Genomic DNA, 144,179 nt, shown 5'->3' with positions numbered 1-144,179 from the left:
ACAGACCCACAGACAGACAGACAGATAAGATAAATGACACTTAAGGTGAATAACAGGTATGATACACAGGTGAAGTGAAGTGAAAGTCGCTCAGCCGTGTCTGACTCTTTGCGACCCCCGTGGACTATACAGTCCATGGAGTTCTCCAGGCCAGAATACTAGAGTGGGTAGCCTTTCCCTTCTCCAGGAGATCTTCCCAACCTAGAGACTGAACCCAGGTCTCCCCCATCGGTAAAGAAACCCAGGGAGATTCTTTACTAGCTAAGCCACACAGGAAGCCCGATACATAGGTAGGTAGGTATTCACAGATAGGTAGACAGACAAATAGAGAGACAGATGGATAGATAGATAGATGCTAGGCAAGATGACAGATAGATGTGGTAGGTGGGTAGTTAGGTAGATAAGATAGATGATAGATAAGATAGATGATAGACAGATAGATACAATAGGCAGGGAGGGAGATAGACATACAGACAGATAGAGAAGAGAGACTGACAGACAGAGACAAAGGGAGAATCATCAACACACATCACAGGTCACACCCCCTCTTGGTCTAAGCAGGTGTCATCTCCTGCTAATAAGACAAGATGGGCTCTCCTCCCAGAGTCTCAACGATGAGAACATCACCTCCTAGGTGAAGGCAGCCCTTGGTATTCATTCCAGATACGAGGGAGGGGCTGGGGGAAAAGAATCATCGGTCTCCTACAACTCCTGTAAGTAAGTGAAAGTCGCTCAGTCATGTCCAACTCTCTGTGACCCCAGGGACTGTTGCCCCACCAGGTTCCTCTGTCCATGGGATTCTCCAGGCATGCATACTGGAGTGGGTTGCCATGCCCTCCTCCAGGGGAATCTTCCCGACCCAGGGGGAGGAAACCCATGTCTCCTGCATGGACAGGTGTATTCTTTAACCCTGAGCCACCAGGGATGTCTTTTAGATCAAACTTAGAAACCTAATGTGTTAAAAATTCTCAGTTTGCTGGCACACCCACTTGAGAAGAACTGATGACACCCCCCCCCCACCACCACCATAAATAGGAATGATACCTCTGAAAGCAACCCCTAGTCCCTCTGAGCGAGGGGGCTTCACACCACCTCCTATTGCGTCTTGCCTGCCTGCAGGAGATGACCACGTGCTTCTCATTTGCTCCTAGAAGAAAAACGTCTCCAGGCTGTTAATAATGGAGTTCTAGGCTTTCCACGTGGAAAGGATGATCTGGAGCTCCAATGCGTTTGGAAAATCATTCTCAAGGCTGACCTCGCCCGTCGTCGACGTCTTCTGGCAGAGGCTGTGCCAGGTCTGCTCGGCAGACACACCAGAGCGACGTGGAAGGCTGTGCTCTCCACTGACGTGGAGGAGCGCTGACCTGAATCTAAAGGTTGAGTGTCTGTTTCCAGTTTCTGCCGATGACTCGCCTCGATCCCTCGGCATTTTCAGAGCCTCCCGGTTCCCAGGCAACAGCTCGGGCAGGGCGGGCGTCTGGGTGGACAAGGACTTCCCGGAGGGTCAGAGTTCAGCAATCAAGGACCAGAGTGGTTCGGGGGACATCGTGCTTCTATTCCCAGAGCACATTTGCCAAGGCTGTCCCTTCCCATGGTCATCTTCATGCTCGCTTCTCAAACCTGGTACGCACCTGGAGAAGAAGGGCACGCCGATTAGAAAAGATACCACGCGCCTCGATGTTCAAGGCAGCACAGTGTACAACAGTGAAAACACGGAAGTGAATACCTGAGTGTCCATCAGCAGATGAAGGGATTGGGAAGATGTGGTGCATATATGCGGTGGACTATTACGCAGCCGTGAAAAAGAACGGAATCATGCCATCCGCGGCAACATGGGTCAACCTAGGGAAGATCATACTACGTGAAGGCAGACAGAGAACGAGAAATACTCTATGTTGTCACTTACATGCGGAATCTAAGAAGGAAGTAAAACAAATGAACGAATATGCCAACACAGAAAGAGACCCACAGATATTGCCCGTGAGGAGAGGGAAGGGGAAAGGCAAGATAGCTGATGGGGATTACAAGGGACAAGCTACCATGTATAAAACAGATAATCTAGAAGGATACATTGTACTTGCAATAATACGCTAAAGGATGCGCTGTCTAGCACGGGGAATAGAGGCAATATTTTATAATAACATTAAATGGAGTATGAAAGTGAGAGTGAAAGTGAAGTTGCTCAGTCACGTCTGACTCTTTGTGACCCCGTGGACTGTAGCCCACCAGGCTCCTCCGTCCATGGGATTCTCCAGGCCAGGAGTAGGTTGCCATTTCCTTCTCCAGGGGATCTTCCAGACCCAGGGATCGAACCCAGGTCTCCCGCATTGCAGGCAGACGCTTTAACCTCTGAGCCATCTGTGACAACTACGAATCACTATGTCGTGCGCCTCAAAGTAATATAAGATTGCAAACCAACTACGCCTCAATAAAAAATTAAATCGTAAATACATAAAAGCCAAAATAAAATAAAATAAAATTCTAACCTTGAATAGCTGGGATTTTCAGGCAGGGCTGAAAGGACTTCTTCTCCCAAAAAACATCACGTTCCCAGATTCTAGACAGTGGGACCTAATATGTTTTTGGACATGGACTCAGGCCACGAGAGAAACAAGCTGTCACAATTTTGAAGGGTTACGCTTTTTTAATGAGTACCAGTCCCATCAGTGTTTAGCGAAGACGGGCGCGTGGCCGGGCCGTGACCGTCTGTTTCTCTGCTGGAACGCAAACAAAACAGGGTCAGAATGAAAACGACCTTCGGGAGCTTGCCCTTCAGCATCTACAGACGTGGCTGTGAGGTCCCCCGGGGACAAAGCAGGATCCACTGTGGCTGTTTAGTCGCTCAGTTGTGTCCGACTCTTTGCGACCCCGGGGACTGTAGCCCCGCCAGGCTCCTCTGTCCGTGGGGATTCTCCGGGCAAGGATACTGGAGTGCGTTGCCATGTCCTCCTCCAGGGGGTCTTCCTGACCCACGGCTGGAACCCACCTCTCTTGCGCCTCCTGCATTGGCAGGCAGGTTCTTTACCAACTGTAAGTAAACACGCATGCCACAACTACTGAAGCCCACACACCCCAGAGCTCTTGTTCCACACGAAGAGAAACCCCCTCAGCGAGAAACCCATGCACCCCAACTAGAGAGTCGGTCGCCCCCAGTCGCCGCAACTAGAGGGAAGCCCACGGACAGCAAATGAACACATGGCACAGCCAACAGTAAACAGATATAAAAGGCAAAGGACTGTGAACTCTGCAAGTGAAAAAAGAAAATCTTTAACAGCCTTTGAAAGACACCAACGCCTTCACGATAACCAGCTTCTCTCAAAGTAGCAAATAAAACACTGCTATGAAAGAAGCTGCAGGAGGAAATGGCCACCCACTCCAGTATTCCTGCCTGGAAAAATCCCCCGGACCGGGGAGCCTGGCGGGCTAGTCCACGGGGGTTGCAAAGAGTTGGACACAACACACATGCAAACAAAAGTAAGAAAGATGAACAAATCCTAAAAGATTCTGACAGGATTCCAAGGGAAACACTCTCTTTCTTTTTAAACTTCGCACATCTGGAGCTTCCAGAATCTGTCTATTGAGCATATTTCAAAAATAATGGACGCATCCGCAGCCTCTCCATATGAATTCAAGATGCCCTGATGAGGTGCCGAAGGCTTGGCTCTCGTTCCTTGAGAGAGGACGGTTTATTGAAGAGGAGGGAACGTCTCATACAAAGAGTGTAAGATCTCATCTTATGAATTTTCCCTGTATCTTTTCATATCTCCAGATAATTCAAAGAGACGGGTCAATATTATTATTATTTTTTAATAACAGTTTCACCGACAGCCTTAGGTCTCTCATAAAAACTCCTTTGGTGCGGGGAAGGAAAATTTCCATCATTAATAAAAAGCACATGGGTGGGATGACATCAATCTGACTCCTGCAGGGCGATAAGGACTTTGGGAATTCTGTGCAGTTTAAAAAAAAAAAAAAAGAAGGAAGCAGAGAGAAAGGGGAGAAGCAACAGCTTCTAACTTAAGAAGCTCAGTTAGCACAGAGGAGGACAAAAGCCAGCAAGGAGGACCTCTGGTCATCGTTATCAAGGCCGCTGAGAATGGGGACCACTGTCGGCGACGCTGTCGTCTTTAGGACATCAGCGTCACCACGCCCGTCTTAGACGGCGAGCTGCTGGCAGGGTCTTCCTAAGTCCAGCGTTGAGCATCCGGCCGTCCTCCCAGACCCCAGGGTCCTCCTTTCCTTCCAGGCTCCCCATCCGCCCACGTCATGACTCACGTCTTGACCACAGACGTCTCCTGCCCGGCGCACCACCGCTTGCCACCCACTCCTTGCCGGGTGGGGTGTCTCCCCGACACCCTGCTCTGCCCTTTTCTCCTCCTGCGCTTCCATCAACAACGCTACAATAAATACCAGATGTCGGATGGGGCTGGACTCTAAAAAAAAAAAAAGAAAAGAAAATTTAAAAGAACATTGTCACAAAGAGGACTGCCAGCAAAAGCCACAGCGTGGAGGGTGGTTGGTTCTGTTCGTCCCAGACTGACCCTTCTGTTGAAGATGGTCTCACAGCATAAGAAGCTATGGAGAGTTCTCTTCACCGTCTGCTTATTCTTTTATTTCTTTTTCTTTAATTGCAAAGTGAGAATGAACGTCGCTCGGGGGTGTCTGACTCTTTGCCACCCCATAGACTATACAGCCCATGGGACTGTCCAGGCCAGAATACTGCAGTGGGTAGCCTTTCTCTTCTCCAGGGGATCTTCCCAACCCAGGGATCGAACCCAGGTCTCCCACATTGCAGGTGGATTCTTTACCAGCTGAGCCACAAGAGAAGCCCAAGAATACTGGAGTGGGTAGCCTATCCCTTCTCCAGGGGATCTTCCCAACCCAGGAATCAAACCAGGGGTCTCCTGCATTGCAGCCGGATTCTTTACCAGCTGAGCAGGCCAGGGAAGCCCTTAATTGGAGGAGATCTACCATATGAGCCAGCCATCCCACTCCTGGGCATATAACCCTGAGAAAACCACACCTCACCAAGACACATTTACCCCAAGGCTCACTGCAGCGCAATTTATGACAGTCAAGACGTGGACGCAACCCAAGTGTCCATCAACAGAGGAACAGGTGAAAAAGATGTGGTGTGTTTATACAACGGAATATTACTCGGCCCTGAAAAGGAGTGCAACCGAGTAATCTGTAGAGATGTGGATGGACCTAAAGTCTGTCATACGGAGTGAAGTAAGTCACAAAGGGAAAGAGAGTCGTGGATTAACATGCATTTGTGGAATCCAGAAAAACTACACATGAGCCTTCTTTTCTGCTTCTCACTCTTTCTAAAAGCACTTGGTAGGCGAGTTCTGTGGCAACCCAGTGGTTAGGAGTCTGACCCTTCACTGTTATGGCCTGGGTTCAATCCCTGGTTGGGGAACTAAGATTCTGCAAGCCTTGGGGTAGGCAAAAAAAAATTTTTTTAATAAAAATTGTGATAAATAATTCAACATGTGACATTGATTATAGAGTGCTCATTACTTAGAGAACTGGCGAACCAGAAATACAACGGAAAAAGGTGCTTCTCCAAAGAGCCTTTTGAAAGATACCCAGAAGACCATGTTTTAAAACTGTAGCGATAATCCAACGAACGCCCCAGACAGAAAAAACAGAATGGAGGAGGAGGAAAGAGAGACTATCTGCACCCGTTAACAGCTGAAAATTCCCCCCGAATTGAAGAATTATATTAAAGGCTAAATCAAACCAACCCAAGCAGGTCTAACCACCCTTAAATCTGATCTGTTGCTCAGTCATGTCCGTCTCTTTGCAATCCCATGGCCTGCAGCACACCAGGCTTCCTCCCCTGTCTTTCACTATCTCCCAGTTTGCTCAAACTCACGTCCAACAGACTCAGTGGTGCATCTACTCAAACCCTAGCTGGAGGTTATCGAGCGAATATAATGCTGGTAGAAAGACAGCGTCATGAAAGGAAGGCATCTTTCTCACATTACGGTCTTGAGATGTTCAGAACCCAGGGGAGTACTCCGTTCCAAGGTACGGACCAGGCATGGGATGTTGGGAGCCCGGAGCACCTCGTGTAAAGAGTGGCCGTCACAGTCAAGAATTCCAAGTCGGGTCCTGAAGAGTGTGCTCGTGGGCTTGCCCCAGGTGGGGGCCCAGGGGTGAAGAATGCGCCTGCCAGCGCAATGGACGCAGGTTCGATTCCTGGTCCGGGAAGACCCCACATGCTGTGGAGCAACGAAGCCCGTGTGCTCTGTAACAAAAGATGCCACCGGAATGGGAAGCCTGCACACCACAAGTAGAGAAGAATCCCTGCACGCTGCAACTAGAGAAAGCCCTTGAGCAGCGACAAACACCAGCACAGCCAAAAATAAAATAAAGTGCAAAGCTTACGGAAAAGGAGTGTGTTTTTAACACCGCCCCCCAAAAAAACCCAGTGGGTCCGGAAAGACACAGGAAGGACTTTCTAGTGACCGAGATGTTCTAGTGCATCTTGATCTGGCCCGATCCTTGGGACAGACTTGAATTTACAACAAACTCTACAGAAGGTGACAGAGTTTGCAATGAGCCCAACCATCATCCAACCCAAGAGCAGAAGGTCTGGCCATCCAGATCATCACAACGTCCGACGGGTGGCCTTGGAGACAAGCGATTCTGGAAATTTTTACACGCAGCTGGTCAATCCCTGCTCTGACCTTTGGAAACTGACCACAGAAGGCTTGGACCATGAGCTGGTATCTGTACGGAGGAAAAGTTCCAGTGACTCAGTAAGGGGAGCCAGACTTGTCTGCTAAGTCATTCAGAACCTTGGATCAGTCCAAACCCTGTCAGATGGGCAACGTCTTTTGAACTATTTCCTTTGCATGAATGATAGACTCTGCACTATTTCATCGTTTGAAGGGGACAAGAAAATGCAAACACATTTAGGTAGGCAAGAAAATTAAAAAAAAAAAAAAAAACACATTTTGGAAAGATAAATCCCAAATCCAGCATTATATGAGTAATTCACTTGAAAGAGGGCCAGTCAAATGGGGAGTTAGGGATATTCTGAGATCATCTGAGGATAAAGCACGCTTGGCTTTTAAGATGTTCGGTTTGTTTTGAAAGAAGAGGGTTTTGTTGAAAGCATCCAGATAATTGCACTTGATCTGAAATTCCCATGTGCGATCCTGTTTATAGATGATAAAAGCATTCACTATCTCCATGTGCGTTGTCAGGCAGACTCTAGTTTCTAGAAACGTCAGATCTATAAAGGAAGATAACCTCATGTCTCAAAAGAGCTATAAAACAGGTGGGCTTTGTTCACCTCTAAAGTAGAAGAAAAAGTTTCCTTAGCAACTCGAACCAGAGGTTCAACTTGGACCAACTGTGGCCGATGTATTCTGCTCCTTAAATGACAGTTCGTGTGGCTAGATACTGCTGTCAACCAACTTGTTTGGGATCTTAACAGTCAACGTGAAAGGAAATCAACCCTGAATACTCACTGGAAGGACTGATGCTGAAGCTGAAACTCCAATCCTCTGGCCACCTGATGTGAAGAGCTGACTCAATGGAAAAGACCCTGATGCTGGGAGAGACTGAGGGCAGGAGAGAAGGGGATGACAGAGGATGAGATGGTTGGACGGCATCACTGACTCGATGGACATGAGTCTGGGTAAACTCTGGGAGTTGGTGATGGACAGGGAGGCCTGGCGTGCTGCGGTCCATGGGGTCGCAAGGAGTCGGACACGACTGTAGGGAATCGGCATGCATGCATGCACAGTGCTTTGCTGATGCCTTTTAAAGCACCGTTAAATTTCAGGGTATCAGGTCTGTCCTCTGTTCGACACCAGCATGTGTGGAAACACACTCACGGGACGATGTTTCAACATGCCGCGTGTTTAAAGAGTTTCCCCACTGTCACAGGCCGAAGTCATGATTTAGGATAACTGGCGAGCACACATTTCAAAAAGAAAAAAAAAAAAAGAAATCATTATGTACCCTCCAGAAGAATATCCGCTGCACAAATGCGCTGCATTTCACTTCAAAGAGCCAAGTCAAAAATGGGGAAGATTTGTTTCTGACATAAACGGGTGCTGGGTTCACCAGAAGGAGTTGAGAAAGCTTGGACGTAAGCAAAGTCTTAGGTGGACGGCTGTTCAGCCACGCAGTCGAGTCCGACTCTTTTCCATCCTATGAACTGTAGCCCGCCAGGCGCCTCTTGTCCGTGGGATTCTCCTGGCCAGAAGACTGGAGCGGGTTGCCATTTCCTCCTCCCGGGCATCATCCCGACCCAGGGATCGACCCTGGGTCTCCCGGGTCTCCCGCACTGCAGGCAGCTCCTTTATCCGCCGAAATGTATAACTAAATCACGCTGTTGTACACCTGAAACTAAACACAACTGTGCACGCCAACCGTACTTCAACAAAGTTTGCAGAAACAGCAAGGCTTTTCTCTACGATGAATTTGGACCAAATCACACTTTCTTACGTGAACAAGATGACAACATCCAAGATGCTAAGAGAGAGACAGATGAGAAACATCCAAGATGCTAAGAGAGAGACAGATGAGAGAGACGAAGAGACGGCAGCCACTGGCTCTTCCTAATATATAAAGGCATGTCACTAACCTCTTAGGAGACTGGGTAAGCCGTAAAGTCATCTACATCCTGGGACAGGTTTGTACCAACATCCTGGGACAGGCTTGTACCATCTCCCACTGACGCCTACGGGAACAGAAGCAGAGAGATCAGGTAACGTGGCCAAGTTTCCACAAGCCCTAAGTGTGGACATCCTTACAAGAGCGGGTCTGCAATATGGCCAAGACAGGGGAACGCTCCAGTTCCCTACTGACCACCCCAGAGACTTCAGGGGAAAGAGACTTTTCTCTGTGCTTTCTTACTCTTACAACTTTCATTCGCCTGCATTTAAATCACCAGTGCAATTTCCATCGGACCGTCTGAATCTCCGGTGGGCGTGGCGTTCAGGTCTGAGCGCCCCATAAAGTAGGGCGCGTTTATGGCAATCGATGTTCTCGGAAGGAAAATGCTGGAGGACAGATGCCAACAAAACACAAAGTGAGCACATGTGTGCTGAGTCGAGAGTATCCTGTTTTTGTGGGGGTTTTGTTTTTTTATCTCTGCAGTAACATAGCAATGCTCTCACACGCTCTAGGTGGCTTTGTCCACCTGTCTAGTACTTCATGAGCTTAGACAAGGCGTCTTAAGCCACCCACCTTCAATCCTACGCACGTGTGAACTGCAAAGATGTGGGCCTTTATTTTACTGGCCAAACACTGCTGTTCCGTCCCGCTGAGGTCCGTGCGTCCCGGCCAATAACAGGCACATCCCAGGTGTGAGAAGAACCAGACGCCTAGACCCTCCCCTCGGGGCACGTGTGCAAACGCGGACACGCCGATTCTGAGGTGGGCTGTTTCAAAATGTCACTTCACGTAAAAACACAAAGAACATGTTTTGAAGGTAGCAAAACGCAGCAGGCACGCAAAGAAAGTCCAGCCCCATCTGTGACCCAGGGAATGTGATGAAAAGGGAAAGCCAATCTGGAACAATCACAGAAAAAAAAAAAAAATTGGGGAACCTACACTATTTTTATTCAAAAGCGAGAGTTTGGAAATGGTCTGAAACCCTGGGACCACCGCCTAAAATTTTCCACTTTCCTCAGCCAGACTAGAAACTGCATTAAATATTTTGTTTTAAAAAAAAAGGTTTTTTTTCGCACCAAGAAAAATACGTCCATCAGTTCATCATCGCGTGTCATGAAGCTCAGGCAGAATGGAAAAATCAGAAGCCAGCCATGGCTTCTCAGGTGCTGCCCAAATGCAAACAAAATGAGCCAGGGTTGCAGGTGAGACAGTAAGATTTCCAGGCGGCATCAACACTTCTGGTCCTCATCTGAGCTGGAAGGAAGGGACTGGCTACCTGGAATGTCTTCAAGGTTGGGTCTTTCCTCCGCAACAGCACCAAGTCTCCGAAAAAAACAGTATTTCAAGCATCGCTTTACTGCCAAATGAGCTAAGAAGCCACAAAGAGGTCAAATTCCTGGGGGCATGGAGACCACGCTTGGAGACGTTGCCAGAGTTGTCACAATAAAGTACTCCAGATGAGGAGGGCTGAAACAACAACTATTTGTGTCTCCAAAACCAGGCCAGCCTGAAGGAAATCAACCCTGAATATTCACTGGAAGGACTGATGCTGAAGCTCCAATCTTCTGGCCATCTGATGCAAAGAACCAACTCACTGGAAAAGACCCTGATGCTGGGAAAGATTGAAGGTGGGAAGAGAAGGGGACGATGGAGGATGAGATGGTTGGATGGCATCACCGTCTTGATGGACATCAGTTTGAGTAAACTCCGGGAGTTGGTGATGGACGGGGAGGTCTGGTGTGCTGCAGTCCATGGGGTCGCAGAGAGTCGGACACAACTAAGTGACTCAACAGCAACAACAATTTATTTCTCTGGATGTGCTTAGACTCAGCTGAAGGATCTTCGATCTTAGCTGCGGCATGTGGGATCTAGTTCCCTGAACCAGGGATTAAACCCGGGCCCCCTGCATTGGGAGCAGGGTCTTAGCCGCTGGACCAGCAGCAAAGGCCTAGTAAGAAAGTGACTCTTAAATCCGACTGGCTGAAATCTACCGAAGACATAAAAATACCTCTCAAATCCCCGAAGGCAAAGACTCTCATCTGCCCTCTCGTGGACATGATTTGAGCAAAAAAAAGACACTTCAGGCCCGTGACACAAAATAGTTTTCGATTGCGAATGGGTTATTTCCTGCATAAAGAGAAAGGAGAACTCTGCTCGTGTCTCTTGTTAATTTATATAGTTGTTATAATCAGGCAGAAAAACCACAATGGCCGATGTCAGCAGATTCTTTGTATACAAATGACTGATACGCTGGAAGTTCAAATGACTCTCGAGTAAACTATTTCTTCCTTTCTGCAGGGAGATTAGGCAATGACGGATTTTTTTTTTCTTTCAATGTTCAACTTGGCCAAGTTTAAATCTGCTGGGTGTACTTTATCTTTGCAGAGTTTTGTAAGATTGGACAGCGGCTACACAATCCATCAAAAACCACAGAATCATGCCTGGAGCCTGTGGGGAAGTTTTTAACAATGACTAGAAGCATCCTGAGAGGTGCAAAGACCCCCGAAGCCAAGAGACAGAGGAGGGGTAGGGTTTTCCCATACCTACATCATTCTGCTTGGTTGCTGTTAGGTCTAAGCCGTGTCCAACTCTCTGCGACCCCATGGACCGCAGCACGCCAGGCCTCCCTGTCCATCACCAACTCCCGGGGCTTGCTCAAACTCATGTCCATCGAGTCTGTGATGCCATCCAACCACCTCACCCTCTGTCGTCCCCTTCTCCTTCTGCCTTCCATCTTTCCCAGCATCAGGGTCTTTTCTAGTGAGTCGGCTCTTTGCATCAGGTGGCCAAAGCGTTGGAGCTTCAGCATCAGTCCTCCCAGTGATTTTTTTGATTATTATTATTATTCCTGGTTCCGCAAGCATTTCTCGGAACTGAAAAAGTATTTCGTAATACTTCATCGCTGAATGTGAGCCCACTTGGAGAGCCAGGGACTTTCCGAAGTGTTGGAAAGGAACGTCTCGGATGCAAGAAGTAGGAGAAAGAAGGTCCTGGTCTGTTTTGCCCTTTCTGGTTGCAGGGCATGGCAGGGAAGAGACGCAAATGCATCATATTCTAAAGGGAGCTCAGCGTGTTCACCCTGAGCCAGTGGTCCTCGATGGACATGAGGGACCCTCCCGGGCACACTTACCAACGGCTGCAGCTTCCTGGGTGGCTCAGTGGCACAGGACCCTCCTGCCAACTCAGGAGACACAAGAGACTCAGGTTCAATCCCTGGGCGGGGAAGATCCCCTGGAGGAGGGCATGGCAGCCCACTCTAGTATTCTTGCTGGAGAATCCCACGGACAGAGGGGCCTGGCAGGCTGCTGTCCATGGAGTTTCTAAGAACTGGACACGACTGAGCGACTATCACTTTCAGTTGCGTGTGAAGTCCCCGCAGTCGTGTCCGACTCTGTGCGACCCCATGGACAGCAGCCCACCAGGCTCTTCTGTCCACAGGATTCTCCAGGCAAGAATACTGGAGTGGGTTACCACTCCTTCCTCCAGGTCACCACCGTTTATCAAATCTAAGCCATCTGTTCCATATTATATATCGTGACTTATCTATTCTATTTAGCCTTGTCTATTTATATCTCAGATAGATAGATGGACAGATAGTTGCACTTAAAATGCAACACTTTTGGGAGGGCCGCAGAGTAACACGTGATGGTAGAACCAGCTCTGAGAGGACTCAGCCAGGGATGGATCTGACTCCCTCTGGATTCCCTCTTGTGGCCAGCGCTGCCAGGCACCAGCGGGGGTGGGGGCGTCTCTCGGGCAGCGCCCCTGCCCACCGTACCCTGCCCCCATCCCCCCCCCCCACCCCCGTGGCCAGCCTGGCTTGCAGAACCGGCCGCCTTCCCTGGCCCCTCAGCACGTCTGGCTCCACTGTTCATCACGTCTTCTCTGTTTGCCGGTGGTACGTCCAGCCCTCCCGGACCGCCGCCTCCCCACCCTCGGCGCGCTCCCAGATACTCACCGGCCTTCCTGCATCGGCGGGTCCTGGGGACCTGGGGACCAACGCCGGCGGCCGCGACCGCTCTGCGCATGTCCGGGCAGACGCCCTCGTTCCTCAGTTCTTCTCACAGCTGCTACTGAGGGCGCCCTCACGGAGGATGCGGACTCTCCACCCACGAGAGCCGTCCCGCAACACACGGGAGTGTGTCGCCAGGTCCAGGGGACAGCTGAAAGGGATGCTGAAGGCAGCCTAGTCCTCAAAGTCCGTTAAGCATAGAAAGAGCGAGAGGGAAGTCGCTCAGTCGCGTCCGACTCTTTGCGACTCCGTGGACTGTCCTGCCAGGCTCCTCCGTCCATGGGATTCTCCAGGCAAGAAATACTGGAGTGGGTTGCCATCTCCTTCTCCAGGGGATCTTTCCAACCCAGGGATCAAACCAGGGTCTCCCCCATTGCAGGCAGATGCTTTACCATCTGAGCTACGTGGGAAGCCCCCTTGAGCACAAAACACAATAAAAGACAAGTCCTGCCATTTTTTTTTCAACCAGACCTTCCCCCACAGCAAATCCAGTGCATCTGATTCTATTTCAGGGCCAAGGAAGTGACTGCTTGGTTACAATGCTTCCTGGTATATGTGTGCACATACGGGGCCTGCTTTGGGGGAATTCTCTGATATTTTTTCTAGTAGCCTCATGTGGATGTGAGAGTTGGACCATAAAGAAGGTTGAGTGCTAAAGAATTGATGCCGTTGAACCGTGGGGCTAGACGAGACACTTGAGAGTCCCTTGGACTGCAAGGAGATCCAACCAGTCCATCCTAAAGGAGATCAGTCCTGGGTGTTCATTGGAAGGACTGATGCTGAAGCTGAAACTCCAATACTTTGGCCACCTCATGTGAAGAGTTGACTTATTGGAAAAGACCCTGATGCTGGGAGGGATTGGGGGCAGGAGGAGAAGGGGACGACAGAGGATGAGATGGTTGGATGGCATCACCGACTCGATGGACATGAGTTTGAGCAAACTTCGGGAGATGGTGATGGACAGGGAGGCCTGGTGTGCTGCAGTCCATGGGACCGCAAAGACTTGGACACGATTGATTGAACTACAAAAAAAGTGGAAGGGGGGAAATTTTCTGTCCCTGATTCTTCAGGCCTCTCCCATTGACATGTGGACAAAGAACTGGATGTAAAATTCATTTTCCTATTTCTGCTTTTCCTCACTTTGTTCAATGTCTACTTTCTCACTGGAAGAAACATGATTCAATTTTCCTGAAACATCACCACCACATTGAGATCCTATAGCTCTTTTTAAGTATCTCCTCAGGCCAGGGGAAAATGTTTAACATCATCGAGGTTATTTACATATTTTTGAAATGTTTTCACGAGGTTACATAGAATTTGGTAGGAAAAATCAATGCCTCGTGTAAGGGAATCATATGCAGATTGAAAAAACAAAAGTGTGTACATTTCATGGAATGCCAGGGAATCCAAATCTGACATTCTCCTGAAATAAAAGGGATTCGAGAAATTCTTTTCTCCAAGTTTAGAAACCATTCAAACTTGATGAGTTTGCTGTTTTGATCATAATTTAAATTTCTTCCAGATTTGTACCCTTAGGGGGAAAAAAAAATATGGCTTCATGCTTTTAGCTAAGAAAGATCAAAATAGTATATTAAATGCTCTCAGAAGCCTTTTTTTGTACATAGAAAAAATATTCAGTGAGTTAATATAAATCAGAAACAGGCTGATTCTCCCTGAGATTACATAAGGATTTCAGCGTTAAGAAAAGGAAGGGTTAAAAAAAAAAATCAAAAAGCTCAATGAAAAAATATCAGCTCTCCAAAGAGAAACACCTTCTCGTCTTTCATGGAGAAGATCAATGAAGACATATCAACTACACAAAGAGAAAGACCTCAAAAGCTTTAATTACGGTTCAGACGCCCACTTCCCCACAAAAACCGAGATGGTGTGTCTCTGCTCCCTACACCAGGTGGGATCTTAACCGTGCCTTCACGGAGGGGAAAACTAGCTGGGTAATAACCACGTTGGATTAAGCCACAAAGTCATCTGATGACTTTATCCGAGTCAGGTGATAAACAGAATCTCATCTGAAATGAATACATTCCTTCCCCACGGTCCAACGTCCCCTAGTCCAAGGGAAATCCCTTCTGAAATCCAAGGGGACCTTGGTTCGACTCTTCAACGCGGCCACTCTGGAGAGACACGACCTCCCTTGAATGTACCAGCTTCCACCTGCCGACAGGCTTCCCAGGGCCATCACGTCCCTTCAAGACTAACGGTGACTTCTCGTCCATGTTCAAATTAATTGTAAGCAGTGTGTTAGTCGCTCGGTCGTGTCTGCCTCTTTGCGAGCCCATGGACTGCAGCCCCCCAGGCTCCCCCAACCATGGGACTGTCCAGGCAAGAATACTGGAGTGGGTTGACATGCCCTCCTCCAGGGGATCTTCCAAACCCCAGATCGCACATGCGTCTCCTGCATTGGCAGGTGGATTCTTTACCACGGAGCCACCGGCAAGCCCTTTGTCTAATACAGAGAGGGGATCTCTTTACAGAAGGTTAGAAAGGGGCTGTCTTGAAAGAGCCTCCACGCGGCAGAGGAGAGAGAGTTCAACAGACAGGAGAGCAGCGGCCTCCCCACTGTGCTCAGGCTTCGTGCGGATGTGTGCTATGTTTAACGGATTTAAGCCATCTCTCTACGTGGCTGAACCCACGCTGCTGGCGACAGACAGGCTCCCCCTCCACGTCACCCCTCTGAGTGTTCCTTTCTGCCGTGGAAGCGAGATTTAAAACTGGAAGCTCAAGCTGCTGCTGCATCTGGGCACCATGTGTCTGGAAGAACGTAGAGATGGCCTCGGTCCTCAATGGTGTCAACTGCTGGGACTCTGGGGCTGTCCTGCCACCCATGTACACACGTAGGGTTCACAGTCCGCTGGGCAAATGAGGTACTAGGAGCCGGCAGGTGATAGCTGGGTACGGGGTATATATAAAAACCACGCACGGTGGGAAATGGAAAGTGTCCAACACGGGTCCGTGGAGGAACCGCCGTTCCCACTCAAGTGTTGAAAGATGGGTTTCATTGGTGGACAAGACCCAGAGAATCAGCAGGATGAGAAAAACTCAAGCTGTGAATGAAGCGAGGCACGAAATGACGTTTACAGAGAAGCAAAACCATCTAATTCAGGTGTCCCAGAGGGCAGGGTACTGCAATCATACGTCAGTCATATGAAGACTATCATATGTCATATCACTGTCAATCAAAATGATGAATGGATCAAGAAGACAGAATACATACACACCACAGAATATTACTCAGCCATGAAAAAGGACGAAGCAACACCATACGCAGCAACATGCACGGACCTACAGATTTTCACACTGAGTAAAGTCAGTCAGAGAAGGATAAATACGGTATGGCATCGTTTATACGCGGAATCTAAAAAAGAAACGATACAGAGGAACGTGTTAGTGAGATAACAGAATTAAATCTTTGGCTGACCAAAAGAAAAATCGCCAGCCACGGACATGAGTTTCTGCAAAAATCCACCAGTCAATAATGAGTTAATATGTCAAGGTCTTCCCCAGATGTTGCCCTCTTGAAAGAAGTGAGAAATACACTGTGGTTGTAAACTCACTCACACGTTCTATCCATTTGTTGTCGCTGTTTAGTCTCTAAGTCCTGTCTGACTCTTGCAACCCCACGGACCGTAGTCCACCAGGCTTCTCTGTTCTCCACTATCTCTGGAGTTTGCTCAAACTCATGTCCATCGAGTCAGTGATGCCATCCAGCCATCTCATTCTCAGCTGCCCCCTTCTCCTCCTGCCTTCAATCTTTCCCAGCATCAGTGTCTTTTCAGAGGAGTCAGCTCTTTGCATCAGGTGGCCAAAGGACTGGAGTTTCAGCTTCAGCATACATCCTTCCAATGGATATCCAGGATTGATTTCCTTGAGGATGGACTGGTTGGATCTCCTTACAGCTCAAGGGACTCGCAAGAGTCTTCTCCAGCACCACAGTTCGAAAGCGTCAATTCTTCGCTCAACCTTCTTTACAGTCCAGCTCTCACATCTGTATATGACAAAGGTCTCTTCAATCTCTATCGTGATTGATACGGGGTTGATCAAATCCTAGTGCAATTGGTCTCCTGAAATGTTTCAGGGGATGCTATCTGGCCAATGCCGCTCTCTCTCTCTCTCTGCAGACAGGGATCCACATTCTTCCAGAGGGGAGGATCAACTGTGGGTTTCCTGGGCAATCTGGTGCCTCACAGGACGTCGGATGAAGATGGCTGTGGGTTTCACGCCCGGATGTTACAGCTGATGGGGAAACAGATGGTGGGACTCAGGTCGTCCTTAGGAAAATAAAGTCACTGCAAACAGCACAAACGGAAATCAGAGCACTGTTTGCAATCAGGGTGAGATCCTGGGTTCTGCTACATACATATGGCCACTGACCTTTCCCAAGAGTGGTTGACAACAAAGTCAGCATGATGCCGTTTTCGGGACCAACCACACCGAATGTTTGCAAACTGGTGACTGTGGCTCGGTGGTCTGCAGAGGAGACAGCTGTTTGCGGTTAAAGTCATTGCCCGCGTTTTCAGGGTGTCATCATGCTCCCTCGGGCCCCGTCCTGCAGCTCATTTCCTCAAGTTTAGGGGCCAGCCTGCAGCTTTCATGTCCCAGCACACAAAGGTCATCCCACTGGACACACACACAAAAATTACATTTATATTGGATCAATTTGGGGAAAAGGATACTCTGCCCCCCCCAAAAAAGCCCTATTTTTAGTTTTCCTCTTTTTAGCAAACTGTTGAAGTAATCTCCTTCATCAGAGAAAGTAATATAAGCAATGCTTTTTTATTAGCATCAGCAACTTTCTACACAGAAGGGTTTCATCAAAAACATGCTGCATTTTGTCAAGTACAAGGGTGAGGGGGGATATTTTCCTGCTTGTTTGGTCTGCTGCTTACATGGAAATCTGCCTTTTCGAAGCTGAATTAGACAAATAATATTTTAATCTCTTTTAAAGAAGTTTTATTTATTATATGATTTTATTTAATATGTATTTAAATAAGGTTTATTTAAATATATATTATAAAATAAAAGTTTTATTTAAAAGTATAGTTGATCTCCTACTATAGCTGAGTTAGTTTCAGGGATACAGCAAAGTGAATTAGTAACATATAGATAAACAGATATATATATATATATCACTAATTCACTAAACCTAGACAGCACATTAAAACGCAGAGACATTACTTTGTCCATAAAGGTCCATCTAGTCAAGGCTATGGTTTTTCCAGTGGTCACGTATGGATGTGAGAGTTGGACTCTAGAGAAAGCTGAGCACTGAAGAATTAGTGATTTTGAACTGTGGTGTTGGAGAAGACTCTTGAGAGTCCCTTGGACTGCAAGGAGATCCAACCAGTCCATCCTAAAGGAGATCAGTCCTGGGTGTTCATTGGAAGGACTGATGCTGAAGCTGAAACTCCAATCCTTTGGCCACCTGATGCAAAGAGCTGACTCACTGGAAAAGACCCTGATGCTGGGAGGGATTGGGGGCAGGAGGAGAAGGGGGCGATGGAGGATGAGATGGTTGGATGGCATCACTGACTGATGGACATGAGTTGGAGCAAACGCCGGGAGCTGGTGATGGACAGGGAGGCCTGGCGTGCTGCGGTTCATGGGGTCTCAAAGAGTCGGACACGACTGAGTGACGGAACTGAACTGAGTTCACTAAAGTGAACACACACACACACATGTTCTTTTTTAGATTCCTTTCCCACATAGGCCATTAGAGAGTATCGTGCAGAATTCCCTGTGTTGCACAGCAGTACGTCCTTACCCATTTTATATATTGTAGTGTCTATGTACGTGCGCACGCGCTCAGTCGTGTCTGACCCTCTGTGACCCCGCGGACTGTAGCCCAGCAGGCTCCTCCGTCCACGGCAGTTTTCCAGGCAAGAATATTGGGGTGGGCTGTCACTTCCTTCCCCAGGGGATCTTCCTGACCCAGGAATTGAACCCAGGTCTCCTGCGTTGCAGGCGGATTCTTTACCGACTGAGTTACAAGGGAAGCCCCGTGCTATACAGTAGGACTTTATCAACTATTTTATCAATATATTGATACGTTATTAATTAATTAATATATATATAATGTGTATGTCAATCTCCCAATCTCCCAATTTACCCCTCCCCGCTTCCCCTCCGTGGAAATCTTAAGTTTGACTGCTACATCTGTGACTCTATTTCTGTTTTGTTGGTAAGTTCAAAAGACAAATAATCATCAAGTCTTGCCTCATCTTGGGCACAGTGTGGAATAAATGTAAGAACAGAAATTCACATAATTTGCCATGTGTGGGTGTGTGCGTGCTATGTCTCTCAATGGTATCTGACTCTTTGCAGCCCCATGGACTGTAGCTCTGCCAGGCTCCTCTGTCCATGGGATTCTCCAGGCAAGGATACTGGAGTGGGTTGCCATTTCCCCCTCCAGGGGCTCTTCCCGACCCAGGAATCAAACACGCATCTCTTTCGCCCAACAGACCACCTGGAAAGCCCAATTCGTAATATATACAGGGAGACATATAAGGGCTTCCCTGGTGACTCAGCTGGTAAAGAATCCGCCTGCAATGTGGGAGACCTGGGTTCCATCCCTGGCTTGGGAAGATCCCCTGGAGAAGGGCATGGCAACCCACTCCAGTATTCTGGTCTGGAGAATTCCATGGACTGTATAGTCCATGGGGTCGCAAAGAGTCAGACACGCCTGAGCAACTTTCACTTTCACACGGAGACAGTCCTCGGAAAATATCAACCAACTTCCAGGCAAAATTTTAATAAGCACGAGATTGGGTATCCAAGCCCAAAGACCCCCAAAGGTTCGAAGTGGGCAGAACACAACAGCCTTATGTCCAAAATGCCAAAGAATTTACAGGCTTCAGAGTTGGCAGAGAACATTGTACAGAAGGTGGTTTGGAGAGGCTGCGAGAAAGGACCCAGCACAGGTTGAATATGCAGGCTCCCAGAGGCTAGAACAGTGGTGTTTTCTGGTGCTGTTACACTGGGTCTTTGTCGCTCTGAGCAGGCTTTCTCTAGCTGTGGCAAGCGGCGGCTACCCTCTAGTTGCGACGCTCAGGCTTCTCTGGTGGTGGAGCGTGGGCTCCAGGCACACGGGCTTCAGTAGTTTTGGGACGTGGGCTCAGAAGTCGCAGCTTCTGGGCGCTAGAGCGTGGGCTCAGCAGCTGCGCTGCTCGGGCGGAGTTGCTCTGCACCATGTGGGATCTTCCTCCACCGGGGATCAAACCCGTGTCCCCTGCACTGGCAGATGGAGTCTTATCTGCTGGACCACCGGGGAAGTCCCTAGAATAGTGGCATGTACTTCCTGGGTGAAGATAGCACGAAGAAAGCTCCCTTTGCAGCCAATTCTGTAAACACAGGGGAAAAAAAAACAACTCCCCATCCAAAGGAGGACGGTGTGCTAAAGGATTTCAGAAGGTGAGAAGAATTGGTTACTTCTGGGACACATCTACAGGAAAAGCAGGAGAAATGTTCTGAGAGCAGGATGGAGCACATGCACGCACGCCAAGTCGCTTCAGTCGTGTCCCACTCTGCGCGACCCCACAGACAGCAGCCCGCCAGGCTCCCGTGTCCGCAGGATTCTCCAGGCAAGAACACTGGAGTGGGCTGCCACATGAAAACCCAGACGCATGAAAATCAGTGACCGCAGAGTGGCACACTTCTCAGATCACATCCTACAGAAAATCACCTCCGAGAGGCAGAAGACAAACGCAGATGGAACTGTAGACCCCAGAGGAAAGGTTTAATGCAGGGAAAATGGCAAGAAATGTGCTGTTGTTTTTGTTTGAATACAGAGAAGAGATTGAGTGCCTCCGTGTAAGAGGAATCAAGAAGACAAGCCTATTCAACCAAAAGACAGTCCAGGACGCATAATCCAAGAACACCTTCCTGAGTTGGCAGACATGAACCCACACACAAAAGGCGTTCCTGAGCTAGTAGAAATGATCCCACAGACAAAAGATGTTCCTGACTTGGTAGACATGAGCCCACAGATGAAAGACGTCCACTGGATCTAGAGAAGTGAGAAATAAGTAACCCATTAATCCTGCCCCACATCAGACAGCTGTCCAGCCCGAAATGTCAGGAGTGCTGAGGCTGAGAAACTGTGACTGACCATGAAGTCAAGATTTTATCTATCTAATCCATCCATCCATCCATGTCTATTATGTATCCATTCATCCATCACCTATCCATCCATCTATCCATCCATGTCTACTATCTATGCATCATCTATCACTACTATCTATGTAGCTATCTGTACTATCAACCCATCATCTATCAATATACCTGGCTGTATTATCATCTATCATTTCTATCAACCCACCCACCAATCATATATCTATCCATCCATCCACTCATGTCTACTATCCATGCATCATCTATCTCGACTATCTGTGTATCTGCCTATCTATCTATATCATCTATCAATCTCTATTATCTATCCATCATCTATCCATACTAACAATCAATCTACCATCTATCAAGCTATTTAGCTATACTATCTATCATCAATCTATCATTTTCATCAATCCGTCCACCCATCATCTATCTATCCATCCACCCATGTCTACTATCTATCCAATGTCCATCTCCACAATCATCTCTGAATCAATCTCTATCCACCATCTATCAACCTACCATTTCTATCAATCCATCCACCCGTAATCTATCTATCCATTCATTTATGTCTACTATCTATCTGTACACCCATCATCTACCAATCATCTCTCATCTCTATACAACCACAATCAATCTATCCATCTATCTATGTGTACTCCCTGTCAATCCGTTATCTAACTCTCAACTATTTATCCATCACCTATCTCTATTATCAACGTATCTATCGGTCTGTCTGTACTCTCTATCATCGACCAACCTATCTATCTGCACTATCTATCATCTATCAATCTACCATTTCTATCCATCAATGCAGCCACCCATCATCCATCTATCCATCCATTGAACCATCCTCTATCATGTCTATCTATCCACCCATTCAATCATCATCTATCATGTCTCTCTATCCATCTGTCTCTACTACCTACCTATCATCTATTTCTACTATCAATCTATGTAATCTACCATCTATCCATTTATCTGTCTCTACAACCTACCTATCTATATGTCATCTACCTATCTATATCAATCTATGTATCTACCTTTCATCTATCCATGTGTCTACCTCTCCTATCTGTCTATCTTTATATCTATCCATGCGTCTACAGCTGTGGTTCTCAACTGGGGATGACCATGCCCCTCAGAGAATGTATGATAAGGCATGGAGACATTTTTTGCTGTCAGAACTAGGGCAGGGGGGTGCTCCTGACACCTCATGGGAGGAGACCAGAGATGTTGCTCCACACCCCACAACACACAGGACAGACGTCCCCCCTCCACAAAGAATTACCCAGCCCCTAAACATTAGAGGTTCCAAGGTGAAGACACTCTGAACTAGATCTCTCATGTTATCTTAACCTCCGACCTCTTTTCTGCCTCCATTCTGAGCTGACTTGGCCAAATGCCAGTTATGCATATATTTCTGTGGTTGTCGTCAGCTGGACGACAGTTATCAAGAGATGAATGATTGTCCTTTAAAACTGCCATCACCCAGAATGGAGATTCCTCAAAAAGCTAGGAATAAAACTACCTTATAAATCAGCAATCCCACTACTGGGCGTATACCCTGAGGAAACTGCTAATAAAGACATACATAATCCAATGAAAAAGACATTGGGTTGAAAGAGACATATATAATCCAATGTTCACTGCAGTGCTATTTACAATAGCTAGGACAGGCTGCTGCCGCTAAGTCGCTAGGACATGGAAGCAACCTAAATGTCCACTGACAGATGAATGGATAAAGAAGATGTGGTACATATATACAATGGAATATTACTCAGCCATGAAAAGGGACACCTTTGAGTCACCTCTGATGAGATGGATGAACCGAGAGCTTATTGTAAAAAGTGAAGTAAGCCAGAAAGAGAAGAACAAATACTATCTATTAATGCATATATACGGAATCTAGAAAGATGGTACTGATGAACCAATTTGCAGGGAAGCAATGCAGATGCAGACATAGAGAACAGACTTCTGGACATGCTGGGGGAAGGAGGGTGGGATGAATAGAGAGACTAGCATGGAAACACAGACATATAGCATATGTAAATCAGACAGCCGGTTGGAAACTCCTGTGTGACCCCGGGGACTCAAAGCAGAGCCCCGTGACAACCTACAGGCGTGGGATGGGCCGGGAGGTGCGAGGGGGGGCTCAAGAAGCAGGGGACACGTGTACACCTGTGGCTGATTCATGTGGATGGATGGCAGGAACCGACACAGTTTTGCAAAGCAATTAATTACGCTTCAAGTCAAAGCCAGTAAAATTTAAAATCGGCCGCCACCCATGATCACTCCCTTCTCGACGTGTCTTCAACCTTCACCTGATCCCTGCTCTCAGCCCCCACAGGCTGCATTTCCCCCGCTTCCCTTGCAGTCTGCGTGACACATGTCTTCCACGCCGCCTGTGGCTTGTCAACCCCATCACGGCACTCTGCGAGGATGTGGTTCTCATTTCTATAAATAGGACGGTGCAGTACATCTCACCCTGTTTTCTAAATGTCTCTCACTCAGCAAAATGCTTTTAGGACCTCATCATGGAGCCAAGCCTTCATCTGCGGGGCTCGACGCCCGTCTGCAGTGTCCGGCTAACACGCCCTGCGAGGGTTCACGGGGTGAGGACCACCCTCAGGCAGCCTGGAGTTCCCGAAGCCACGGGAGAGACCCAAGACGTGTCTGTTAAAAACTCCTGCACACACATCTGTGAAGAACTCCTCTGGGCTTTAGACCTACACGGGGTACGGCTGGGTCATGAGACAGTCCACTGGGGGAAAAAAATCTAAAGTCTGGCCGGAATGCTCTCCACGAGGGCAGGCACAATACTGACTATCACCCTCGCCATAGGGGTGTTCTCAGCTTCTCAGGCCCTTGAGGAGGTCAGGTGTGTTTCCATCATGCACATCCTGCAACATCAAGGCGCACAAAAGTCTCTCTCGATGTTGCTTTCCTCTCCAAATCTCTGCGCATTAACTCATCACTGAATAGGGCTTATTCTTTTCTGCGATGGAAACAGTGACAGACTTTTATTTTCTTGGGCTCCAGAACCACTGCGGATGGTGACTGCAGCCATGCAGTTCAAAGACGCTTGCTCCTTGGAAGAAAAGCTATGACCAAACCTAGACAGCATGTTTTAAAGCAGAGACATTACTTTGCCAACAAAGGTCCGTCTAGTCAAAGCTATGGTTTTTCCAGTAGTCACGTATGGATGTGAGAGTTGGACTCTAAAGAAAGCTGAGTGCCAAAGAATTGATGCTTTTGAACTGTGGTGTTGGAGAAGACTCTTGAGAGTCCCTTGGACTGCAAGGAGATCCAACCAGTGAATCCTAAAGGAAATCAGTCCTGAATGTTCACTGGAAGGGCTGATGCTGAAGCTGAAGCTCCAATACTTTGGCCACCTGATGGGAAGAGCTGACTCACTGGGAAAGACCCCAGTGCTGGGAAAGATTGAAGGCGGGAGGAGAAGGGGACGACAGAGGATGAGATGGTTGGATGGCATCACCGACTCGATGGACATGAGTTTGAACAAGCTCCAGGAGTTGGTGAAGGACAGGGAAGCCTGGTGTGCTGCAGTCTGTGGGGTCGCAAAGAGTCGGATATGACCAAGTGACTAAACAACGACAATTCCTTTGTACATCGTCTCTTCCTATATTTCACCTGTTTCTTTCTTTTCTAATAGGGCTTCCGGTGTTCCTTCCCCATTAATTTGCAGCAGTCTCGTGTCTTCTAGATAAGAATCTCTTTTTTTATTTTTATTTTTTGAGCTTCTTTATTTATTTTTTATTGGTGGTGCCATGCAGCCTTTGGGATCTTAGTTCCCTGACCAGGGATTGAACCCACACCCTCTGCAGTGGGAATCACAGTGTCCAAACCACCGGCCCACCAGGGAATCCTCCTTTTATATACTTGGAGATCACAAATAACTGGTACCAACCACCCTCTCAACCGTCCACTAAAGTTTGCTTACGATGTGCTTCACAGAAAGCATTCATTTTAATTGAGTTGAGTTGAGTTCAGTTCAGTCACTCAGTCCTGTCCAACTCCACGGACTGTAGCACGCCAGGCCTCCCTGTCCATCACCATCTACTGGAGTTTACTCAAACTCATGTCCATTGAGTCGGTGATGCCTTCTAACCATCTCATCCTCTGTCGTTGCCTTCTCCTCCTGCCTTCAATCTTTCCCAACATCAGGGTCTTTTCCAATGAGTCAGCTCTTCGCATCAGGTGGCCAAAATATTGGAGTTTCAGCTTCAGCATCAGTCCTTCCAATGAATACTCAGGACTGATTTCCTTTAGGATGGACTGGTTGGATCTCCTTGCAGTCCAAGGGACTCTCAAGAGTCTTCTCCAACACCACAGTTCAAAACCATAGCTTTGACTAGACGGACCTTTGTTGGCAAAGTAATGTCTCTGCTTTTTAATATGCTGTCTAGGTTGATCATAGCTTTTCTTCCAAGGAGCAAGTGTCTTTTAATTTCATGGCTGCAGTCACCATCTTCAGTGATTTTGGAGCCCAAGAAAATAAAGTCTGTCACTGTTTCCATTGTTTCCCCATCTATTTGCCATGAAGTGATGGGACCGGATGCCATGATCTTCGTTTTCTGAATGTTGAGTTTGATTAAGTGAAATGCCTCTAGTTTTTTTCTTTACTCATAACCTGCATTTTTAGGATTTTGTTTAAGAAATCTTCACCGAGGGACTTCCCTGGTGGTCCAGTGACTAAGACTCTTGCTCCCAATGCAGGGGGCCCAGGGTTCAATCCCTGGTCAGGGAACTAGACCCCACATGCTACAGGTAAAGGGTCCTACATGTCAATATAAGTACATATAGAAAGTGAAAGTGAAATCGCTCAGTCGTGTCTGACTCTTTGCAACCCCCAAGGACTGTAGCCCGCCAGGCTCCTCTGTGCATGGGGTTCTCCAGGCAAGAATCCTGGAGTGGGTTGCAACTTCCTTCTCCAGGGGGTCTTCCCGACCCAGCGGTGCAACTTGCATCTCCTGCATTGGCAGGCGGATTTATTTTTAATCACTGTGTCACATGGGAAGCCCCAGACCCTGAATACCTCTCACCAATATTTATCTCCTTGCCATTCCTTTTATAAGGAGCGGGAAGGTGGGCAGACAGACAATGGGAAGGTGCATACTATTGTTCGGCTTCCCTGTTTCCTAGAATCTCCATGAAAAGTTGGTTGTCTCCAGAGTCCTGTGGATACACACGTTTTTATCTGTTGCAATGATGCTGACTACAAGGCAAACTACACACACGTAACCTACACAATTTAACAAGTACCTGGTGCGTTTCTACATTTGCAACAATGTGACAGGTGGATCACAAAGAAGGCTGAGCACCTAATGAATGATGCTTTTTCAGGCTGAGGTGCTGCAGAAGACTCTTGAGAGTCCCTTGGACTGCAAGGAGATCCAACCAGTCCATCCTAAAGGAGATCAGTCCTGAATATTCATGGGAAGGACTGATGCTGAAGCTGAAACTCCAATACTTTGGCCACCTGATGCGAAGAACTGACTCATTAGAAAAGACCCTGATGCTGGGAAAGATCGAAGGCAGGAGGAGAAGGGGACGACAGAAGATGAGATGGTTGGATGGCATCACCGACTCGATGGACATGAATCTGAGCAAAGTCTGGGAGATGGTGAAGGACAGGGAAGCCTGGCGTGCTGCAGTCCACGGGGTCGCAAAGTATCCAGAGATGACTTGTGCGCCTCTGTGTTTGCAGAGACGGCGCAAAGTACCGCTTTCAAGACAAAGTGATAAAACCCCGTGACTCAGCATAGACTTTTGCTTTCGAGGTCGCTGTTTCATGAAAATAAAACGTCTCAGAAGATGCATGTGTTCATTCAAAACGTTTTCCTTTGCCTGGAGAAACAACTCCCATCTGTGTAAATATTAGATGGCCAGGACAGGACTGTTTACTTCTCATTAGAGAGTCTTCAGGACTCCAGGAAGAAGAACGTTGTGTTTATTTTTCAACACGAAGAAACACTTGAAATCCGCTGCCATGGCAGGATGAGATGGGATAGGGATAGTCACAGAAGCGGTACAAGAGCCCAGATGGGTCATCTGGTCATTACTCTATATGATGTTGAAACCACTTACGGTTTCTCCTGGGTAGGATGGTGTCCGGCTCAGAGAACTGCCGGCCCTGACACAAACTGAAGCCCAGTGTATTTTTTTCTGCTCTCCGGCATTCAGAGTGTTGCCGACCGGGGTAAACGCCAACCCCGGTCAGCCAAGACTGGAGACTGTCAGCCAAGAACCAGGAGGATATCTTGGGTGGACCGACAATGTCATTTCAAGCTATTTTAAAGGACTCTTTCTTTCTCTGCCAGTCCCGTCTCCTGCGATGAATGGGAGCCTTGTTCTCTTACTTGTGAAGGATTGTTTTCTTTAAGTCAATCCTATTGAGAGCTCCTTCTAAGTAAAAGCATCTGGGGACGGTGACATGATTATGCATCTCGTCACGGACAATTTGCAGCAGCAGCGCCCTTTACCGACGGCGGCTGGTTTAGTGAACTAAATTACAGGACGCCCACGAGGACAAGTCTGTCCCCGATGTCACGTGTAGGACACATCTGCATTTACCAGCAGCGGTGACCACCAGTTAAATGTGAAGATGAGATAAACAGTGAACACTTTTTCTTAAGCACGTATGTGAATCGGGGACAAACTTAGGATTTAAAAATTCATTCAAAGAGATACGGAACTTCAAATGGACATGGACACGCTGCTGTATTTAACATGGGGAACCAGCAAGGACCTGCTGGACAGCCCAGGGAAGTCTGCTCAGTGTCACGTGGCAGCCTGGATGGGGGGGAGTTTGGCGGAGAATGGATACGTGTGTATGTGTGGCCGAGTCCCTTCCTGTCTCCCTGGAACTATCACAACATTGATAATCAGCTATGCTCCAAAGCAAAGTAACAAGTTTGAAGATGAAAAATCATTCACCATTTACCCCAGCTTGAAACGTAAGCACGTTTCTTGTATTTTTATTGGGCTCCCCTACCTCTATGAGCTGAAAAAATACCTTTTTCTTTTTCTGGTAAGGAGCAGATCTGTTCTTCAGCCGCTCAGCCGTGTCCAGCTGTTTGCGACCCCGTGGGCTCCAGCAGGCCAGGTGCCTCTGCCCTTCACCATCTCCTGGAGTTTGTTCAGATTCACGTCCATTGAGTCAGGTGATGCCATCCAACCATTTCATCCTCTGTCGTCCCCTTCTCCTCCTGCCCTCAATCTTTCCCAGCATCAGGGTCTTTTCCAATGAGTCAGCTCTTTGCATCAGGTGGCCAAAGTATTGGAGTTTCAGCTTCAGCATCAGTCCTTCCAATGAATATTCAGGGCTGATTTCCTTTAGAGTGGACTGGCTTCATCTCCTTACAGTCCAAGGGACTCTGGGCTAGATTCAAACACACACATTGTGGTCCAGCGGCTAAGATGCCACGCTCCCAATGCAGGGGACCTGGGTTCCATCCCTAGTCAGGGAACTAGATGCCACATGCCTTAACTAAGAGTTCATAAATCTACCTGCCACTGCAGGAAACGTGGGTTTGATCCCCGGGTTGGGAAGATCCCCTGGAGGAGGGCATGGCAACCCACTCCAGTATTCCTGTCTGGAGAATCCCATGGACAGAGGAGCCTGGCGGGCTACAGTCCATGGGGTCGCAGAGAGTCAGACACGACTGAGCCACTCACAACACACACTGGAACTAAAGATCTCACGAGGCGCAACTGAGACCCAGTACGGCCAAATAAACAAATGAATTATCTTAAAATTAAAAAAAAACAAAAACTAAATACACATCTGATGGCAGCCCCCACTGCAGACGTTCCTAGAGGAGGTGTGGCGTTGATGGAAGTATAAAGAACTTAGAAGATGCCTTGTCCCTTGTCCCCTTGAGGCTGGTTGCCGTGGCAACCCATTCATAGCAGAGGGATGAAAGAGGACCAAGGCTGGCTTGGCGGGGACAAGAGAAAACAGACTCACATCAGTTGATCTGCGTTCTCTTCTTGGACCCAAACACATTAAACCACTTTGTCTGCTTCTGTGTATGGATGTGAGAGTTGGACTCTAAAGAAAGCTGAGCATGGAAGAATTGATGCTTTTGAACTGTGGTGTTGGAGAAGACTCTTGAGAGTCCCTTGGACTGCAAGGAGATCCAACCAGTCCATCCTAAAGGAGATCAGTCCTAAAGGATTGACGCTGGAAGGACTGATGCTGAAGCTGAAGCTCCAATACTGTGGCCAACTGGTTTGAAGAGCCGACTCATTGGAAAAAGACCCTGATGCTGGGAAAGATTGAAGGCGGGAGGAGAAGGGGACGACAGAGGATGAGATGGTTGGATGGCATCACCGACTTGATGGACATGAGTTTGAGTAAACTCCGGGAGTTGGTGATGGACAGGGAGGTCTGGCGTGCTGCGGTTCATGGGGTCACAAAGAGTCAGACACAACTGAGCAACTGAACTGAACTGAACTGTGTAAGATCAAATAAATGGAAGAGAGATACTTCTAATAAGCTTCTCATTCTAAACGGGGAAAACCTGCTTTGGGCCTTTCAGGGGCAAGCTTTCTACAATTGGATCTGATGAGAAAAAGCATATTTTTTAATAAAACAGGGGAGAAATGAGGCTTTGGTTCCCACCTTATATTGTTATAAAAGACATGGGCGAGACGCTGGATACGTGCGTCCTGCCACGACCAGCTAACCATCCAGTCCCGAATGGAAGAAATATGCCTCGAGCCTTTTCTGGATTCCCAAAAGCACTGGAAAAAACCAGCATTTTGCCCACATTTATAAATAATGATAGGATGTACTGGTGATGTTGAAATTATTTATTTACATGTTGTCCCTAGCAGCCCAGGGGAGTTTCTTCAATAAGTCCATTCCTGGACACGGCTAATCCTTTGGAAATTAGCTACACAGACCTCTTGGGATCAGCCCTGTCCATGAACCCCACAAATAGTACACTGCTGTTTTTATTTTTCAATAACTGTGATTCTGGTCTCTCTGACGGATGTTTGATCTTTATTCTTCTTTCTTGGCTATGCTGGGTTTTCGTTGTTGGGCATGACCTGCTCTAGCTGTAGAGAGTGGAGGCTACTCCTGAGTTGCGGGGGTACTCTGTATTTGCGGGGGTGCTCCGTATTTGCAGGGGTGCTCTCTATTTGCGGGGTGCTCTCTATTTGCGGGGTGCTCTCTATTTGCGGGGTCCTCTCTAGGTGCAGAGCACGGGCTTCTCATTGGGGGGCTTCTCTTGTTCCAGCACGCGGGCTCCAAGTGGCTCAGCTGGTAAAGAATCCGCCTGCAATGCGAGAGACCCGGGCTCGATCCCTGGGTTGGGAAGATCCCCTGGAGAAGGGAAAGGCTGCCCACTCCAGTATTCTGGCCTGGAGAATTCAGTCCATGGGGTCGCAAAGAATCGGACACGACTGAGCGGCTTTCACTTTCACTTGGCTAGTAAATATTCTTTTGAAGTTGTCTTCATTATCTACTGACTGTTAAACTGCTCAGCCGGGCTTGGCTTAAAAATAAAGGCTTTTCACTGTTTACAACAGGCAAGACGATCTAAATGTCCACTGACAGAGGAAAGGATAAAGAAGACACGGTACATACATACATCAAAGTATTACTTGATCATTAAAAAGAATGAAACAATGCCATTTGCAGCGACATGCTTGGATCTAGAGGTTGTCACGTTGAGTGAAGTCAGTCAGACAGAGAAAGGAGACATATCCTAAGGTATCCCTTAGATGCAGAATCCAAGCAGAAATGGTACAAATGAACTCATTTGCAAAACAGAAACACAGTCACCGACTTAGAGAATGAAACTTTGGTTGCCAGAGGAGAAGGATGGGAGGCAGGGATAGTTAGGGGAGTCTGGGATGGACATGGACACAGGGCTGAATTTAACAGGGAGAACCAGGAAGGACCCCCTGGACAGCCCAGGGAACTCTGCTCAACGTCACGTGGCAGCCGGGGTGGGACGGGGGAGCTTGGGAGAGAAAGGATGCATGTATACGGATGGCTGAGTCCCTTGGTTGTCCAGCTGAAACTGTCACAACACTGTTAATCAGCTACAATATAAAACAGCACTTAAAAAAATGATTAAGGCTTTTCTATCCAATTCCCTAATGAGAGAGACTGTGGAGCAATTACATATTGATGCTTGCAAATTTCAGTCCCTTTCTCCAGGTAACAGTAACTCAGAAAGTGATCGCATATATTTTGGTCTTTTACACCGAGACCGTGTATGCCCTCCTCAGCTGCAAAAAAGGGTGGAATTCGGAATACACTCAAGCCCAAGCCCACGTCAATTTTTCACTCACATCTCACAGGGCTGGCTCAACCACCGCAAAGAGAAAACCACATCTTCCAACCACATGAGTGAAGACTTGAGATGCAGTCAAATGTATTTCAGAAATATACGATGCCTTGGAGTTCTAGAATTTTCCAAAATAAATTAAAACATGCGACGTGTCTCACATGCCACAGAGACCACACTGTAACCTCTAAATAGATCCTACAACGGTCTGGGCAAGAGGCACTTATGAAATAATGAGCAGACTTTAGGTCTGATGGCCCATAAAAAAAAATTAGAAATCGTAAAAACCTATAATAATAATTCTCTCTTTCGTGAGCCAAAAATCAGAGTGGAATCACTCCCCACCCCCGATAATTTGTAATAAGCACGTTGCAAACCGTCTCCTCTTACGTGGAATCTGTCATCATTTGGACTGAAATTTTTAATAATAGTCATTTTCCTATTATTCTGATTGAAGCGGGGTCCAATGCCTATTTTTAAGGATTGTAATTTATCTTTTTTTTAAAAAAAAATGTCTTTGTGCATGCATGGCTATAATGCCTAACACATGTGCATCTCTCAAACCCCACCCCCGCCACCCCTGGAGAAGAGGACAGGTCTGTAAAAAAAAAAGTAGGTATTCAGCTCAACTCTGCTAACACCGAAGAGAAGAAGTCATCACATAAGTGAACGCGCAGGGTATTTTTAGAACGCACGGTTCACGGCACGGGGCAGGGGCCACACAGCAGGGGAGGATGTGATATCTTCCAGGAAGCAGCTTTCGATCTGAGACAAACAGCCCTCAACCCAACTCTTGACAGAGAGACCAAGAGCCCATCAGGGTCGTGGGGAAGGAGCTGCTGAAGGCGAGGGGTGGATATTTCAACGCAAAGGGAGGCTTCACGGAAAAACACGACCGAATTGGAGAGCAACTGGACTTCAAGAAAAGAATCTGGAAGGGCGGCAGGGATGAACCTACTTGCGGGGCCGCCGGGGGAGACGCAGACATGGAGAACACACGTGTGGACCCTCTGGGGGAAGGAGCGGGTGGGATGAATCCAGACGGCGGCGTGGGAAGGTATGCAGGACCGCGCGCAAGAGAGACAGCCAGTGGGCATTTGCTGCGTGACTCAAACCGGGGGCGCCCTGTGACCACCCAGAGGGGTGGGGTGGGGTGGGACGTGGGAGGGGGGCTCAAGAGGCCGGGTAGACCCGTGTCCACCTGCGGCAGATTCATGCTGGGGCGTGGCAGAAAGCGACACCATATTATAAAGCAAGCATCCTCCAATCAAAAACGAAGACACTCAGATGAAAAGGCAAGGAAAACGCTGCATCAAGAAAGGTTATCTCCTCTTGGGAGGTGATCAGGGATCAGCGGAGCTGCAGGCTGGAGTCCCACGTGCCAAGAGAAACGAATCCACCAGAGAAAACAAGAGACGCGAAAACAGGCCCTTTGAATGCTACGGCGGTATAAATTCTGGCGGGCGTATTTTAATGTGAGGTTTGGTTTCCAAACTGAAGCCACAGAGGCATAAAGGGGAATAAGCCGAAGTTTCTGTTTACGATCGCCTGCAGTTTTCCCCTAGCTCGATGTGTATCTTCCTACATCTTCCCCACGGACCTGGGTCTACAGACACATTTTGTTGTTTAATTTATGGTCGATAACTCATGTCTGACTCTTTTGCGACCCCATGCACGACGGTATCCGGCCAGGCTCCTCTGTCCACTGGATGCTCCAGGCAAGAAGACTGGGGTGGGTTGCCATGCCCTCCTCCAGGGGGTCTTCCCCACCCAGGGATGGAACCCCGGTCTTCTGCAATGCAGGCAGATTCTCTACCGCTGAGCCACCAGCAAAGTGAAAGTCCCGCCGTTGTTTCCGATTCTCTGTGACCGCATGAACTGCAGTCCATGGGGTTCTCCAGGCAAGAATACCGGAGTGGGCAGCCTACCCCTTCACCAGGGGATCTTCCTGACCCGGGGATTGAACCGGAGACTCCTGCACGGCAGGTGGATTCTTTTCCAACTGAGGTATCACGGAAACTCAGGCCACCAGGAAAGCCCCCCCTCCCCAATAAATGTGTGAAGATGCTGAAAAATGTGTAGTTTCCCAAGACGCATCACTGTCACCCCCAAACAAAGCACAGCGTGGTCATTATTCTCCAAATTGCTTTTAGACATACCAACATGTCTTAGAAATCTGCGCTCAAAAGACAGGCCTTCCACCATTTTTTTTTTTTTAAACTCTTCAAGTTTATTCTGTAGATTGGTTACGCTCTGATTTATTTTCAAATCCCACCCGAACTGGATGATTACTTCTCAGGCCACTTTTTTCTTGTTTTGCCTGCTAGTCTTATTTCTCAGTATGCTTCATACAAAGAGTCAGACAGCTCAAGCCCTATAGCAACTGCATTACGGAGGAATTTCTGCTGCCGTTGTTCAAAGTAAGTCACGGATGCCCCTGGCCAGAAAACTCCAACGGTATGGAATTCCTTCTTTATCATATGTTGTGCATACATCAATTATTAGGAAAAGATAATTAACGGAAAGAGCAGATGGCTTTCCACCCCCTTTTAAAAGCCGCATGAACAAAATAATACGTTACAGATGGGCAGTGCGGTTCATCTAAAAATGTACATCGCGGAGGAGGAAATGGCAACCCACTCCAGTATTCCTGCCTGGGGAATCCTATGGACAGAGGAGCCTGGCAGGCTATATAGTCCATGGGGTCACAAAAGAGTTAAGACATAAGTGGGTACACACACACAACAGAAGACAGGATCACAGAACATATAGGACAGGACGTTAGAAGATACGGAAACTGAATAACAGATAAAATGGATAAACGGGAAAGACAATTCAGGAATGCAGAGACAAATACCACCCCCCCCAAAAAAAAAAACCCACAAGAGGACACCAATGACTTGGAGGACACTGTGCTGAATGAAATGAGTCACAGACAAACGAGAGTCCCTTGGACTGCAAGGAGATGCAACCAGTCCATCCTAAAGGAAATCAGTCCTGAATGTTCATTGGAAGGACTGATGCTGAAGCTGAAACTCCAATACTTTGGCCACCTGATGTGAAGAGCTGACTCATTGGAAAAGACTTTGATGCTGGGAAAGATTGAAGGCAGGAGAAGGGGACAGCAGAGGATGAGATGGTTGGATGGCATCACCGACTCGATGGACGTGAGTCTGAGTAAGCTCCGGGAGTTGGTGAAGGATGGGGAAGCCTGGCGTGCTGCAGTCCATGGGGTCGCAGAGTCGGACACGACTGAGCGACTGAACTGACTGACTATGTATGTGTGGAATCTAAGAAACACAAGGCACTCGTGAAAAGAACAGAAAAGAAGCAGTCTCATAGAGAGAGAGCAGAAACTAGTGGTGACCAGTGAGGAGAAGGAAGGGGCAGAAGCAACATAGCATGAAGGGACTCAGAGGCACAAGTCACTATGTGTAAACAAGGATATCCTATGTATATACAAGGGTATACATTGCATATCATGGCAAATACAGGTGAGACACATGTGCATCCCAGGAAACGTAGCCAATATTCTGAAATAACTGTAAGTGGGGTATAAACTTTAAAAGTTGTATAAGATGTAAAAACTAACATAGAAAGCACTTGAGAGAAAAATAATAACTGCTTTAAATGCCCATCAAGGGAATTTCCTGGGAGTCCCGTGGTTAGGACTCTTGTGATTTTGCTGCCCAGGTCCCAGGTTCCATCTCTGGTTGGGGAACTTAGACCAATCCTGGAACTAAAGATTGCTGTTCCTGTTCAATCGCTCAGTCGTGTCCGACTCTCTGCGACCCCATGGACCGCAGCACGCCAAGCCTCCTCTGTCCATCACCATCTCCTGGAGCTTGCTCAAACTCATGTCCATCGAGTTGGTGATGCCATCCAACCATCTCATCCTCTGTCGTCCCCTTCTCCTCCTGCCCTCAATCTTTCCCAGCATCAGGGTCTTTTCCAATGAGTCAGTTCTTTGCATCAGGTGGCCAACGTGTTAGAGCTTCAGCATCAGTCCTTGCAATAAATATTCAGGACTGACTTCCTTTAGGATGGACTGGTTGGATCTCCTTGAAGTCCAAGGGACTCAAGAGTCTTCCCCAACACCACAGTTCAATGGCATCAACTCATGATTAACTGTACCTAAAACAATCAAGATGACATTGCTCCGACCACCGATGACCAATTTCAAGATGCCTGTCGGAGCTGACCATGCTGTTTCTGCAAGGAGCCCCCTACCTCCGCCCGTGGCCCCCCTGAAACTCCCGCTCAAAAGTTCCTATCCACTGCTGGGCAGAGGGGGAGATGGCTTTTGGACTTGAGTCTGTTTTCTCCCCCAGGTGGCCAACATCCAAAATAAAGCAAACTTTCCTTCCAACCAACATGTACATCTTGAGTACTGCATTTTGACCACAGAGCCTGACTTCAGTAACACTGCTGCAGTAGGATCCTATATTCTTGGTTCTCAAGAGAACCCAGAATACTTATGGGGGGGGGGGTGGGGGGGGGGGGGTAGTATTTATGGTGTTCCTTATGCCTGGAAAGCCACTTAGATGGTTTTCTAAATGTGATCAGGATGCGGCTGATGGTGGGGACCAATGGAAAAAATAAATGAGGAATGCAACTCCGGAAGGCTTCCAGGAAACACTCTTGAGTCTGTTGAAATTCGGAAACCAAAGTAGAAGACCCAAGACCTTCCATGTAAATTCAGGAGGCAGCTGCCTCCCATGGGCAGCTTTCAGGTCAACGGGAAACAGAAGAGTCAACTCGAGAACAGGAATCGTCTCAATATAGAAAGAGGACCCGGTGTAAACTCCATTGTTCAGAACAATCGGCAGGAACAACACCACATCTGAAAACATCTGCTAGCTGACTTTCACATGTTATAGAAAGATCTGAGACCTACATCTGCTCCCGTGTATTCAAACACTGCTCATGGACTGTAAGAAGCTTAAAGTGGGTGCTAATAATAAAAATAAATAAAATTAATACAAGCTTTATGCAGCATTAATAACCTAAAATAACAAGAAAGCTCCTTTCCATGGGATCATTTACCAAGTTCAGAAGCTGAAGAAAGACTGAAGGGTGACTTTTAATGATTTCTTTAAAAATTTTTGCTCCAGTGGAGAAGGGGATGGCAACCCACTCCAGTACTCTTTCCTGGAGAATTCCACGGACAGAGGAGTCTGGCGGGCTACAGTCCATGGGATCGCAAATAGTCGGATATGACTGAAGGACTTGCACTTTCATTAATTAAATTGATTTTTCCTATACTGACTTTCTTTTATGAATAACTGACTATCTCATGGTGTACCTAAATTGGTAAATATACATTTTCTTTCCCCTTAAGGGAAAAAAAGTCATATAGTTACATTCAACCATATGAAAGTATGGTTTTGTGTGTGAAATGTAGGCTATCCTTAAACTGATGGCAACCTATGTATCTTATGTTGAATAAACTTAAATGTAATTTCAAAAAAATAGAAAAATTTTGCTCCAAAACAGGACTCCATTTGAGTGCAACTATTTTGAGCAAAGAGAAATGAGCTCTCAGATCTGTTATAGGCACAGACTACAGACAGACTCATGGAAGCAAATACACAGACTTAAATACATCAGGAAGCTAGAATGTGGGGAAAGTTGGTTCCTTACTCGACACAGAGAAAAGATGGGACTATTGAATAAATGGAGTGGGAAAAGCCATCCATCAAAAAAAAAAAATCCCTACCATACTTCACCTATCAATAAATGACAAAGGCTTTTTAGCATTCTGATGTAAAAATAAATAAAACCAGAAAACACGTTGCACATAAAATAATCTGGATGAAACCCTAAGCGACACCCAAGTGTGAGAAAAGATAAATTTGATGAAGTTACATTTTTTAGAATTATATATATGTTGTTACATGCATGCAGAGATACATAAAGATACATATTTAGAGAAAAAATATGTATATATATGCCCTTGTTTAGTCTCTCAGTCGTGTCTGACTCTTTGTGACCCCATGGACTGTAGCCTCGCCAGGCTCCTCTGTCCATGGGATTCTCCAGGCAAGGAATAGTAGAGTGGGCTGCCGTTTCCTCCTTCAGGAGATCTTCCTCACCCAGGGATCAAACCCGTGGCCCATGCACTGGCAGGTGGATTCTTTACCACTTACTACCACCTGAAGAAGTGAAGTGAAAGTCATTCAGTCGTGTCTGACTCTTGGCAAGCCCATGGACTATATGGTCCATGGAATTCTCCAGGCCAGAATACTAGAGAAGGCAGCCCTTTCCCTGCTCCAGGGCATCTTCCCAACCCAGGGATCTAACCCAGGTCTCCCGCATTGCAGGCGGATTCTTTACCAGCTGAGCCACCAGGGAAGCCCAAGAATACTGGAGTGGGTAGCCTTTCCCTTCTCCAGGGGATCTTCCCGACCCAGGAATCGAACTGGGGTCTCCTGCATTGCAGGCGGATTCTTTACCAGCTGAGCTGTCAGGGACGCCTAGTACTATTTTTATACTAGTATATGTATAAAATAATGAATGAGAACCCACGTTTAGCACAGAGAACTCTACTCAATGCCGTGACCACCTAAACGGGAAGGGAATCCGAAAAAAAAGAGGGAACATACGAATACGCACAGCTGACTTGCTGTGTCATACAACAGACACTAACAGAGCATCGTAACGCAACTACATACTCCAGTAAAATTAATTAAAAAAAAAAAAAGAAATGAAAAGAGAGCCCTCCCAGGCACGCAGTGCTCCGAGGTCTGCACAGACCTTCAGTGAGAGCTGGAGACTTCTCTTGGAGGGGCTGGCTGCCTCGTGTCCGGCCGCCAAGAGCTGACAAAGACCTTCCACCACCATAAGGAAGGCAAATTCGGCCAGCCAGGATCCCAGAGCGGGTCATAAAAAATTAAACAGCCGCAGGCGACGGCCCTGGCAATTTTGACCCAACAGTTGTAAAAGAAGAAGAAGAAGAAAAAAAAAAGAACTAATCAAAAAAAAAAAAAGAAAAGAAAATCAACCCTGGACTAACTTTTTGGTCAAAGGACAGATGTTGCAAGGTTGTGAATACAGGCTGGAGAAAACCATGACTCCCCGCAAAGACAGCGTGGTCATAAACGTGCTCCAAAACTCACAGGTGACTGGTGCGTGTCACGGTGAACAATGTGAATGAAGAGAAGAAAAGGATCACGTTTTTAATGCAGAGATGTGCTGGGAAAAGAGACCCACGGTCGCCTTCTGTACACATGCTAAGCTGCCAGAGCCGTGTCTGACTCTGGACGGGAGCCCACCAGGCTCCTCCGTCCATGGGATTCTCCAGGCAAGAAATGCTGGAGTGGGTTGCCATGCCCTCCTCCAGGGGATGCTCCCGACCCAGGCATCAAACCCACGTCTCCTGCATTGGCAGGAGGGTTCTTAACCATGGAGCCTCCCGGGGAGCCCACAGCCTTCTTCAAGCCCCTGCCTAACACTCGGGCCCTGGTGAACTCGGAAACGCAGAGCTCGGAGTTTATGTGGAAAGAGAAACGGATCTGAAGCAGTCAGGCAGAGCGCTCCCACAAACACGAAGCAAGGTCCACGCCTGCGTCGGAAACGGCTCTGCCAAATATGCCAGCGCAGTCTCTCACCGGGACCACAGTCAGAGGTCTGGAAAGCACGAATTAAGGGGTCTCTGAGAAAAGGGATGACAGAAGAGACGGCTGGATGGCATCACCGACTCAAGGGCCATGAGTGTGAGCCAGCTCCGGGAGTTGGTGACGGACAGGGAGGCCTGGCGTGCTGCGGTCCGTGGGGTCGCAAGGAGTCGGACACGGCTGAGCGACTGAACCGAACTGATGAAGCCCTGATTCTCTTTTTATGATATTCTGAAAAAACAGCATAATATTCTCACTATTAGGAGACCAGAGGCCCCCTTCCTCACGGGTAGCAGGAAAAGGCATGAAATCCCAAGAAAAAAAAGCCAAGGACCTAAACATCTGGCTACCGGGAAGCGGAGAGCTCTTGGGTACCAGGATGTACTCTGCACAAAGTGAATCCTACCATCCTGCCTTTCGGGCATTTGGGCCGAGATTCTCTACGTGGACCAAAAAAAAGGCACAGTGGACAAGAACTGCCAGAATTCAGACCTCATTGGGCCAAATTATTCTTTGTTCCTCCCTCACTTACTGGAATGACATCATTTAAAAAGCGCTGCCTTTTCTGGATTTCTCCCCCACCACCCCCCACCTTCCTCTAAGACACTGGTGTTTAAACAGCCTGCACACAGACTCTGATTCATGAGGAAGAATGATGTTCAGCCAGTGGCTTTCCAAGACACGGCCCACCCCCCTCCACCCAGGGGAACCGTAAACGCTGAATTTGCAGCCGGCTCCAAGCCAGACCTTTGTAACCCAGATACCAAAAGCTGGAGCCTATTCTCCGCGATGTTCTTGAGAACCGAAAAAGGTTTCTGGGGAAATGTGAGACCCAGCCCCAGGGTCAGCGGGTAGAGGGGAATGGGGCGGGGAGGGAGCGGGGCATGGGTCACTCACTGTTTGACGGGTATAAAGTTTCAGTTTTCTGAGTACAGTGGATCCTCCAGAGATGCTGGCCAACACACAGTCTATGAAACCGGGAAGAGCAATCGGGTTCCATAATAAATCTGTTCTTTTTTTAACTTTTGTGTTTCCTCTGCTTACTCAGGCAGTCTATGCACCTTCTGTAAAAGAATGCTGTCCCTAGCCTGATATATATATATATATACACTGTATATATATATACACATATATATATGTGTATATATATATATACACATCCTCAAGGCTCTTGACTTTCAGAGTCTAACTGCTTTCCATTCCTATAGAGATTAAAAAGTTGCAGGACAGTGACATTTGTCCCCATTAGAGGTTTACAGGAACATGGGGCCTGCTGTGGACAGCTGCGAGAACAAAGGATTCCAGCACCAACTTTTGCAAAAACTCAGCACACTCTCCCTCCTCCTGCCTTTAAAAGTGCTTTGCTGACACCTTTCCCGGGGTTAGGGGGATTTTTTTGAGCACAAGCTACTGGTCTCCTTGCTTGGCCCTGCAATAAAATCCTTCTCAGCTCCAAAGTCTGAATTTCTTTTTCCGTTTGTTTCGCCTCACGACGCGTCGGGCACATAAACTTGTGTTCAGTAACATCTATACGTAACAACAGTGCATCCTAAAGGAAATCCAACCCTGAATATCCACTGGAAGGACTGATGCTGAAGCTCCAATGCTTTGGCCACCTGATCTGAAGAGCTGACTCATTAGAAAAGACCGTGATTGATGTTGGGAAAGATTGCGGGCAGGAGAAGAAGGGGGTAACAGAGGATGAGATGGTTGGATGGCATCGCCAACTTGGGGGACAGGAGTTTGAGCAATCGCCGGGAGTTGGTGATGGACAGGGAGGCCTGGGGTGGTGCAGTCCATGGGGTCGCAGAGAGACAGACACGACTTACCGGCTGAACAACAAACGTTAACAAGACTGTGTACTTCTTGCACTTAACATTTTATTGAGGGTAGATCTCATGTGATGTGTCCCTTACCGATTCCTTCCTTAAATCGTAGGAACACTTCAGGTAACTTTAACTTATTTCTATTTAACTAGAAATAAGCAAAAACAAAAAAACTAGGACATATTCAGACAAAGAAACAAAAATATTCTAAGTACTCCTTACAAGTGGAATCTAAAAAGAAACGATACAAATGAACTTATTTACAAAACAGGAACAGACTCACAGACTTAGAGAAAGAACTTATGGTTATGGGGGGGAAGGATGGGGGAAGGGATAGTCGGGGAGTTTGGGATGGACGTGGACACGCTGCTGTGTTTAACACGGAGAACCAGCAAGGACCCGCTGGACAGCTCAGGGAACTGGGCTCAGTAGAAAATAAGCAGCTTAATTTCTAAAGTTTAATCATATACACATTACTAAACATAACACAGGCAATCAGGGATCTACCGTATAGCCCAGGGAACGGTTCTCAATACTCCGTAATGACCTATATGGAAAAAGAACTTCAAGAAGAGTGGAGATATGCTGAACAAAATGTAAATACTAAAGTGTGGGCTGATGGAAAATCCGTGGGTCGAGCACAAAATACTGTTTCTGTCCTTACCATCCTTTCCTATTCTCACATCAACAGCAGTTTCCATTAAAGCTCTGAGGTGTTAGAGAAGGGTTAAAACCATCATTGAAAATTTAAAGTAACAGGGGCTGTTAATTCCCTGCAACAGTCCCTAAACACTCCTATATTGTGTGTAAAAAAGTCAAATGATAAATGGAGACTTGTTTAAGATACACGAATAAGTAGTGTCTAATCCTTATACTTTATTGTCTGAAATTCCTAAACGAGCCAAATATTTTTCAGCCGTTGATTTGAAGTTTGCTTTCCAGAGTTGAACCTATACTAAATCATCCTCTACCTAAGACTTTTAAGACAATTGAGAGGATTCTTGGCCATTATAGGCTATGGCCTCATTTGGATTCCGGGTTATGGGGAACTAGCCCGGCCTTTATATAAACTTATAACGGAGACTCAGCAGCTCCAAACACAAACCGGTCTGGTCCCCAGAGAGATGCAAAAGGCTTTTAAGGATCTTCAAACCACTCTCTTGCAACATCCTGCGTCCAGCTGGCCCACAGGATCGGAGTTTAGTTTGTTATTGGAAAAAAAAAAAGACTACAGCCACAGTGCTTAAGGGTAATTGCCGCTATTGTTTTGCTAATGCCTGAAGCTCCTAAGTTTATTGTTGAGCAAAGTCTTACTGTACTGACTTCTCAGGATGAAAAGGGGGATCTTAAAATTCTAGCTCCACATTTAAAGCTACTGTAACTCAAGGGGTGTCAGAACCTCGAGGAATAGAAAATCCCTTACACTGACTGGTCCTAGAGACCCCAATCTTCAAGAAAAGCTAAAAAGGCTGATTACATTTATTAAGAGGCATCTGCGTAAGCTAACTCAGGAAACGCAAGACAGGTTGTTTCAAGTTTTACCCGTAGTTTTAAAGAGGGCTCAGATTGTTCCTAAGAAGGGGCTGTCTCTATGACAGAACGCTTTCGTGAGTAGATACTGTCACAGATTCTGAAGCCTTAAAATTAACGATGTGACTCGGCTTTGAGCTTTTAAACTGCCCCGTCAATCGAAGGCTTCCCATGGTGGGTTTCTCTGCTTCAAGCAAAGGACTCTCTTCAACTCCGTGATGACATCTAACAATCCCATGACGGGACTGGTATAACATATTGTACCGTAACTACGGACACAATGTCTCTTTTATTTCTGATTATGCTTTAACGAGACAATGATGGCTTTGCCTTACCTCTGTAACTGCCTAACGTGGTCTGTTTGTGACTGTTTGAAAGCTGTGAAGTCACAGATGGTTTGTCCAGGCTCCGGGGAGGTCCGCAACCTCCTCCAACTTGCCATCTTGGGGCCCCTGGATCAGAGACCCTCAACGTGAGGGTTAGGAGAATGTTGCCTCAACGATTTAGGGACCACGCCCCTCAACAGCAGGAAGCAGTTACTGAAGGAAAATGACTCCCCTTTCCTTTGACAATATAATTCTCCTAAAGAGAAAGGGGGGGGGGGTTGAGAGAGGCAGATTGATAAGTCCGGGGTCCCCGAGGAGAAAGGGGATGGGGGTCCCCAAGAAGGAGATGGGTCTGGGGCTCTCCAAGAGGAGACAGGGGTCTGGAATTCTCAGCGGGGAGGAAAGGACAAACGCCTTTTTTATTTCTACATTCCTTAGCCTTAGTCACATAAAATGGTTTTTTTTTTTCTCTCTCTAAGCCTGGAACTGATGGTTACACAACAACCAACTCAGTTTAATTCGGCAGTAAGGGATTACATAACCACCATGTACGTATCCTGCTTCTCCTTCCTGAAACCTTCTGACGAATCCTGATATCTCAGAATGTGTATAATGGGAGTGGGTCTGGTAAGATCTTTCGATTGCTAAGTTCTAATCCTCTCATCTTGAAATGTAAACCATGGGAGTGGGTCTGGTAAAATTTTTTTACAAGCTTGAGACATTCTTTTGATTTATTGTAATAACCGATTAAAAACATGTATCACTCCCTTGCTAACACTAGCAAGGTGGGGCAGTCTCCCTCCCCCTTGTAATTTCTATGTCAGAAGCCTTCTCGGTCACTTTTCATACTTTAATAAAACTCTGCTTACACACACACACACACACAAAGAGAGCAGATAAATGTATATATATAACTGATTCACTCTGCTATACACCAGAAACTACTATAATATTGTAACTCAACTATACTCCGATTTAAAAAAAAAAAATTGTTTTAAATGTTTATCCAAACTTGTAGCTTCACAAGCTTATAAAACAGCCTCTGGTCTGTATTTTTGGAAGGTAATTTGCTGGTGATAAATCTGACTCTCAAAAGGGTTGACGGACCCGGGTTCAAGTAAATCAGGGCTTTTTGCCTTCAGTTCAGTTCAGTTGCTCAGTCGTGTCCGCCTCTTTGCAACCCCATGGACTGTAGCCCGCCAGGCTCCTCTGTCCATGGGATTCTCCAGGCAAGAACACTGGAGTGGGATGCCATTCCCTTCTCCAGGGGATCTTACCAACAGCGAGATAAAACTGACGTTTCCTGCAACACAGGCAGATTCTTTACCGTCTGAACCATCGGGGAAGCCCTGTGAAGTTTGACACTCAACTGCAACAATGTGATTCAAGTGTTAAAAAAAAAAATCACACCTGGGTTTGACTTACAGTGAGAAAGGCAGGAATTTTTTTTCTTAATTAACCACACTGCAAAGGTGACTTGGAAAGTTGCATGTCAGGCCAAGCTATGTGAGCGAGTGAGGAGAATGAAATTTTAAAATATTTTTGTGATGACAATGACGAAGCCACACTTGGAACTAGCTGCAAAGGTGACTTGGTAAAGACACCACAGGGCCGCAGATGAGAGGCCGGCAAACCCAGCGGCCCCCCAGCCTCCTGGTATAAATAAAACTTTATTTCAACACAGCCACACCTCTTCACTGTACACGTTGCCTGAGGCTGATTTTGCACACTGCACAGGTAATGCCAAAAATACTGTCCATCTGGCCTTCTGCAGGAGCAAATGCAAGGCTGAATGATATACCTGCAACTTGTTTCAAAGGAGCAGAGTGTGAAAGTTCTCAGCACAAGAAAAGCACTTTGTAACTATGTAAGGGGATAGATGTTACCCAGATGTAGTGGAGGGTTTTTTTCTTTTGTTTCTTTTGCTTTATATACAAATGTAGAATGACTTACGCTGTAAATCTGAAACAAAGATAATTTTGTGGTCACTTACATCTCAGCAAACCATAAAAATTTAAAAAGACTGCTGACACTCGGGGCTAGCTGAAAGCAGAGAAGCTTGTAGCTTTTCCCATGACCAAAGAATCAAACCGGAGTCAGACTTCTATCTTAAAAGATACAAAGTTTTATTAAACGAACCTGGAATCAATGGCATCATTCCATAAATTAGACAGCAGTAAAATCTTCCCGGGGTGTGTATATATATGTATATATACAAATCACAGTGATTTTCATTGTGCAAGGAATGGAGAGGTGTAGAAACAGGCTTTTTTTTTTTTCTTTTTAAAACCACTTGAGAAGCTGAAATGATCAGGGTGGGGCTCCCCGTATGACCCGGGCAGGAAGGAGGAACACCAGCCCTGGATGCTTCATCCCTCGAGAAAAGAAAAAAACCTTTGACCGCCCCGCAGAGCCAGAGAAAGCGTCTCGGGGAGCCAGGAAAGGCAGCCAGTGAGCGAAACGGTTCTGATCCCAGTTGCAAGAAAAAACACACGTGCCATGAGTTTTATTTAAATAACACAGGAGTCCACCACGGAAGAGCAAAGAGAGTATCCACAGAAAATGAATGCAGACAAAGTAACTTAGAGGGAATGGTTCCAGAATATTTCCTTTCTGATTATCAAGGGGAGCGTGTGGCGGTGACCACACGGGGTCAGCAGGAACAAGCTCGGTATGAAAACATGATGCTTGGTGGAAGCATCGCCCACCACTCAACCTCCACCAAGACACAGACAGACAGACAGACACACAGACTCAAATATATTATTTAAGACAACTGTACAATCGCACCCACTCAAGCTGAACTGATTAGTCAGAATCAGATAAAGGAGTGTACAGAATGCACAATGTTTCAGCAGGTATAGAATATGCTCCAGGTAGAGGGACCACAGGAGGGAAAAAAAAAAAAGAACAAGACAGACACCTCATTTTAATCTCAATTGGGAACGATGGAAAGACTTACATGATGCAGTCAATTTTGTGGTGCAAAATGAAAGGGCTAGGGACAAAAAAAAAATTTCCAATCTTTCCTGCAGCTGAAGTTCCAGCAAAGATTCTGCTGTTAGGATGAGGAGGAAATGCAGTCTTCAGGGTTCCCCCGGGTGGGGTGCCTATCATATCACTCAACTGCTTGGCGCTTCTGGTGACTCGGATGGGTGGCAGGTTGGTCCCGATGTACGGATGGAGAGAAGGAAAGCAAACATCGCCCGAGACAGTGAAAAACAGGTGATGCCAAACCTGCTCAAGGAGCAAGGCTGGGAGGAGTTTTAAAGCATCGTGATGGGGTGACGTGCACGCCGGTTATCTGGTTACTGGTTTTTGTTTTTGTTTTTTCCTTTGCATATTTTGACAAATCGACAGCAGAAATCATGGTTTTCGTGTTTTTTATTTTTTTTCTCAACTGCTGGCCAATGATACACGTCTGCTGAGCAGGATATCCCAACTGCCGGGACCACGGGCCACATGCCGTGGTGACCGGCTAGCATTTTATCTCCTTCGGCATCTTTACAGATGGCTCTCAAAGCAGGCTGGCTTTATTTTTTCCCTGAGGAAACCAAGACCCACCCTGATCCACCTCTTGAAATCAATGCATTTCCTAAAGACTTTATAAGAATTTTTTTCGGGATGGGAGGAGGATAAGGACCATTTTAAAGTCTTAACTGAATTTGTGACACTGCTTCTGCTTTATATTTTTGGCTTTCTGACAGTAAGGCATGTGGCATTTCAGCTCCCCCGACCAGGGATTAAACTCACACCCCGCCCCCCTCAACACTGGAAGGTGAAGTCTGAACCACTGGGCCACCAGGGATGGGGTGGGGGGAGTCCCAAGACATTTTAAAGAGTGTTGTCATTTAAGGAGATTTTGCCAACTTGTCAAACGGCAGCAAACAAAAAACAGATCTCTCCTTTTCCGGTTTGGAATGTCGTCACCGTGGCCGTGAACTTTCTTCAAAACCTAGCACACCCTGATTACTTTTGACCCAAGACTCCAACATCACAGAATGCCTCCAGGGAGTGAACGATTTTCTGGTTGTATAGGGCAGCGAGCCGTCCATGTCTTTAAGACTCATTTTGATCATGCCCAGCATTGCATGATGTCAGACCATTTAATTTACAGCCCAGCCACCAGCACACGATGCTTTCGATGACTAAATGGGCACCAGGGGTGTCAAAGGTGAGGTAAACCCCATCTGGCAGTGTTGGAATTCCTCTTCCTTTCCAATCTGCTTGGCATGGCTGATGGTCAACGACCATGTTTTTATAAAGAAGTGAGCCATCCATGGTATTTGAACCTTTGTTTGCCCTGCATAGTTCTTCAAAATTAAGGCAACGCATTTTCATGCGTTCTTGTGCTATTTTCATCTCATAAATTACATCCTGGAGAGGGAGAACCAAGCCAAAAAAATATGCATCGGGATCAATGTCTGTATTTACAACTTTTGTATTGTGTTCAAGAAAGGTGTTTCATTTATTTTGTATTTTCTTAAGCGTAAGGCTTCAAATAACAGTCATTTATTTTTACAGTCAGAGGACACAAGACTTAATGCTTTTCCTCATGGGTCTCTATCTCTGTGCAGGTTCCCACTGCTAATTTAACCTTCTAACATTCAACGACGTAATAGTTCAGAAATGGCATGATAAAATTTCAGTCCCCGCTGGCTCACCGTTTAATCCAAAGAGCGTGGTGATGGGAAAGTACAGACTCAAACTAACAGTTCTCCGGGAACATTTGTCCAAGTGCACCCTTTGAAAGTAAATTTTTAATGAGTTGCCCATTGTAAGGTTTATTTTACTTCAATCTTGGACTCGCTCTCGCCTATGGAATGGACTGCTCTTTGAAGACGAGGTCATTTACGAGAAGGGGGTGATTTAGCACCTTGGGCTCAAAGCTTTTGTAGGTGTCATTTCCCTTCGTATCTCCTTCAAGCACACACACCCCTTGTCTTCTGATCCAGGAGTTGCTTGTTGTTCAGTCACTCAATTGTGTCTGACTCTTTGCGACCCCGTGGACTGCAGCACGCCAGGCCTCCCTGTCCATCACCAACTCCCAGAGCTTGCTCAAACTCATGTCCATTGAGTCGGTGATGCCATCCAGCCATCTCATCCTCTGTCGTCCCCTTCTCCTCCCGCCTTCAATCTTTCCCAGCATCAGGGTCTCCAATGAGTCAGCTCTGCGCCATCAGGTGGCCAAAGGATTGGAGCTTCACCTTCAGCATCAGTCCTTCCAATGAACACCCAGGACTGATTTCCTTTAGGATGGACTGGTTGGATCTCCTCGCAGTCCAGGGGACTCTCAAGAGTCTTTTCCAACACCACAGTTCAAAAGCATCAATTCTTCAGGGTGCAACTGGTCAAATCTGACATATACGTGATGTCCTCTGACATTTGTGCTACGTTAAAAAAAAAAACTGTTATGACTTTCCCAAACAGCAGCTCTCCACACCCCTAATGTGCCTGCAGAAGCGAGGGAAGCAAAAGCTGGGAAAGACACAGCTTTCCGGCCCCCAGCACAGGAAAAAACAGTGTCGACAGCAAAGAACTGAGCAGGTGACCCACGGATACCTGAGTTGGAGAGACCTGAGCAGCGGAGAGCTGAGGGCGCACCCAACCCTTTGCAGCGACACATCCCGAGGGCACGCTCTGCCTGCAACCCCGTGGGCCGAGGAGCTGAAGCTCTCTGCGCGGGGAAAGCGAGGGGACGGGCGGGGGTCTCGGAGGTCTAGTGGGTGATCCCCCGCAGCCACTGAAGGCTCGAGAACCGACTGCTTCAATGCACAGACCCTCCGCCGGGCAAGGGCCTGGCTGGACCCTACGCCCGGATTTCACACAGCGGGTCCGAGCCACGCTTGTCTCTCCAGCTGAGTGGACAGAAAAAGCTCGGCCCGCTTAGGTGTTTCTCACAGCAAAGGTCAGCATGAGAAAGCAGAAAGAAGAGAGGGAGGGTCAAGAAGGCATGGAGTGAGGCGCAGGACGGACGCCAGGCACCTCCGACCACGCCCTGCTCCTGGGGAGACGCAAACTTCAACAGCAACCCTCGCCCACGGAGACACGCTCAACACCCAGCGTTCGCGATCCACAGGGTCCACGGTCCTCCCCCGCCCCTCGGGTCCAAAGGCAAAAGGGAAGCTTCCCCCGGGCTTGTTCGGCACGGCCCGGCAGGTCTGTGAAACCAGAAACACAGCCAGCGCTGAGGAGGAGAAGTGAAAGCGAGCAGAAACTTTGAGGGAGGGTCAGACGGTTCCATCGTGTCCCTGCCGTTCCTGGCTTTCCCCAAAACTAGAGGGGAAAAGGAAAACATGTGCGCTAAGTTCCTCAAGCCAATGCTGAAGACTCTTCCGTATCGGGAGATGCACTTTTGGCCCAGGGATTGAACCTGGAATACGAACAGCTAGCCATCTCCCTACAGAGTCTGAAATTTTTTTAAATGCCACAGACAAGATTCCTCGAAGAGCATCTGCGGTCAGTGGCTAGTCTTGCAGTAAAATTCACACTCACATCTCCTTCCTTTGCCTTCTGGTTTCAAGACCCCAGGCTACCAGATATAAACCACCAAACATACTGGATACAGACCGTCATAGGATATAACCATAAAACGCATACAAGATGATAACAAATGCATATATCATAACTTTTAAAATTGTGTCCGGCAAGAGAACAGATTCATTTAAAAAAAAAAAAAAGAAAAATCTGAAACATAAATATAATCTCTGGAAAGTAGGAACATGTACATCACTACACAATTTCTGTGCTCCAAGCATACCGCCTTTTTTATACACAGACATGAGCAAACGCGCACGCACACACACACACACACACACAATTTGTGGTTAAATCTGAACAAGTTCAGCTCAAACATAAAAAGTCAAGTCTATGAGGGAAAAAAAAACCAAAAAACGAAACCAAGATATCCCAGTAGGAACACACAACGCTAAAAAGCAGAAAACCTACAACCAATCGAAAAGTTCAAAGTGTCCTACTGTGCAGTAGATTTCCAGTAGATTAAATAATTCCAGGGCCACGAACGTCAACAGTTCTGCAATCTCTTTATACACATCCGGGCGTACACAAGGGCAGAAACATCCTTACTCCAAGAAGATGCTTCCTCGGGTCGGCCATGGGGGCCGACCCCCACCCGCGGGGGCCACTGTGTGTCCGGGCAGGCTCAGATCACCCTGTGTCTGGCATGAAATAAAACAAAGGGCTGGTTACTTTTATTCTAAATGTTTATTCTTTTTTATCTTCTGCTGACCCTGTGTGGCACAGGGGATCTTATTTTCCCAATCAAGGATCGAACCTGCATCACTGGAAGCAGGGAGTCTTAACCCATGGGACTGCCAGGGAAGGCTGGATTTTGTTAAGTTTCCAAAACACCTGGGGAACATTTGTCATCTTAACAGCAACAACAAACAACGGTAGCACAAAAGAAGCCAAGGATGCCTTTCACGCTCTCATGGCAAAGGCCCTCAAGCCTGAATTCTACGGAGCGAGAACGCCGGATAAAGTAAAATTGAAAGCATTTTTTTAAAGGCGGGTTTCTCGATGTTCCATAGAACTAGCCCGAGTTCGTCCACAATTTGAAAAGAGATTCATGACAGAAACAAAAGTGGGTCCCAGTTTCCTGGTACTTTGCCATAGGACCTGACCATCAGACAAAAACATTTTTATGATAAAGAAAACTACAGGGCCCAGACGCACAATCTAAGTGTGCTTTCAACCCACCAAGACCCACTTTATAGCACAGGGAACTCTGGTCGGTACTCGCTAATAACCCAGATGGGAAAAGAATTTGAGAAAGAAGAAATGCATGTATATGTTAAAAAAAAAACTATATACGAAATTTAAAAATAAACAGAATTCAACTGATACAGGGCTTCCTGGGTGGCTCAGATGGTAAGGAATCCGCCAATGCAGGAGACCCGGGTTCCATTCCCTGGGTTGGGAAGATTCCCCGGGAGGAGGAAATGACAACCCACCCCAGTATTCTTGCCTGGAGAATCCCACGGACGGAGCAGCCTGCTGGGTCACACAGAGTCAGGCACGACTGAGCGACTAACACTTTGACAGACTTTCAAGTGACAGAATGAATGAATGAAATAAAAGAGGCCTTGATATTTCAGAAATCAATACATGAAATACAGATCTACCTTCCAGGCGGGGGAGTCCCAAGCTCAGAAATTCTTGAAGACATCCAGCTCCTTCTGTGACACCGGCGGGGCAGAAGCCCAGTCGTTCTCAGGATACGCTTCGAAGTTGGAGGTGTCGTCTTCACCGCACAGCTTGGGGACAATGGGGGGCTGAGGAAGCAGCAAAGATACAGCGCCGTGGTCAGAGGGGAACTGTGTTCACCGGGTGATCTTACATTCAGCCACGCTTCAGTTTGACTGCACTTTGCAGATACTGTTTTTTAATAAATCAAACCTTTGCAGAAACATTGCCAGTCTGCACCAGGAAGTTGTTAAGGTCCAGGCAAGCCCGAGTTCTATCACACTTTTAACATACTATATTTGTTTTGTTTTTTCTTAATCAAAGCTTTGCAGAAACCTTTGCATGGATCAAGTATGCACCAGGAAGTTGTTACATTCAGGCACCCCTAGTTTTATTGCACCATACAGATACTATGTTTTTTTATTTTTTTTTTTTTATAAACGAAAGCTTTGCAGAAACCTTGCAAGGAGCCAGCCTGCACCAGGAACCTTGCTACGTTCAGGCACACCTAGTTTTATTGCACTTTATAGCTCAGCTGGTAAAGAATCCGCCTGCAATGCAGGAGATGCCGGTTCGATTCCTGGGTCGGGAAGATCCCCTGGAGAAAGCATAGGCTATCCACTCCAGTGTTCCTGGGATTCCCGGTGGCTAACACTGTAAACAATCCAGCCGCCATGCGGGAGATGTGTGTTCCATCCCTGGGTTGAGAAGATCCCCTGGAGGAGGAAATGGCAACCCACTCCAGTATTCTCGCCTGGAGAATCCCCATGGACAGAGGAGCCTGGTGGGCTACAGTCCATGGGGTTGCAAAGAGTTGGACACGACTGAGTGATTAACCACACACACGCACGCACACACATGTACATACTCTCTTTTTTTTAAAAAAAAGATGTAATCAAAGTTTTGCAGAAACCTAGCATGGGGCAAGTCTGCCCCAGAAGTTGTTACATTTCTGCATGCCTCATTCTATTGCACTTTGCACATACTGTGTCTCTTGCAAGTTGAAGCTTTGCAGAAACTGAACATCGAGCAAGTCTAGCTGCGTCGTGTCTCCAACAACACTGCCGCACTTCTTGCTCTGTTACTTCTGATAATTCTCACATTTCAAACTTTATGCCTAGACTTGTTGGGCTGAACTGGGACCACTGATCTTTGATGGGACCACTGACCTTGGCGTATCTTTTGTTTTGTAACTTCTCAATTAAGGTACAGGTGGTTCTTTTAAGACTCTTCGCCACTCCATGGACTGCAGCCCGCCAGGCTCCTCTGTCCATGGGATTCTCCAGGCAAGAAGACTGGAGTGGTTCATCAGTCCCTTCTGCAGGGGAATCTTCCTGACCCAGGGATCGAACCCGGGACTTCTGCATCCCAGGAGGTCTCTTTACCAACTGAGCCTCCAGGAAAGCCACTGACTCTTCAGCTAGGGTCTTCCCTCAACAGTGTGAACTTAGTAACGATTTCAATCACTCCATTGGGTATTCATCCTAAGGAATTGAGCCACAGACTCAGAGCCCGCGTTTGTGTCCAGGAGAGCTTGAGGCCCCCCCGGGGAGGAGCCGGCCGACTGACGTCTGGTCGTACCTTCAGCTTCCTTTCGGGGACCGCGCCCCAGTCCACGAGCCGGAACCAGCGGTGCTGTTTGACGTCCTCGGCTCCGTTCTGCAAAAGGAACACCCGTCATCAGCGCAGAGGAGGCCGGCAGGACAGGAAAGCCCGTATCACAGAGAGGCGCCGTGCGATTCCACACGGAGAAACATGGGCTCGCTAGGCCTCGAGCCTCTGTCCCCGGAGCAAACTACCAATGACGCATCTGAGCGTCATTATGTGCTTTTCTTCATTACAGACAGAAATTCAGTCATGGTGTTCAAGGCTTACCCGGTGGCTCAGCAAAAGAACCCGCCTGCCAATGCAGGAGATGTGGGTTCCATCCCTGGGTCAGGAAGGCCCCCTGGAGAAGGAAATGGCAACCCACCCCAGTATTCCTGCCTGGAGAATCCCATGGACAGAGGAGCCTGGCGGGGTACAGCCCACGGGGTTACCAAGAGTCGGATATGAGTGAGCAATTCAACCACAACATGTTGTTCACGCGTATAGAGCTCTGGACCACAAAGACCAAAGCGGAACTATGGTCCTGGCCCTCCCAACGTGAAGTGGGATTTTCACCTTGACAATTTCCTTCAGCTGAAACTGTGGCTCATTGTGTGTGTGTGTAGTCAGCCCTCAACCGTGTCTGACTCTTTGTGACCCCATGGACTGTAGCCCACCAGGCTCCTCTGTCCATGGGATTCTCCAGGCAAGAACACTGGAGTGGGTTGCCATGCCCTTCTCCAGGGAATCTTCCCGACCCAGGGATCGAACCCGGGTCTCCTGCATTGCAGGGAGAAGCTTCACCACCTCAGCTACTTTTACAAACGTATAAAATGAGGTTCACAAAATGATGTCATCTGCTCACTACTGCCCAGAGACTAAGTCACGTGACTATGATGCAAACTGAGGATGTCTCACTTGAGAGATGGGTTTTTTTTTTTTTCTCAAGACCTTGCAGCGTGTGGGATTTTGACTCCCCAGCCAAGGGTTGGAAGCGGGCTGCCTGCAGTGGAAGCCTGAAGTCTTAACCACTGGACCGTCAGGGAAATCCGCAAACTTCAGAAAAGTGGCAGCTACAGGGTACTGGTTTCTTTTGGAAGGAACGAGCCTGTTCTTTAAAGCTGTGGTGACGGGTGCACCATTTTGCAAACATATCGCAAAAGCCGTCCGACTTGTCGGATTTAAAGGGGTAAACCACGTGCTACGTGAATCTCAAGAGGGAGGGTCAAGGCGGAGGGGACATAGGTATTCCTACGGCGGCCTCGGGCTGATGTGTGGCAGAAAAACCAACGTAATATGGTAAAGCAATTATCCATCAATGAAAATTTAAAAAGAAAAAAATACATAAGTAAATAAAGCAAGCAATGATCAGTTAACTTATAGATAACTGCTGAGCCACTGACTTCTTTGGAGGGATGAGACCTGATTCTGGGTGAATCAAATCTGAAATCTGGCCAAGGAATGGGTAAGACTGTTCTGCCATTGCTGACATGTGTGAAGTCAGATGAGAGGCATTTAAAGTGAGTACCACTTAACACGTGCTGAGATGCTCAGTCGTGTCCCACTCTTTGGCAACCCCCGTGGACTGCAGCCCACCAGGCTCCTCTGTCCTCGGGGAGTCTCCAGGCAAGAATTCTGGAGTGAGTTGCCATTTCCTTCTCCAGCGGATCTTCCCAGTCCAGGGATGGAACCCGCGTCTCTTACGTCTCCTGAAGTGGCAGGCGGACTTTTAACTACGAACATCACGTGGGAAGGCCCTACCGTTCCACATATGCGGATGCAAATACTGACCTTCATGTTTCCCAGTCTCCTTGTTCTGTCGGTAACAAGCAGTTTCCTGATGAGGTCTCTGTTTCGGAGGGGAAGGAGACAGACACAGAGATATATTGAATTGTGGAAACACAGCAGATCAACAGCAATGAAATCCACACTGTTTGGCAGGGACACCAGCCCAGTGGGTCGGTCTTCACGTTGGCTAAACATCTTCTAGCGCTCCTTTCTCACCACTGTTGAGTGCTAAGTCGCTTCAGTCGTGTCTGACTCTCTGAGACCCCATGGACTGCAGCCCACCAGGCCCCTCCGTCTGTGGGAGTCTCCAGGCAAGAACACTGGAGTGGGCTGCCATTCCCTTCTCCAGGGGATCTTCCCCAACTCAGGGGTTGAACCCGCGTCTCTTGTGTCTCCTGAATTGGCAGGTCGGATTCTTTACTGCTAGCTCCACCTGCGAAGCCCCTTTCTCACCATTATCTGTTCCTAAACAACCTAAACAATTTATGCGATGCAGAGTTGCAACCCAGCTAAGGCGCAGAGGTTGATCAAATCAACAGAGACAAACAGCCTTTGAACATGAGCAGGAGAAACTCTGTCTGCCCTGGGGATGTCTGACCTTCATTTTAAATATACCTGCCAGGCCAACCCCGGCCAACTACACAATGTGTGATTTTACCAAAATCAGCTATCACGCTTTGCCTGGTGGGTCTACTTACCTGTGGGATTCTTGTCTGGACATCCTTGCCTTCCCGGAAGCAAGGGAAGTATTTTTGTGTGTGCTGGGTCACTGAGATTTTCCTTCTAAATAGCAGACGGTATCAGAATACTGACTCACTGGACATCAACCCTGAGTATTCATTCGAAGGACTGATGCTGAATCTCCAATATTTTGGCCACTTGATGTGAAGAGCCAGCTCATTAGAAAAGACCCTGATGCTGGGAAAGATTGAAGGCAGGAGGAGAAGGGGACGACAAGAGAATGAGATGGTTGGATGGCATCACCGACTCAACGGACATGAGTTTGGGTGGACTCTGGGAGTTGGTGACGGACAGGGAGGCCTGGCGTGCTGCAGTCCATGGGGTCACAAAGAGTTGGACACAACGTAGCAAGTGAACAACAAGAACAAAAAAATCAGAACCCAGAAGGATAGAGAAGCCTGTATTCACACAGCAGATGAGGACTCAACACAGTGAGGTCAAAGCATGTTTCAAGAAATCATTTCCTTCTGTTTCCCCCTTAAAAGTTTTATTTAAGTAACGTAATCACTCACATTACCTACACATTATACAAGGGCTTCCCCAGTGGCTCAGCAGTATAGAATCTGCCTGCCAGTGCAGGAGATGCAGGAGACCCGGGTTTGATCCCTGGATCGGGGAAGACCCCCTGGAGGAAGGCATGGAAACCCACTCCAGTATTCTTGCCTGGGAGAATCCCACGGACAGAGGAGCCTGGTGGGCTGCAGTCCGTGGGGTCGCCAAGACTTAGCACGCAAAGTCATGGACGCCTGCACCAGCCGCCAAGCTTGCTAGCTGGGAGGAACAAGGGCCTTCTTCTCGAATAACAAAACTGCTTCCTTATTCAATGTGATGATGAACAGCCTTTATTCGCTAATGATACACACACCCGTTATCTCAAAAGATGTAAAATACGGCTGCGACTCATGAAGAGGTGAAGTGTCATCCCAGCAGAGTCATGAAAAGCTTTCCCCTTTTCGGGCGGAAAAGATGACCCATCCAAAGAGCATCAGCCGATCACAGCGGGACAAACCAGGGTGGTACCCAGCCAGGCAGGACGCGTCCACTGGCGCGTTTCTTGGGGGCTTTAGAAATAAACGCCCCCGCTGACCGAAGAAGACGGCTGACTTACTTGACAGTGAACTCCAAATGTCTGGGGAAGTCTATCTTGCCAGCAAGAATCTTCTGATAAATGCCAAAGGCGTTGTCATCGAAAAACGGAGGAAACCTGTTAGAAACAAGAACGGCTTATTTTTAGCGGCCAGCGTTGGGGAAAAAACCCAGGCTTTGTAAGGATGGCTCCTTCCGCCTGACATGGGCAGAAGAGAATTTTATTTTTCCGCGTGCACTCTCCTCTCACCCGGGAGTCACGGATGCCTCAGGGCCAGCTATGAAGGCATGGTTCCAAGGCGCCAAGCGCGGAGCCCTCTGTCCCAACTGCAGAGGGCAGGCAAACGGAGCAAAGGCAATGACCGTGATGAGCCCTTGTGACCAGTTGTGCGGCCACTCGCTGACGGCTGTTCGGTCACTGAGGCGCGTCCGCCTCTCTGCAACCCCGGGGACTGTAGGCCCACCAGGCTCCCCTGTCCGTGCGATGCTCCAGGCCAGAACACCGGAGTGGGCTGCCATTTCCTCCTCCGGGGGAATCTTCCCGAGCCCAGGGATCCAACCTGCTGCGTCTCCTCTCTTGGCAGGCAAGGTCCTCGCCCCTGAGCCCACATGGGAAGCCCACTACGGTCTCTTAACTACAACTAGCCCGGCCAGCTATACTTCTAGAGTAAGCAGCTTCCATGGACCTCGAACCTACGCAGGGCCAGAGACACCCAGTCCTCGCCGAGTGTGAACGCCTTCGTGTGAACCAACCCCCGAATCGGGCCTCCGCCCGTGAGCCCGAAGCCGGTTCCAACAGTGGCCGGGGGGTTGCTGTTCCTGCCTCGAGTGGAGGCTCTGAATGAGGACACACCGCGGGGCGGTCTCCATGGAGAGGCGGGCCGGGAGAAGACGCGTCATACATTCCCCCACGGGCTCCCGGAGAACACGGCATACGGAACTCCGAGAAAGCTGGCACGATACGCCACCGTCATGGGAGAGGTATGTGAGCAGCAGCTTTAACGAGCGGAAAAAACTCATCACGAGGGAGCGCCCACAGACCCAGCCGGAGAGAAAAAGCAGAAGGAAGGCGTGTCCGAGACGGCGGAGTGAGGAAAGCGGCCAGAGACGGTGCCCAGATCCGACGTGTGTGTTTATTCACTCGGTCGTGTCCAACTCTTTGCTACCCCATGGACTACACAGTCCATAGAATTCTCCAGACCAAAATACCGGAGCGGGCAGCCTTTCCCTTCTCCAGGGAATCTTCCCGACCCAGCGGTGGAACCCAGGTCTCCTGCATTGCAGGCGGATTCTTTACAAGCTGAGCTATCAGGGACGCCCAGCCAGATCTGAAAGTATCTTCAAACGTCTATCTTTAACCCAACGGAAACCTTCCAATTTTTTCCCCTTTATTTACTTATTGGCTGCACGACATGGGATACAGGGTAACAGTTCCCTGACTGGGGATCGAACCCACGTATCTCACAGTGGAAGCTCGGCGTCTTAACCACTGGACTGCCAGGGAAGCCTCCTTCCAAGTATTTTTTTTTAATTGACTAATTTAACTGGAGGATAATTACGTGACAACATGGTGAAGGTCTTAATAAAGCCGGCAGTGAGTGCCACCCACACATGTGGGCACGACTTGCATCGTGACGTCAGTCGTGGCGAGCTATAGACAGAGGGACCACGTGTACTTCCCCACGAAGGCAGGCTCCAGCATTTCATCTTAGAAAGATGCATGGCTGGGAACTGTGCTGGCGAGAGTGGTTGAGAATCCGCCTCATGACACGGACGATGCCGCTTCCATCTCTGGTCGAGGATCTAAGACCTTGGAGCAAGTGAGCCTGATGTGCTGGATCCACGGAGTCCAAGCGACACAACTTGAGGGTCTGCAGGCCGCCATGAAAGAGCCGGCGGGCTGCAGCTGACAGCTGACCCCCAATTCAGCCAAATAAGTGTTCTTTTTAAAAAATGTACATCAGGGCCCCGCTGGTGGATTAGTGGTAAACACTCTGCCTGCCAACTCGGGAGACAGGGGTCCAAGCCCTGACCCGGGAACATCCCACATGCCTCAGAGTATGCCCCATCCCCCTGCCACAAAAAAAAAAAAAACATGCCAATTTTGTCATTTTTTCCCACCATCATGTATCCATGATATTTTTTTAATAGACATCTTTGACCTATCTCAACGTTCCTGGTGGCTAAGAAGGTAAAGAATCCGCCTGTCAATGCAGGAGACCCAGGTTCGATCCCTGGGTCGGGAAGATCCCCTGGAGGAGGGCAGGGCAACCCATTCCAGTGTTCTTGCCTGGAGAATCCCCAAGGACAGAGGAGCCTGGTGGGCTACAGTCCACGGGGTCACAAAGAGGCAGACACGACTGAAGCTATACTTGGCACATATATAGCACACACCCCATTAAGATACTATTAGGATACAGTGTAATTAGAATATTAGACACGCAATAATTACGTTTACATAACAACCATTATGTAAGTGGTTGAATAACCATGTGATATGGTAAGTAACCATGTAATAATCATTGCAATGTATCCTAATACTGTGTTCTAATCCCACTCTCTTGTGATAGTCTCTATTGTAGCATGTTCTAGCATACTATAGAATATGGAGGCTCCAGTAGTATCAGAACGTACTTAGGTTGTTCTACACTTTGGCCGCTCAATCGTATCCCACGCTTTCTGACCCCATGGACTGTAGCCCACCAGGCTCCTCTGTCCGTGGGATTCTCCAGGCAAGAATACTGGAGTGGGTTGCCATGCCCTCCTCCAGGGGATCTTCCTGACCCAGGGATCGAACCCCGGTCTCCCACATTGCAGGCAGATTCTTTACCGTCTGAGCCACCAGGAAGCCCCATATGTTCTAATAATATGCCATTATCTTCCAACATATGTTCCAATCGTATGCTACATTCCAACATGATCTTTGCTACGATATTCCATATTATTATATTCCGTGAAATGACATTATTTCCCCCCCGTAATAATACAGACAAAAGAGAAGACACAGCAAGTCCATTCCAGTAAAAGTGCTCCGGCCGCTGGGATTCAACGGTTGGGCAACGCTACCCTCTGCTGGTCAGAAACGTTCAAGAAGGAACACACCCACCCGTTGCCGGGACAGGGGTGGAACACCAATCAAACACAGGTGCAGAAAGATGTAGCCTTTTACATTTCTTTTTACAGTTTACGTCTCTTTAACATCTTGCATTTCTGATACCGTAGGGAATGCCTTTCAGCCCTGTGTTTCTGACCAGGACTTCCTGGACTGGGGTGCACGGAAGGGCTTTTTTTGGTCTATGTGTTGACTACAGACGCGTGTGATCAGAGAGAGAAAGAACTGGAGAAGGGCAAGTGGATGGAGGAGGGGCAGGCGGGGAGGAGAGACCTGGGTGGGCACCCCTCCCGCCACCGCCCCACCTGCCCGCCAAGCGCAGCATCCAACAAAGAGCCTGGTGAGCGCAGGATGCCAGGAAGCATCAGGCCCACGGACGTCTGCGGGAAGATGCTGGTGCTGTCTGCCCCGTGGGGAAACGGTGTGCGTGCGGGCTCAGTCGTATCTGACTGTTTGTGACCACGTGGACTGTAGCCCCGCCACGCTCCACTGTCCATGGGATTCTCCAGGCCAGAATAGTGGAGCAGGCTGCCATTCCCCTTCTCCAGGGGAATCTTCCCAACCCAGGGATCGAACCCGCCTCTTTCTTCTCCTGCACTGGCAGGCAGATTCTTTACCGCCTCACGGAATTCCTAGCAACACCTCACAGAAATGCCAGACTTGAGTGCTTAATCATGCTGATATAGGGTGTGTCTCTCTGGAATCTGAACCGAAGAGGTCAATGGAATTCCAAACATCCCCCGAGGCACGTTTGGGGTTTTCAGGAAAGAACACACTCTTTCCTTTCTGGGACGCTGTTCCTTCTGAACGTCCTAAAGAGGATTTCTTTATCCAACACGCCTGCTACCCAGCTCGCAGCTTCCCTGGGGGCTCAGATGGCAAAGAATCCGCCTGCAATGCAGGAGACGTGGGTTCCATCCCTGGGTCGGGAAGACCCCCAGGAGGAGGCACGGCAACCCACTCCAAGTATGTCCGTCCGCTGACCCCCACGCGTCAAATCCCGGGGGCTGAGCCCCCCCAGAGCAAGCGAACAGGGCGGGGAGCCGCAGGCATCTTCCCCAGGGAAGCGGTACTCACCCCGAGAGCATCTCGAATATCAGGATGCCGAGCGCCCACCAGTCCACCGCTCGGCCGTGGCCCTTGCTCTGAATGACCTCGGGGGCCAGGTACTCGGGGGTCCCGCAGAGGGTCCACGTCCTGTGGGAAGACAAGAGGGCGGGCGGAGTCCACAGAACTCAGCTGTGATTGGCCGACGCGTGCATCTCAGGAGCGGGGGAGCTACCGTCAGTGAGTTAACCTACACAGAGACTGAGACCCCAGCCCCGGAGATAAACATGGCAACGCTGTCCTCTGTGACTCCTTTCCTTTTATAAACACTTCTTTTCCAATTTAAGGTTAACTTTTACTTCGTGTTGGCATATAGCCTATGAACAATGCTGTGATGGTTTCAGGTGGGCAGTGAATGGACTCAGCCACACACACACATGTATCCCTTCTCCCCCAAACTCCCCTCCCATCCCGGCTGCCACGTGACATTGAGCAGAGTTCCCTGGGCTGTCCAGCAGGTCCTTGTCTTTATCCTACCCCATACATAAAGACAGTAACCTTGTCTTTCCTGACTATCTCTTCCTTTTATGATCAAGACGAAATGATGAACGTCACTCAGTCGCATCCAACTCTCTGCGACCCCGTGGACTGTAGCCCACCAGGCTCCCCTGTCCATGGAATTCTCCAGGTAGGAATACTGGAGTGGGTGGCTGTTCCCTTCTCCAGGGGATCTTCCTGACCCAGGGATCAAACCCGGGTCTCCTGCACTGGCAGGCACATTCTTCATGGTCTAAGTCACCAGGGGAGCCCTGCTTCCTTTTATAAACACTCATTAAGCAAAACAGACTCAAAGTCACAGTCCTGTTATCACGGCCGTGTGCTGTTCTTGGTGATCCCCTTCGCTGCTCAGAAGCAAAACCCTCACAGTCCTGATTCCCCATAAAACGATATGAAAAAAGGTTCAAGCCACTGGCTCCTGAAGCCCGCTGTGCCTGGAAGTGACTGTCAGGAACCCGTATGTCTGCTTTATAAACAGACGAGCTGGCTCTCTTGTCCGAGAGGAAAAGCGAAACATCAGTGAAGTATCTTTTCTGCCCTCTTTGCAAAAGGTCTGAAGTGTGTGCTGACCTTTTGTGGGTTCACTGTCCCGTCAGTATCAGCAGTGGCTTTTAAAAATCCTCGGGCTAAGGGGCTCTGGGATGTTTGGGGTTGAAACGGGGCTGAGAATTTTGGATCTTCTCCCCCAGATGAGCCGAGACCTGCAGAAAAGTTAGCTTTTGGCCCCACCTAGAGGACAGCAGGGAAAAGACCCTGATGCCGGGAAAGACCGAAGGTGGGAGGAGAAGGGGACGATAGAGGATGAGATGATTGGATGGCATCACCGACTCCACGGATGTGAGTTTGAGCAAACTCTGGGAGTTGGTGATGGACAGGGAGGCCTGGCGTGCTGCAGTCCACGGGGTCGCAAAGAGTCGGACAAGACTCAGTGGCCGAAGAACACAGCACATCGGGCTAAAAGCTGGAGATCCAACCAGCAAGCTTGAAAAAACCACTATCATCACCTTGTTGCTTTGGCTCAGCAAATTCTTGAGTTCTGGGTCCAATCCCGTTTGTGCTCCATTTCCAGCCTGGGGGCACATCCAAGGTTGCCTGAACACAGCTGCAAGCCTGGGGCTCAGCTGTGAGGTCCAGACCAGCTGGAGGCGGTAGCAGGTCACTATACCTGTGTCTCCGCTTACAGGCGGAAAGCTGAGTCTCTGTCTGGCGGCAACCTCAGGTGAGGGGCCCACACATCGAAGGCTGTGTGACTTGGCAGTCTTCCAAGTAGACTCAGATAGCCTGACACCTTTTTCCTTTTTTTAGTTCTAACAATTTATTGCTACCAACCCATCTCCCTCCAACCTCAGGCACACATGCTCAGTCATGTAACCCCATGGACTGCAGCCTGCCAGGCTTCCCCGTCCATGGACTTTTCCAGGCAAGAATACTAGAGTGGGTTACCATTTCCTTCTCCAGATCTGTTTGAAGCAAAACCTTTTTCCAAAAAGGCTTCAGGCTTCCTGGGAGCCAGAGAGGCATAAATTTTCTTGAAAGAGCTCCAGAATGCAGCAAAATTTCTTAAACGTTTACATCTCCAAGCAGTATTGCAGTTTCGTGAAACGTTACAATACAATTTCCACAAGGCCCAGAAATGTCAGTCCTCAGTTAATATCCCCAAAGAAAACGGAAAGCTGGGAGTTGAACAGACTCGTGTACACCCACGTTCATAGCAGTTACTGAAAAGCAGGAAGATTTGTCTTCTTAAGAGAATTCTCTCTTTATACTTAAAAAATTTTCCCAATCCTCTCGGGCACGGAGGCATACACTGTTAGAAACAAGCTTCTGATTGCAGGAAATACGGAAAGCCAAAGACAGAAACAGCTTTCGATGCTGGTGGAAAAGTGCTGGTCCCGGCTGTGAATTATCGATGCTCTGGTGTTCTTTTTCACTCACTCAGCTCGTGGAGAGAAGGCAAGGTGATACCCACCGGTGTTACTTTTCTCAGTGTTAGCATTTCCACTACGACAGGGGGCTCCCCGGGAGACTCAAACAGTAAAGAATCTGCCTGCAATGCGGGAGACCCGGGTTCGATCCCTGGGTGAGGAAGATGCCCTGGAAGACGGCACGGCAACCCACTCCAGTATTCTTGCCTGGAGATTCCCATGGACGGAGTAACCTGGTGGGCTACAGTCCATGGGGAAGGAAATGACAATCCACTCTAGTATTCTTGCCTGGAGAAACCCATGGACAGAGGCGCCTGGCGGGGCTACAGTCCTCGGGGTCGCAAAGAGTCGGACACGACTAAGCGACTAACACATTCACGGGGTAGGAGGCTGTTATCCAAGGAGAGAGAGTTTGCTCTGGAAAACAGACGTCCAGCTGGTGCTACGTTCATATTCCCAAGTGCCCACCATGGCAGCCATACTGGGATGAGCTGTGTTCAACCCAAAAGTCCGAACGAAAGCCTGGTACCCGTGAATGTGATCTTGCTTGGAACAGGGTCTTGCAAGATGCAATCAAGAGAAGATTGGGACTAACCCCGTGATTCGTGTCCCTGTTAGAAGAGAGAGGTGGACAGAGATTTCTCTTTACCACGGGAGGACACGGTGAGGATGAGCCGGGAAGAGACCGGCATCAGGAACTCAGGTCAGCCAGCAGGCTGATCGTGGACTTCCAGAACTGGGGGCGGTAACAAATGTCTCACAGGGTCACACGTCCTGTAGTTTTAAGACCGCACTGCCATGATGTCACCTGACCTTAATTTCCCTGGAAACAAGACTATCTCCAAATAAAGCCACAGTGGGGGGTGGGGGATGGGGGTAGTGCTTTAAGACATGGATTCTGGAGGAACATAAATGCAGTCCAGAGCAAAGGAGAGTGATCACGATGGTAGTCATGATGATGGGGGTGACGATACTGATGGTGGTGATGTTGATGGCGATGACAATAATGATGGTGGTGATGTTGATGGTGATAATGCTATGATGGTGGTGATGTTGACATGATGGTGGTGATGTTGACGGTGATGATGGTGGTGATATTGACATGACGGTGGTTTTGTTGATGGTGATAATGATATGATGATGGTGCTGATACTAACATGATGGTGGTGATGTTGATGGCGATGACAATAATGATGGTGGTGATGTTGATGGTGATAATGCTATGATGGTGGTGATATTGACATGATGGTGGTGATGATGACGGTGATGATGGTGGTGATATTGACATGACGGTGGTTTTGTTGATGGTGATGATGATATGATGATGGTGCTGATACTAACATGATGGTGGTGATGTTGACGGTGATGATGGTGGTGATATTGACATGACGGTGGTGATGTTGATGGTGATGATGGTGGTGATATTGACACGATGGTGGCGATACTGACATGATGGTGGTGATGTTGACGGTGATATTGACATGGTGGTGATGTTGATGGTGATGATGATATGATGATGGTGGTGACAACGATGGTGGTGATGTTGACGGTGATGATGGTGGTGATATTGATACGATAGTGGTTGTGTTGATGGTGATACTGATATGATGATGGTGCTGACAATAATGATGGTGGTGTTGTAGACGGTGATGACGGTGGTAATATTGAGGCAATCATGGTGGTGACGATGATGATGGTGGTGACGTTGATGGTGATAATGATATGATGATGGTGGTGATGTTGATGGTGATATTAATGATGATGGTGCTGATATTGACATGATGATGGTGATACTGATACAATGGTGGTGATGTTGACGGTGACAATGGTGGCAATATTGATGTGATGATGGTGGTGACGATAATGATGGTGGTGATGTTGATGGCGATATTGATATGATGGTGGTGATGTTGACAGTGATGATGGTGGTGATATTGATACAATAGTGGTTTTGTTGATGGTGATATTGATATGATGATGGTGCTGACAATAATGATGGTGGTGATGTAGACGGTGATGATGGTGGTAATATTGATGTGATGATGGTGGTGACGATGATGATGATGGTGATATTAATGATGATGGTGCTGATACTGACATGATGGTGGTGATACTGACATTATGATGGTGATACTGATATAATGGTGGTGATGTTGACTGGTGACGATGGTGGTAATGTTGATGTGATAATGGTGGTGACAATAATGATGGTAGTGATGTTGATGGTGATATTGATATGATGGTGGTGGTGAAATTGAGGATGGTGATGTTGATGGTGATGATGGTGGTGATATTGATAAGGGTACTGATGCTGATGATGCTGGTAGCAGTGATGAAAGTGAAGGTGACAATTATGGAGATGATGTTGGTGCCGTGAAGGTGGACGTGATAAACTGAGAAGCACTGACTTTCTAGTCGACGTTCACTACCTGATTGGAACTGTTTTTAGGAAAGACTTTCCAATGAGCAGATCCATCCATCCTTACCTGTCACCCTACGCGGTAGGAACAACGCTCATGTCACAAATGAGATAAGCAACGCAAGGGAACACAGCATGACCGCCAACTACAGCACACTCAATCGGACCCGCTGGAAATGGGCAAAAACACGCGTCCAAGGCATACAAGTGGTCCCCGAGGCTGCACTCCACGCCTCACTGCCCCTCTGACGTGCTTCCGTTAACAGAGGCTCCTGGTAACGGAAATACACTTAACCTGAAGCTCATAAAGCACTATCGCGTGGCAACTGTGGGGAGGTGGGCAGACCGTCTCGCCTCTCAGAACCACATATTTCTCAGCTGCGAACCGGTGATGGTCGGGCAACGTTATCACCCAGCGCATCTGTGAAGCATTTTACTGACAGTTTGTTGGCATCAGGCTTCCAAACAAAATGACTTTGGAAAAAAGAAAAAACAGGACGTTCGTGTGGATGTTTGGTAGACAGCAACTATAGGGTATTATCCTTCAACTAAAAATGCATAAATTTAAAAGAACGAAATTCTGTAAAGCAACTGTCCTTCAATTAAAAAATAAATTGTGGAGAAGGGAACGGCCTCCCACTCCAGTAATCCTGCCTGGAAAAGTCCACGGACAAAGGAGCCTGGCGGGCTGCAGCTCATGCGGTTACCTGACTAACCGTGCGTGCACGAGGGTTCAGGGAGATGGGTTGGTAGCAATAAACTGATAGAAGCAAAAATAAATAAGTAAAATTTTTAAAAATAAAATTAATTGATTAAAAAAAAAACTGGCCTTCCCTGGAAGTTCAGAGACTGGGAATCCACCAGTGGGGGTGGTCACAGGTGATCATCACCCCTGATTCCTTGCTTTGTCCCTGGGTCCCATCCCTGCTCCAGGAAGATCGCGGATGACTCAGGGCAGTGAAAAGCCCGCGTGCCATCGTGAGCGAGCCCGCTCTAGAGCCCGCGTCCACAACGGGAGAAGACACTGCAGAAGCCCACGGATCACAACCGGAGAGGGGCCCTGCTCGCCACAACTAGAGAAAGAGCTGTGTAATCTGCTCAGTCCTGTCCGACTCTTTGCGACACCACGGACTGCAGCCCGCCAGGCTCCTTCTGTCCATGGGATTCTGCAGGCAAGGACACTAGACTGGGTTGCCACGCCCTCCTCCAGGAGATCTTCCTGATCCAGAGATGGAACCCAGGTCTCCCGCATTGCAGGCAGATTCTTCACCAGCTGAGCCACAAGGGAAGCCAAGAATACTGGAGTGGGTAGCCTTTCCCTTCTCCAGTGGATCTTCCCGACCCAGGAACTGAACCGGGGTCTCCTGCATTGCAGGCAGATTCTATACCAGCTGAGCCACCTAAGTACAGCAATGAAGACCATTTTTTTTTTAAAAAAGGGTGGACTTTATACCCAAGACTGCCAATAGGTGGCATCACCGCTATCACAAAATAAAACAGTGTGGAGATTTCTTAAAAAGCTGGAAATAGATCTGCCATATGACCCAGCAATCCCACTTCTGGGCATACACACTGAGGAAACCAGATCTGAAAGAAACACGTGCACCCCAATGTTCATCGCAGCACCGTTTATAATAGCCAGGACATGGAAGCAACCTAGATGCCCATCAGCAGACGAATGGATAAGGAAGCTGTGGTACATATACACCATGGAATATTACTCAGCCGTTAAAAAGAATTCATTTGAATCAGTTCTAATGAGATGGATGAAACTGGAGCCCATTATACAGAGCGAAGTAAGCCAGAAAGATAAAGAGCAATACAGTATACTAACACATATATATGGAATTTAGAAAGATGGTAACGATAACCCTATATGCAAAACAGAAAAAGAGACTCAGATGTATAGAACAGTCTTGTGGACTCTGGGAGAAGGCGAGGGTGGCATGTTTCAAGAGAACAGCATCGAAACATGTATATTATCTAGGGTGAAACAGATCACCAGCCCAGGTTGGGTGCATGAGACAAGTGCTCGGGCCTGGTGCACTGGGAAGACCCAGAGGGATCGGGTGGAGAGGGAGGTGGGAGGGGGGATCGGGATGGGGAATACATGTAAATCCATGGCTAATTCATTTCAATGTATGACAAAAACTACTGTAATGATGTAAAGTAATTAGCCTCCAACTAATAAAAATAAATGGAAAAAAAAACAAAAAACAAAAAAAAAAAAACAGTGTTTAAAGCTACCTGCACACTTCTACATAAACTGAAAGTGAAAATCACTCAGTTGTGTCCAACTTTGCGACCCTGTGGACTACACAGTCCATGGGATTCTCCAGGCCAGAATACTGCAGTGGGTTGCCATGTCCTTCTCCAGGGGATCTTCCCAACCCAGGGATTGAACCCAGGTCTCCCGCACTGCAGGCGGATTCTTTCCCAGCTGAGACACAAACCACCCCATTTTATTCTCAGCCATGTTAAGTGATGAAATGCTATAGGGGAAGATGACATTGACTTTTAACTGCATCAGAAAAAGTAACCCCAGGATGGCCCCTGTCTAAAAGCCATCAGACATGAGTTATTTAATGTAAATCAGTTCAGTTCAGTCACTCAGTTGTATCCAACTCTTTGCGACCCCGTGGACTGCAGCACGCCAGGCTTCCCTGTCCATCACCAACTCCTAAGCTTGCCCAAACTCATGTCATCGAGTCGGAGATGCCATCCAACCATCTCATCCTCTGTCGTCCGCTTCTCCTCCCGCCCTCAATCTTTCCCAGCATCAGCGTCTTCTCCAATGAGTCAGTTCTTCACATCATGTGGCCAGAGCATTGGAGTTTCAGCTTCAGCATCAGTCCTTCCAATGAACACCCAGGACTGATTTCCAATGACTATTCAGGATTAATTTCCTCTAGGACTGATTTCGTTTAATGTAAAACTGCTCCCCAATTGTTTGCCATAAAATGTTTCTGCAACATGAGGAACAGTTCTCACGTGAACCAACCCTAATTCGTCACAGGAATAGACACCATGGGTATTTGTTCCAGATCTAGCTTCTGATACGGGAGTCACCAGCTGCACTTTCACTGTAAAGAGTGAAATTCTAACCCGGTTTTAATTTGAATTTAAATGTAACAACCCACACTCAATGCGTGGACTGAAAAACGGACGTGAATCTGCTTTCTTTCCAACCGTTTCAAACATCACGGGCAATAAACACACATCTAGAGTTTCTGATGGGAAATATCAGTGCCCTCCTTAAAGATACACCAAAGGAGAAAAAGTGTTTGGAATTTCAAAACCTGAGTACCAACGATTCATGGGGGACTTCCCTGGAGGCCGAGCGGTTCAGACCCCACGCTTCCAAAGCAGGGGGGACGCAAGTTCCATCCTTGATTGGAGAACTAAGATCCCATATGCCATGTGGTGTGGACAAAAAATATTCACGGAGAGTCTGTCAACACGGATATGGACAATATGCTGAAATGGTCCCATCTGGGACATCCTGAATTAAACCAGCTTGTGAATGAAATCATGTACGCCTGGTCTGACTTTTTGAAACACGACTCCTTAAAAATGTGAAATAATACAGGAGGTCTGTGTTGAACTTGTTTTGGACAGCAATGCTCTCGATAGCAAGCTTAGGACATTAAATTAGTAAAATCATGCAGAGGAAGGGAACACACATCTTTGTCCTCAAGAAATACAGTACCGCACGCTCCTCTGCGTGCTAAGCTGCGTCCGACTCTTTGTGACCCCAAGGACTGTCAGAAGGACGGGACCCTGGGGCTCTCTGTAAGATTGGGGGACCCTCCAGACACTGGGGCTGTCTGTAAGATTGTCCTGGGCTTGTGGGGGCAAAATAACACACCTCTACCTCTTAAAACTTCAACATCCTTATTACAGACAATAGCCAAGGCGTGGAAACTTCCACATTGTCCATCAGTAGAGGAAGGGATAAAGAAGATGTGGTACATATGCGCAATGGAATACTACTCAGCCATGAAAAAGAATGAAAGAATGCCATCTGCAGCTATATGGATGGACGTACAGACGGAAGTCTGTCAGATAAAGACAAATACTATACGATCACATTTATAAGGGTGAGTGTTAGTTGCTCAGTCATGGCCAACTCTCTGCCATGAATTGTAGCCCTTCACACTCCTCCGTCCATGGGATTCTCCAGGCAAGAATACTGGAGAGGGTTGCCATTCCGTTCTCCAGGGGAATCTTCTCGACTCATGGATCGACCCTGTGTCTCCTGGCAGGTGGAATATGTACCTCTGAGCCACCACGGAAACCGCATGTATATCTATACATATACTGCTGTGTGTGCATGCTCAATCATGTGCAACTCTTTGCAACCCCTTGGACTATAGCCCTCCAGGCTTCCCTGTCCACGGAATTCACCAGGCAAGAATCCTGGAGTGGGTCGCCATGCCCTCCTGCAGGGGATCTTCCCGACCCAGGAATCGAGCCCAGGTCTCCCGCATTGCAGGCGGATTCTCTACTCTCTGAGGCACCAGAGAAGCCGCCCATCACTTCTGCCGAGACGCGGAATCTCATCAGAAAGGAGCTCCCAGCAGAGAGGACACAGTGGAGACCGCCCCAGGCAGAGGGCGGGGAGTGGGGGGGGGACACGGGGGAGAGCAGCGGTCACTCACTTGTCCACCAGCTTCTTGGCGAACCCGAAGTCGGTGAGCTTGACGTGGCCGTCCCTGTCTAGCAGGATGTTCTCCGGCTTCAGGTCCCTGTAGACGATGTCCCGGGCGTGCAGGTACTCGATGGCGCAGACGATCTCGGCCGCGTAGAACAGCCCGGTGTTGCTGGTGAAGCGGCCGCGGTTCCGCAGGTAGCTGAAGAGCTCGCCGCCCGGCACGAACTCCATCAGCATGTACAGGAAGCGGTCGTCATGGCCCGTCCAGAACCTGCACCGGGGACGCGCGGAGGGATCACAGTGAGACCGAGCGCCGCGCCTCGGCTGGCCGGACGGACAGAGGCTGATGGGGGGAGAGGATGGAGGCCTGGTGCGTGAACAGGTCACGTGAAGATACAGCCACAGGGGCTGCCCAGCAGTCAGGTATGGATGTGAGAGCTGGACCAGACAGAAGTCTGAGTGTCTGAGAATGGATGCTTTCCAACTGTGGTGCTGGAGAAAACTCCTGAGAGCCCCTTGGACTGCAAGGAGACCCAACCAGTCCATCCTAAAGGAAATCAGTCCTGAATATTCATTGGAAGGACGGATGCTGAAGCTGAAGCTCCCAATACTTTGGCCACCTGATGGGAAGAGCTGACTCCTTGGAAAAGACCCTGATGCTGGGAAAGATTGAGGGCAGGAGGAGAAGGGGACGACAGAGGATGAGATGGTTGGATGGCATCACCGACTGGATGAACATGAGTTTGAGCAAGCTCCGGGAGTTGGTGAAGGAGAGGGAAGCCTGGGATGCTGCAGTCCATGGGGTCGCAAAGACTCAGACACGGCTGAGCAACTGAACAACAACTTCCTTGGTTCTGCAAGTCCTGTTTTCATTACATAGGAGGGTGACAGACTCTAAGCAGAGGTGACAGAGGTGTTGGAGAAAGAGAGAGAAGAACAGAACAGACTGGCAGATTCAGCAGCCGGCACAAGGCCCTCAGTCATGGGAAAGCTGGGTGCTGCAGTCCCTGGGCCCACGAAGCGCTGGACAACACACATAGTCACAGACACGTATACGCGTCTGTGTATATACGTCGTGAAAAGTGAAGTCGCTCAGTCGTGTCCGACTCTTTGCAACACCATGGACTGTAGCCTGCCAGGCTCCTCCGTCCATGGGGTTTTCCAGGCAAGAATACTGGAGTGGGTTGCCATTCCCTTCTCCATATACTGGAATAAATACAACTGTATAAGATACAGCCCTGGAAAAGGTACCCATAAGAAAGAGATGATTCTAGTAAGTGAAACCAGACAGAATCACAGAAATACTGTATGATACTACTTATACATGGAATCTAAAAAAGAATGACAAAGTCCCCTAAACAAAACTTCTAGACGCACTGGGAAACCTAAAACCTCTTGTGATTTGCTTTACGGCACTAATCTGCTTTACTGACGGGCTCTACCGCTAAACCCACTGTATCTCTGAGGTCTGCCTATAGTAAAGTGTGATCAATATATAGACGAAGCGCTGGAGATCGTGTGCAATGACCCAAAACATAACTGGAAGGAAAATCACAAGTAATCAAGTGCAGTGGTCAGGAAAGTATGTGTGCTAAGTCGCTCAGTCATGTCTGACTCTTTTCAACCCCATGGACTGTAGCCCGCCAGGCTCCTCCATCCATGGGATTCTCCAGGCAGGAATACTGGAGTGGGTTGACATGCCCTCCTCCAAGGGATCTTCCCGGCCCAGGGATCAAACCCAGGTCTTCTGCACTGCAAGCAGATTCTTCATCATGTGAGCAACAGGGAAGTATAAGTTTAAGCAATTAAAAAAAAAAAAAATGAGGGAATTCCCTGGTGGTCTAGTGGTTAGGACTCTGTGCTTTCACTGTTGAGGACGTGGGTTTAAAGCCTGGTGTGAGAACTAAGATCCCACGAGCTGCACAAGGTGGGCAAATTAAAAATAAAAAAAAAAGATGGGCTGCAGAAAGGAAAAACTTTTCCATGTCCAAGAAAAGCCTTTCAAAAAGGAAAAACAACATACTGTTCTGATGTTCAAATGAATGTCTATTTCACTCATCACCGTGGTTATCCGTTAGAGGAAAATATGGGTCCTGCATACAAGAAGCTTTCTCTGAATGTGCATTTAAATGCGAAGACTCTGTGAGGCTAGGCTCAGATGCGTAGTCGCTCAGTCCTGTCTTACTCTTGGCAACCCTACGGACTGTAGCCCTCTAGGCTCCTCTGTTCAGGGGATTTCCCAGGCAAGGAGCCTGGAGTGGGTTGCCATTCCCTTCTGCAAGTGGATCTTCCCGACCCAGGGATTGAACCTGCGTCTCCAGCATCGGCAAGCGGCATTCTTTACCACCTGGGTAACTTGGGGAGCCTGCTATGCTCAGACGGAGCTGTTACCATAAATGCAAGATCATTTGCCTGATACCCAGTGAGACCAAACAATACTAGAATACTGGAGTTTGGAACACAGAAGTTTGTTACAGGGCTGCGCAAGGAGAAGGGTGCTTCACGCCTTAAGAAACCCAGTTACTGCAAGCTTTCTCCAAAGCCCTTTTGTATGGAAGGTGAAGGGTGGACATGGTTAGCTGTTGCCAACTTCTTCATGTCAGAATCTTTACTCAGGCTTCCTAAGTGGCTCAGGGGTGAAGAATCTGCCTGCAATGCAGGAGACACAAGTTGATCCCTGGGTCACGGGGTCAGGAAGATCCCTTGGAGAAGGGCATGGCAACCCACTCCAGTATTTTTGCCTTGAGAATCCCATGGACAGAAGAGCCTGGTGGGGTGACAGTCCACGGGGCCAAAAAGAGTCAGACACGACCGAGCACATTCACACGGACACACATCCTTTGCTCTTGAGGGCACGTCACTGTCAGCGAACAATGTTCCGCTAAATCTCTACCAGACACGTTATATTCTCTGCTCTGAAAGAAAGGGCCAGGTCCCCAGGCACAGGTTTCACCCTCCAGGGTCCCAGGCCTGGCTCAGAAGGGCCAGAGCTCAGCGGCCAGCTCCCTGAGGGACAGATCCACAGACCCTGCCCAGCTGTCATCACTGAACTGACCCTCGGGCTTCTCAGGGAGCTCAGATCGGGGGAGATGAGCTCCCATGGGGATCCCTGACTGCACGGGAGCCAGGACAGATGCCTGCTGTAGTGAGATCATGGACACAGTGATGGGCGGAGACCATCTGGGCTTCTCAGGCCCAGATGGGGGAGGCAGGTCCCATGGGGGTCCCTGACTGCAGGGTAGCTAGGACAGACGCCCGCTGTAGTTATATCACAGACCCAAGGACGGGGGAGAGGGTCACCGCGGCCTGAAGCCCCGGGTCCAGCCAGTGGGTGGCTGTGGCAAGCACCCTGGAGCCCCCCCGCCCAAGCCAAAGCCCGCAGCCTGTTCTCTGGGCGCTCCGGGCTCTCCCGCTGGACCAAGGCTGGGTGAGCTGGAGGGCCCCCAGGGGAAGGCCAGGACCCACGTCTGCGGTCTCTATCCACCCGATGACCACCCGTCCACACACCTTTGGATGAAGGCCCTCACTAAGGCGCGATCATTGAATGACAGCTGCTGACCTGTGGGCGGGGCCCGCTGCAGCACTGTCCAATGGCTGAGCAGCATCACTAAGCTGTTCTTTGAGGCTTGCTGGCCAGTGGGTGGGGCCCACTCGGTGCTGTCCAATGGCTGAGCAGAACCACTAACGGTCACTCATTGACAGTTGGCTGTTTGTGGGCGGGGCCCACTGCAGTACCGTCCAATGACTAAGCAGCATAACTAAGGGCTGTTCACTGAAGCTTGGCTTCGCAGGCCACTGCTCTGCCGACCAATGGCTGACCAGGACCTCTAAGGGTCGCTCATTGGCAGCTGGCTGCTTGTGGGCGGGGCCCGCTACAGAGTCGACCAATGGCTGAGTGGACCCATGAAGGGTTGCTCATTGCCAGTAGCTTGTGGGCGGGGCCCACTGAGGTGCTGTCCACTAGATGAGGACCACTAAGGGTTGCTCATTGGCAGTTGGTTGCTTGTGGGCGGGGCCTTCTGAGGTGCAAACCAATGGCTGAGCAGGACCACTAAGGGTTGCTCATTGGCAGTTGGTTGTCAGTGGGCGGAGCTCATGAAGCATCAACCAATGGCTGGGCAGGACCACTAAGGGTCGCTTATTGACGATTGTCTCTGGGCGGGTCCTTCTGCAGCACCGACCAATGGCTGAGCGGGACCACTGATGGGCGCTCATTCATAGCTGGTCGCCAGTGGGCTAAGCCCACTGAGGCCTCAACCCATGCCTGAGCAGGACCGCTAAGGGCCGCTAATGGACCGTTGGTTGCTTGTAGGCGGGGCTGCTGCAGAGCTGACCAACGGCTGAGCGGGACCTGTTGCCTAGTAACGGTGTAGCGTAGTGATGCACATTGAGGGCTGCATACTAAGTGATATACTAACGTCACTTTGTTACGCTCCTACAAATGCCTTTCTTTCTGCATTGCTAGATTTCTGCCTCTTGCGGCTCGGGCTACCCAGGGACCCGCGTCTTTAGGAAGCACGGTGGCAGCCACTTCCAGGGGTTTCTCTTTCCCCAGTTCCTGTGTATCTTTGTCCCGCTCCCAGTATCAAGGCTTCAGATCTGCAGTGTTGAGATGTGACGGAAGACAGGGGGCAGGAAGAGGGCTTGGGGTGGGGTGGGGTGGGGTGGGGGTGGTTTGTGGCTTTTGTTACTGGAAAAGGAGCAAAACCTGCCCTCCCCCAGTATATCTCTAGCATGCAGATTATCTCCAGCTGAAAACAACCAAGACAAAGTCAAGCAGAGTCCAGAGAAAACTTGGACCTTCTCCCTGAACTGCCTAAAAGAACGTAGATAGAGGAGTTGGTCCTGGAATCTCCAGTTTCAGCAGAGATGTCTGCATAGGATACGGGGCCCCCTGTGGTGGGGTGAACAGAGCCTGGAGGCCAGAGTTCACGCTAGGTCTCTATGTCTCTCCTGGCCCAGCAAACATTTATTTATAAAACTTTTGTTTTGTATTTGTCTCTATGTCAACTGCCCTTCCTCCACTTTGATATCTCAAAACACTACCCCCAACATCCTCTTTTGTCTTCAGCTGAAGACAGTATTTAAGGGGAGGGTTAGGGCCATGTGGGGAGTCCCAACTGGCTCAATAGTAAAGAGTCTGCCTGCCAATGCAGGAGACGCGGGTTTCGATCCCTGGGTTGGGAAGATCCCCTGGAGGAGGAAATGGCAACCCACTCCAGGATTCTTGCCTGGGAAATCCCATGGACAGAGGAGCCTGGCGGGCTACAGTCCATGGGGTCACGAAGAGCCGGGACACAACTGAACATGCAGGCTACACGTTGGGCCATTTTCATAGCTCTCTCCCATGTATATGTGAGATTAAATTTTTGTGTGCCTTTTTCTCCTGGTTCATCTGTCTCACATCCATGTCATTCCTAGACCAGCCAGAAAAGCCTGGAAGGATCAGGAACATGTCTTCCTCCCTGGCATCACTGTCTAGAGAAACCAGGTGACCAGACGCCCGTCTTTTTTCCATCATTTATAATCGAGACAAGTCTCTTTCTCTGGGCTGCATGCACTCCTTCTCTGGCTCACATCATGACATGTCTCAGTCTAGCCAGCCTGTTCCTTGCCATGATGCTCAAACAGAAGCACACAGTATCCCAAAGGCATGACAGCCTTGCTGTTCTTTTATGGGAGAGCTTAGCATTCAGAGAGGGCTTTTCTGATGGGGAAATGTCTTCTAGGGTCCCAATGACACCTGACTGATGACCCTGCACAATGAACCTCTATGGAAACTCGTGAGAAATGGAATTATTTCCAGCTTTATTAGTAAACCAAGGATGTCACATTCATGAGTGATAGTTCCTAAGGGAACTCAGGAAAGAACACCTGCCTTCTAGCAGCCATCAGACTACAGCCACTCCCCACGGTGAGCCCTGAGGAAACTCAGGATGTGAAAACACAGGATACTGGCCCCAGGTAGCTGAGATGCAGAATAAAGGAATGACTTCAATGAGTCCAGATTCTTGGCATCTTCCTACACATCAGTTCAGTTCAGTCGCTCAGTCGTGTCTGACTCTTTGTGACCCCAACTGACTGCAGCACACCAGGCCTCCCTGTCCATCACCAACTCCCAGAGCTTGCTCAAACTCATGTCCATTGAGTCGGTGATGCCATCCAACCATCTCATCCTCTGTCATCCCTTTCTCCTCCTGCCTTCAATCTTTCCCAGCATCAGGGTCTTTTCCAATGAGTCAGCTCTTTGTATCAGGTGGCCAAAGGATTGGAGTTTCAGCTTCAGCATCAGTCCTTCCAATGAATATTGAGGACTGATTTCCTTTAGGATGAACTGGTTGGATCTCCCTGCAGTCCAAGGGACTCTCAGAGTCTTCTCTGACACCACAGTTCAAAAGCATCAACTCTTCAGCACTCAGCTTTCTTTATAGTCCAACTCTCACATCCATACATAGAAAAGCACTAAATTCCTTACCTTCACATATCTGATTTCTTTCATTAAGAATCATCTTCTGATGTTGACATGACCTGCTCTCTGTTGCAAAACTTCTATATAACCTTGCTCCCTCCACCCCGTCCTGCTTCCTCAGAGCAATTCTCAGGATTAATAGAGATGCTGCCTCCTGGGCTTAAGTCCTAAAAATGTCAGCAGCGCTGAGAACACCTGTCCCGGTGCCACTCTCGAAAGAACAGAAAGTGCTTGTGGCTCAGCCGTGTGAGACTCTTTGCGACCCCATGGACTGTAGCCCACCAAGCTGCTCTGACCATGGGATTCCAGGCAAGGATACTGGAGTGGGCTGCCTCTTTTCCAGGTCCCACTCTTTGATGCCAGCAATTTCTGTACGGCAGAAAGGACAGAGAGCAGACACAGGGTTGCGTTCTTCAGACAGGACCGAAGTCTTCCTCCCCTGGGAAATCCTGACAGCGTCACAATCCTTCTACACCCTGGACACTGAGTTACTCAGCTCTTCTAAAATTATCTCTCCACAGGCTGCACTGACCTTCGGAATGGCTTCATCCCAGAACAGAGAGGTGTCATCTGATTATCTATGTAATGAACCTCCTGGCTGGTTTTCAGAAAAATGCAACCAGTAGCACTTCAAATCACAAACTTGCTGATAACACCCCGAGCAAATGTGCCAAACCACTCAAGAGAAAGTTCAAACTGGAGTCTTTCTTCGGCATGATCTTCCGGGCTCCACGCAGCTTCATGTAAATGCAAGGAAAACCCTACTAGGGGTTTCTGACAGTGTTTGAAAAGGCAGATGTTGGGAGAAGTGACTCCTTCCAAGAGAAAACTGCGCAGCTGGGACGATTCAACACCTGCTCGCCTCCCGGCTTCTTCCCACTCAACTGCGCGCTCCACCCCGTGGCCGTGGGCGTCGCCTGCCGTCTGTTCCCAGGGCTGGTCACACAGATCCCTCTCCCCGCTGCTCTGTATGGGGGCGCATCCAGAGCCTGCCGGCCCTGGATCAACGCAATCGCAGTTTTCAAACACAACCTGGTCTCTGAAGTGAAAAGCCACGGAAAACATCCCAAGCCTCAAGGACCTTATAACAACACCCTCATGGGCTAAAAGACCTGCACTGAGCAAGTCAGTAAGCTGGTGTTCTGGGCTGGATGGTGAAAGTGTCAGTCGCTCGGTCATGTCCGACTCTTTGGGACCCCATGGTCTGTAGCCCACCAGGCTCCTCTGTCCATGGGATTCTCCAGGCAAGAATACTGGAGTGGGTTGCCATTTCCTCCTCCAGGGGGTCTTCCCAAGCAGGGATGGAACCCCGCGTCTCCTGCCATTTCAGGCAGATTTTTTTTTTTCTTTTTTACCGTCTGCCTCATCCCAAATCCGTATGTTGAACTGCTGACCCCTCCAGGACCTAACGATATGGCTGTATTAGGAGATGGGTCTTCAAAGAGAGCATGAAGGCCGAATGAGGTCACTAGCGAGGGTCTCGATCCCATAGGACTGGGGTCCATACAGGAGGAGGAGGTCAGGACACAGACACACATGGAGGGACAGCTATGCAGACTAAATTACAGGGAAAAGTTCCCATTGCCTTCTCCTGGGGATCTTCCCGAGCTAGGCCTCTTGGTATAAGGCCACCCACCAAATTGGATGAACAACACATTTCTACAGCACCTCAACAACTTAATTCTACCTGCAATTACCCAATTTCCAAACAAGGTCACTTTCACGGTGACTTATGGCATGTTTCTGGGCTTGGATGCCAGTTGCTCAGTCATATGTATCTCTCTGTGACTCCACGGACTGTCACCTGCCAGGCTGCTCTGTCCATGGGGATTCTCCAGGCAAGAGTACTGGAGTGGGTTGACATTCGTCCTCCAGGGATCTTCCCGACGCAGAGATCGAACCCAGGTCCTCTGCATTGCAGGCAGATTCTTTACCGTCTGAGCCACCAAGGAAGACCCATCTTTTTGGGAGGCAGACACAATTAAACCCACAGAGAGGTGGAATATCCAGAGCTGGAAGCCCCCCCAGCCCAAGATTCACAAGAGCATCACCCTAATGCTTCCTGAGCACAGAACACACACAACGAGGTCAACTCAGCGTCTCCGCCCCGCCACCCCCAGCCCTGAAAAGAGCTTCTCCCGCCGGCTTCTTGCCTCTTTTGCAAACTCTTGTCTGCTCAACAACATCACCTCGGACTTTTCCTATTGACCATCAAGTCTATCTGCTTCTCTTTCGCGTAAGTGTTACGTCACTCAGTCCTGTCCGACTCTTTGCGACCTCATGGACCATAGCCCGCCAGGCTCCTCTGTCCACGGGATTCTCCAGGCAAGAACACTGGAGTGGGTTGCCTTTCCTTCTCTTGTTCCTGACCCAGGGATTGAACCTGAGTCTCCTGCATCGCAGGCAGATTCTCTAACCATCACATAAGCTACCAGAGCAGCTCAACAGACCACTACGTCTCCAGGACAAACAGGAATCCGGCCACCGGGACGCCTGTCTTCCTGGGAAAACTGGGTCACAAAGCACCCTTGGGGACACACCCTGGGTTTCTGGTTTGAGGACTTCCTGTATTTGGTTAAAGAAAAAAAGAAAAAAAAAGGCTCAAGCCAGTTCTCCTAAATCATGTGAGAATGCCTTGGCCACAGACAGAACATGAGACTCTAGTGACCCGGCCACAGGGACCCCAGACTGCTCTCTGGCTCCGTAAAAGGAAAGTCAGACACACAGAAAAAGCCAGTTGCTCCCTTCTGTCTCCCATCAAACATGTCCCAACTCGTCTCGAGACGCTGGTCCAGTGGTTTTGCCTTTACGGGTGTTTTTGTCCGTGCGTGGGGGCGGAGGAGGGGATACACGCAAGATGCTCTGAGACCACAGTAAGTGGTCCTGTGTCTGCACGCCCGGGCGGGTGGATTGCGGAAGAAAGGCGGGTGTGGGTGGCTGAGGCGGGAGGGGGTGAGGGGCAGGGCGGAGGAGGCAAGCATCACAGCGGAGGGGTGATCCTGGGCTGACCACGTGGGTGGCACCCCATCTTCCACTGCGGGTCACTGTGCTGGGATGATGGACGTAAGGGCATCTCAAAAGTCACCGTGCCCGCGGGCTCAGTCGCTTCCGTCGTGTCCGGCTCTCTGCGACCCCATGGACTGTAGCCCGCCCCACCCCAGGCTTCTCTGTCCATGGGGATTCTCCAGGCCAGGATACTGGAGTGGGTCACCATGCCCTTCTCCAGGGGACCTTCCCCACCCAGGGACTGAACCTGGGTCTCCGGCATCGCAGGCAGATTCTGTCCCCTATGAGCTGCCAGAGAAGCCCAAGAATACTGGAGTGGGTTGCCACGCCCTCCTCCAGGGGATCTTCCCAACCCAGAGATGGAATCTGCATCTCTCGTCTCTCCTACACTGGTAGGTGGGTTCTTCACCATTAGCAACACCTGGGAAGCCCAACAAAGATGCACCTCAGCCCCTAAATCATGAATCAAGTAGTAAACTTTAAAGAGCCTGGGAGAGAGAGGAATGTATCCACTGCATGACGGGCACCATCAACGGGATGAGGCCAGGATCTATCAGAGGAGGGGCCACTCGAGAGTCCACGAGACAGCCCAGAGAGGATGGGAGTGAGCAGAGGCGAGCGGGTGACTGAGGAAAACCCAGGAGATGAGAGCTCTGGCGATGGGAGGCGGGGAGCCCACGTGGATGTCTTGCTGGGGCCAGCCAGGCATCCCTTCTCCCCGCCGACCTTGGGCAGGTACTTGGTGGGAACAGCAGCCTTCCTCGGGTAAGATGGGGAGCTTGAGGTGTGTCAGGGCCCGCCGGGCCGGGAACACGCTGGGTCCCCGGCACACACAGGAGAATCCCACCTTGCGGGGTGTGGGCGGGCGGGAGGGGACCCGGAGCAAAGGACTCACAGTTTGACCAGGAACGGGTGGTTGACTTCCTTGAGCACCGACTTCTCGTTGTGGACGTGCTGCTCCTGCTTCAGGCGGATGATATCGGGGATGGTCATCACCTTCAGGGCGAAGAAATGCTTGCTCGTCTTCTCCTGGACTAGCTGCACACGCCCGAACGTCCCTGTCCCTGCATGCGGACGGCAGAGAGGGGGGAGAGGCGTGCTCAGCAACCACGGATCCCCCCAGCCAGGAACGGCAGACAGGCAGGTCACACGACTCGATGCCCTACGAGACGCCAGGCAACAGACACTCCTCTGGAATGGTCAAGTTAAATTCCCGCACACACACAGCATCACTTCACTCTATGACAAAGCTACATACAGTCACAGCTGTGGTTCGTCCAGGCGTGACGCACGGACGTGAGAAACATAAGGAAGGCTGAGCGCACCTAAGCATTGATGCTTTCGAACTGTGGGGCAGAAAACACTCTTGAGAGTCCCTTGGACTGCAAGGAGATCCAACCAGTCCATCCTAAAGGAAATCAGTCCTGAATATTCATTGGAAGGACTGATGCTGAAGCTGAAACTCCAATCCTTTGGCCACCTGATGCGAAGAACTGACTCATTGGAAAAGACCCTGATGCTGGAAAAGATTGAAGGTGGGAGGAGAAGGGGATGACAGAGGATGAGATGGTTGGATGGCATCACTGACTTGATGGACATGAGTTTGAGCAAGCTCCGGGAGTTGGTGATGGACAGGGAGGCCTGGCGTGCTGCGGTCCATGGGGTTGCAAAGAGTCGGACACGACTCAGCAACTTAATGACAAGAAGCGTAACCTGCCCCTGAATTGTCCTTCGATGAGCGTGACTGACCATCGTTCCTGGAATGAGTCACCCCAGAGAACACACACACACACACACACACACACACACACGCAGGTGAAGGCAGATGGAAAAGCGTGCCAAAATACATTCCTTCGACGTGTCTTTTTTCTGACGCTTTTCCAAATCAGGATGAGGCACAGATAACAAACTCAGGGTGACCGAAGGGGAAAGGGTTGGGGGAGGGTTAAATGAGGAGTTTGGGATGAACAGATACGCAGGACTAGATGGAAAATATTAAACAAACAAGGAGCTACTACGGTATGGCACAGGGAAATCGAGTCCACATCATGTAACAACTGTGTATGGGGAAAGAATGTGAAAAAGAGCAGATAAGTAATTGACTCACTCTGTCGTACACCTGACTAACGCCACGCTGCAATTAACGATTGCTGCCGTAAACTCGCTCAGCAGTGACGGGCTCTTTGTGACCCCACGGACTGCAGCCTGCCGGGCTCCTCTGTCCGTGGGGATTCTCCAGGCAAGAATACTGGAGTGGGTTGCCGTGCCCTCCTCCAGGGGATCTTCCCGACCCAGGGATCGAACCCCAGCCTCCTGCATTGCAGGCAGATTCTTTACTGAGTCACCGGCGGTGGCCCTAAACCCAGGGCAGGGTCCTTAGAAGACACAGAGGAGAAGCCACATGGAGACAGAGGCGGAGACGGGAGGGAGGCGGCCACCAGCCCAGGGACGGACGCCTGGAGCCCCCAGAAGCTGGAAGAGGCGGGGAGGACCCTCCCCTGGAGTCTCTGCAGGGAGCTCAGCCCACGGACCCCTTGACCTCAGACGTCTGGTCCCCGGGATTCAGAGAAGATGAATGTCTACGGTTTCAAGCTTCCCAGTTTGGTGGAAATTTTTTATGGCAGCACCAGGGGGTACGAATTCAACCAAACAGTGCTCAGGAATGCTCCGAGCATCCTTGTTGTTTAATCACTTAATACCACACATTCATGTTTTTGCGTATAGAACCTAACACAACTTTAATCTTCCTCCGCGTTGAGAACAGGTCTGGACATGGAAATGTACATGTTTCAAGTGCCCCAGTGCATCTCCGCTCGGGTCTTCTGATACGCTGGCATGGTCTGGGAAAATTAAAGGCCAACAGTGAGGACACCACGCTCAACTGTCTTTGTCCAGATTAATGCTGATGAGGGCAAAATCAAAAGAAAGACAATCAGAAATCATAAAAAGAGAAGCCAGCCTGTTCTGGAAAAGTGATGAACTTTCCAAAAGCTTATCAAAAGAAGCAGGCGCAAGCAGTGTGTCTGCTTCTGGCTAATAATAGCAACATTTTCTTGGCAAAGGAAATGGTGCTGAGTTTCTGCCACCCGCGGGGTAAGCCCCTGGGCGGTCCTCACTAGGAACACACGCTGGCTAGAAAGGGGAATAACTCTCAGACTTCCTAAAAGAGGAAGTTTCTCCAAAAAGGCTGCCACAGTCCACATTCCTTTTTACGAACTTCACTCGCCCTGTAATACATTTTAATTACTCTAAGGGAAAGGATTCCTCATCTTATAAAAAAATGTTTCTACACGTGTCTCTGCAGGCTGTCTCATGCAGAAAATGGACAGTGACACGTCTCTTAAGACGTAAAGTCTTGCTTCCCCAAAACTGTGTTTTTTTACCCTTGAGACTGCAGGAATCAAATAAAATATGTGATGCCTCTGTATCTTTATCCAGATACTTCTGGCACAATTTAACTTGGAAGAATCACAGGGTTTTGGTTTTTTTTTTAATACCTTTAACATCATAATAACATCATAATAATACCTTTAACACCAGAAGCATTTCCTGACATATTTCTCTCTTGTGTTTAAGAACGAAAAGACCCCGTGATGAAGGACATATTCACTCTTTCATGAAGAAAGGAAAATGAGCGTAATGAAAGTATTATTCGATCAGTTGTGTCCAACTCTTTACCACCCCTGGGGACTGTAGCCCGCCAGGCTCCTCTGAGCATGGATTCTCCAGGCAAGAATACTGGAGTGGGTTGTCATGCCCCTGGTGAGGAAAGGGGCGGAAACAAGCCATCTGAAGATACGTTTAAAAAGAAACGTTATTAAAAAAAAAAAAAGAAACGTTATTCCACCAATAAAGGAAAAGACAACAGGAAACAACAGGATGATGATAACTGGTGAATTCAGAATCGACAGAAACCCCATCAAGGCAGACATTTAACCAAAGCCTGGTTAAACGTACCAGAAGACCCTACACGCAGGAATTTAATCTCCCGTGACCTGGTGAAAAACAGGGAACTGAACTATTTGTTTCACCTGATGAGAAATCACCTTGTCTTCCTGTTTCAGAAATTCAGAAGCACTGGGTGGGCCAAAAAGTTCATCCACTTTTGAGTGAAACATTTTTCATTCTCACTCCAAGAATTTTACAGAACAATGGACTCGCTAGGCAAATGAACTTTTTTGGCCAATCCAATAGCAGTGGTTCCTTGAAGACGACCGAGTTCATGCTTTAAATGGGCTTCTCCGGTGGTTCAGACAGTCAAGAATCTGTTTTCAATGCTGAAGACCCAGGTTTGATCCCTGGGTTGGGAAGATCCCCCTGGAGGAGGGCATGGCAACCCACTCCAGTATTCTTGCCTGGACAATCCCATGGACAGAGGAGCCTGGTGGGCTACAGTCCATGGGGCGGCAAAGAGTCGGACACGACTGAATGGCTGAATGCACACACACACACAAAATACAGAAAACAGATAATGAACAAGGACCTGCTATATAGCATAGGGAACTCTATTCAATACTGTGTAATGAGCTATATGTGAAAGAATCTTAAAAAAGGGGGGGAGATGTATGTATAACTGACTCACTTTGCTATACACCTGAAACTAATACAACATTGCATATCAACAATACAAAAATGAACTTACATACAAAACAGAGAGACTCACAAGACTTAGAAAACAAACTCATGACTGCCAGGGAGAAGGGATAGTCAGGGAGTCTGGGATGGACATGGACACATGGCTGTGTTTAACATGGAGAACCAGCAAGGACCTGCTGAACAGCCCAGGGAACTCTGCTCAATGTCACGTGGCAGCTGGGGTGGGAGGGGGGGTTGGGGGAGAATGGATGCGTGTACACGTCTGGCTGAGTCCCTCCGCTGTCCGCCTGAAGCCACCACAACATTGTTAAGCGGCTACACTCCAGCATAAAATAAAAAAGATTAACACACGCAGAACAAAATTTGGCTTCTGGAAATTATTTGGCTTCTGGCTGCAAACCAGTACAAACTCCTGTTTCATTTGGGCCGGGGGGGACCTTCAAGTGTTCTGTAAAGAATGTGTGCTAAGTTTGATTAAACTTAAAATCATGGAACTGGACGCTTCGAACAGGTGAATTTTATTGATTTGGGAATTATCTCTTAATAAGGAAAATCTACCCTCAAAAACATGTGTGCTTTGGATAAAGTGATGAAGATTTTTTATTTTTTTAAGCTTGGAGTCTTCAGCTTCAAAGATCAGCTGAATAAGCTGGACACAGTTCAGCTGGGTGCTGGGTGGGGCAGACTGCCCTTGTGAGTCCACTTGTCTAGACAGGCTTTCAAAAACAAAAACCAGTCATTCCCTCAAAATGCGGCCGAGTCAAGCCGCATTCCGATGCACAGTGGCCTCCTTGCTTCTGTAAGATATTTACTTTTAAAAGCTAAAAATAGAACAGATACTTCAGCGCCCACCCAATTCCTCTAGCTGCAGGCTGTTTAAGTCACGCTGTCTCCTATCAAAGATACAAAGTATATAATCACAAAAGAAAACCAGGAACAGGGGAAGTCGCCAGGCTAACTCCCACTTGCTAACAACTGTTACACAAGGAGATGCCTGGAATTCCTGGTCGCGCACTGGGCTCCCTGCAAGGAGATATGAGGTGCTCCGAACCTCGCCTGGTAACTCTTGACCCAGAGGCAAAGGTTGGTCTCTGTACTTTGATAACAGGAGCTGGCCACTTTCAAAGTCGAAGCTGTAAACTGCGTCCAGGGTGGTAGGTGACGACGTCATATGGTCCGTGCTCAGGCGTGTCCGACTCTTTACACACCAGGGACTGCAGCAGGCCAGGCTCCTCTGTCCATGGGATTGTCCAGGCAAGAATACTGGAGTGGGTTGCCATTTCCACCTCCAGGGGATCTTCCCGACCCAGGGATGGAACCCGGGTCTCCTGCACTGCAGGCAGATTCTTCACCGACTGAGTCACCAGGGAAGCCCTCCCGGAGGCAGGACTTATATTTGGCTGTTCTGTATCTCAGTTTCAGCACGCAGTACGTTCAGTCATGGCGTGTGGGATGTAGTTAGCTGACCAGGGCTGAAACCTGCGTCCCCCCTACACTGGGAGCCTGGAGTCTTCAACACTGAAGCACCAGGGAAGTCCCAAGACACTGTCTTTGGAGGAAGCCAGTCCTAAAGCAAATGAGTCCTGAACATTCACTGGAAGGACTGATGCTGAAACTCCAATCCTTTGGCCGCCTGATGCAAAGGACGGACCCATCGGAAAAGACCCTGATGCTGGGAAAGATTGAAGGCGGGAGGGGAAGGGGACGACAGAGGATGAGATGGCTGGATGGCATCGCCGACTCAATGGACATGGGTTTGGGTGGACTCCGGGAGCTGGTGATGGACAGGGAGGCCTGGCGTGCTGTGGTCCATGGGGTCGCAGAGAGTCGGACACGACTGAGCGACTCCAGGGAGGAGGGAGAAGACTGGAGCTTGCGGTCTCGTTGAAATCAACACAGGGTGCCGGCCACAGACAACAGCTGAGATTCAAGAGGGCAGAGGGAACGGGGCTGGAGAAGGGACAGGCCTTCTGAAAGCCTTCCATCACGTTCTGTGCAGGAGACGGGCTCCAGGAAGTCACGAGGCAGAGAGGAGGGAAGTGGCCCGGCTGATCTGAGCTCTGGTGTGCTTTCCGTTTGTTTCAGAGATTTCCCTGTGGCCGCAGGGAGGAACCGAAAAAGAGGGCCTCGCAGACTCAAAGAGAAAATGCTGCTTTGGGGACAGGCGGGGATGGGGTTGGCAGAGGGAGGCAGGGCAAGGAGGACCACAGGGTGTGGCTGAAGCATCTGAGAAGGTCCTGACGGTCCCCTCGCAGACAGGGGAACCCGGGCGGGTGTCCAGAGGGGTCTGCGGAGTTGCTTTGTTCTGGGGGAGAAGCTGGCGACAAGTCTGTGCGGAGGCTCCGGACAAGCGGAGGATGTGGGATACAGTGGATGGAAGGATGTTCGTCCCCGAAACAAGATTCATATCCGCCTGCAACCTTTTTTTTTTTCCCCTAATATTTATTGAATTCGGTTCAGCTGGTAAAGAATCCACCTGCCATGCAGGAGACCCAGGAGTTCGATCCCTGGGTCAGGAAGATTCCCCTGAGAAGGGACACGGCTACCCACTCCAGTATTCTTGCCTGGAGAAGAGGGGCCTGGTGGTCGACAGTCCAGGGGGCCGCAGAGAGTTGGACAGGACTGAGCGACCAACACACACTATTTCACCTTACCTGCCTGCAAACGGTCTTACAAGCTGCATGTGGCAACTGCTTCCCGGACCATGGATCGAACCCAGGCCCCCTGTGCCGGGAGCGTCGAATCTTAGCCACTGGACCACCTGGCCAGTGCCCACCCAGAATTTAGAACGGGGAGTTACTTGGAAAGAAGGTGTTTGCAGACACTGTGAAGTGAAGGGTCTGAGATGAGGCCCTCCTGGATGGGGGTGGCCCTAAACCCAAGGACAGGGTCCTTATAAGACACAGAAGAGGAGAGACAGGGACACAGAGGAGAAGCCACGTGGAGATGGAGGCGGAGACGGGAGGGAGGCGGCCACCAGCCCAGGGACGGACGCCTGGAGCCCCCAGAAGCTGGAAGAGGCGGGGAGGAGCCTCCCTGAAGACACTGCAGGGAGCCCAGCCCAGGGACGGACGCCTGGAGCCCCCAGAAGCTGGAAGAGGCGGGGAGGAGCCTCCCTGAAGACACTGCAGGGAGCCCAGCCCAGGGACGGACGCCTGGAGCCCCCAGAAGCTGGAAGAGGCGGGGAGGACCCTCCCCAAGACACTGCAGGGAGCCCAGCCCAGGGACGGACGCCTGGAGCCCCCAGAAGCTGGAAGAGGCGGGGAGGACCCTCTCCAAGACACTGCAGGGAGCCCAGCCCTGGGACCCTTGACCTCAGACGTCTGGTCTCCAGGGCTGGGGGAGAGTGGATGGGTGTGGCTTTAAGCCATCTGGTTAGTATGGTTTGTAACAACAGCTCCAGGAAGCTAACACAAGGGGACCCCTGGATGTTCAGGGAGAGACGGACCCCCAACAAACACCACCTTGGGGACAGCCCCTCAAGCCCATAAGAGAAAGCTGTGGATGAAAGTGGTGCCTTTGGGAGCCCCCAGCTCCAGAACGATAACAAAATTCACCAGGATGAATAAGCCCCTTCTCCTCTGTCATGTCCGTGCAGCCTGTCAAAAACTCTGACTGTGACTTTACTGCCATTTCCTACTTTTGTTCATGAACACAGCATCTTGTCAAACTGCTCTGAAAATATTAGTCAAAGTGAGACTTGTTAAAAACAAAAAAAAATCCTCTCAGGTTCCCCTCTTGGTTCTTATCGTCACTTAGGTTCTCTGAATTCTTTGTCTGTTCCGGGATCTCAAGCCTTCTGCTCTCTCGAAGCCTTGGACAGCTGTCAACGTACCAGTCACAGTGAGGTTGCTGGCCTTTTTCTGTTAAGGAGGAGAGAAAAAGGACTTCCCTGGTGTTTCAGCGGATGAGACGTCACCTTCTCACATGCAGTTTTGATCCCTGGTCAGGGAACTAAGGCTTAAAACCCAACATTCAAAAAACTAAGATCACGGCATCTGGTCCCACCACTTCATAGCAAATAGATGGGGAAACAATGGAAATAACGGCTGATTTTCTTTTCTTGGGGCCTGAAACCACTGTGGATGCTGACTGCAGCCATGAAATTAAAAGACGCTTGTTCCTTGGAAGAAAAGCTATGACCAACCTAGACAGCATATTAAAAAGCAGAGACATTACTTTTGCCAACAAAGGTCCGTCTAGTCAAGGCTATGGTTTTTCCAGTGGTCATGTATGGATGTGAGAGTTGGATTATAAAGAAAGCTGAGTGCTAAAGAATGGATGCTTTTGAACTGTGGTGTTAGGGAAGACCCTTGAGATTTCCTTGGACTACAAGGAGATCCAACCAATCCATCCTAAAGAAAATCAGTCCTGAATATTCATTGGAAGGACTGATGTTGAAGCTGAAACTCCAATACTTTGGCCACCTGATGCAAAGAGCTGACTCATTGGAAAAGACCCTGATGCTGGGAAAGATTGAAGGCAGGAGGAGAAGGGGACAGACAGAGGATGAGATGGTTGGATGGCATCACTGACTCAGTGGACATGAGTTTGAGCAAACTCCAGGAGATGGTGATGGACAGGGAGGCCTGGAGTGCTGCAGTCCATGGGGTCGCAAAGTGTCAGACACTCATTAACAACTAAAGAGCAGGAACCAGATGCCATATGACTAGGAGCTCGCATGCCAGAACTAAGACCTGGTGCAGTCAGATAAATACACAAATGAATAATTTTTTTAAAAGATGCTGCAGCACATTAAACAAAAAAGTCCCCCTAGTCTGTGACCCCGGACTAGGGTAAGCACCCACCCTTCATTTTTGCACGATGCACGCAAACCGTGTTCTGGGCAAGCCCTCGGGATCCACACATCTATGAGGAAAAGCAAACAGCGGTGTGTGTCCAAACGCCGCAGGCCTGAGGCTGGCCCGGCAGGAGCCAGAGCGCACAGCCATCACCCAGGGCACACACCGTTCTGCAAGCCCAGGCACGGCAGATCAGAGCAGAGTCTGGACACGCCAGAGATCTGTTTTCAAAGGGCGACACCACGCCAAGCCACTTGGGGAAGTCAAGTTCAACGCCGGCAACAGATAAAAAGCCGCCGAGAGACCACGTCTCCATTCCTCAAGTGGAGAGAAAACACGCGCTCACCTGCTCAGTCGCGTCTGACTCTCTGCGACCCCGTGGACTGTAGCCCTCTCCAGGATCCTCTGTCCGTGGGGATTCTCCGGGCAAGGACATGGGAGTGGGTTGCCACTCCCTTCTCCAGGGGGCCCTCCCAACCCAGGGATGGAGCCCAGGTCTCCTGCGTGGCAGGCGGGTCTGTCACTCCTAGGACCACCCCAGCCGTTCCCCAAGAGCCCTAGTAAAGGCTGGTCGCTCTGTCTCCACGGCCCGCCTGTCAACCTGCCTTCCTTCAAGAATCCACCTGCTCTCAACGGTGCTGGGTCGCTCCTGGGCTGGGCTGACATCCTGACTTTACACGAATGCAGTCTTCCGCTCTCGTGTCACTGTGAGATGTTGGTCACCATCCCCTGGCATCTCTTCTGGGCTGGGAACGCAGCAGCCAGGAGCCCCGACCGTCAGAGGTCACGCTGCTTCCCAACTAAGACGTTCTAAAGGGACAAGTACAAACCACCTCCGGGGCAGGTTTGGGACTGTCTGCCTGGGAACTTCCGTGGGGGCTCAGCTGGTAAAGAATCCACCTGCAAAGCGGGAGACCGGGTTCAATCCCTGGGTGGGGAAGATCCCCCCGGAGGAGGGAAAGGCTACCCACTCCAGGATTCTGGCCTGGGCAATCCCATGGACTATGCAGTCTACGGGGTTGCAGAGAGTCGGACACGACCGGGCGACTTTCACACACACACACACCTGGGCACTACCTGCCCAGGTGGGAACGACCTGCGTCCTGACTCAACAGGCAGGCCAGGCACAGAGTCCCAGAGCAGGGGATGGCTTTCCCCGTCCCAAGCGGCAGCGGGTCTCAGGTTTCGTCCAGAGTTATTTGTCAGCATGCAAAGGACCGGAGTGTTTTCAACAGCCAGAAGGGTTCTCCCCCGCCCCTTGGGCAGAAACCTTCCTACGTATACGGGTGTATGCCCCCACTCGTGTGGGCAGAAACAAAAGCACACGAAATCACTGGACAATTAAAAGAAGTTGGATTCCTCTTGGCCAAAGGCACACCTTACTCAGGAGGTCAAGAGCCAGGTCCACCCAACCTCACGCCCGACCGTGAACAGCATCCCAGGTGCCAGATGGCGATCCTAAAGGTGATATTGAAAGCTGTCAGTCCCTGCATTTTTGCTTTTGCTTTTAAGGAAGCCATGCAATTGTCCCGAAGTGGACACCTCTTAGAAACAGGCTTCTGGGAGAACACTATGCAAAGTCCTTAAAAAAAACTAGGAATAAAATAGGAATAAAGCTACTGAGTCGATACAACAAATACCCCAGAATCTGTTACCAAAAAAAAAAAAGCTAATCTTTCTGAGGATCAACCAAATGAATGTCTTTGTGAGTAAAATCACATCCCAACAGGAACTATTTCCATTCAAGGATCCACATAATCCTGATTCCTTGGTGGGTTTGTTTTTTTATAATGGGAAATTTGCTTTTTTTTTTTTTATGAACATGTCAAGGATAAGTGGAAACTATCACTCAAGCAGAATTTCCCAAAGATGAAATTTGAGATAGTTTCCCATTTTAAATACAGCACTGTGTCCATGTCCATCCCAGACTCCCCAACTATCCCTTCCACCATCCTTCCCCCTGGTGACCATAAGGTTATCACACAGTATTGAGCAGAGTTCCCTGCGTTATACAATAGGCCCTGATGGGAAGAGCTGACTCATTGGAAAAGACCCTGATGCTGGGAAAGATTGAAGGCGGGAGGAGAAGGGGACAACAGAGGATGAGATGGTTGGATGGCATCACCGACTCGATGGACATGAGTTTGAGCAAGCTCCGGGAGCTGGTGATGGACAGGGAGGCCTGGCGTGCTGCAGTTCATGGGGTCGCAGGGAGTCGGACACGACTGAGGAAATTAACACTTGAGTTTACTTTAGACTCCAAGCTCCAGTTTTCAACCTGAACTAAGTAATTTTTTTTTGAGGGGGGGAGGGAATTGCCCCCAAACATCAGCTGGTTCCCTGTCCACCTCCTCCCCGCTTCCTGCAAGCCCCAGGGCTAAGCGTGCGTGCACGGGCGCGCACACACACACACACATGCACAGACCCACATCCAGGGTCACAGAGCCCTGCTTCCGTCTGTCCGTCCACACTCAGACTCCGGGCGCCCTCACCTCCAGACTCAGACTCCGGGCGCCCTCACCTCCAGACTCAGACTCCGGGCGCCCTCACCTCCAGACTCAGACTCCGGGCGCCCTCACCTCCAGACTCAGACTCCGGGCGCCCTCACCTCCAGACTCAGACTCCGGGCGCCCTCACCACGACAAAGGCCGGCTTTCTCTGCAGCCAGAGCCCCGCTGGCCACACCCAGCCTCAGATGTGCTGGCTCCTTCGTTCCGAGAAGAGGCTCCCCAGAGAAGGAGCCAGCAGGGGGAAGCCATCCGTCCAAGTCATCCTCTGCCTCATCACAGGAACCCCAGGGAGGCTTCCCTCCAAACCCCGCCGCCTGCGATGAGCTGCCTCATCAAGCAAGTGTCCACACGAATCACCTGGAGAGAATTCAGAGACCAGCAGAAACCCAGCTACGTTCAGCAACACGGAAGTGAACACCATTTCTCACACAAAGCTAAAAGCACATCGTATTTCCTTCCTGACCACCTGCCTAGTCCCCATGTCTTGGAAAGAGATACGCTTCAACTGAATTATTTCATCTGATTGATGACTCGCAATCATGACTTTATTGCTACTTTTCTCTCAGGTCTTTCTTTGGAAAAGGGGTGTTGCACTCACATATTCTAATGTACTGTTTACAGATTATAAGATAAAGTCAAGCATGTACCTGCTGATCCTTCCTCACTTCATACTTAGAAATGTCTCTTCAGTTCAGTTCAGTTGTATCTGACTCTTTGCGACCCTATGAACCGCAGCACGCCAGGCCTCCTTGTCCATCACCAACGCCCGGAGTTTACCCAAACTCACGTCCATGGAGTCGGTGATGCCATCTGACCATCTCATCCTCAGTCATCCCTTTCTCCCGCCTTCAATCTTTCCCAGCAACAGCGTCTTTTCCAATGAGTCAGTTCTTCACACCAGGTGGCTGAAGTATTGGGGCTTCAGCTTCAGGAGTTTAGCAAAAGATGCAGTATTCTGTCTACCCAATCCACCATAGCATCGGCGATCCCAGCCATGAAAGGTGGGGAAGGCTCCTTCTGCAATCAGGAGTAGCTTACAAGCATTCATTAATTTGTCTGGTGGCTCAGACCATAAGGAATCCGCCTGCAAAGGCAGGAGACTGGGGTTCGATCCCTGGGTAGGGAAGATCCCATACAGAAGGGAATGCCTAGAGAATCCCTTGGACAGAGGAGCCTGGCAGGCTACGGTCCTTGAGGTCGCAAAGAGTGGAACACGACTGAGCAATTGACACAAACGCATAAGTATCTGTAGTGTTGGTCTTGTTATTCTTCAAAGGGTAACCTCAGAGAAAATAAAACAGCCTGACCAGTTTACCGATGGACGTAAGTTTAAGTAAACTCGGGGAGACAGTGAAGCACCAGGAAGCCTGGCGTGCTGCAGTCCACGACGGGGTATCAAAGAGTCAGAGAGGACTTCCCGACTGAACAAAGCTTACCAAAAAAAGGGAGGTAACTGGACTCGTGATGTCAAATCAAGCAACAGTCTAAAGGCTCCTTGCGAATAAGCCTCCCCCCTCCATCACCCGCATCTCCCTCGCCCGGGTGGATACGAGCTTGGTTTCCGGGATTCCACGCGGCTGCCCACCCGACGTCCCCACTCCGAGACCCGTGGCTCAGAGCTGCATGTCTAAAGGCGCATGCCGGAGCCAGAAGCTCCTCCTCAGAAGGGAAGCTTTTGCAGCTTATCCAGGAGCAGTCCTGGGCCTGGGGCCATCCTGTAACACTCAGAACTGGTTCTGCCTGTCCGGCATCAGGGAGGGGCGGGCCTGGTGGAGGCGGTGATTAGTGGTGGACACCCCGGAACCGCCTGAGCCTCAAGTGGTCACGGATACCTTCCCCACTGCGCACACTCGCCCACTTCCAGCCCCATCTGTTGCTCATCGCGTTTCTCATTTGTAATTAGGAAGAACTTTTTTTCCCCCAGTATTTATTTATTCGGCTGTGACGGGTCTTAAATTGTCCCAAGGCATTCCCTGGTGGCTGAGATGGTAAAGAATCCACCTGCAATGCGGGAGACCCAGGTTCGATCCCTGGGTCGGGAAGATCCCCTGGAGAAGGGATAGGCTACCCACTCCAGTATTCTTGGGCTTCCCTTCTCAGCTGGTAAAGAATCCGCCTGCAATGTGGGAGACTTGGGTTCCACCCCTGGGTCAGAAAGATCCCCTGGAGGAGGGCATGGTGACCCACTCTAGTATTCTTGCCTGGAGAATCCCACGGACAGAGGAGCCTGGTGGGCTACAGTCCATGGGGTCGTAGAGAGCCTGAGACGACCCAGCGTCCTGGTGGGACGGTAAGTGGAGATGAAACCTCTAAGGAGTGAGGATGTCTTAAGGACCCTGATCCAAGAGGGCCCATCAGAAGAGGAAACCCCAGAGATGACACTTCCTTCTTCTCTCTCTCTCTCTCTCTCTGCAGACACGCAGCCAATGGAGGACCTGTGGACACAGCCATCTGCCAAACCAGGAGCCACGTGCTGTCACTGCAAACCCCGATCAGCTCACATCCTGAGCGTCCGGGGAGGACACCCCAAAATGCCCCGGTCGGCCCCCTTTTCTCCCAGAGACCTCCGTGAAAATCCAGGGAGATGCCCGTGGTCTTCCTCGGGACCGGAGCTCCCCAAAAAGTGAACCTTGCTTTTTCCCGGTATTGCCTGGTTCTTCCCGGCAAGAAAAAACACTTGCTGTGTCAACGAAAAGAGGACAAAGGGAAACGTTTCCGAATGGTGTGAGGGTGGTGATGTGGGTGTCTAAACAAAAAAAGAAAACTTGGGGAAAATATCAGGAAAGACCCGCAGAGTCAAGCCCAAAGCGAATGAGGAAGGTTTCTTGAGAATGGTGAATGAGGCTTTTTTTTTCCCCTCCCCCCTACACGAAGGACAAGGTGGTTACAAGGGTCAAGCGCGCCCAGGGAGCGGATGGTCACGTCTGTGCCACATGCTGTTCTGGCCCTTTCCTTGGAGACGGACGTGCCCTCCTGGGTGGTACCCACGCGAGAAGCGAGGCTGACTCCAGCATCACACCGCCGTGCCCTGATCCACACGGATGACCCAGAAGGGGTCCCCAGCCCCAGGACACACGCGCTCCGGCAAGGATTCTAGGACGTGGAGAGGTGCTAGAGCTGCCGGAGACGGCCACCTGTAGCCCCAAAGGCAGGCCAACCTTCGACCTCAAGAGGAGGCAGGTCAACACGTCAGGAGACGTCAACCCTGGTCTTACGGACTGAACGTGCGTGCCCCTTCAAAACGCTCAGGTGGAAGTTCAACCACCACACACACACACAACGAGATGGTGACTTGAGGTGGCTCTCTGAGACGGGATGAGGCTGAGAAGAATTCACGAGCATGGGATTAGCATCCTCGGGAGCACTTCCTACTAGCCAGCACCGAAGGACACCGCTAGAAGCCCACCCAGGAAACCTCTCGGGGAACAAAATCCAGCCACCCTGACTTTGACCTTCCAGCCTCCAGAACCGTGAGAAGCTGGTCTGTGTTGCGGACAAGATACCCCATGGCTGGTGCTCTTGGTGGGCCCATGCCCACCAAGCCATCGAGGTTGGGATGGATTCAAGATGGTACCCGCTGGCCTAACCACACGGGAAGCTGGTGGAGACTCTGCCCCAAGGAGCTCTGCCAAGCAGTGAATGAGGGAACGCCTCATCCTCTGAAGGGGTTTCCCCAGGTGGCACTACGTGGTAAAGACTCCACCTGCCCACGCGGGAGACGTCAGGGATGCAGGTTCGATCCCTGGGTCGGGAAGATCTCCCTGCAGAAGGAAATAGCAGCCCACTCCAGTATTCTTGCCATGGACAGAGGCAGCCTGTTGGGCTACAGTCTCGGGGCTGGTGGCCGCCTCCCTCCCGTCTCCGCCTCCGTCTCCACGTGGCTTCTCCTCTGTGTCCCTGTCTCTCCTCTTCCGTGTCTTATAAGGACCCTGTCCCTGGGTTTAGGGCCACCCCCGTCCAGGAGGAACTCATCTCAGACCCTTCACTCCATCACGTCTGCAGAGAGCCTGTTTCAAAGTAAGGTTCCACTGTGAGCTTATGAGGGGACATGATTTTGTGTGTCCGTGGCCGGGGCTCTAGCCTACCCAGGACCACGGGTTTTGTGTGGACGTACCGGTGGCTTGTTTGAGCATCCCTGTGTCCCTCTTTCCCCGAGGGAGAATAAGAACGATAATCTTTTCCGATGCACGTTTCTACTCCTGGATGGCCCTGCCCCTCCCATAATTTTCTTTCCTCAGGTTAATTTTCCTCTCCTTTCTCCCGAGCAGGGAACTTCCACCTCTGCTCTCCCAAGGTTCTCTTGAAGCAAAGGGAAGCATCACTCACTCAGTCATGTCTGACTCTTGGCGACCCCATGGACTGTAGCCCACTGGACTCCTCCATCTGTGGGATACACCAGGCAAGAATCCTGGAGTGGGCTGCCATGCCCTCCTCCAGGGGAATCTTCCCCACCCAGGGATCGAACCCGGGTCTCCTGCATTGGCAGGAGAATTCTTTATCCGCTGAGCTCCGAGGGAACCCCAACCCTTGGGGATGAAAAGTTTACAAAGGCCCCAGCCCCGCAGAGATGGAACCTGAGAAAACAGGCTATGTGAAGACGATGACACGGAACAGGCAAAACCATGGAGATAGACAGCAGACAGGGGGTTCTCAGCGGCTGCAAGAGCAAGAAATGGCTGGGGTGGGGGGCGGGGATGGCTGCGAGAGAGTCTCCTTTGCGGGGGACAAAAATGTTCTGGAACCTCATAGACAGGAGGGCCACGCAACTCTGTGAATATGCAAAAGGCCAGTGGACGGTTTCCTTGAAAACAGCTCCTTTTACGTTACATCAGTGTCACTGCAATCTTTAAAAAACTGAGAAGGGACAGGGATTTCTTGGAGGTCCAGGGGTCAAGACTCCAAGCTTCCAACGCAGGGAGTGCAGGTTCGACCCCGGCTCACGGAACTAAGATCCCACAAGCCACACAGCATGGCCAAAAAGTAAAAAATAAAATAAAGCTTTTTTTTTTTTTTAATGAGGACAAACAGCCTGCAGGACTTCTGTAAGAAGCAATATTCTTTTCTGGTCTTTAACCCAACTTGCGAAGTTGCCGTGACGCTCTCAGGATGAAACTATCCTTCGCACCCACGCAAGGTGAGTAAGATTAAAAGGTGAACACAAACAGATTTTTCTGGGTATCCTTGCACAAGAAACCACATTCCCTGCTAATGGCGGCTCCTGTCGACACTGCCCGGACAAGGACTCAATTCAGCAGCATGGGAAATCTCGCCCGTCGGGATCCCGCCTGCCACGGAGGTTATGTCTGTGTTGTGGTTTGGGAGCAGAAGCTAGTCCGCGTGGGAGGGAGCAAGATTAGGGTCGATTCTGGGGAACCAACAGGCAGAGCAGCTGAGAGGAAAACGATCGGAAGAGAGAACAGTACGGGTTTAATTATTCACTACGGAAGGCCTCCCAGATCAGGTAAGAACACAGGGCTTTCTGACAGCGTGATGCGACGCTAGGAAAAAAAAGTCAGACGTGAGCACATTTCCTGGTCAGGGAAGGAGTTTTGTGCCTTGATCTCTATCTCGGCCACGGGGGCTGGCCAGACACACAGGATAAAACTGCACAGGTTTATATATATATATATATATATACACACACACACCCATCTCACACACTCAAAAGAGCTTCCACGAAAAGTGGGCACAGTGATTGGGGCTATGCTCTCTTAACAGGATATGGAACCCATTCCAACATCCTGGTTCGTTTCCTAAAAAAATAAGATAAAAAGCTTTTTATTTTACACTGGAGCATACCGGATTAACAATGTTGTGATGGTTCCAAGCGGACAGCAAAGGGATTCAGCCATACACACACTCGTATCCCTTCTCCCCCAAGCTCCCCTCCCATCCCGGCTGCCGCGTGACACTGAGCAGAGTTCCCTGAGCTGTCCAGCAGGCCCTAGCTGGTTATCTACTTTAAACACAGCCACAGGTATAGCCGACCTCCTGGTGTGGATAGCGTGTGACAGCTAACGAAGATGTCACAGGAAGGAAAGCTTTGTGATTGATATACGAGACCCGGTGAGGGTTTCGGAATCCCCTGCGCATCTAGTATAATTCTCAAACATTTCTTTTAACAGGACCACTGTGTGTGCTCATGGCAAGAAATCCAGCGTGGCTGCCAACCATTCCTGCTGTAACTGAGCCTGAGTCTTCCAATCCAGGAAGTCAGTTTAGCCAAGATGGTACCCCACCCCACCCCACCCCCACCGCCCCAAGCCCTTTTAAAAATACCCTTCATGGACTTCCATGGTGGTCCCGTGGATAAGACGCCACACTCCCAATGCAGGGGGGCCCAGGTTCGCTCCCTGGTCGGGGGACCTGATCCCACGTGCCACAGCTAAGACTTGGCGCTGCCAAGTAAATACACATTTTAAAAATGAATAAAGAAAAATGCCCTTTCTGAGATTTTTCACCAACACAAGCCAAGCGTTCTTCCCAGCTGTTTGAATTCGTGGAGAACTAGTCAACAATTCCAGACAGTTTTCCCAGAGAGGGTTTATCCAGGAGCACAGAACAAGAGCATCTGATCACTTACTGCTCACTGACTTTCCTTAGTCTAGTCCTCCAAGGTGTCGTGGATTCCCCACAAACTGGGCCGTCTGCTTCCAGCCGGCTTCTGAGGTCATGGTCCCTCCGCCCAACAGTGGGGAGGCTGGGGGGCAGAGGGGGGTGTCCCACCATCTGACAAGCCCTGGTCCCCCTTTTTTTTTTTTGCTAAATCAGGCAGAAGCACACCTGTGCCCACCTGCGATAAGAGATCAAACGTCATCACAACCATCCCTGGAGGATGGTGAGTCAGCAAATCGGTCCCACAGGTCACTCCCCCTGGGGCTCAGCTCACAGGCAAAAGGAAATGATGAAAGAAAAAAATGTGTGTTGGTAAGAAAACAGAAGAGCTCACCCACTAGAGTGGACGTGGGACCTGATGCAAATGCCTGACTGTGTGAGGCCAGGACTCTAAGACAGCTTTCAGGGTGCTGGCTCCGTTGGTCAAGAATCCGCCTGCCAATGCAGGAGACCCAGGTTCGATCCCTGGGTTGGGAAGATCCCCCTGGAGAAGGGAGTGGCAACTCACTGCAGTACTCTGGCCTGGAGAATCCCCATGGACACAGTAGCCTGGCGGGTCTACAGTCCATGGGGTTGCAGAGTCGGACACAACAGGGCGAGTGACACATTCAGGCTGGGGGACAGGTCCGGCCACCCTGACTCATTCTGGAAGTTTCCGAGGGGGTGGGGCCTGCAATAAGAAAGGCTGAGAGGCTTGCGGGAGCGGTTACTTTGCTTTGTGCTTTGCGTGTGGGTTCCTTTAACGTCATGCAGAAAGGCCTCCCTCAGCTGGAAGAGTGCGGACAGACAGTTTACAGATACTGGGGGTGCCTGTGTGTGATGGGGGCTGGTGAGGCATGGGTTGGTAAGCAGTGAAAAGGGAAACTGCAGATTCCCCGAGTGGAACCTTAGCATGAAGAGACAGCAGGCTAGTCTGGACTGCATGCTAACGGCAGGCAGCCTCTCGCTTTTGCTCGGGACACCTTATGATATAAAGTTACTGGAAACTGTGACACCTCCGGAGGCTTTAGGACTTCTTCAAGCCTGTTCTGAGTTTCTTAGCACCTCGGGCAGTGCAGTTTGCCTCATTATAATGTTGAAAGATTCTCACTTGAATCTTTTAACAGTAAAGAAAAAGGTCTTGGCAAAAGGTGATTTCAAAACAAATGTGACTTAGAAAGAAAAAGTCAGCAGTATACCAATGGCTGATTCATGTTGAGGTTTGACAGAAAACAACGAAATTCTGTAAAGCAATTATCCTTCAATAAAAAAATAAATAAAAGTCAGCAAAGCTTCAAAGCCACACACACACACAGACACAGACACACACACACAGACACAGACACAGACACACACACACACCACCCCCACCCCACGCCCCGCCTTGGTCCCACCCCTGACCTAGTCCAACATCCTAAATATGGATGACCTGGCTCTCCCTTCATACCCTTGGAGCCCACAGGAAGTTATCCTTCAAGCGTAAGCATCTTCTTCACTAAGAAAGGCAAAGAGAGCTCGTCTTACCCTACCTGGCCCCGCTCCGTCCCCAGAGGCAGTGACGATCTCTTTTTAAGGACCAGATGACTCACCGGGGCTCCCCATGCCCACCAGGCAAGCATCCAGAGTGTCCCCAGGATGCTGCAGACACCAGGTGACGTCAAGCCCGCAGCCCACCCATCTGCACCCCCCCCCCCGGGGGGGGGGCCCCGCCCGACGCCCTGGCATCTTTCAGGAGAGACTGGCTTCAGTGCCCCCAAACAGATCCAATTGCCAGAGCTGTGTGCCAAGGGGCCAGCGGGGCCTCCACCAACTTTCCATTGCTGATGTGCACTTTACAGCTGGGGGGGGGGGGGGGGGTGTGGCTGCCCCGGGTCTGGGGTTTCTCACCTCCTCTGCTACCCTGCAAAAAAAAAAACAACACAAAAACCCGGGCAGCTTCTTAAATCAGCCCAGTGGAGTGCCCCAGAGGGAGGAAGAGAGAGACAGAGAAGCTGAGAGACACAGAGAGACAGAAACGGGAGAGAGATGACATTGAGAAGGAGGGACCGAAAGAGACAGGAAAGGGAAGACAGGCAGAGACAGAGTGGATGGAAGGAGGAAGAGAACTGGGCAGACAAGGAGAGGAGGTGAACGGCAGGACAGACGGAGGATGCCATCCACTCACTCTGACCCAAATCAGGTTTCTTGGGGACCCTTCCCTCACAACTGACTACACACAGGCAAGAGGTTACAGAAAAAAAGGGGAAGTTTCAAGGCCACCCTGGCTGTGCCCTTTGGTCTTATGATGCCTCAAGCATGATCCTGAACTCCATGCTTCCTCCCTTGAAAAAAGAGGGTAGTGATGGTTGTTGCTAAGTCATGTCTGACTCTTTGGGACCCCACGGACTGCAGCACACCTGGCTCCCCTGTCCTTCACTGGCCAACCACTCCGGTATTCCCGTCTCTCCACAACCCCACAACAGTATGAAAAAGGCAAAAGACAGACAGGCTGGCACAAGGCCCTTAGCAACAACGAGTGGTCAAGAAGTCACAGGCTGCCTTGAGCCCCGGGGGCTGGATGAAGCACCCTTGTGGGGTTGGGACATTCTAACCACTCGGAGGCGGACTCCAGAAACCAACCCAGGCGCCCAGGGACCGGGAAACTTGACCTATTCAGTTGTGTAGGAGTGGTCAGGTACAAAGGTAGAGGTGTAAAGTTAGTGTTGCATTTAAAAAAAAAAAAAGCCAAGTTTCAAATGCACACAGGAAAAGGAGCAGGATGCAACGAAACGTGTAGTCTGCTGTCATCTACCTCCAATGCCGTCCACTGCCCCCCAAAACTCCATGGGCCACCCCAAGATGTTCAAATGCACACAGGAAAAGAACTGCGATGTAAGGAACCTCCCCCCAGAACGCCACGGGACACCCCAGAATTCTAAAGTCCAAGCGGGAGCATCCTGCCGCTGGGCAGGGGAAGGGGAGACTGACCGAGGTGAGGTCGGCAGGTGTCTCCAAGGAAGCTGCCAGTGCGCCCAAGAGTCCGGCCCGGGTAGGGGGCGGGGTGGGGAGGGCCCGCGCGAGCCCACCAGTGTGAAGTGATCCCCGGCAGGCTTTGTGACGTCGGGGTGGGGGGTGGGGGCGGCCAGACACGAGATGGTTGCTGAGGAAGACCGCGCGGGGGGGTGGGTGGGAGGGTGGGGAGCGGATCTCAATAAAGAGACTTTGAAAGATCGAGAGAGAGTGCCCGCAGGTGGGGAGACGAGACCTCAGGGGCCGGGGTTGGGGGGGGAACCTTCTAAACCTAGGAGCGCTGGGGAGGGGTGGGGGGCGACAGTCCAGAGAAGGGGATGGTTGCTGGCAGGTGGGGGGGGGGGGGGGCGGGGGGTACCGGCCGGGAAATCGCAATGAAGAGACTTTGAAAGATCCGGAGAGGTCTTTCCGGTGGGTTGGCTCTTAAGGACAGGGGGAGGGGGTTCTAAATCAAGGAGCGCTCGGGAAGTTGGGGGCAGTCCAGACAAGGGGAAGGTTGCTGGGGGACTCTGGCGGGTGGGGAAGAGATGTAAATAAAGAGAGTTTGGACGGTCGGGAGAGAGGGAAGGCTCTCCAGGACCAGGGGAGTCGCGGGAGAAGCCCTCCAAGTGTAGGGGCGCTCGGGGACTCCCGCGGAGGGAGGCGGGGAGGGACCGCGCCAGAAGGGCGCGTCCCGGGAGCCGGCGCTGGGGAGGCGAGCGCACGCGACCCCTTTGTGCGGGCCCGAGTACCCTCCGGGGACGGCGGCGGCGCACGGAACTCACCCACGGTGGCCCGCATGTGGAAATCTTCCGGCCGGTAGGTGAGCGGCTCGGGCTCGGGAGCGTCCGCGGTGGGCTCCGCGGGTCTTTCTCTGGGGCCGGCGGCGTCCGCCTCGGCCAGCGCGCGCGCCTCCATGTGGGGCGCGCAGAGGTCCCGGGGGGGCGCGGGGCGCGGGGAGGGGTCCGCGCGGGGCCGGGCTCTTGCGGACGCAGCCTCGGAGGGCGGCGCGGAGGCGGCGGCATCAGCCGGGCCCCGCCATGCGCGTCCCGGGGGACGGCCGAGCGCGCCGGGGACAAAGGCGCGGCGCGGCGCTCAGTGCAGGGACCGCTGGAGAGAGCAGCCCGCGGCCTGCGGAGGCGCGGCTCGGGTGCGCGGCGACGGCGGCGGCGAGGCGGGGTCCCGGAGGCCACGGGCGCCGGGCTGCGCGTGCATTCCTCGGGGCCCGCGTGCGCCGCCCCTAACGCCGACCGCAGCGAGCGCGCTGCTCCGAGGGAGGGAAGAGCCGGCGGAAGCGGGTTGGGCGGGGCCGCGAGCGCGCTCCCTGCGCCCGCCCCGGGCGCCGGCCCCGACCCTGCGCGCGCGGCTCGGGCGTGGGCCCGCCTCCGCTGGCCACGCCCCTTCCTACTCTAAGTTCAGCTACGCCACGCCTCAGCTGGTACCGCCCCCGCTGGCCACGCCCCTTCTTACGCTACGTTCGGCTACGCCCCGCCTCCGCTTGTCCCTCCTACGCTGGCCACGCCCCACTGGTCCCTCCTCTGCTGACAACGCCCTTCTAAGCCCCGCCCCCTGTGCCCTCGGTTACGGCCCGTCTCAGACGGCCACGCCTCTGCTGGCAACGCCTCCTCTAAGCCCCGCCCCTTCTTACTGTACGCTCGGCTCTGGCCCGCCTCCTCTAGCCCCGCCTCAACTGGCCACACCTCCGCTAAGCCACGACCCCTCTGCGTTCGGCTACCGACCTTCACTGCCCACCCTCCCCGTCGCCGACCCTGTGCGCGCGGTTCGGGCGCGGCCCCGCCTCCGCTGGCCACGCCCCTTCCTACTCTACGTTCGGCTATGGCCCGCCTCCGCCCCGCCCCACCACCGCTGGCCACGCCCCTGCCAGCCCCGCCTCCCTCTGCGTTCGGTCACGGCCCGTCTCTGCTAGCCACGCCCCCGTTAACCACGCCCCTTCCTACTTACGTTGTTATGGCCCGCCCCACCTCGGCTAGCCCCGCCTTCGCTAGCCCCTGTCCCCTCTCCGCGCTCGCCTAAGGCCCGTCTCCGCCACGCCTCCGCTAAGCCGCGCCTCCGCCGAGCCCCGTCCCTTTTCTGCGCTCTGCTATGCTACGCCTCCGCCACGCCGCGCCTCCGCTAGGCCCCGCCTCCTCTGCGCCTCCACTACTCCCCACCTCCGGCAAGTCTCCGCTAAGCCCCGCCTCCGCCACGCCCCTTTCTCCACGCCCCTTCATCTGCCCGCTGCTAAGCCCCGCCTCCGCCGCTGCTCGCGTCCGCTACGCCCCGCCTCCGCCCGGCCCACACACTGGGTACCACTCCCCCATCCCCTACCCGCGCGACCCCTGTCCGCGCCAGGCCTCCCTGTCCATCACCAACTCCCGGAGTTTACTCAAACTCATGTCCATCGAGTCGGTGATGCCATCCGACCATCTGATCCTCTGTTGTCCCTTCTCCTCCCGCCCTCAATCTTTCCCAGCATCAGGCTCTTTTCAACTGAGTCAGCTCTTCGCATCAGGTGGCCAAAGGATTGGAGTGTCAGCCTCAACATCAGTCCTTCCAGTGAACACCCAGGACTGATCTCCTTTAGAATGGACTGGTTGGATCTCCTTGCAGTCCCAGGGACTCTCAGGAGTCTTCTCCAGCACAACTCCAAAGCATCAATTGTTTGTTGCTCAGCCCTTTTTTATCGTCCAGCTCCCACATCTGTACATGACTACTGAAAACACCATAGCTTTGACTGTATGGACCTTTCCAGGCAAAGTAATGTCTCTGCTTTTGGCTTCATGTCTAGGTTTTGTCATTGCTTTTCTTCCAAGGAGCAAGTGAGAGCAAGTGCTCATAGGGGGAGGTGCGCACTCAGCCTCCACATCCCGAGGCACCCCAAGGGTGGAGTCCCTGCCAAGCTCCTCTGGGAGACTGGGCGTGAGAGGTGTCACCGACCCAGGAGCCCGAGGGCGTGGTTCAAAGTTTAAAAAATAACTTTTTCTAAGAGCTTCCCAAGGTTGATCCCTTGGCATTCCCTTATAGCTCAGTTGGTAAAGAATCTGTCTGCATTGTAGGAGACATGGGTTTGATTCCTGGGTTGGAAAGATCCCCTGGAGAAGGGAATGGCAACCCACTCCAGTATTCTTGCCTGGAAAAGCCCATGGACAGAGGAGCCTGGCGGCAAAGAGTCCATAGCTGGCAAAGAGTCAGCCACGACTGAATGACTGGTGGCTCAGATGGTAAAGAATCCACCTGCAAGCTGGGAAACTACGGTTCAATCCCTGGGTTGGGAAGATCCCCTGGAAAAGGGAATGACAGCCCACTCCGGTATTCTTGCCTGGAGAATTCCATGGACACAGGAGCCTAGTGGGCTATAGTCCATGGGCTGTCAAAGAGTTGGACACAACTGAGCGACTATCACTTTACACTAAAAAATAAAACTGGAGTTGACCCGGTGCTCAGCTGACTGTGCCATGCCCATTAATCCACAGCAGGCGGTAGACAGATCTGGCGAGTAATCAGCGGGACCAGGGTGACTTCCAGCCCAGCCTTGTTGGACAAAAGTGATGTTGCAAAGATGCGCACAGTGGGGAAGGCGTGGAGCTCCACGGGGACCTCCCTTGAGGGTTTCTTGGCTGCTTCAGATAAATGTTTTTTTCTTTTTTTTTTTTTAATTTATTAGGCTGCTCCAGGTCCTAGTTGCAGCATGTGGGATCTAGTTTCGTGACCAGGGATCGAACCCTGGTCCCCTGCATTGGGAGCACAGAGTCTTGACCACTGGACCACCAGGGAAATCCCTGATAAATCTTTAATTATTTCAAAAGGACTATTTTTAAAAATACTAAGAGGCAGATGATAGAGCAAGCCAACGATGTGCACGGGAGCTGGTTTAAACACACCAGGGAAGATTTGGGGAAAGAAATGCAAGATGATCAGATACGTTCAAATTTCAGACACACAAGGATACTTTTTGTTTTCTTTTTCCCTAGTGGAACTGTGTCTCAGGCCACCTATGATTATAGCTATACCACTTACACCAGCCAGGCACTGCTTCTCTGGTTGTTGGTCCCTCGCCCAGTCGTGTCCGACTCTGCCACCCCATGGACTCCCTGTCCATCACCAACTCCCGGAGTTTACTCAGACTCATGTCCATTGAGTCGCTGATGACATCCAACCATCTCATCCCCTGTCGTTCCCTTCTCCTCCCGCCTTCAATCTCTCCCAGCATCAGGGTCTTTTCAGATGAGTCAGCTCTTCGAGTCAGGTTGCCGAAGTACTGGAGTTTCAGCTTCAGCATCAGTCCTTCCAAGGAACATTCAGGACTGATTTCCTTTAGGATGGACTGGTTGGACCTCCTTGTAGTTCAGGGACTCTCAGGAGTCTTCACCAGCTGCAGCTCGGCTGGCCCAACTATAAACGCCTCGAATGAACCTTTCTGAGCCGTCCCCACCCGCCGCCCCCCCCCCACCCCACGACCCCCCCAGCCCGGCTCACCGGGCAGCAGATTCTGAGCACCCACAGTCTGAGCACCGTGCCAGCCTATAGTTTGGCGGATTTCCAGCCCTTCCGCCCTTGGAAGGGTGTGTCCGGCCCCTGCGTCCTGGGGGTCGGGGTGGAGACCGCCTACCGCAGCGGTAAGAACTTCAGAAAGGAGGCGTGGGCCCGCTGGGAGGGGGTGGCAGGAAATCAGAACCAACCCTGGGTGTGGCTTTGCGGCCAGCCTCACCCCAGGCTTGTCGTGGCCTTGTGGGTGGCTTTCACCCCCGGGCGTGACGCCTGCTCTCGGCAGGTGGCCAGGCAGTGGGCTGGAATGCGAAGAATGCGCTCCGGGAGCGGGCGGGGCGGGGGACGCGGGAGGTGGGGACGGCTGCTCGCCCCAGCGGCTGGTTTGGACAAAGGCCAGTGCCCGGAGCTCAGGCCACCCGCCAGGTTCTGTCCCGCAGAGGGGTCGCCTGGGGGTCTGACGGGCTGTTGGAGGTCGACGGTCGAGGCTGCGGCTTTACACCCAGGGAGAGGCACGGCTTCCCCTTCTGAGGCCAAGCTCTCTCTGTTTAACTGCTGCTGCTGCGTCGCTTCAGTCGTGTCCCGACTCTGTGCGACCCCATAGACGGCAGCCCGCCAGGCTCCTCTGTCCCTGGGATTCTCCAGGCAAGAACACTGGAGTGGGTTGCCATTTCCTTCTCCGGCTCAAGGGCCGGACAGGCCAGGGAATCCGAGCGAGGAGGTGTTGAGGCAAGGAAGAGACTTTAAATCGGGGAGCCAGGACACTGGGAGAGAGCAGGCTAGCGCCTCCAAATAAGCATCTTATCGGCATCTGGATGCTAGGTTCTTTTATAGATCCGAGAGAAAGAAACAATCCGGAACTAAAGTCTAAATGAAGCCTAGAGAGGGAGAGGCGCTGGGGAAGTAAACTGAAAGGGCCTTCAGTCTTGCAAAAACATCTCCAAGGGACGGGTGTGTTAATCTCATCTATGGAGAGTCCCTTGGACTGCAAGGAGATCCACCCAGTCCATCCTAAAGAAATTAGTCCTGAATATTCACTGGAAGGACTGATGCTGAAGCTGAAACTCCAATACTTTGGCCACCTGATGCGAAGAACTGACTCATTGGAAAAGACCCTGATGCTGGGAAAGATTGAAGACAGGAGGAGAAGGGGACGACAGAGGATGAGATGGTTGGATGGCATCGCCGACTCCATGGACATGAGTTTGAGCAAGCTCGGGGAGTTGGTGATGGACAGGGAGGCCTGACGTGCTGCAGTCCATGGGGGTCGCAAAGAGTCGGACACGACTGAGCGACTGAACTGAACTGAACTGAACTGAATACCTGTTGCTATAAATAACCTGGGCGAGTCTCACCACACCTTGTAAACAAAGCAGCTTTCATCTGCGAGGTTCATAAAAATTCTTCAGCAACCACAGCATATTTCTTGAAAGGCAAAAGAGAGAGGGGGGAAAAAAAAAGCCTTTTAAGCAAGGCATTAAATAGTCATAACCGCCTTTGTGATAAGCTTGAGGTTGTGATGGGGGACAGAGAGCTCTGTAATCAAGAAGGAATGACAACCCCCTCTACCTAGGATGAGGTGTCAATTCAACACCCACCATAGCAGGTGTAGGCAGAGAGGAGAGAGACAAAGGGTGGTCTGGGAGTGCAGCTGGACACTTCTTTTAGGATTGCCCGCATGCTGAGTGGCTCAGTCTTGTCGGGCACTTGGCAGCCCCGTGAACTGCAGCCCTGAGACACAGTGAGCTCCCCTGGTGGCTCAGATGGTAAAGAATCTGCCTGCAGTGACCCAGGTTCCATCCCTGGGTCGGGAAGATCCCCCTGGAGGAGGGAATGGCAACCCACTCCAGTGTTCTTGCCTGGAGAATCCCAGGGACAGAGGGGCCTGGTGAGCCATAGTCCATGGGATTGAAAAGACTTGGACGCGACTGAAGCAGGTTGGCATGGACTGCAGCCCACCAGGCTCCTCTGTCCATGGGGTTCTCCAGGCAAGAATACTGGAGTGGGTTGCCATTTCCTTCTCCAGGAGATCTTCCCGACCCAGGGATCGAACCCAGGTCTCCCGCATTGCAGGCAGATTCTTTACTGTCTGAGCAACCAGGGAAGCCCATGAAGTATTATAGTCATCCACATTTTCTAACAGACTCTGATCTTCATTATGTAACGAGATGGCCCACCCACCCGAAAAGTAGGAAAATATCCAAAACGTTTTATCTGGATTAGAAAATACCTTTACAGTAAATTTTCTGTTGTGCAGATTTTCTGATCCTGAGAATACAGGTTTTGGAATGCACAGGATTTCACAGGAGATACAGATGGGAAGGCTTGGAAACCTGCTTTTTTAAATTTTTAAATAGTGATGGATTAGATTAGAGTTATCTTGAGGTCTTGCTCAGAAGCTGTGGTTCTGTAGTTTATCTTAACTTCCAGGAGGGGCAGCAGGAACGTTTATTAATCCTTATCTGAGAAAGATCGTTGTCGTTGGTCATCAGTACTTATGAGTACAAAGAGGAAAGTTGAAAACTCCTGAAAGACATGAGGAAGATGTGACTAAGTAGGAACAGTCCCCCAGACCTTGGAGGAAGGCGTCTGTGGCTAGAATTCTCCCTTCATGTGTGATTCAGGCCAACACCTCAGAGCACCACAGTAACATTCCCTCTGAGGTTTGGAGGTTAAATGAAAATGAAGAGTCAGTTGCTCAGTTGTGTCCATCTCTTGCAGACCCCGTGGCCTGTAGCCCGCCAGGTTCCTCTGTCCATGGGATTCTCCAGGCAAGAAGGCTGGAGTGGGTTGCCGTTCTCTCTTCTCTAGGGGATCTTCCTCACCAGGGATCAAACCCGGGTCTCCCGCATTGCAGGCAGATTCTTCACCAATTGAGTCACCGGGGAAGTCCATGAAATGAAACTATTTCCTGCTGTGTCGGTGAGCAAGAAATGTCACAGCCACGAGCGATTCCTGGCCTCCAAATGTGAATGAGGGCTCCCAAAATGGTACACGATGCCTTTGACCGAACGGATGCTGTCCCCACCCCACTTCCTCCTGCCCCAAGGTGATTGCTGATGAGCTGGGGGAGGGTGGGATGCAAGAAGCAGTCAGGCATCTGCTGTCTCTGCCACTCCTTAAGGTGAACTAGGGGCTTCCCAGGTGGCGCTAGTGGTCAAGAACCTGCCTGCCAATGCAGGAGACATAAGAGACTCTGGTTCCATCCCTGGGTTGGGAAGGTCCCCTGGAGCAGGAAATGGCAACTCACTCTCAGTGGGAATTTGCCGTAACACAGGGAGCTCAAACCAGTGCTCTCTGACAACCTAGAAGGGTCTGACCGGACGGCCAGAGGTGGGAGGGAGGTTCAAGAGTGACTTAGCAAGGGGAACAAGGAGCAGCATTTGGCCCCAGATAACCAAGGTGCTTTTGAACTGTGGTGTTGGAGAAGACTCTTGAGAGTCCCTTGGACTGCAAGGAGATCCAACCAGTCTGTCCTAAAGGAAATCAGTCCTGAATTATTCATTGGAAGGATTGATGCTGAAGCTGAAACTTCAATCCTCTGGCCATCTGATACAAAGAGCTGACTCCTTGGAAAAGACCCTGATGCTGGGAAAGATTGGAGGCGGGAGGAGAAGGGGATGACAGAGAATGAGATGGCTGGATGGCATCACCGACTCCATGGAGATGAGTCTGAGTAAACTTTGGGAGTTGGTGATGGACAGGGAGGCCTGGCGTGCTGTGGTCCATGGGGTCGTGAAGAGTCAGACACGACTGAGTGACTGAACTGAACTGAGGTGCATGTGAAAGGAATGAATTCAATGAGCCCAGAAGCTTGCATCCTCCTGTTCATGGAATGCTAGATTCCTTAACCTGATACCTGATCTTCTATGTTGGGACTACCTGCTCTCTTTGTAGTAAACTTGTATACAGTCTGACTTCCCTTCCCATGAGTCCCCTCTGGTGGCTAAGCCAGTCAAGAGTCTACCTGTGATGCAGGAGACAATCCCTGGGTCGGGAAGATGCCCTGGAGGAGGAAATGGCAACGCACTCCAGTATTCTTGCCTGGAGAATCCCATGGACAGAGGAGTCTGGTGGATTACAGTTCTTGGGGTCACAAAGAGTCGGACACCACTGAGCCTAACACTTCCCCCTCCTGCCTCCTTGGAGCAGTTTTCTCAGAGCTACTGAGATGCTGTCTCCTGGGCTCAGAGTCCTAAACATTCCCACCAAATAAAATAACTCTCTACTTTCAGGTTGTGACTAAGTTTTGTCAACAGTTTGAACCAGAGAAAGCGAAGTGACACTTATCTTGAAGGACACATGCGAGAGATGACGCTCTACAATGCGGAAAATTAAGTTTGGTCGAGAGGTGGCAGCTAGCTTTGCTCATGGTAAAGCCACGATTTTGAAAACCAGCTTGGGATTAGGGAGGAAAGAAAGAATCTTGAGAACTGCACTTGACAAGACTCCAGAATGCACATTCCATTTCCACAGCGCAGAGAACGGGGGTCATGCTGGAAATATTATTCAGAGAAAATGTCATATATTTACACACATATGGGGAAATGTATGGGTGTGTCTGGTGTCTCAGATAGTGAAGAATCTGCCTGCGATGTGGGAGACCCTGGTTTGATCCCTGGGTCCGGAAGATCCCCTGGAGAAGGGAATGGCAACCCACTCCAGTGTTCTGGCCTGGAGAATCCCCTGGACAGAGGAGCCTAGCAAGCTGCAGTCCATAGAGTCACAAAAAAATGGAATATGACTGAAGTAATTGAGCACCCATGGCATCCGCAATATATACAACTTATGTCTCTATAGATTATATGTTATATATACATTGTATATGTACAACTGAATCACAGGTGTACAGCAGAAATACAACATTGTAAATCAAATATACTTCAATTTAAAAAATAGAATATGAAGAACGTAAACTTTCAAACTGTGGTGTTGGAGAAGACTCTTGAGAGTCCCTTGGACTGCAAGGAGATCCAACCAGTCCATCCTAATGGAAATCAGCCTGGAATGTTCATTGGAAGGACTGAGGCTGAAGCTGAAACTCCAATACTTTGGCCACCTGATGCGAAGAACTGACTCATTGGAAAAGACCCTGATGCTGGGAAAGATTGAGGGCAGGAGGAGAAGGGGGCGACAGAGGATGAGATGGTTGGATGGCATCACCGACTCAGTGGACATGAGTTTGAGCAAGCTCTGGGAGTTGGTGATGGACAGGGAGGCCTGGCATGCTGCAGTCCATGGGGTCGCAAAGAGCTGGACAGGACTTAGCGGCTGAACAATACAAGAAAACCACATCTGGACCCATAATTAGGATGATTTGTGTTGTTCCTACGATTTGGTCTGTATTTATAAAGTGGATGGAGGCAAAGACAAAAAACACCTAAAATCAAGACAGGGTAGAAAACCATCAAGTCCATACTGGATGCGTTTAATGATCTCGAAGCCCTCATTTTTTATTTTTTATGGTTTCCCCTGTATAATTAGACCAACCCACTTGAGGCCCAAAATGATGGGCTATGAAAAATCACGCCACTAATTGCTGTTTATTTATCTTTTTAATTTATAAGCATCGTCCTCATCAAAAGATGCCTCGCGATGGAGGATGGAGAGCAGACACTCAGAGAAAAAAATAAACTGGGCTCCTAACATCTTTCTAAGGAAAATACATGGCTGGTTTTTAAGGTAATACCCAACTCTGCACTTGGGAAAGAGAGCCAAGAGTTGAACCTTTTGCTTCTTCTCTGGGATTTGGACTTGAGCTGAGAAGATTCTGGGACACCTTTGAGGGAATCAAGTCTTTTGTTCGTTTAGAACGGGGCTTTGCTGGCTTCCCTGAAGCTGCCAGATAAGAGGTGTGTGAGTCGCTCAGTTGTGTCCAACTCTTTGCAACCCCATGGACTGTAGCCCACCAGGCTCCTCTGTCCATGGGATTCTCCAGGCAAGAATACTGGAGCGGGTTGCCATTTCCTTCTCCAGGGGATCTTCCCTACCCAGGGATCAAAGCTGTGTCTCCTACACTGTAGACAGATTCTCTACCACTGAGCGACGGAGGAAGCCAGATAAGAGATAGGAATGGGATTTTGGAACTCTCTGTGAAAGGGGAAGTCCTGGCTTTTGTTTCTGGTTGGTTGGTTGTTTTCGGCCGCACTGCAAACAGAGCACGTGGGACCTTAGTTCTCAGACCAGAGACTGAACCCATGTCCTCTGCATTGCAATGCTAAGTCACTAAGTCCTGTCTGACCCTTTGCAAGCCCGTGGACTGTAGCCCACCAGGCTCCTCTGTCCCTGGGATTCTCCAGGCAAGAACACTGGAGTGGGTTGTCCGTGCCCTCCTCCAGGGGATCTTCCCGACCCAGGGATCAAACCCGCATCTCTTGCATTTTGCAGGCAGGTTCTTCACCCACACGGCTGAGCGACTGAACCTGAACTCTCAGTTGAACACAGAGATGAGGCAAGTGAGGCAGATAAGCCTGAGGGTAAATACAGAGAGAAAACGACCTTGGTGGGATAGGGATCTCGAGTGGTTGTGGAAGCCTTGAGGGACACAGAATGGAAAACAACTTACAAATGAATCTGATGTGCCGTGACCTCGGCTGACCTGGACTTCACGGAATTTCAGACAGAGTGCCTTAGCTTTTATATATACCTATATGAGTTTATTATTTTTTTAGTCAAAGGATAATCACTTTACAGAATTATGCTGTTTTCTGTCAAACATCAACATGCATCAGCCGTGGGTATACATATGTCCCCTCCCTGTAGGTTTTAAGAGTGAGGAGTACATGTGTAGGTTCATCCAGAGATGGGGTAGAGAGCTTCATATTTGCAAAAGAAACTATATTCTATGGACTGGGATAAGCCATAACCAGAAAGAACACATATATACATTCTGGGCTATATATATATGTGTGTGTGTGTATGTATGTATGTATTGGTCTTTCCTTGGTGGCTCAGATGGTGAAGAATCCACCTGCAATGCAGGAGACCTGAGTTTGATCCCTGGATCGGGAAGATCCCCTGGAGGAGGGCATGGCAACCCACTCCAGTATCCTTGCCTGGAGAACCCCATGGACAGAGGAGAGTGGCGGGCTACAGTCCAGGGGGTCACGGCTGAGCGACTAAGTGTTTCAGTTTCTTTCTTGGAGGCGTGGGGAGATAGGAACGTGAGGATAGGAGGTGTCAGGTCACCTCTGGAGCTCGAAGCCCACTGCAGACTCAAACGTGTGTGTGTCTCAGGGACTGTGGAGAGAGGTGAGGTCATTCGTTGGAAGGACTCCGCCCTGAGATGCAGCACATTGGCCAGCACGTACCCGGGAAGCCACGGTCTTCATTTCATACCCTTTGCCTCGTCATAGCATCTTCGTCACCTGTCAGAGCACTTGGACCGCCCACACCCAGCCCCGCCCCTGACATTCCTTGCTTCTGGTTTGTAGTCAAAAGCTATGGGATGTTTTCCTAAATCTGATGTGTCAGCAGTGTGTGCTTTGAGCTTGGAGGGGTTCAGGAGTGGCTTTTGATAAAAAAAAATGTTTTGTTACCATTAAAAAAAAAAAAAAAGGAAGACCAGCATTTTGCCATTTGCAACAACGGAGATGGACCTGGAGGGGATGAGGCTGAGTGAAACAGATCAGAGAAAGATAAATACTGGAGCGCATCGCCTATATGTGGAATCTAAAAAGATACCGCCAACTAGTGACTAGAACAAGAGAAGAAGCTGAGTCCCAGGGGATGTTCCTGACACAGGGACCAAACCTCGGTCTCCTGCACGGTAGGCAGGTTCTTTACCACTGAGCCGTCAGGGAAGCCCAATGACTCACAGCTAAAAAGAACAAACTAGTGAAGGCCAGTGGGGAGAGGGGAGCGGGGAGAGGCCCCTGTGGGAGGGGAGGAAGACATACAAACTGTTGTCTCTGTAACAAATAAGCTCCAAGGATGTATGGTGCAGCGCATGGAGTATAGCCGATATTTTATAGTAACTATAAACGGAGTATCAGTTTTAAAACCTGTGAATCACCATGTTGTGCAGATGAAAGTAATGCAACATTGTACATCAGCTACACCTCAGTTTTGCTGTTGAGACACCGTGGACTGCAGCACGCCAGGCCTCCCTGTCCATCAGCAACTCCCAGAGCTTACTCAAACTCATGTCCATTGAGTCGGTGATGCCATCCAACCATCTCATCCTCTGTCGTCCCCTTCTCCTCCCGCCCTCAATCTTTCCCAGCATCAGGGTCTTTGCGGATGAGTCAGTTCGTCGCATCAGGTGGCCAAAATAGTGGAGTTTCAGCTTCAGCATCAGTCCTTCCGATGAACACTCAGGACTGATCTCCTTTAGGATGGACTGGCTGGATCTCCTTGCAATCCAAGGGACTCTCAAGAGTCTTCTCCAACACCACAGTTCAAAAGCATCAGTTCTTCAGTGCTCAGCTTTCTTTATGGTCCAGCTCTCACATTCGTATGTGACTAGTGGAAAAACCATAGCTTTGACTGTGCGGACCTTTGTTGGCAAAGTGATGTCTCTGCTTAATACACTGTCTAGGTTTGTCATAGCTTTCCCTCCAAGGAGCCAGTGTTTTTTGTATTTTTTGTAGTTTCTGTATGTGCCTGTGTTAAACAGGCTTTGACAGATAGGCAGATTGATAGATAGGTGAATATACAGATGATAGATGGAAGGTGCTTTCGTGTACTAAGTCACTTCAGTGGCGTCTGACTCTCTACGACCTCATGGACTGTAGTCCACCAGGCTCCTCTGTCCGTGGGATTCTCCAGGCAAGAATCCTGGAGTGGGTTGCCATGCCCTCCTCCAGGGGATCTTCCCGACCCAGGGATCGAACCCGCATCTCCTGCATTGGCAGGTGGGTTCTTTACCACTAGCACCACCTGGGGAAGTAGATAGAGAGAAATTATGTATCAGACATTTATTATATAATAATAAGACAAATTAGATAGATAGAGAGATGGAGTGGTGGTGAGGGGGGCGAGCCCAAAGTTGTCTTTTTAAATTTGGCTACACTGTTCTCTTTGTTAAACATTTTTTTTTTTTAATTTGGTTTCACCAGGGATCGAACCCAGGCCCCCTGCATTGGAAGCATGAGTCTTAGCCACTGGACCACTGGGGAAGTCCCTTGCAATTGTCATTTTGGGAAAGAAAAACAAAAAAAACCCTGTAAAATTCATTTGTCTCCATTTAAATAATCTTAAGTAATAATTCTACCTACTTAGCTAGTAGCTGGGTATTTGCCCTCCGACAATAAAACTCACTTAAGTATTTTATCCTGATGGTGTTTTAGGGAGGCGGGCAGGCTCCTGAAGCTCTGAGAGACTCTCCAGTTTGAAAGGGGCTCCATGTAGGGAAGCTGAAATATTTCCATAGAGGATAGTGTAGCTAGAAATCCAACTGGAAATCACAGTGCCTGAGACTAACAAACCACTTAATCAATCCATTTTTTTTTCTCTTTATAGTGGGAGACCTGGGTTTGATCCCTGGGTCAGGAAGATCCCCTGGAGAAGGAAATGGCAACCCACTCCAGTATTCTTGCCTGGAGAATCCCATGGACGGAGGAGCCTGGTAGGCTACAGTCCACAGGGGTCACAAGAGAGTTGGACATGACTGAGCGACTTCACTTTCTTTATAGTTGAAGTATAGTTGATTTACAGCGTTTCAGGTGCATACCAAGGTGATTCGGTTATACATATATATTATTTTTGAGATTGTTTTCCACTATAGATTATTATGGGCTTCCCTGGTGGATCTGAGGGTAAAGAATCCGCCTGTCAAAACAAGAGACACAGGTTCGACCCCTAGGTTGGGAAGATCGCCCTGGAGAAGGAAATGGCAACCCACTCCAGGATTCTTGCCTGGAGAATCCCATGGATGCAGGAGCCTGGCGGGCTACAGAGCCTGGGGTCTGAAAGAGTCGGACATGACTCGGTGACGAAGGCTTTCACTTTCCTTTAAAGCGAACAGCTTAAAATGAGGTTGAAGCCAGGCGGTGATGACTCTTAAAAAATACTTAGACACTGGTGCTGACTTTTGAGGCTTTTAAAAATGTTTCAAGGACTTCCCTGGAAGTTCAGTGGTCAGAACTTCACCTCCCAATGCAAGGGGTGTGGGGTGGATGCCCGGGTGGGGGAGCTAAGATTCCCCCATGCCTCGAGGCCAAAACACAAAAATGTGAAATGTTGGAGCTGACCACCCCTAAGGCATCTGTAGACACGCCCATATTCTTTAGGTCTGTGCTGTTTGGTTTAAATGGAGCCATGGCGACTTAGAGGGCAAAAGGATGATCTGTCCAAGGAATTCTAATCTTATCTGTCTGATGAGTCTCTGCCTTTCCTGGGGGTTGAGAGGGTTTATGTCAGCTGACCTTACTGCTCCTAACTTTAGGGCCTATCTCACAGTGACTCAGAAGAGAAAATCTAGGGTCAGGAGTCTGACTCATGGGTTGTTGATTGACCTGGAGGTCCTTTTAACAATGGACCCCCCCCTAAAAAAAAAAAAACGGAGAAAGCCTAGTTGTATGAACAGAGAGATGTTGCCGAGTTCATTTAAAATGAATGCATTTAATCTTTTATTAAATGAGTAATATTCATTTAATTTAAATGTTCATTAAAGATCCGTTGGAGAAGGGTTAGGCTACCCACTCCAGTTTTCTTAGGCTTTCTTGGTGTCTCAGCTGGTAAAGAATCTGCCTGCAATGTGGGAGGCCTGGGTTCGATCCCTGGGTTGGGAAGATCCCCAGGAGAAGGGAAAGGCTACCCACTCCAGTTTTCTGGCCTGGAGAGTCCCATGGACTGTATAGTCTTTCTGACTCTTTGGACTGTAGCCCGCCAGGCTCCTCTGTCCTCCAGGCAAGAATACTGCAGTGGGTTGTCATGCCCTTCTCCAGGGGATCCTCCCAACCCAGGGAATGAACCGGGGTCTCCTGAATTACAGGCGGATTCTTTATCTGTCTGAGCCAGCAGGGTGAAGGCCACTTGTTATCTCTTTGATACATGGGAATGTATATAGTTTTTAAAAGGAAGGAGAATCAGATATGTTACCTTGGTTGTTTTAATAAAGGATTTTTAAAACCGTGAAACAATGTATCAGTACATCTGTACTATTTAAGTGGAATTCTGTGAAGACACAGGTGAGCTGGATGTTTTCCTAAGCGTTGTTGTTACTGTCGTTCAGTCAATAAGTCGTGTCCGACTCTTTGCAACCCCATGGACCGCAGCACGCCAGGCTTCCCTGTCCATCACCAACTCCCAGAGCTTGCTCAAACTCATGTCCATCCAGCCATCTCATCCTCTGTCGTCCCCTTCTCCTCCTGCCTTCCAATCTTTCCCAGCATCAGGGTCTTTTCCAGTGAGTCAGTTCTTCACATCAGGTGGCCAAAGTAGAATTAGCAACTAAAATGAAACCTCCTTTATTGATTTAAGTTGGAATTGAGATATGCTGTCATTTCAATGCTGAGTTTAGCTTTCATCCTCTCAACTTTCCTGAGATACCTGAGACTGCTGTGTTTATTCCATCGCATCAAAATAGCCTCTGATTCTCCTAAGAGGTCTGATCTTCTATTTTTACCTAGAGAGATACAGTCATGAGCTCTACCCCTGAGACACTTACCTGTATTACAAAAACACACTGGCAAACCAAAATGCATTTCCTAAAATATAGTTTGGATATTGGAGTGGAATAAAATGCTTCAAACAAATGAAGCCAAAAAGAATTTTATTTATTTATTTTTTTTTTTTTTTAAATTTTTATTAGTTGGAGGCTAATTACTTTACATCATTACAGTAGTTTTTGTTATACATTGATATGAATTAGCCCTGGATTTACATGTATTCCCCATCCCAGTCCCCCCTCCCACCTCCCTCTCCACCCGATCCCTCTGGGTCTTCCCAGTGCACCAGGCCCGAGCACTTGTCTCATGTACCCAACCTGAGCTGGTTATCCATTTCACCCTAGATAATATACATGTTTCAATGCTGTTCTCTTGAAACATCCCACCCTCACCTTCTCCCAGAGTCCACAAGTCTGTTCCATACATCTGAGTCAAAAAGAATTTTAAAAGGTCCAAAGTGTAAAGGACAGGGAAGCCTGCAGTCCATGGGGTCATAAAGAGTCGGACACGACAGAGTGACTGAACTGAACTGAACTGGAAGGATGAATACACCCTTAACTGAAATGTGAAGTCTGCCTGTATGGTCCGTTTGAAAGGTGTTTTCGGATTCTGTGTTTGCTCTCTGGCAAGCGATAGAGAAAATTTCACAAATGTTTTATTTCTGGACAAGAAGATCTGAAACACAGCGCTTGCTTAAGAGATGAGACGTGAGCACAGAGAAACTGCATGTGACTCATCCCAACCCCACCCCCGACCCCCAACTAAAATACACTGATGTTTATCAATAACCTCAGATATGCAGATGACACCACCCTTATGGCAGAAAGTGAAGAGGAGCTAGAAAGCCTCTTGATGAAAGTGAAAGAGGAGAGTGAAAAAGTTGGCTTAAAGCTCAACATTCAGAAAACTAAGATCATGGCATCCAGTCCCATCACTTCATGGCAAATAGATGGGGAAACAGTGGAAACAGTGGCTGACTTTATTTTTCTGGGCTCCAAAATCACTGCAGATGGTGATTGCAGCCATGAAATTAAAAGACACTTACTCCTTGGAAGGAAAGTTATGACCAACCTAGACAGCATATTAAAAAGCAGAGACATTACTTTGCCAACAAAGGTCCGTCTAGTCAAGGCTATGGTTTTTCCAGTGGTCATGTATGGATGTGAGAGTTGGACTGTAAAGAAAGCTGAGCGCCGAAGAATTGATGCTTTTGAACTGTGGTGTTGGAGAAGACTCTTGAGAGCCCCTTGGACTGCAAGGAGATCCAACCAGTCCATCCTAAAGGAGATTAGTCCTGGGTGTTCATTGGAAGGACTGATGCTGAAGCTGAAACTCCAATCTTTTGAGCCACCTGATGGGAAGAGCTGACTCATGGGAAAAGACCCTGATGCTGGGAAAGATTGAGGGCAGGAGGAGAAGGGGACGACAGAGGAAGAGACGGTTGGATGGCATCACCGACTCAATGGACATGGGTTTGAGTGGACTCTGGGAGTTGGTGATGGACAGGGAGGCCTGGCTTGCTGCGGTTCATGGGGTCGCAAAGAGTTGGACACGACTGAGCGACTGAACTGAATTGATCTACTGTGTGTGAAATCACTCTTTGCTAACCTCAGCATGTCTGACGCCTGAGGCTGGACAAGTCTCTGATGTGGGGCGTCCTGGGCACTGTGTGGGGTGTTGAGGAGTGTCCCTGGTCTGCACTCACCAGGTGTCAGGAGCACCCCCTCCCCCAGTTTTGGCAGCTAAAATTGCCTCTGATATTGTCATATGTTCCCTCGGGGCAAAGTTGTCCCTGGTTGAGAATGGCAACCATAGCAGATAAATAGATGGGTGGATGGATAGATACATAGATGGATGGATATATAGCTAGATAGGTGGATAGATAGACTCAGTGGATAGATAATTTGACAGTCTGTTTTGCTAGTTCAGGATTTTTCAGCCTCACTCGCATGGATGGATGGACAGATAGATAGATGGATAGATGGATGGATGGATGGAGATGGATGGGTGGATGAATGGATGGATGGCTAGATGTGTACATATAGATAGACGGATAGAAAGATAGACTCAGTAGACAGATAATTAGACAATCTCTTGTGCTAGTTCGGGATTTCTCAGCCTCACTCTGATGGACAGATGGATGGATACATAGATGGATGAATGGGTGGATGGATGGGTGGTGGATGGATAGATATATGGATGAATGGAGGGATGCATGCATGCATGTATGGAAGGATAGATGGTTAGATGGATGGATGGATAGGATAAATGCTGTGCTTAGTCGTTCAGTCATGTCTGATTGTTTGCAACCCCATGGACAGTAGCCCGCCAGGCTCCTCTGTCCACGGGGATTCTCCAGACAAGAATACTGGAGTGGGTTGCCATGCCCTCCTCCAGGGGATCTTCCCGACCCAGGGATCGAAGCCAGGTCTCCCACATTGCAGGTGGATTCTTTACCAGCTGAGCCACCAGAATAACTAGATAGATAATTCGACAGTCTCACATGCTGTGTCAGGGTTTTTCAGCCTCACTCTGAAGGATGGATGGGTAAATGGATGGATGGATAGAGTTGGGCATGAGTTAGTGACAGAACAACATCCTTTACCAAGAAAGGCAACTCTGAGCTGCATTTCAATTCTTTTTAAATAGCTGGGTTTTTTTTTTTTTTTTTTTTTAAGAAACAGCCATGCTTGAAAAGGAGTTTTTAAGGACATGGGGGAGAATTGATTTAACATCTATGTTTTTCAAGGAACATCGGCTCTGTGTTGTATCACCCAGCCCCACCAAGCAATTACATGGTTTTGATACAGACTCGTTGCTATAATTATGCTAACCGTCTAATCCAATGCATAATAAAAGTGCCATTACAAGCCTAATTACTATACAGTTAAGTAGAATCTGAAGTTTTCCAGCTAATGGGACCACATTCTTTGCAAGGACAGGAATGTGTGTGTGTGTGTGTGTGTGTGTGTGTGTGTGTGTGTGTGTTTGCATTAGTAATTATAGTGTTATTACAGTGGTTTGGAAAAAAAGGTGGGTTTTGTTTTACTTTGCGTGCGTGCTAAGTTGCTTCAGCTGTGTCCAACTCTCTGCGACCCCACGGACTGTAGCCCACCAGGCTCCTCTGTCCATGGGATTCTCCAGGCAAGAATCCTGGAGTGGGTTGCCACGCCCTCCTCCAGGGGATCTTCCCCACCCAGGGATCGAACCTGTGTCTCTCATGTCTCCTGCATTGGCAGGCGGGTTCTTTACCACTCGTGCCACCTGGAAAGCCCTTTATTTTGCTTTAGGGACCTTTTATTAAAAGGTGCTAGTAGTAAGCAACTTGACTGCCAGTGCAGGAGACACAAGAGACGTGGGTTCGATCCCTGGGTCGGGAAGATCCCCTGGAGGAGGGCATGGCAACCCACTCCAGTATTCTTGCCTGGAGAATCCCATGGACAGAGGAGCCTGGTGAGCTACAGTCCATGGGGTCACAAAAGAATATATTTGAGAGACAAGACGCAAGGGGGCTTGGGTGGGGAGGAACAGTCTCTCCATCACTGTCCCTCTTCAAAATCAGCACAGACAAGCCACCATCTCTTGCACCCAAACGATGCTCAGAAGCTTTTGGCATCTTTCGTGAATCATGCCATCTACATGCGAAGACACAGGCATGAGAGCGAATTCCCTTCCGTGCTTTCCCTCTGGGTCTTGTTTGTGCTATTTCGGGTCACGTAGTCACGCGGTCACAGATGCTTTTAGCACGAGCGAAAGGAACGGACATCTGCCTGCCTGCATCTTTTGTTCAAATCACACAAGTCTCCCCTAAGAGGCTCAGGGAATGTTGTCGCTTCAAAGTGTGGTGCTGGAGAAGATTCTTGAGAGTCCCTTGGACTGCAAGGAGATCAAGCCAGTCAATCCAAGAGGAAATCAGTCCTGAATGTTCATGGGAAGGACTGAGGCTGCAGCTGAAGCTCCAATACTCCGACCACCTGATTCAAAGAGTTGACTCACTGGAAAAGACCCTGGTGCTGGGAAGGATTGAAGCAAGAGGAGAAGGGGACGGCAGAGGATGAGATGGTTGGATGGCATCACTGACTCGACAGACAGGAGTCTGTGCAAACTCCGGGAGATGGTGAATGACCAGGAAGCCTGGCGTGCTGCAGTCCACGGGGTCGCAAAGAGTCGGGACACGATGGAGCAACTGAGCCACCACACTTCTCTTATAGTGATGCCTTTCTACTATAGAAACGAAAAAAATATCTGTTCTTTCCAAACTCCCTGCCGAGAAGAGAGAAGAGAGTGACCCTCACGAGGGGCAAATGTTTGTCTTTGAAACTCAGCTGCGCCCATCTATGTACCGGGACAATCTCGTCTTCCTGAGAAAACATTTGGGAGTTCCATTTTCGGCAGCTTGGTGCCCCCGTGAGCGGTTTAGCAGCCGTGGGATGCGCAGAGGTCCCGTGGAAAGGTCCAGGGTTTGTGTCAGGGAGGGAGAACTGGTGTCAGAAAGATGAAAAGAGAAGAGTCTGACCCGTGAGGTTGCAAAGAGTACAACAGAACACACACCACGGGAGCAGAAAGGAAAGTAGACAGCAGTGTACATTACACTACGTGTGAAATCGGTAACTAACGGGGGTTTGCTGTTTGGCAGAGGGATCTCAAACAGGAGCTCTGCGACCGCCTCGAGGGCTGGGATGGGGTGGGAGGCAGGAGGGAACCTCAGGAGACAGAAGACACACATGGAGCTGTGGCTGACGCTTCCTGATGTGTGTCAGAGGCCAGCAGAACACTGTGGAGCAATTATTCTTCAGTGAAGAATAAGTACATTTAAAAAACAACCAAACCAAAGATCCACGTGGTCCACATTAAAAGCGTTTAAAAACTTTTACTAAAATCCATTGAAAGTGAGCATCGAATTTTGCTAAAATTACAGTTATTTAAGAATGCACTTGTAACACATTCGTTTCAAGTTTTATCTATATTTATATATTATTTTGCTGGCACCACACGACTTGCAGGATCTTAGTTCCCCAAAAAAGGATTGAGCCTGAGACACCTGCATTGGAAGCACAGAGTCCTAACCGCTGGGGCTACTAGAGAAGTCCCTCCAATAAAATTAAAAAAAATAATAATAATAAGGGCAATCTCGGATAATGCAAATCAACAAATGAAACAAGCACATGTATTTTAAAGTCAGCATGATTTGTTAATTCTGATTACTTCCTTGTGAAAGACCAGGGTCTAGAGTAAGGATCACAAAAATAACAAGTGAATTCATTTCTACCGCACACCCCCCCCCCCCACCATTCAAGCTGGTAGTTCCCTTTTCTCAATATTAAAAATAAATAAATAAACACACGTTTCCTTTCAATCATGCCAGGTCCTAAAGGGGACGTTCTCTGAGCCTCTGTTCTCTTTTTTCTGAATGCGGGTCACGGTCACATCCTGTTGACTGTGGTCTTATCAGCTCCTTCAGATGGAAACCTTTCTCCCCTCATCTCGGCCATCAGCCTCCCATCCAGGACCGTGAGGGGCCTGTACCTGTGTGCTGGCCACAGCCGTCCTCTGGGGCTCTGTTTGGACTATCACACGCCCTGATGAAGCAGACTGAATGATTTTTCTTAGATAGTACTATTCCATCCAGGGATGGATAAATGCACGTCCATCCATCCACCAACCCATGCATCCATCTCTCCAGCAACTCATCCATCCACCTGTCCATCCAACTCATCCATCCACCTGTCCATCCATCCATCCATCCATCCATCTGTCCATCCATCCATCCATCCATCCATCCATCTCATCCATCCACCCACCCATCCATCCATCTATCCATCCATCTATCCATCCACCTTTTCACCCAACCACCAACCCAGTCATCCATCCATCCATCCATCCACCCACTTATCCATCTAGCAACCCATCCATTGATCCATCCATCCACCAACCCATCCATCCATCCACCTATCCATTCATCCACCCATCCATCCATCCATTCATCCATCCATCCACGTTTTCACCCAACCACCAACCCAGTCATCCATCCATTCATCCATCCACCCACTTATCCATCCAGCAACCCATCCATTGATCCATCCATCCACCAACCCATGCATCCATCTCTCCAGCAACTCATCCATCCACCTATCCATCCATCCATCCATCCACATTTTCACCCAACCACCAACCCATTCATCCATCCATTCATCCATCCATCCACCCACTTATCCATCCAACAATCCATCCATTGATCCATCCATCTACCAACCCATGCATCCATCTCTTCAGCAACTCATCCATCCACCTATCCATTCATCCATCCATCCACCCACTTAGCAACCCATCCATTGATCCATCCACCCAATAACCCATCCATCCATCCACCTATCCACTCATCCACCCATCTACCATCCACCCACCCATCCATCAATCATCCATCCATCCACCCATCCACCCATCCACCCATCCACCCATCCCATCCACCCATCCATCCATCCATCCACCCATCCATCCATCCACCCATCCATCCACCCATCCATCCATCCATCCATCCATCCATCCATCCATCCATCCATCCACATCCACCCACCCATCCATCCACCCATCCATCCATCCATCCATCCATCCTTCATTCCCCACCCATCCATCCACCCACCCACCCACCCATCCATCCATCTATCCATCTTTTATTCTCTGTTTGTCTTTATGTATCTTGAAGCCAAAATTGAATTTAATACTCCTTTTTTTCTACTGACCAGGGAAGGTGGAGATAGTTTATGATGGAGAAACGCAAACACTTTTTCACCCAGGTAAAGCTTCCTGTTTGTAAACATATCCTCTGGCTTCCTGAAAGTTCTTCTCCTTTCCCACTGATTCTGAAAATTTACCCTGCTCTCCCCAAGCCACATATTCAGTCCCTCATAAGACCCATAATAACATCAAGATTTCTGTTTAGGGAGTCCCTCTCCTTTGGCCACCTCACAGGAAGAGCTGACTCACTGGAAAAAGACCCTGATGCTGGGAAAGATTGAAGGCAGGAGGAGAAGGGGGTGACAGAGGATGAGATGGTTGGATGGCATCACCGACTCGATGGACATGAGTTTGAGTAAGCTCTGGGAGCTGGTGATGGACAGGGAAGCCTGGCGTGCTGCAGCCCATGGGGTCACAAAGAGTCAGACGTGACTGAGCGACTGAACAACCTCTTAAAATAGGTGTAGTTATAAATGCATGTGTGTGTGTACTCAGTCATGTCCAACTCTCTGCAATCCCATGGACTGTAGCCCACCAGGCTCCTCTGTCCATGGGATTCTCCAGGCAAGAATACTGGGGTGGGTTGCCATTTCCTTCTCCAGCAGATCTTCTTGATGCAGGGATCAAACTCAGGATAAATAGCAGCATTTTTTTCTATCTTTTTAAAATCTTTTGACATGCAGGATGTTAGTTTCCTGAGCAGGGATCGAACCCGTGGCCCCTGTATTGACAGCTCAGAGTCTAAACCACTGGACTGTCAGGGAAGTCCCACATAGCAGCATGTTTTGCATTGAATGTTTCTGTTCTTATCAGACTGTCAGGGTTAAGAAAACTGGCCTTCAAGTCCAACCACCCTGATGTTGCATCCTGGCTACGCCTCTGTGACAAACCCATGTGATGAAAACAAGACAAGATATTTCCTATAAGGAGCTTATGATAACGTCTGACGTCTGGTGAGTAACCAAAAATAAAGATTGCTTAACAATGACAATAATAATCAGTTTTGTGGTGCTTTGCATACTGAATAATAATAATAATCCTTATAATAAATTTCATGTTTGGTACTCTGCTTGATGAGCTTTCTTGGTGGCTCAGTGGGAAAGAATCCACCTGCCAATGCAGGAGAAGTGGGTTTGATCCCTGGGTTGGGAAGATCCCCTGGAGGAGGGCATGGCAACCTACTCCAGTGTTCTTGCCTGGAGAATCCCATGGACAGAGGAGCCTGGTGGGCTACAGTCCATGCGGTCGCAAAGAGTCGGACACGACAGAGAGACTGAACGACGACATGGGGTGAAAGAAGCCTGGCAAAGAGACTTATCTGCTCGGGGTGATCATCTTAGAAAGGGGACAGGGAGTGGCTCATTTGGTTCCGCAGATCTCGATGGTTAAGGTCCAAGGTTCTGGAATGCAGAACGGAACGCAGAACAGTTGTAAGGGCAGCCAAGAGTTGCTGAAGGGAAGAGTCACCTCCATTTGCTGAGTGACGAAGTTCAAAGAGAGAGAGAGGGGGTTTCATCCGGAGGGTTCTGACCTGCTGGCAGAACCAGGAAGTGGGGGGTGGGGGGTGGCTGGGCTGATGACTTGCTTTCAGCACAAGCCAGAAAGAAGGGCCTCATGGATGATTCCTTTAAGGGAACTAAGATGAGCTGTCCATCTGTACATTTGAAATTTTTCCTCTTGCCCTGGCTTTATAAGTATGTCATGGAATCCGAAACTAATTTTTTCCTTTTTTTCTTTATAAAAGGCATCCTTCCATAGTGACTATGTGATAAGAAAAAAAAAGAGAGAGAGACTGAGGCAAATCAGACTGTTTCATCTGGGAATTTCCTAGAGGCTGGTTCACTGAGACTTCTGCGTTGGTTCCCTGGTGGCAGACAGTAAAGAATCTCCTGCAATGCAGGAGATGCGGGTTCGATCCCTGGGTCGGGAAGATCCCCTGGAGGAGGAAATGGCAACCCACTCCAGTATTCTTGCCTGGAGAATCCCAGGGACAGAAGAGCCTGGCAGGGTACAGTCCACGGGGCCACAAAGTCTCAGATACGACCGAGCAGCTAAGCTCACATGCGCACTGCCTTGCTTCAGACTGTGTATGTGTTTTTCTAGTTTAGTTTTTATTTCATATTGGAGCAGAATTTGATGTACAATGTATTGTCGGTTTCGGGTGTATAGCAAAGTGAATCAGTTATGCATCTACCTATATTCATTCTTTCTGTATGTATTTTAAGAAGCAGAGTCCAAAGGACTTCCCCGGCAATCCAGTGGTTAAGACTGTGCCTTCCAAGGCAGGGGCTGAGGGTTCGATCCCCGGTCCGGGAATAAGATCCCACAGGCATTGCAGTCAAAACACCAAAACGTGAAACAGAAGCATTACTGTAACAAACGCCATAAGTGGTGGTGGTTTAGTTGCTAAGTTCTGTTGGACTGTTGCAACTTAATGGACTGTAGCCTTGCAGGCTCCTCTGTCCATGGATTTCCCAGGCAAGAATACTGGAGTGGGTTGCCATTCTCTTCTCCAGGGGATCTTCCCAACCCAGGGATTGAACCCAGGTCTCCTGCATTGCAGGCAGATTCTTTACCATCTGAGCCACCTGGGGAGCCCCAACAAATTCAATATAGACTTAAAAAAAAAGTCCACATCTTAAAAATAATAATTGGAAGTAGACCTGAGCACAGGCAAGGTTCCCTTTGATGGTTTTACTTTAATTGCTCAGTACGGAAAGTTTAGAGCTGGAAAGTTCGATTGCTGGTGATGATCAGGGCGTTGTCCTGGAGGGCCTCTGTGGTCACTAATGCAGAAGGCAAAGAGAACAGCAAAGTGCTTCCCTGAGAGTCTCTACAATTCTCCATATTAAGAATTTAAATGGATTTGCAATCAAGCTCTGGTGTGCAGTCAGAGATTCGTAGTTTGAAAATAAAATGGAAAAGGTAACTCAGTGTCTGGGAAACAGATGCCCTACATGAAGTTCACATATCAGCTGTAAGCTCTCAGCAAATGCTTAGAAGTGTTTTCCTTGCTCTATGTCAAGCATCCATAGGCCAAGCAACCGTGGGCCAAGTCCGGCCCTCGGTCTGCTTTTATAAATAAAGTTTTATTAGGACACAGCTGCATACATTCATTTGTATATGGGTATGCAATAACCTGTATGCAGGTCAGGAAGCAACAGTTAGAACTGGACATAGAACACAGACTGGTTCCAAATATGAGAAGGAGTACGTCACGGCTATGTATTGTCACCCTGCTTATTTAACTTATATGCAGAGTACATCATGAGAAACGCTGGGCTGGAGGAAGCACAAGCTGGAATCAAGATTGCCTGGAGAAATATCAATAATCTCAGATATGCAGATGACACCACCCTTATGGCAGAAAGTGAAGAAGAACTAAAGAGCTTCTTGATGAAAGTGAAAGAGGAGAGTGAAAATGTTGGCTTAGAGCTCAACATTCAGAAAACTAAGATCATGGCATCCGGTCCCATCACCTCATGGGAAATAGATGGGGAGACAGTGGAAACGGTGTCAGACTTTATTTTTCTGGGCTCCAAAATCACTGCAGATGGTGACTGCAGCCATGAAATTAAAAGACACTTACTCCTTGGAAGGAAAGTTATGACCAACCTAAACAGCATATTAAAAAGCAGAGACATTACTTTGCCAACAAAGGTCCGTCTAGTCAAGGCTATGGTTTTTCCAGTGGTCGTGTATGGATGTGAGAGTTGGATTATAAAGAAAGCTGAGCGCCAAAGAATGGATGCTTTTGAACTGTGGTGTTGGAGAAGACTCTTGAGAGTCCCGTTTATTCTTTTTTTTTTTTTTGTCACTGTTTGTTTTTTTTTGTGGCTGTTTTTGCAGAAAACATCTGCTGGGACTTCCTTGGGGGTCTGCTAGTTGAGGATTCACCTTCCAAAGCAGGGGGAATGGGTCTGATCCCCACTCAGAGAGCTAAGATCTCACATTCCTCACCACCCAGAAAACCAGAACATAAACAGAAGCAGTATTATAATAAGCTCAATAAAGACTTAAAGAAAAAGGAAAGAAAGAAAGAAAACATTGGCCAACACTTCTCCATTTGATCTAATTTCACTGCCTTTCAGACAGAACCCTCTGTGTCCATGGCTTTGGAGGTAAAAATGAGCGGTTGGGAAGTCTTCACTGTCTGTGTGTAAAGCTTGAACAGGTATATTCACCTTCCCCACTCCACTCCCAATATTTCCCACACCTACTTGACTGCAGTGAGATGCTGTTATAATGCAATGGTTAAATGCCAAGACACATGGAAAGTGCAACTGAAGGACTAAGTCTTTTTACTTGTTCATTCCAGCCAGAAATACCTGAAATATCCATTAATTTCTGCAAACATGCAAGGCTTCCTTTCCCAAATCAGCCTCTTTCAGTAGCAGCTTTGCTCCTAATGGATGTTAAGGAGTCAACATCGTTGGGATGCTTCAGTTTGCACGAATTCCTCCAGTCTGAAATGTCTCGTGATACAGTGAGAGTTCTCCTAGGTACCCTTGGCTGGGTTCCAAAGTTTCCAGTCCTGGGACTTCCCTGGCGGTCCCGTAGCTAAGACTTTGCTTTCCAATGCAGGGGGGTGTGGGTTTCATCCCTGGTCAGGGAACTAAGATCTGATATTCCTCGTTGCCAAAAAACCGAAACATAACCTTGAAGCACTGTGGTGACCAATTCAATAAAAACTTTAAAAATGATCCACTTAAAAAAAAAAAAAAAGAGTTGCAACTCCCTGCCCGTGACCCGTTGGTCTTAAAAACCAAAGTACATTATAAGAGCATGACTGTAGAAATTGTTCTTTATTCCCTGCAGTGAGCATTATACTATCAGCTCTATTCATAATTACAGGTTTCACACAGCATATAAATAATGCATGGGGCTGTCCGCGTCCATCAGACCTTAAGTCCTTTTCTCTTCAAGAGTCTCCCGTGAGTCATTTGAAATCCGCTCTTCAAACACCATCTCAAATCACCTAACGGCGTTTCTGTGGTTGTTGAGATAAGCAGAAAGAAACCACGGTCAACAGGCCCACCCACAAACAGGGCAGAACATGAACATGTTGGCAGCAGGTGGGTTTCATGTTACGGGGTTACGGTCACGTGAGGCACTCCACGTCTAAACACGGAAGCCAGCCAGCAAGTTTTCATCCAAACGTGGGGGACACTTAAGTGGGTGGTCCCGGGTGGGGATACACGCGAGCCTTGAGCTTTGTGATCTGAGGATGGCTTGTAGACAGGAAACTCATTTCAAAAGTCTAGGAAAGACACAGGCAATAAAGCAGGAGACTTCCCTGGTGGTCTGGAGGTTACAAATCTGCCTTGCAACCCACGGGACGCGGGTTCAATCCCTGGTCGGAGAGCTAAGATCCCACAGGCTCTGGAACAACGAAGTCTGTGGACCACAACTAGAGGACCACATGCCACAAGCAAAGACCCCACCTGTGATGCAATGGAGACTCCATGAGGTGCACATAAGACCCGGAAAGCCAAATAAATTTAAAACAACAGCAACAATTCACAGTATAAGGAGGGAGTGGCGTCCAACCTGAATGTGGCTTTGAAATGAGTTATGAGACCTGTAAAAGAAAAAGGTAAATGTGTATCAGGAAATAACCAACTATTTAAAAAAAAAAAAAAAGAATGCCAAAGTCTGCGTCACAAAGGACTTTGTCTTCCTGGGAGGGAGAAGGGTTCCCAGAACCTGGAGGCTTAGAGGGCTGTGTGGTCAGCACCCCCCGCCCCCACCCCCTGCAATCTGCTCTCACCTTCCTCTCTTCTGCTGGGAAACCCCTCCTTTCTGACTCACGGGAAACCAGAGGGCAGGAAATCTCTCCAAGCTATCCACCCAGGTCACTCTCGGTTGCTGTTCAGTCGTGTCTGACTCTTTGTGACCCCATGGACTGCAGCACGCCAGGCTTCCCTGTCCATCACCAACTCCCGGAGCTTGCTCAAACTCATGTCCATCGAGTCGGTGATGCCATCCAACCATCTCATCCTCTGTCATCCCCTTCTCCTCCTGCCTTCAATCTTTCCCAGCATCAGGGTCTTTTCCAATGAGTCAGCTCTTCACATCAGGTGGCCAAAGTACTGGAGTTTCAGCTTCAGCATCAGTCCTTCCAATGAACACCCAGGACTGATTTCTTTTAGGATGGACTGGTTGGATCTCCTTGCATCCAAGGGACTCTCAAGAGTCTTCTCCAACACCACAGTTCAAAAGCATCAATTCTTTGGTGCTCAGCTTTCTTTAGTGGTCCAGCTCTCACATCCATACATGACTACTGGAAAAACCATAGCTTTGACTAGATGGACCTTTGTCAGCAAAGTAATGTCTCTGCTTTTTAATATGCTGTCTAGGTTGGTCATGAGTTGACTCCATTTAGCATACTGTCCTCCAGGTTCGTTCAAGTTGTTGAAAATGTCTGAACTTTTCTTCTTTTTTAAGACTGAATAATACTGCATTGGGTTTCCCTGGTGGCTCAGAGGTTAAAGCGTCTGCCTGCAATGCAGGAGACCCGGGTTTGATCCCTGAGTTGGGAAGATCCCCTGGAGAAGGAAATGGCAACCCACTCCAGTATTCTTGCCTGGAGAATCCCATGGAGGGAGGAGCCTGGTAGGCTACAGTCCACGGGGTCGCAAAGAGTCGGACACGACTGAGCGACTTCACTCACTCACTAATACTGCATTGCGTATGTATATATATACACACACATACATACACCAAAATTTCTTTATTGATTCATCCAGCAGCAGACACTTAGATTGTTCCATGTGTTAATGACTTATGTTAATAATGCAGTGGGGGCTTCCCTGCTGGGACAGTGGATAAGAATTTGCCGACCAGTGCAGGGAACATGGGTTCGATCCCTGGTCCGGGAAGACTCCACCTGCCACGGAATAGTTAAGCCCGAGAGCCACAGCGCACGCTCTAGAGCCTGTGATCTGCAGGACGAGAAGCCAATGTGAGGAACAGCTAGAGAAACTAGAATACTAGAGAGAGCCCAAGGGCGGCAAGGAAGGCCCAGGGCAGCCAAAAAATAAACCAGCAAATGAGGCCGAAACGGATGTCAGAGGGCAGAAATCTCTTTGAGACACACGTTTCATTTTCCTTGGGGATGTGCGTGTGTTAGGCGCTCAGTCGTGTCCGACTCTCTGCGACCCCATGGACTGTAGCCCCGCCATGCTCCTCTGTCCTGGGAACTCTCCAGGCAAGAAGACTGGAGTGGGTTGCCATTTCCATCTCCAGGGGATCTTCGTGACCCAGGAAGACCTGGAACCCAGGTCTCCCGTATGAGCAGGCAGACTCTTGACCGTCTGAGGCACCAGTGGAGCCCTTCCCTGGGGACATGTGGACTTTTATTCATTTAAAATGAGGGACGGTCACCCACTGTCAAGTTAGAATAACCACACCAGGTGACGTATAAAGGAGGTCGTATCCGTGACCGTACCTGATAACCCTCCACCCTCCAAATCCCCTCATAGGCAAGTTCAAGGCAAACGTCATTTTCAAGATGATGCTCTGTCCCAAAACGCAATTTCTCTCGTCCCAGGATTAGAGACAAGCTCATCCATCTTTGCCTAAACGCCCTGTCTCCCTGATGGCAGTCTGTGTTTTTTCTGTTGTTGTTGTTTTTTTTCCTCATCTCATTAGACACACAGACGTCTGAGCCATTATCTCCAGAACGGCTTCTGCTCATTGTGGTTTTGGCTGTGTTGGAACAGTAATGTGATTCCGGAAACCAGACACCAAATATGATATGAAACTACTTTACGAGAAAGGGACGCCAGACGTGGTGGTTCTCGAACGTCAGGATGGTTCAGAAAGACGCAGGACCTGTGAAAAGCTTTTTTTTTAAAGTCATTTTAAGTATTTGTTTTTTGGCTGTGTACTGATTTATTTAGTTTTGGTTGCGCTGTGCCTTGGTTGCTGGGTATAAGCTTTCCTCTAGTTGCGATGAGCTGGGGATCTTTGTTGTGGGTTAATTGTTCATACCTGTGCTTCCTCATAGACCACAGATTCTAGGGCACACCAGATTCAGTAGCTGTGACCCCCAGACTCTATAGCACAGGCTCAATAATCGTGGCATACGGGCTGAGCCACTCCAAGGCATGTGGGATCTTTCCGGACCAGGGATCGAACCTGTGTCTCCTGCCTTGGCAGGCAGATTCTTTACCACTGAGCCACCAGGGAAACCCTGAAAACAGCTTTTATTTCAGTGGGTCTTGCAGGCTGGCTTGAAGACTTGCATTTGGATCAAGTTTCTAGGTTGCCTTGATGCTGTTGGGACAAGAACTGGCTTTGGAAACTGCTTAGAAGGCTTTGTGATTCTTTTTTATTTATTTTTTTTTTAGTTCTACCAGTTTATTGCTACCAACCCATCTCCCTCCACCCTCATGCACACATGCTCAGTCATGTAACCCCATGGACTGCAGCATGCCTGGCTTCCCTGTCCATCACCAACTCCCGGAGCTTGCTCAAACTCATGTCCATCAAGTTCGTGATGCCATCCAACCATCTCATCCTCTGTCGTCCCCTTCTCCTCCTGCCCTCAATCTTTCCCAGCATCAGGGTCTTTTCCAGTGAGTCAGCTCTTCTCATCAGGTGGCCAAAGTGTTGGAGCTTCAGCATCAGTCCTTCCAGTGAATACTCAGGGTTGATTTCCTTTAGGATGGACTGGGGTGGGTTTTGGTTCTCACCAGTAATGAAAATACGCCTATCTCTGACAGCAAAGTTTCCCAAAGGACAGTGTTTGATGGTGCTGACATTGTGTTTCCGTTCTGGTCTGTTCTCTATAGCACTGGGTACAATAAACTCACATTTAGAACCTGAGCTTTGGTGGGAGGGGGGTTCAGGATGGGGAACACATGTAAATCCATGGCTGACTTATATCAATGTATGGCAAAAACCACTACAATATTGTCAAGTAATTAGCCTCCAACTAATTAAAAAAAAATTTTTTTTAAAGAAGAAAAAAAGAACCTTAGCTTTAATTTTTTTAACTTTTTATTCTGTATTGGGGTATAGCTGATTAAAAACGTTGTGATAGTTTCAGCCAAGGGACTCAGGCATACGTGGACACGTATCCATCCTCTCCCAAACTCCCCTCCCATCCCGGCTGCCACGTGACATTGAGCAGAGTTCCCTGAGCTGTCCAGCAGGTCCTTGCTGGTTCTCCATGTTAAATACAGCAGCGTGTCCATGTCCATCCCAGACTCCCTGACTATCCCTTCCCCCATCCTTCCCCCTGGTGACCATCAGGTTATTACAGAGTATTGAGCAGACTTCCCTGAGCTGTCCAGCAGGTCCTTGCTGGTTCTCCATGTTAAACACAGCTGTGTGTCCATGTCCATCCCAGACTCCCTGACTATCCCTTCCCCATCCTTCCCCCTGGTGACCATCAGGTTATCACAGAGTATTGAGCAGAGTTCCCTGAGCTGTCCAGCAGGTCCTTGCTGGTTCTCCATGTTAAATCCAGCAGCGTGTCCATGTCCATCCCAGACTCCCTGACTGTCCCTTCCCCCATCCTTCCCCCTGGTGACCGTAAGCTCCTTCTCTAAGTCTGTGAGTCTCTCTCTGCTTTGTAAATCAGTTCATTTGTATGATGTTGGATGGAAGCTTCATCCTGTGACGGGCACAGCTGGGGGTATGTAAGACCCCAGACTGTGCAAGGGGAGTGGTCTGCAGGTGACAATGCAACTGCTTCCTGGGAGGGGTCCATCGCGGAGCTCCCTCTGTGGTTATCTTTCGCGGTGGAAGCAGGTTACGAGCTGATGCAGTGCCTTCAGACAAGGTGGCTCGCCCGTGTCATCTATTTCCCGGAGGTCAGAAGAGGAGGAAGGATGAACGGATGAGAGCAGGTGGAAGAAATACAGGAATCTGATCCTGCATATACCTGTCTTCTCATTTATCTTTACCAATAATATTTCATTGTTTTTTTCACAGACATCTTATGTATCTGCTTGTAATTACTCCCATGAATGTAATTTTTTTGGGTGCTGTTTTATTTTTTATTTATTTTTTTAATTTTAGATTTATTTGGCCATACTGCATAGCATGTGGGATCTTAATTCCCTGACAAGGGGTTGAACCCACTGCCCCCTGCATTGGAAGTACAAAGTTCTAACCACTGGACCACCGAGGAAGTTCCTTTGATGTTATTTTAAATTGCAATTTTTTTTCTCTTTGTAATTATTATTTTTTTGCTAAATAGATACTGGGTCTTCTGTGGGCTTTATTCTGAGAGCTTTAATAGAGCTTAAATAGAGTTTAATAGTTGACATGGTGACGTTTAGAAAACGTTTCTCTTTTTATGCACTCTGTTTTCACTTTTAAGACTTGTTCTTTACGGGAGTGTATGTGATTCACTGTTCCGCTGTGAACATTTGGGTGAAATAAACAGATTTCTCAGGGACTTTTCTTGGTGGTCCAGTAAGGGTTAGACTGTGCTTCCAATGCAGGAGGTTAGGGTGGGGGGGTCCCATCCCTTGTCAGGGAGCTAAGATGGAGCTTGGCTTGCAGCTAAAAAGCCAAAATGTAAAAGAGAAGCAATATTGCAACAAATTCAGTAAAGACTTTGCAAATGGACCAAATCAAAAACAAGACCAAAAAAAAAAATCTTAAAAAAAAAAATAAAGGATTTCTCAACAGCTGATACTGGTGTGCAGACATCAAGGAAGGTAGACTTCCAAATGTTTCCCTGTGAACTTATGAGTGAATTAAAATGGTTTCTGAGGGACTTGCCTGGTGATTCAGCGGTTAAGACGTCAGCTTCCAATGCCAGGGGTATGGGTTTGATCCCTGGTCGGGGACCTAAGATCCCACAGGCCTTGAGAACACAGAACCAAAACGTAAAACAGAAGCAATATTGTAACAAATTCAATAAAGACTTTAGAAATGGTCCACATTAAAAAAAAAAAAAAAAGATTTCTCAGCAACTCATACTGGTGTGTATGCATCAAAGAATGCAAAGCAGAGAATGCGCCCTGTGGACACATTTCATTCTGGAGCTGATGGCTGTCAGAGGAAGTTCCTGTTCTAAGCAATCGAAAGCTTGCCTGAACTGACAAACGACTTGCCTCGAAGAGATGGAAGAAGACAGAGGAGAGACCCTCCCTGGCTGTCCAGGGGTTAAGATTCCGGTTTCCACTGCAGGAAGAGCGTGGGTTCCATCTCTGGTCTGGGAGGGAAGATACCAATGCCTCATTTCTTGGTATTTTTCATCCTTCAGTCGTGTCGAGCTCTTGGTGACCCCATGGAGTGCAGCACGCCAGGCCTCCCTGTCCTTCACTATTTCCCGGAGCTGGCTGAAACTCACGTCCATCTAGTCGGTGATGCCATCCAACCGTCTCACTGACCTCTGTCGTCCCCTTCTCCTCCTGCCCTCAATCTTTCCCAGCATCGGGGTCTTTTCCAATGAGTCGGCTCTTCATATCAGGTGGCCAGAGTATTGGAGCTTCAGCTTCAGCATTAGTCCTTCCAGTGAATATTCAGGACTGATTTCCTTTAGCATTGACTGGTTTGATCACCTTGCAGTCCAAGGGACTCTCAAGAGTCTTCTCCAACACCACAGTTCAAAAGCATCCACTCTTTGGCACTCGGCCTTCTCTATGTTCCAACTCTCCCATCCATACGTGACTCCTGGAATAACCATAGCTTTGACTAGACAGACCTTTGTTGGCAAAGTACTGTCTCTGCTTCTTAATATAGTCTAGGTTTGTCATAAAAAAAAAATCTTCTTATTAAAAAAAGGAGAAATCGCAACATCATGTATGGAAGACAGAAAGGGGTACTTTCATCTCTCACTCATGATTCTCCAAGGTTACAGTTCTTAGTAGGAAAAAGGCAGAACTGCCCAGGGAGCATTTGTGAAATGATGTTTGCCACAAACCTCTTCCTCCTCCCTTTGGTTCGGAGTATGCTCACCCACAGCACAACGTGTACAAAAATCAATCAAGTGCTCCTGTGAAGGAAATCTTAGTTATCATCTGCTTCCTGTGGAGGACACTTCTTTGTCTCCACAATTCTCCCCTGGTGCCCAGGATGGCTGGACTCTACTAAACGGATGAAAGAGAATTTCTCTTGACGTGTGCTCTGAGAAACACAGGAGAAATTAAATTTCTCTCTAGAAGAAGCAGCAATAGATCAAACCAGTCTTCAACTCAATGCATCCCTGTAATTGCCAGGAAAGAGCTGTCTCTATGAAAGTGTATTATGAGTAAGCGATCATCTGGGTTTCTTCACTGTTCCAGCTATGAATAGAGTGGCATTTGTATGAACCGGAATGTATGCCGTAGACGCAGGTTTTAAATGCAATTTTGAAAATGTGTGTTGTACTCATCTTGGGTTTCTCACCAAAGTAATTGGTCCTGATTCTCTATGTGTTCTTTCCTTGAATATAAGACGTCAAAGCAAGGTTCCCAAGGACAGGGAGACCTTTATTTGGGGTTTGGGTGTCAATGAAAACAAGAGGGAAACAATTAAATAGATACAAGTTATGCTTGAGGTTGGGCTTCCCAGTAAAAGACTTGCCTGCCAATACAGGAGACATAAGAGATGTGGGTTCAACCCCTGGGTTGGGAAGATCCCTTGGAGGAGGACATGGCAACCCACTCCAGTATTTTCGATTCCTGGGTCTGGAAGATCTTCTGGGGGAGGGGATGGCAGTCCACTCCAGTGTTGTTGCCTGGAGAATCCCATGGACAGAGGAGCCTGGAGCGCTGCAGTCGACGGGGTCACACAGAGCGAGTGAGGACATACCCACACGCGGTGTAGCGCCGGGGCTATATCCGACATCCTGTAGTAAGCCATCACGGGAACACAAGGTCTCACTGCCCTCCTCCAGCTTGTCCTGGGTTAGGTCTTCCAGGGCCGTGGAGTGAATCCAACTGTGTTCTTTCCCCAAAGAGACAAGATGCTCAATCCATGACCACTGTCATTCAACCATTGCTTCAAATGCCATTGTTTTGAGGCTTGCTCAATTTTTTTTAAGCTACCATTCAATCCACATGATTATATTTTGAATAAGGGAGGGAGTCAGGGTGCTTATCCATTTGGGGATCTTGTTTCCTGCTCCTGGGGGTGGGTGAGTGTTTCAGCTCTTATCAGTTTTGTGAGGTCTTTTTTTTTTCTTTTTTTCTTCAGTTCTTAGAAATGATCTGGGGCAGAGATATCGGGGCTTCTCTCTGGGCAAAGAATGACTTTGGGACTGCATGGGTCTGCTTTTAACTTCTGGGCAAAATGACAGGGGAAAAAAAGGCTGGTTTCTGTTGAATTGCAATTAGTTTAAGAGTTTGCATTTAACATAAACCCATTCAGTCAGTTCAGTCGCTCATTTGTGTCTGACTCTTTGCGACCCCATGGACTGCAGCACGCCAGGCTTCCCTGTCCATCACCAACTCCTGCAGCTTGCTCAAAGTCATGTCCATCGAGTCGGTGATGCCATCCAGCCATCTCATCCTCTGCCACCCCCGTCTCCTCCTTCCCTCAGTCACTCCCAACATCAGGGTCTTTTCCAGTGAGTCAGCTTTTCCCATCAGGTGGCCAAAGTATTGGAGGGTCAGTTTTAGCATAAGTCCTTCCAATGAATATTCAGCGCTGATTTCCTTTAGGATAGTCTGGTCTGATCTCCTTGCTAGTCCAAGGGAATCTGAAGCGTCCTCTCCAACACCGCCGTTTGAAAGCATCAGTTCTTTGGAGCTCAGCCTTCGTTATGGTCCAACTCTCACATCTATGCATGACTACTGGAAAAAAAAAAACCAAACCTTGACTTTGTCCGGACCTTTGTTGGCAAAGTGATGTCTCTGCTTTTTCATATGCTGTCTACATACAGCAGGAAATGTTCCATTTCTCAAATCCCATTTCAAGCTTAACATGAAACAAAACCTTTTATGCAGGACTGATGTCCTGTGCCAAAGCCAATTTTAAATATGGGAGCCATTTGAAAGACACTTTAGAACCGGCCAGGAAAGCACGTCCTGGTGTGTGCAATCCACGACGAGCTTGACTGTTTTTCCCCCCCTCTCCTCCCCTCTCGCCACGTCCATAAGTCCATTCTCTACATCTCTTTCTCCATTGCTGCCCTGTAAATAAATTCTTCAGTCCCATTATAAACGGAATCTAGAACAATGAACTTGACTTGGACGTTACGAATAGGAAGGGTGAGTGAACAGACCTGGAGGCACCGGGGACCAGAGTAGCTTTGTCCCCTTCGACGTCTCCTCGTTCGCTGGAAAGCTGGCTTAATTTGCAAAGAGGGACGTGGGTGTGAATCGCGCCTGGAATGACCCCTGGGCGAGCTGAGTGCTTCGCCGGAGGAATTTTCCACACGCGTTGGCCTGTTTCCCGTCGGAGGAGATAAACAGGTAGGAGAAAGGAACTTGAGGGTTAGCTCAGAGCTAAGGGCTCTGGAGTGAGCGGTCCCATTCGTCTGACTTTCGGGGGGTGGGGCGTGGCTGGTTTTGCCTTTCCTTTACGCCCCGTTTCCCGAGATGAACGGGGAAGACGCACCAGCCTGAGCGCCTGGTTTCCCTTAAGTGTTTTTCTTCCCACCTTCTCTTTCTCTCCAGCGCTCTGTAAATTGATGCCACAGAGGCGCCTCCCTTGGAGACCACTCCAAAGGCCTGGAAAATAAAGAGACCTGATTCCTCTGAGCCCCTTGGGACTTCTCCCAACAAAGCTGGGGCGCCCTGGGTGCAATCCAACCCCACAGGGGTCCTGAAAAAGAGGGCCGGTGAGGCCCCCCACCCCCGCCCCCGCCGACCTTTCAGGCTGATCCTTTTGAAGCCTGACTCCAGTGCATCTGTCTGCTAAAGGCTCTGCCCCAGATGGAGCCGCAGGAGGTTTTGCAGACCGCCCCCAGCCCTGCCCCCCAGGGCTGTGAAGGGACCCGGGAGCCCCCACTGGGAGGTGATGGGGGCGAGGCCAGCTCCCCTCCCCACCCTCCGCCACCCCACCCCACCCCCCTGCAGCGCTTGTAAGGTGAGTTTTCTCTGGCTCTGAGCCATGGCTCTAAGTGGTTCTTTTTTTCGGGTGGATTTTTCTTGTAGTGGAGAAAAGGGGCCGTTTGGGGGGCGATTTGGGCTTCCCTGGCGGCTCAGCGGTAAAGAATCTGCCGGCTGATGCAGGAGACGCAGTGGATCCCTGGGTCGGGAGATCCCCCGGAGGAGGACGTGGCAACCCACTCCAGTATTCTTAGAATTCTGGGGAATCCTATGGACAGAGGAGCCTGGTGGGGCTCCAGCCCATGGGGCTGCAAAGAGTCAGACGTGGCTGAGCCGCGGAGCCCGGGGTGGGGGGAAGCATAAGGCAGGAGGCTGTGGACTGAAACAGTGTTCACGACCCAAAAGCTGAGAGTTACGCTTATATATGAATATATGTAATTGAGGGATAGTTGACTCACAGTGTTTTAGTTCCCCAGCAAGGCGATTCAATTATACATACGGTAGTGGTGTAGTCTCCAAGTCATGTCCGATTCTTGCAACCCCATGGACTGTAGCCCCGCCAGGCTCCTCTGTCCATGGGATTCTCCAGGCAAGAATACTGGAGTGGGTTGCCATTTCCTCCTCCAGGGAATCTTCCCGACCCAGGGATCAAACCCAGGTCTCCTGCATTGCAGGCAGATTCTTTACCTCTGAGCCACCAGGGAAGTCCCAGTTGTACATATACACAGATATTATTTTTCAGATTATTTTCCATCGCATGTTATTACAAGATATTGACTATAGTTCCCTGTGCTATAGAGTAAACCTTTGTTGTTTGTTGTGCATTTATTTTTTTAAAGTTAGAAATCTAGCATTCTGTTCATACTAAGCCAAACAAGTGGAATCAAAGTGCCATACATTTTTTAGCTAGGTAAAAATTCAAAAATTTTCAAAAATTTCAAAGATACATGTATCATACACACTATTTGTATGGGCTTCCCAGCCAAAAAAAAATGTCTGTGAAATCTCCAAGGGTCCCCATGGTGGGCAGAACCACCCCTGGTTGAGAACGGGTGCTAGAACAGCTAGGATAGTTGGTCTAGACCCCGGAGTTCGAGCAGATTAAGGAAATGCCCTCTAAGTTAAGTGTTTCACAATCATTAACTTGCAAAGGGATCAGTTGCAGATTGTAATAAAGTGCACAGGCTGAGTTCAGAAGCCTGGGTGGGATGTTTCTTTTCCTAACAAGCTCGTGGGTGATGCTGGCAGCTTTGGAAGATTGGACCACGGTCAGATTTGATGCCACGTGACATGTAATAAACAGAGAGGTAGGTTAGAGGCAGAACCGAGGTAGAATCATGGGCTGTTTCCTTTTCCCCTCCTTTAGGAAAAAGAAAGCAAAGTGACTGCTGATTCCCAAATGTCATTTTCTTTTGGGATGGGGAAATTCCTCTGGTGCTCCTTCAATGCACGTCCTTGGGTAACTACGTATTTTCATCAGGACCTCCTCTCTCCAATATGGCACAGCTAAGCTCATGTTCTTCTCCAAAAGGCAGTTTTCTTGTGGAAAGAAAGGGTGAAAGGCGAAAGCGTTCGTCACTCAGTCGTGTCCCGACTCGGAAACCCCAGGGACTGCAGCCCGCCACGCCTTGCCTGTCTCCAGGCCAGAACACCGGAGTGGGCTGCCGTTTCCTTCTCCAGGGGGGTCTTCCTCTTCCGGCCCAGGGATGGAACCCGAATCTCCTGTATTGCATTTTTTTTTTTTAACCATTTGAGCCCCCAGGAAAGAAGAGCGGGCCCCAAGGGTTGAACCTGGGTCAGCGCTTCTTAGCTTGCTTCCAGCATCATTCCGATTGCCTTTTTATGCACGAGGTAGAAGAGAATGAAAATTTCCTTATGTCAAGTGGGTGCCTCCTTAAAATCTAATCATTTAACCCTTCAAGTGTTGGTTTGTTAAGTGGCTTCTGGTCACTTTTGAAAAGTACTGGGGTGCCATGCTTTCAGACTCCCCACGTGGACACGTGTCTCTGATCACCCTTGAAGTATTAGTTGCTGCTCCGTCGCTCAGCTGTGTCCGACTCTTTGCGACCCCGTGGACAGCACCACGCCAGGCTTCTCTTCCGCACCATCTCCTGGAGCATGCTCAGACTCATGTCCACTGAGTCAGTGATGCCATCCAACCATCTCACTCCTCTGTCGCCCCCTTCTCCTCCTGCCTTCAGTCTTTCCCAGCATCAGGGTCTTTTCCAACGAGTTGGCCTTTCAGATGGAGGGCCATATTTTAAAGCTTTCTGCACAGAGGTTGGTTTCTGGTCACCCTTGAGGTATTGGACTGACATATTTCAGATCTTCCCACGTGGTCACAGGTCTCTGATCACCCTTGAAGTATTGGGGTGCTGTGATTTTAAGCTCTCTGCATGGAGACAGGTTCTGATATGGGAACTGTGTTTATTTCACACGTAGAGTTGGACACGACTGAAGCGACTTAGCAGCAGCAGCAGGCTAATCGTGAGGTTTGCCTGGGAGCCCTAGGGATTCAGAAGGAAAATCACACCCGTTTCATCGTCCTGGTGGGGAGAGAGCATCCCCGCTCCCAGGAGAGACCCTCTCCTTGGAGACTCAATTATCAGGCTGACCGATGATGTAGTATCAGCCGTCTGAGTCCTGGGATTTGGCCAGTATTGGTGCTGACAGATAGCAGCTCCTGTTAGCTCAAGAAGGCTTTGCATCCAGCTTCAGATAGAAGCAGTTCCTTCCAGTCCCCAAAGAATCTGACTTGTATGGTTTTCCTCCAGAACACAGTTTCCTGGTTAACAAGAAGGGATGGTTGAGGCCAAAAAATAATTATTTAAGGGGTTTGGGGGAAGAAGACAAATAATAGGAAGGAGATGTGTATCACGCAGCTTGTGATGGGATCGGGGCATTGTGGAGGGGAGGTGATAAGACAGGACAGTTTCCGAGGAATGCCTGAAATCAGAGGTCAAAGATAAATCCAACTGTTCACATATGTGTGTTCTAATTGAGTCAAGATACACTTGACAAAAACTTCCACGTCAGCCCCTTTTTGGTGCACAGTTTGGAGGAGGCATTAAGCATATTTACATGGTGGTGCAACCATCACACCATCATCTCCAGAACTTTTTCACCTTCACAACTAAAAGTCCATCTGCATGCCCGCGTGCTCAGTTGTGTCTGACTCTTTGTGACCCCGTGGACTGTAGCCTGCCAGGCTCCTCTGTCCATGGGATTCTCCAGGCAAGAACACTGGAGTGGGTCGCCATTTCCTCCTCCATGGGATATTCCCGACCCAGGGATCCAACCCACATGTTCTGCGCTGGCAGGCGGGTTTATGACCACCGAGCCTCCTGGGAAGCCAATTCTGTCCGCGTCAAATACCAGCTCCCCATCCCCTCTTCCCCCCACAGCCTCTGGGAACCAGAATTTTACTATGTCTATGAAGTTGCCTATTCCAGGCACCTCCTGAGTTGATTTACTTTAAACCTGTTATATGTGCATTTGCAAGTACGATGCAGACATCTGCCCGGCATTTATCTTGATGATGGTGATGATGATGGTGCTGGTGGTGATGATGATGGTAGTGATGATGGTGGTGATGGTGATGATAATGATGACAATGGTGGTGGTGATGAATGGTTCTGGTAATGGTGATGGTGGTGATGGTGATGGTAGTGATGGGGATGATGATAATGATGATGATGGTGGTGATGAGTGGTTCTGGTAATGGTGATGGTGGTGATGGTGATGGTAGTGATGAGGATGATGATAATGATGATGATGGTGGTGATGAGTGGTTCTGGTAATGGTGATGGTGATGATGATGATGGTGGTGATGGTGATGATGATGATGATGGTGGTGGTGGTGATGAATGGTTCTGGTAATGGTGATGGTGATGATGATAATGATGATGGTGGTGATGGTGATGATGATAATGATGATGGTGGTGATGGTGATGATGATGATGATGATGATGGTGGTGGTGGTGATGATGATAATGATGGTGGTGCTGGTGATGAACGGTTCTGGTAATGGTGATGGTGGTGGTGATAATGATGATCAGATGATGATGGTGGCGATGATGATGGTGGTGAAGATGATGGTGGTGGTGATGGCCATGATGATGGTGGTGATGATGGCCATGATGATAATGGTAACAATAATGATGGTGATGATGATAGTGATGATGGTGATGATGGTGGTTGTGAAGATGATGGTGGTGATGACAGTATTGATGAGATGATTATGAGCACCGTGATGGTGTTGATGACAGAAGCTGCTTCTCTGCTCTCTGCTCAGGGACCTGTGTGCATGCACTACAGCTGAGTTTGCATTTGCCTGAGGCACCACCTTGCTGCTGCATTGGGGGAAGAACACTGCTTGGCGTTCTGCTTTTCCTGCGTAGGATTCATCACGTTCTCTTGACATTCATAAAAATCCTTCAGTAATCTCATCTCAAACGCTGGCTTCATTTCCCTTTCTCTCTGAGAAAACAATAAGGGTTTTGACTACCAGAGAAGTCCTAAGACTGCAAGAAAACAAAGTCTTTAATCAGCTCTCTCTCCAAAATCGAGGAGAAAGCAATACTGTGACAATACCTCTTGGATCCCCCACACAGGACCACTTCACTTGGTCATCATGTTTTAACTACAGAAGCATAATTTACACAAAAGCAACAGATTTTCCCAAGGAGGGCTTCCTGGGTACTTCAGACAGTAAAGAATCTGCCTGCAAGGCAGGACACCGGGGTTCCATCCCTGTATCAGGATTACCCCCTGGAGAAGGGAATGGCAACCTACCCCAGTATTCTCCCCTGGAGAATCCCCTGGACAGAGGAGCCTGGGGGGGGGGCTACAGTCCATGGGGTCACAAAAATTTGGACACGACTCTAACTAACCCTTTCACTTCCTTCTTTACACTTTCCCAAGGAGAAAGATACAAATGTTTTGTCTGTATGCAAGAAAGGTTCTTGCATCAAACCTGTATGCAAGGGCATCCAACCAGTCCTTCCTAAAGGAAATCAGTCCTGAATATTCACTGGAAGGTGTGATGCTGAAGCTGAAACTCCAATCCTTTGGCCACCTGATGCAAAGAACTGACTCATCTGAAAAGACCCTGATGCTGGGAAAGACTGAAGACGGGAGGAGAAGGGGACGACAGAGGATGAGATGGTTGGAATGGCATCACCGACTCAATGGACATGAGTCTGAGCAAACTCTGGGAGTTGGTGATGGACAGGGAGGCCTGGCATGCTGCGGTCCATGGGGTCGCAGAGAGTCGGACACGACTGAGCAACTGAACTGAAATGACTGGAGAAAGTGTTAGTCACTCAGTCATGTCAGACTCTCTGCAACCTCATGAACTGTAGCTCGCCAGGCTTCTCTGTCCATGAGATTCTCCAGGCAAGAATACTGGAGTGGGTTGCCATGCCCTCCTCCAGGGGATCTTCCCAACCCAGGAATCGAGCCCGTGTCTTCTGCTTCGCAGGCAGATTCTTTGCTGACTGAGCTACAAGGGAAGCCCGTATTGTCTCTAAATGCCCCCATCCCCACAACTGCCCTCATGATGAAATTTCTAAGGAATTGCTAAGGTTTTGATGTTTACCCCTTGATTCCGAAGGCTCTGTCACTTTGTAATTTTTTTTTCTTCTATCCCTGATTTGGTATTCTCTATGCAGAGGCTGCCGATGACAAAGACTCTCCTGAAACTCAGGAAGCTCTGGTTAGTCTCAGTAGGGGTGTGGCTGCCAACCAGAATTAAATGTTAGTTAATGGAAACACCGAGGGAAATGCTATCGGCACAGTTGAATTTGTGAACCCCTCACAGCGTCCGGGGCTGTTTAGGAACAATGCCAGCACCAGCCCAAGTAGCTCTGCATTAACTGAAGGGCCAGGGGAGAGGACTCTATGACAAAG

General features: G+C 49.2%; 1 protein-coding gene and 1 long non-coding RNA gene across 4 annotated transcripts; one reads left to right on the top strand and one right to left on the bottom strand.

The window, feature by feature from the left end:
* Window positions 1–44,510: 44,510 nt before the first annotated feature.
* On the bottom strand, window positions 44,511–101,806 carry PRKX (protein kinase cAMP-dependent X-linked catalytic subunit). Of its 3 annotated transcripts, XM_070463782.1 has the most exons (9): window positions 101,281–101,792; window positions 79,901–80,069; window positions 69,538–69,801; window positions 60,005–60,124; window positions 55,838–55,933; window positions 53,992–54,049; window positions 52,195–52,272; window positions 50,553–50,702; window positions 44,511–49,586 (listed from the first exon to the last, which is right to left on the bottom strand). In XM_070463782.1, exons 1-8 carry the CDS (start codon window positions 101,411–101,413, stop codon window positions 50,577–50,579), a joined length of 1,044 nt encoding a protein of 347 aa, XP_070319883.1. In that variant the 5' UTR covers window positions 101,414–101,792; the 3' UTR covers window positions 44,511–49,586; window positions 50,553–50,576. The 3 variants fall into 3 exon arrangements, with proteins under 3 accessions (XP_070319883.1, XP_070319885.1, XP_070319884.1); XM_070463784.1 differs by lacking the exon at window positions 60,005–60,124 and having other exon boundaries at window positions 101,281–101,806; XM_070463783.1 differs by lacking the exon at window positions 52,195–52,272 and having other exon boundaries at window positions 101,281–101,798.
* On the top strand, window positions 101,010–132,308 carry LOC139033878 (uncharacterized). Its single transcript, XR_011486365.1, has 4 exons — window positions 101,010–101,314; window positions 110,548–110,662; window positions 124,141–124,280; window positions 131,682–132,308. It is a non-coding gene; the product is annotated as an uncharacterized lncRNA (long non-coding RNA).
* The last annotated feature ends 11,871 nt before the right edge of the window (window positions 132,309–144,179 follow it).

Source organism: Odocoileus virginianus, unplaced genomic scaffold (genome assembly GCF_023699985.2).
Source record: "Odocoileus virginianus isolate 20LAN1187 ecotype Illinois unplaced genomic scaffold, Ovbor_1.2 Unplaced_Contig_6, whole genome shotgun sequence".
NCBI classification, from domain to species: domain Eukaryota; kingdom Metazoa; phylum Chordata; class Mammalia; order Artiodactyla; family Cervidae; genus Odocoileus; species Odocoileus virginianus.
The sequence above is the reverse complement of the archived record's forward strand: the minus strand, read 5'-3'. Positions and strand labels throughout refer to the sequence as shown.

Bases quoted from the DNA above. Each gene is read 5' to 3' on its own strand.
- PRKX (XM_070463782.1), bottom strand. From the start codon at position 101,413: ATGGAGGCGCGCGCGCTGGCCGAGGCGGACGCCGCCGGCCCCAGAGAA. The intron at 69,802-79,900 runs GTGAGTCCTTTG...TCCCCGGTGCAG, and splicing joins CACCCGTTCCTGGTCAAACT to GTTCTGGACGGGCCATGACG. The intron at 60,125-69,537 runs GTGAGTGACCGC...GTCTTCCCACAG, and splicing joins GCCAAGAAGCTGGTGGACAA to GACGTGGACCCTCTGCGGGA.